The 144,179-nt window shown below is 42.8% G+C and overlaps 1 protein-coding gene across 1 annotated transcript; it reads right to left on the reverse strand.

Annotated features, from left to right (window-relative positions):
- Positions 1-12,644: 12,644 nt before the first annotated feature.
- LOC126188486 (thymus-specific serine protease-like) lies at positions 12,645-115,678 on the reverse strand. Its single transcript, XM_049930090.1, has 9 exons — positions 115,445-115,678; positions 96,209-96,390; positions 87,026-87,261; positions 67,958-68,093; positions 62,387-62,696; positions 49,959-49,968; positions 47,474-47,606; positions 33,287-33,456; positions 12,645-12,980 (listed from the first exon to the last, which is right to left on the reverse strand). The coding sequence occupies exons 1-9, from the start codon at positions 115,676-115,678 to the stop codon at positions 12,799-12,801; spliced, it is 1,593 nt and encodes a 530-aa protein (XP_049786047.1). The 3' UTR covers positions 12,645-12,798.
- Positions 115,679-144,179: the final 28,501 nt, after the last annotated feature.

Genomic DNA, 144,179 nt, shown 5'->3' on the forward strand with positions numbered 1-144,179 from the left:
TCTCTTGGTTAGAAACTGAGAATTCCCTGAAACAGTTGAAAAATGGGAAGGTGGCTGGAGAAGATGAGCTGACAACGGATATGATTAAAGCTGCAGGAATACGTGGAATACAATGGTTACACCGGGTGCTGGGAGAGATGTGGAAAGGAGTTCTGGATGAATGGAAAAAAGGAACTGTAATACCATTGTTAAAGAAAGGCAGTAGAAAGAAATGCACCAACTACTAAGGAATCATCACACTGGACTCGCATTCGGGAGGACAACGGTTCAATCCCGCGTCCGGCCATCCTGATTTAGGTTTTCCGTGATTTCCCTAAATCGCTCCAGGCAAATGCCAGGATGGTTCCTTTCAAAGGGCATGGCCGACTTCCTTCCCCATCCTTCCCTAATCCGATGAGACCGATGACCTCGCTGTCTGGTCTCCTTCCCCAAAACAACCAACCAACTAAGGAATCACACTGCCTTAAGATAATGGAAAAGGTCATAGAAAAAAATTGCGGATAGCTTGAGAACATCAATTAGAGGAACAATAGCATGGGCTCAGAAGTAATAGGAGAACAATAGATCTCATTTTCTCCCTCCTTCAGTTAATGGAAAAGTATTGGGAAAAAGGAAAGGACTTGATAGTGGTATTCATGGATTTGTAAAAAGCATATGACAGTATACCAAGGGATAAAATATGGGAATGCTTGAAAAAACATAATGTTCCTGATTCATTAATTAAAAAGGTCCAGATGCTGTACGATGGTTGTGAGAGCAGTGTACAAGTAGGAGGTGGAAGTTCAAAATGGTTTAAGTCAAAGAGAGGTGTTCAGCAAGGCAGTTCACTCTCCCCTTTACTCTTCACTACACTTATGAACACAACCATGAAAGAAACCAAGGAAGAAGAAAATGAAGATCACAGCCTTTTGTTTCTGCTGATGATATCGCCATTTGGGGAGAGACGGAAATGGAGGTTCAGAGGAGACTAGATTACTGGAACACAAAATTTAAAAAATTCAAGTTCACTGTGAGTAGGAACAAGAGAGTGGCAATGAAGATGAGCAGTACACCCACACCTTGTCACATCATACTGGAGGGGGAGAAGGTTGAGTGTGTGAAAGGCTTCAATTATCTGGGTAGCATCATATCACGCGATGGAAGTTCCAAACTAGAAGTCTTAAACAGAATAACAAAAGGATCTAGTGTCTTACACGAAGTATGAAATATAATCTGGGACAAGGAAGTCCCTCAAAGAGCCAAACAGACCTTGTATAAAACTTATCTCATGCCAACCATGATGTATAGTCTAGATGCCTGTGTCATATTTTTGAGAGAAGAGAGTCAAATAAAAGCATGTGAAATGAAGTTCTTTAGGTCAGCTCTACAAAAAACTAGAAGAGACAGAGTCAGGAGTGATTATGTAATGAGAGACCTGCAGGTGACATTGACTACAGATGAGTGGATGAGTGCTTTGAGTGAAAATGGCAAAATTGATACCACTGTACAAGAAAGGGGACAAACATGAAGCTGCAAACTATAGACCTGTATCAGTATTGTCAGGCTGTGGTAAAATTCTTGAAAAAATGTTTCTTAGAAGGCTGACAGCCTTTCTAAATAAAGAAAACATAATAAGTGATGCGCAACATGGATTCAGAACTGGCAGATCAACACAGTCAGCTATTTATACCTTCTTAAATGAAATTCTAACTGCAGTAGATAATAAGCAACATGTGTCTGGCATATTTCTTGACCTTAGTAAAGCCTTCGATGTAATTGATCATAATACTCTGTTGCAGAAGCTAGGTAATTATGGAATACGAGACCTGCCAAACAAGTGGATACATTCCTACCTTCATGACCGTCAACAGATCACTCAGATAAAATACAAAGACATAAAAACACAAAAAATATGTAATTTTTACAGTAATGCACAAAACATTACACATGGAGTTCCTCAAGGGTCAGTCCTTGGGCCGATTCTTTTCATTCTTTATGTTAATGATTTGTCAGAAAAAATAACTAAAGGGACAACAGTACTTTTGCAGATGATATAAATATCCTAATCAAATCACGTGATGAGGAAAGCCTACAAAAAACAGCTACAGGTATAATACAAAATTTGACACAATGGTTCATAACAAACAAGCTAATAATAAATAATGAAAAAACAGTGACAGTCAATTTCCACAATTCACAGAAGCTACATCCTACAAGACCAATTTTTAAAATTGATGGAAAAACTGTCTCATCTGTGAGTGACACAAAATTTTTAGGTATACATATACAGCAAAACCTAAAATGGGAGAGACATCTTAACCACGTAAATAAAAAGCTAAACACACTTACATATGCAGTAAGAATCCTCACACAAAATACAAGCCGTGCATCTGTGATCACAATATACCATGGCAGTATTCAGTCACTGCTGATGTACGGCATTATCTTTTGGGGGAACTCCATAGGTACAAACAAAACATTTAGGCTACAGAAAAAGATTGTTAGAATAATAAACCATGCTATGTACAGAGACTCCTCTAGACCAATATTTAAAAATCTCAGTATACTGCCTCTTCCTTGCTTATATATGTATGAAATATTAAATTTCACAAAAGGAAGTATTTTAAAAGATGGAAATATGTTCAAGTACAACTGTGATTATCACCCTCATGATACTAGGCAGAAGCATTACTTGCGTGTCAATACAGTAAGTACAAACATTTGTAAGAGAGGAGTGTATCATACTGGCATAAAGCTGTACGATCACATGCCATCCTATTTGAAACATATGCAAAATTTACAAAAGTTTAAAGTGAAACTGAAAGTGTACTTTCTTTACCACTGCTTCTATTCTGTTTCTGAGTTTTTAGAGTACCAGAAAAGTGTAGTGTAATTGCTCAAATATTCTTAATAAGTCAATCATTTGATTTTATTATATTAAATTTGTCATCAATATTCGACAAGTATTGAATAATTTTTAATTATTTATCCTTTCAAAATAACAATGTGTATGATGATGTATATACTGTACCAACCTGACTTGTCCTACATCGTTTGTGCAAAATATGTACCTAAACACGATTTACAGGACCAATAAAGAAATACAAATACAAATACGAAATGGTTCAGTCATGTGAAGCAAATGCATCCAATTCGAACTTCATGCCAGTGTTTGGAGATGGAGATACCAGGAAGAAGACCAATTAGGCAGGCAAGAAAGAGATGATCAGACCACGTTAAGGAAGATCTCAAGAGGAGAGTAGTAACATGGGGTCTAGTGCAGACTGAAAAGCTATACCAGGACAGAAACTAATGGAGGCATATCATTCACAAAGTTCCTACCTGGCTTGCTGGAAGGAAATCCTAAAGATGGTTCGCCTGATGTATACAAAGAGTTTCATAACAATATTTTAAAATAGCCTACAGCTACCCTTAATAAAAGTGAAGATGATGATGGTAAGGACTAACAAACTCTGCAAAGACTAAAAGGTGAAGAATTTATGTCTCTTCTGAATTTTAAATATGTCTCTATGGTTTATGTAAGCCATTTTTTTTTTGCTTTAAACCAATAATGTCTTATAAGTAACGGTGAAAAAATGTTTGTGTATTATCCTTATTATTTCATTCACTTGAGACCAAAAAGGGAAAGATTTGAAAACATATCAAAGCTGAAGTAAAGATATGGAATAAAAACAGGTAGTAGAATGTTGCAGTTTTCATTATAATGAAAAAGTTTGTAATTGTAAGTTACATCATGCAACTTTTAATACCACCTGCATTTCACAATGTTTAATTGACTTCTAGAATGAAAACCAGTGGGCTTTCCAGGCTTGTTGTGTCAAAAAGAACTTACTGGCTTATGGAACCTACCACAAACTGCTCACACACATTCACAACTACAGGCATAGCAAATTTGGGATAAGTGCCATAATTACATTGATAAAAAGGTGCTATGTCCTGGCAAAGTGAACTACTCAGTGACACTCCAAATACATACTGTAAATGTACAAAACAATTCTGAAAATATATACAGTTTTATAAATGAAAACATAAAATTTTATTTCACTTACCAGATTAGATAGTGTGGGCTGTTGCTGAATGAATGGATGAATGAAAAAAAAATCATTGTCTCAAACCATAAGATTTTTGGTTTATGAACGTCATCAGTGCCAGTGCCAGCTCGAGACCACTCACATTGGGCTATTTTTTTTTTTTTTCAATTATAGACAATACAAACCCCTTAAGTTTTTAAATTTTGTGATTACTTCCTTTGATATGAATGCTGGAATTTGGAGCATATCAGTAATTCTTTTGACAGCTGTCATTCTGACATTTCAATCTCTACACTATTTGCTGCTTACATTATACACTCCTGGAAATGGAAAAAAGAACACATTGACACCGGTGTGTCAGACCCACCATACTTGCTCCGGACACTGCGAGAGAGCTGTACAAGCAATGATCACACGCACGGCACAGCGGACACACCAGGAACCGCGGTGTTGGCCGTCGAATGGCGCTAGCTGCGCAGCATTTGTGCACCGCCGCCGTCAGTGTCAGCCAGTTTGCCGTGGCATACGGAGCTCCATCGCAGTCTTTAACACTGGTAGCATGCCGCGACAGCGTGGACGTGAACCGTATGTGCAGTTGACGGACTTTGAGCGAGGGCGTATAGTGGGCATGCGGGAGGCCGGGTGGACGTACCGCCGAATTGCTCAACACGTGGGGCGTGAGGTCTCCACAGTACATCGATGTTGTCGCCAGTGGTCGGCGGAAGGTGCACGTGCCCGTCAACCTGGGACCGGACCGCAGCGACGCACGGATGCACGCCAAGACCGTAGGATCCTACGCAGTGCCGTAGGGGACCGCACTGCCACTTCCCAGCAAATTAGGGACACTGTTGCTCCTGGGGTATCGGCGAGGACCATTCGCAACCGTCTCCATGAAGCTGGGCTACGGTCCCGCACACCGTTAGGCCGTCTTCCGCTCACGCCCCAACATCGTGCAGCCCGCCTCCAGTGGTGTCGCGACAGGCGTGTATGGAGGGACGAATGGAGACGTGTCGTCTTCAGCGATGAGAATCGCTTCTGCCTTGGTGCCAATGATGGTCGTATGCGTGTTTGGCGCCGTGCAGGTGAGCGCCACAATCAGGACTCCATACAACCGAGGCACACAGGGCCAACACCCGGCATCATGGTGTGGGGAGCGATCTCCTACACTGGCCGTACACCACTGGTGATCGTCGAGGGGACACTGAATAGTGCACGGTACATCCAAACCGTCATCGAACCCATCGTTCTACCATTCCTAGACCGGCAAGGGAACTTGCTGTTCCAACAGGACAATGCACGTCCGCATGTATCCCGTGCCACCCAACGTGCTCTAGAAGGTGTAAGTCAACTACCCTGGCCAGCAAGATCTCCGGATCTGTCCCCCATTGAGCATGTTTGGGACTGGATGAAGCGTCGTCTCACGTGGTCTGCACGTCCAGCACGAATGCTGTTCCAACTGAGGCGCCAGGTGGAAATGGCATGGCAAGCCGTTCCACAGGACTACATCCAGCATCTCTACGATCATCTCCATGGGAGAATAGCAGCCTGCATTGCTGCAAAAGGTGGATATACACTGTACTAGTGCCAACATTGTGCGTGCTCTGTTGCCTGTGTCTATGTGCCTGTGGTTCTGTCAGTTTGATCATGTGATGTATCTGACCCCAGGAATGTGTCAATAAAGTTTCCCCTTCCTGGGACAATGAATTCACGGTGTTCTTATTTCAATTTCCAGGAGTGTAGAAGACTTGCTCAGAAGTGTAAACTTCCAGCATTTGTGAAGTTTCAATGTCTTGCAACTTAATACCATCTTTGATGTCAAGGTCAAACACATGGCCCTTCATTCACACAGGTAGTGTTCCATGACAGTTAGCATTTCACATCCCATGGGAACCCAGCATACAGAAAGTTCACCAAGGGTCAACAGCAGAAGATATAAAAATCATAGTGTATGCAGACAGTGTAATGATATGGGAAGACAATTACAAGAAAGTGCAAGAGCGGCTAAATACGTTGTACAGGATAATACATGGTAGAGGGTAACTGAAGAAACAGGCACATAAATAAGCTCAAAAAAAGTGAGACAATGAAAATCACCAGAGAAAATAAAAATTAATAATGCGAGTTGTTATGAAAAAATTTGCAATGAAGTAGACCTTTCAGATATCTAAGAATTAAGGTAACCAGGAAAGGAAGTATCTAGGGAAATATTTCAGAGAGGATAGTGAAAATTGCGTAAAATTTTATTATTGTGCAACAGATGTACTTAGGAATTTCAAAATACCTACCAAAACAAAGACCATGATATAGAAATCATATAATGTACAAATTTTGACCTATGGATCAGAATCCTGGACCTGGAGAAAGAAAGAACATAGTTTAATACAAGTGCGCTTTCCACAAGGGATCCTGGATAAGACAAGAAGGGACAGGTTAGGAAATAAAATAATTCAAAACATACTTCAGATCAATCACCTAAAAGGAAATATTGAGAGAAATGGCTGAATTTGTTTGGCTACATTAAAAGAATGGGAAAAGGAAGGCTACGAAGAAGAGCTCTGGATTGGAGAGAGACTGGAAGACCAATTCGAAGACCACAAACAAGATGGAGAGACCACATGAAGGATGATTAGAATTGGAGAGGACTACAATGGAAGGAAATGCTGAATTATAGACTGTGGGAGAAACGAAAATACTGGAAGTGACTTTGTGAATGTCCTGTGTAACCAGAAATGTTTCAGGAAGAAGAAGAAGGAGAGGATGATGATGATGATGATGATGATGATGATGATGATGATGATGATGATTAACAAACTACTGGCATTAAACATGAAAAAAATACTTGAAATACTTTAGTATATTTATCCTCCTCTGAAAGTTGTTGTTATCTTGAAAGTGAGAAATGTTTCCTTTCAGCAGAGGAGTTGACATAGACATCTGGAAAAAAACCACTGTGGTACTAGCCTGATGCTGAAGCTTATCTGTTGAGCATTCCTTGCTTGGTATGTGTACAGGTTAAAAATGTGTATGTTATTTCTGCTGTTCCTCTTGGCATGGTTGGTTTGCTGGACTGGCCTTAGGTGATGTGGATATGATTTCTCCTCAGGCTGCTGTGGTGAATGTTATTCTCACAACATTTCTGATCAACATATTGTCAGCGTACAATGTTGTTAGAGACCCAACTCCTGGATGAGTGGATTGAGAGAATGAGCAGCCTTTTCAGAGAAAGCATGAACAGTCTGCCAGAATCTGTCCTGCTGCAGCAGGACGCCCATGTCTTTGTGCAGCATACGAGTTGAATATGGCCTTGGGAGGTATAATGTGACCTTCACTGCCTGTTTCTGCACCATTTGCATTTCTATGATGTGCATGTCACTGACCTTTCCCCACACCACAGCTGCATACTCCAATACTGCTTTGACCACATTTAGGTAGAGTGTAATACCATGGTGTGATGGCAGTGATGACTGAGGATGAAGCATGGAGGCACCCTACTGCTATCCTTCTGACATAAAAAATACATGGCACCCACATGAGCTACTGATCGAGGGTCAACCCAAATATTTCTATCTTTGACCATGGGATAAAGCCTTGCAGGATGATGAAAAGCAGCAGATATGGCAGCAGCATCATTGGGGTGAAGACTACTGTATGGTTCTTTGTAGTATTGAATTGGAGGCCCCACTTCATTGTCCATGAAACTAGTGAGTCACACCTGAGCTGGTGGTGGCATTTTATGATTTGAACACTCATGCTGCATGTGAACAGCACTGTATTGTTGGCATAAAGAGCCAATTCAATGTGCACCTTGTATCTTGAGCACAAAAAGTCTGTGCACAAGGCTATTGCGCCACACAGAATCAAATGTCCTGGACACATTAAGAAGCAGTGCCCCAAGATACTCCCTCTTTTCCAATGCCTTCATTACCAGCTCCACCAACCACAGCATCTGGTGACAGATGCAGTGGTCACTCCAAAATCCAAACTGTTTGTCTGGTATGGCACTCTCCTGCGTGACATGTTGCATGAGCCTTTTCATGTACAGCCTCTTGCATACCTTTGAGAGAGAGTGGAATATGCTGATGGGCCAATAGCTGGCTGCCCAGCATGGGTCTTTGTTGGTTTTGGGGATAGCCACAACTTCCACGTTTCCTTGTGGATGGATAGACCCCAAATGCAGTACCTTATCAGCTAGTGGCCAGTGCACTTCTTCAGCAGGTGGTTGTTGACTTCATTGCTGCCTCCAGTTTTATTGGTGTTCAGCCAAAGGAGTTGCACTACAACTTCTTCCTCAGTGATTGGTGAAATGATGTCTTCTTCAGCCCTGGCTACTAGGAATATGGGCAGCTGATTTTTGAGTCACTGTATACAATCTCATGTATAGTGTTGGTCACTGGCATGAAGTTAGTTGCAAATGCATTGGCCAACACACTGCCTTGGCATATGGCTCACTGACGACGTTCTTGCCAACTTGCAGTGGTGAGATATGCTGTCTGCAATGAAGGACATCCCAGCACTCCTAGGGATGGAGTTATGTGGTAGAGGAGGGAATGGGATGCCATGTAATGGTAAATGGAATGAAAGGGGGAACTGGGGAATTTCAACGAAACTTGGTACACATATGACTTACTATCTAGGAAAAAACAAAACAAGCACGAATGTGTGTGCCCCCCCCCCCCCCCCCACTGCCCCCCTTTTTTTAAGAATAGAAGAAAATATGTATAGAAAGTTGAAAAAAACCTGCTCAGATGAAACACATTTTCTGTTAATTGAACTACCCACTTTTCAGGAGTATTCTCTTTGAGAAAGAAGACGTGGTTGCTGGCAAGCTGCAGTAAGACTTCAGTTTATTTGACAGCTAATTTTGTTAGCAATATCATTATCTGGTCAATGTAATTGAATTATACTGCCTAACTATTTGAATTATACTGCCTAACTATAGCAAGCCACTTCATCATGTGCCAATACTAATTAAAAAGTCTATGTGCTTGTATAAGTACTTGTGTAGTTAAAATAGCCTATGAGACTTGTAAACATTACAATAATCAGTTTCACTTATCAAAAAACAGAATATGTTTGTGAACTGCAAATGTACTTATGATGAATCATTGTCTAGTGCTACACAAGAAACTGTCTTGTCAATATTTTCTTCTTGTGCAGTCAAAGTGTGACTTGGTAGACTGAATCTTAAAACCTGAAAATTATTTTACAAAATGCTCCTTTCATAAATCTGTGATATGAAACAAATGTATAAAAGAACCAAAATGATGAAACAACATTTCAGATTTTGAAACCTATACTAGAAACAAAAACCACAATTTAAAATGTTCAAATGCATTTTGTTTATATAATGTACAAATACATGGCATTTTAAAAATTTTGAATGTTGTAGAAAATTATTTGATGGACACTTCTTAAATAGAAATCCATAGCCTTAAATGGAATAGTGTAGTAGGCCCTATCTGTTCAGCATGGCATTTTTATCCTTGCAACAGCCAATCTTCTCCATATATAAGATGGCAATACAGTATTAGCAAAATGCTATCTCATGTTTATTCTGTGGATGTGTGACATATCCATACAACTTAGCTACATGTTTATGGGAACAATAACTGTTTGTGGTGTGTAAATTAATTTCTGTTTGTAAAGTTGTTATTAAAGCAATCTCAATTTCAAAAGTATGCATCTTTAAATGACTTGCTGATGGCTTTTTTGGGAAAGATCACAGCAGGCATAAGTGGAAAAATATCCAGATAGGTAAAGTATTAGTGTATATTATAAAATGGGGGAAACTGACATACATCATCCATGTCCAATGAGGCTTGAACCAGAAGAAATTTCTGGAACACACAGTTGCCAGTACTATTGTACATAGCTGCCAGTACAGTAGTTCACGCAGCTTAATTGATCACGACTGATATATTGTAAACAAAGAAAATATAAATCTTTTTCACCAATATTTTTTTCAAGTAATCAGACAACTTTATGCTGGCACAAATTATACTTTTTACAATGGTTTCATGATACTGTTGTGCTGCCCTGAATTTTTTGCAACTCATAATGAACACCATCTGTCCAAAAAGTTCAGAGATTGATTTTATTCCTGGTATACAAGAGGCATGAGCACAGTAACTATAGTGGCAACTTGAGATAACATCTGTAAACAGCAGTCAAGCGAACTTACCAGCATGGGGCCTCCCGGCCAACAATGCCATACAATCATTTCATTTCATTTCATTTCATTTCAGTTGTGAGCAGGCAGTGTGAATTAGTGGACTTGTGGCTGTAGTTTGCCAGTGTTGTGTCACGAATCCCAATATAGTAACACCTCTAAATCGTACGATCAAGACATTTTTCAGAATGTTATGAAGAAGAAAGACCGTGTGCAAAATTTGTCCCACATTGACTTATGAATCAAAATGATGCATGGACAACTGCCACAACTTGATTGAAATGCAGACAGTTCACGTCTGGAAAAAACCATCACAAGTGAAAAGACATGCTGTTATCAATACGAACCTAGCACAAAATGAGAAAGTGCAAAACGCACGTGACGGGTCACGACATGATTGACTTTCAATACAGTGTGATGCATGATTGTAAGAACTTACCAAAGAAGGCTTTTTCTGATAGTATGAACGTTCTGTGCACTGTACTCAGCCACACGGGGGAGGGGGGGGGGGGGGAGACTATGTAGAACATCTGAAACACTATAACCACCATCGTAATATTTCACTGTTTTTTTAATAATCTAGTCTCAGAACTTTCTGGACTTACAGGGTATAAGGAAAAATGCAAATGTATTGTTGACTACTGCTATAGCCATGTATAAAGCACTGCAAATTCAACTGTCATTGTGATCACTGGGAAACGATATCACTGAACCACCTCACCAAATCATTCAACGAATGCAATAGTTTCATATTTCTATAGATTTAGTCACCGGATCTAGTGGAGGACTTCTCAAAACAGACATTCTGCTTTCTGATATCAGCGTGACAGTATGCTCATAAGCTTATCAGCATGACAGTATGCTCATAAGCTTTTGTTCCCTGCCTGTGAATGTGTTTTTTGCCATGAATGACTGGAAGTCTAAGTTCATTTCTGTGACTTTCATTTTCCTCTGGTCTTAAAGTTATTAGAGGATATTTGTTTCTCATATACATTTGTAAAAGTATGTGACCTTACTGAGTGTGTATTAGCAGACTTCAGTACTTTGTCGGTGGGTGTGAAATTCTGTTCCACTTGCTGCATTAGTTAGACTATAAAATTCTCACAGTTATTGTCTCAAAAACAGACAGTGAAACTACCATGTACAGAGACACTAACTGCTCTAAGACAGCTTAGGCTGTTACTGACTGAGCCATTCAAATATACTACATGATTCGACTCAGAGCTTCTGTCTGATAGTACCAGTACTTTTCCAATTTCTGAAGAAATTTGTTTGCACACCTTCCTGAATTAGCAAGCCAAGGAGAAAGCCATATATTCAGGGCCAGTTTAATGTCCAACTAACACAAGTGGCCAAGCTGAGAGGGACACCAGACATGCCCTGAATTCAGAATTTGTACACAGGTGTATCATAATTAGTAGTGAAAACAACCCATTTCCCCACTCGCTGGATTTCGATTTATTTTTAAATATTTTACCAAGAGCCCAAATAATGGCAAATAATGCATAAGGGAGAGGGGGAAAGATGTGGGAGGGGAGAGGGGGGGCACCAAATAATATATCACTGGTGTGGAAAAATAGAAAGGATGGAGCACAAAATTTATGTTGCTTGTGTGGAAAAATTTTGATGAATTGGCCTAAGCACTATAAAGGGTTGCTTCACAATGAATCTTTCAATTTAGACTGAAATGTGTAATTAAAACTGTATGCCAGATTGGAACTCTAAAGTTTGCAATGAAAAGCTTCTGTGGAATTTCAAGAAGTAGGAGGAATGTACTGGTGAGCTGAAGCTTTGGCTGGACTGTAAAGCTTGTTGGGATGGCTGAACAGTGTAGTGTTTTTGATGGAAAGCAGCAATTTGTTCTCATATTGTTGTCTGGCTCCCAGTTTTAGTCTGCTGAAAAGTTGCCTCCACTGAAGAATGAAACTTTCACTCTAGAATCTAATTTGTGTTCCTTGGTAAAAGTTATTTGCCACGCAATGCTCTTTCCATCATCCTATGCCATTCATGTTGGCACTGTATAAGTAGCATACATGATAATTATAGTTCTAAATTGATTAAAATGTGATTACCAAGCTAAGTGGCTCAGTAAAGGCACTGAATTCATGTTTGAGAGGAGCTAGTTTCAGCATCCACTGTGGCACACCAGATTCAAGTTTTCTATTGTTTTTCTAAATTTCTTGGGAGGAATGTCATAGTTCCCTCAAAAAAGCCATGACCAAGTTGCTGTATAATCTCCGTGCAGTCCTAATATTTGTTCCATCTCTGATGACCTCAATTTAAATTCCACTTAAGTTTCAAATTCAAAAAACTTTGAGTGAAATAACAAGTGTTTATAGCCTCTCATGGCATTAATTAATGTTTCTTGACACACAATTTTTTGTTTGTTGCTGTGGATGTGAAAGAAACAACCAGAGAAAACTAACAGTTCCTTCTGTTGGTTACGTGTGCAGCAGATTTGTATTCAGTTGTTGGAATTATTCTCTTCACTCACCACTATTACATTCCAAACGTCAAAGTAACTCAAATGTAAATAATGCAAGCAAAATGGAATCTTTTGCTGCAGTACATAACAGGTAGAATCCAACATGGGAGAAATTAAGTTTGCAGAAGTAGTTCGTGTATGGTTGTAGCTCTTGTTGAGGGTGCTTTTCCATGTACATGTTTGATGGCTGCTGCTGTCCATGTGGCCACTAGCTCTGCAATGCGGCGCCGAGCAGTGTGTAGTGCGTTGGAATCCCCAGGCCCATCATCCAGCATGTCGGCGCAATGCGATGTGTCTGCAAGCACACATCGTGTCAGGACAACACTGATATCCTATTCATTTAAATATTATGTTTCTAACTGAAACATTATATTAAAGTAGTCATTAGCTTTACATAGAAAAAGGAATGAAAACTTAGAGATCAGTACCAGATTTAAGAAGGTCTATTCATGATAAAATCCTCTCGGGTTGACAGCTGAGTCAATGCGTCATTTTCTGGTAAGGTTTCAGCAAGTTTCTTACTTGCCATCTTCAGGCTTCAGTCTTCACCTGAAGATTGCAAATAAGAAACTTGCTGAAACATTGCAGAGAATGACGCATTGACTTGGCTGTCAACACGAGAAGATTTTATCATCAAGATTCGCCGAGAAAGCCTGCATTCTATTTGTGTTTGCATGCCAAATTATAGTTGATTAACATAGGAAAGAAAAGCGATTTAACTTTCGCTTAAATTGCTGTTATTACTACTTGAAAAGTCATGTAACTGAAGACATTACCTATGGCAGGTAGTTAAAAATTATCAAGTTCTAAATAATTGAGTCAGCACAGTATAAGGATTATACTAGTCAACACATATCAAAATTAAATTAGACTATGGAAAATATACAGAAACCATAAAAGCTAATAAGGGAATTCAAAGAATGGTGCAGTCTGCTACCAATATATCATCATCATCATCATCATCAACAACATCTTCATTCATTTGACATCCACTAAAGATTAAAGGCCTCCTCTAGAGTTTCCCAAGCATTACAGTGTTCAAATCCATGTTGCTGTTGCATGTTTTCCAATGTTATTTACTCTGTTTGCATTAGATAAACACTTTGGTCTTTTTTATGTCTGGGAATCCAGGAAGAAACTTTCTTTGTCCATTTACCATCCATTAGAGTCTGCACAGGATACAGTGGCTGATCCACAGTGATGAGTTTTTGTCCAAAGCACTGGGTGAGTTCATTTATTTGTTCAGAAGGAGAGACCGACAGTGTCTGCTACCTTTCGACTGGTCAGGGATGACAGAATTGAGACGCACACCCTACAATCTGTCTCAAATGATTTGGTAAAAAAAAAAAAAAAAAAAAAAAAAAAAAAAAAAAACCATTTTTGAGTTGCTTATAACTTTATATGTCAGGTTCATGAATATGTGACCACCATTTCGTTAATGGTCATAATCATTGTGATATTAACATGGAAGTAAGACAGTGCAATAAATTTGAAAAAGTTTGCATTGAAAAATAGGGCGCCTATTACAGAATATGTTGCTGTATATGAATTCAGCTAACATGTCAAATTTTTTTTTTAGACTTGAGTGGAAATCTCAATCTGTTACCAATCTCAAGAAAAGGCAAAGGTCCCAAGTTCGAGTCTCGGTCCAGCACACAGTTTTAATCTGCCAGGAAGTTTCATATCAGCACACACTCCGCTGCAGAGTGAAAATGTCATTCAGGGTAATAGTTAATCCCCAAAAAACAGTACTCATGAATTTCCACACTGATCAAAATAAAAATCTGGCACAACCAAACATGAGTGCTGTAAATTTCGTGGGATTCATATCCAGGAAAATCTTAAGTGGAGCACTCATATCACATCCCTAAATTCAAGACTAGCTAAAATGAGCTATATAGTAAGAATTCTCTGCAACAATACTAGTGCAGAAACAGTTAGGGCTGTATACTTTGCTTGTGTACATTCAGGACTGAAGTATGATATCATTTTCTGGAGAAATGTACACCAGGCCGTAACAGTTTTCAGGAAACAAAAGGCAATTATAAGAATAATGAAACAAGTGAGCAGCAGAAAACCGTGCAAAAAAGATAAAAAGAAGCAATCCACAAAACAAAGCAATCTGTAGTACACAAAGCATTTGGTAGTGGCTAGTGCACAACTGTTTGCTACGGTTGGCAGTGGTAGTTCAAGACCGACCTCTACCGGTATCTTACGCAACTACAGTTCAGAAAAGTGCCCATAATACCTGCATACACAACTTTTATTTACAAAGCAGTTAGGCTGTGTACTGAATTGATTACTGTGATGACATAAGCCATTTTCTACCTTTTCTTCCATGAGCTGTGTCAGATATTCCTAGTCTGTCTTTAATGAAAGCCACGGCAAACGAATAAATGTGCGAGTTTTAGCGTAAATTTTAATTATAAGAGAAGTTTTTCAGACCGCCCTGATCGAGCCTGGCAGTGACTATATGTTTGATATTGTATTCTCGTAAGTCACTGAGTAGACCTAAAAGTGAGCGAATACATTTTTTGAATCCTTTCTGAAAAGGTTACAAATGTCTTGATGATCAAATGCTCATGCTCTCACAGCATTTGTAGAATTTGCGCAGACGTTGTTCTTGTACTTCGAATCCATTTCCGAATCCACATGCCATAGATTTATTACTTTCAAACGTCCTTGATTTGAGGACATGTAACGTGTCATCACCAAGCTATATGAAGTCACTAGCATGCCCTTCTTCTAGCACTAAACACCGAACCACCTGAGAAATTGTGTGAAACAGCAATTCAGCTATAAATGTACTCTCTGTCAGTCTCTGCCCTTAACGGTGATGTGTTGCTGAGTTAACTTTGGGCACATTTCACCTCGCCACTGTCTAAAGGAAAAGGTCTCTCGAACACAGACATCGTCACTGCCTTTTATTCTATGATAATGCCTTCCTCCAGCAAATGATTCCACAGCAGCTTCGGAAAATGTGGGACAACTACACACGTTTCCGTGTGTTGCTAGTATGAGGCAGACAACTACACACGTTTCCGTGTGTTGCTAGGATGAGGCAGACAACTAATTACATGCGTCACGCCAAGCACGTTGCAAACGGAAATGTGTTTTGTCCCATGTCTGCTACCCAAAATGCTGCCTTATACTAATTACTGGTTAAGCTGACAATAAAAAAAATTGAATTAATCGTGAGTATTGGGACCATGGCGGTATGGCCCCACTTTACATTGTTGCCAGATGTATCCAAGATGGCGGCAAATACGTCATCCAAGATGGCGGCATGTAGACTTGGCAACAGTGCATGACATCATCCAGGATTGCGGTCTTGATGTCATTCAATATGGCCGATTTTGATGGCAAGTTTGAATTTTGGCAGGAAGATAGGTCAGTTGGGCCACCTCCACTAACCTAACCCCTCTCCCCTAGAAAAATGGTGGGGAGGTCAAATTCCAACAGGATAACGCATCGCACCACAGTTATCTCTACTAACCTAAGAAAATCGCGATAAGATAGGTCACTTGGGCTACCCCCACTAACCTAATCACCCGACTGCCACTTCTTCCCCTGAACTGGCGCCAAGTTTGAATTTAGGCAGTAAACAAAAGTCAATTTGCTTATCTCTACTAAGCTAAGAAAATTACAGGAAGATAGCTCACTTGGCCTGCCCCCACCAACCTCAGTCGTCCAACAGCCCCCTCCTCCTAGGAACTGGCGCCAAGTTTGAATTTTGGTGGTAAAGAAAAGTCACTTGGGCTTTCTCTACCAGCCTAAGAAAATCGCAGGAAGATAGGTCACTTGGGCTACCCCCACTACCCACTACATAAGTCACCTGCCCGCCACCTCTTCCTGGGAACTGGCACTAAGTTTGAATTTTGCCGGTAAAGAAAGGTCACTTGGGGTTTCTCTCCCACCCTAACAAAATTGTGGGAAACAAAGCCCACCTCTAAAAACCTAAGTCACCTGTCTGCCACCTCTTCCTAGGGATTGATGGGAAATGGACTCAGCCTGCACTAGCCGCTGGAGAGAGGTAGGAGTGTACTTTATTTATTTTGAAACCGTTCATTTGTGGATGGAGTATATTTATCACAGTGATACAGAACACACGCTCTGACATGCCACACAGCATACAGACTTGCAAACTACTCCTAAGTAACTCATATATAATGCTCTACACACAAGCTTGCTAATTGTAAACTGTCAAAATAACGCATTGCACAGCCCACAGACATGCAAAACACTCGTAAATAATGCAATACATTTACGCCCAGAGATCCAAACAACTCGTAAATTGTCAAAATAATAATCCATCTAAAATACTTTGCAAACATGCTTGCTAATCGTGAAATATCTAAATCATGCACCAGTCTTTATTTAAACAATTAGAGACAGCACCACCATCCAGTGTGTTCACCAGGAGGTCTGCACTCCAACTGACCTGGTACACTACAACCAGCAGAGAGCACTGTCGTCCAAGATGGCAGCCATGACATCAGCTGATGATGCAAGTACAATTATCCAAGATGGCTTCAAACAGTGTGTTCACCACAAGGTCTGGACCTAGTACTCAGTACTACCTCCAGAGAGCACTTTCGTCTATTTTGTGATGTAACCCAAGATGTTGGGGGTAAATGGCAGGAAAACGACTCTGCCTGTGCTGAATATGAGTTTTTATTTTGCAGGAATTTTCTCCACCATGAGATCTAGACTCCAACTGACCTAGTACACAATACTGCCACCAGAGTGCGCTGTCATCCCTCCTGTGACATAACCCAAGATGGTGGTCTGTAGGGGGAAAATGGCGCGAAAACAACTCAGCCTGCGCTGGACTGCTGGGGAGAGTAAGGAAGGAGTGCACTCTATTTATTTTGGAACATTTTATTTAGGGATGGCGTATATTTATCACACTGACACAAAACACTCACCCTGATGTGCTACTCTGCAGACAAGCAAACAACTCCTAATTTACCGAAATAATTTCAGTACACACACATGCAGACTACTCCTAAATAATGCAGCACAGTGATGTGTAGACACGGTCAGTACTTATAAACTGTGCAAATAACGCATAGCACACCATACAGACCCACTCGCAAAATAATGCAATCAACACACACAAGCACCATCTACCACCCCCTGTCCACTAGAGCACACAGGGGGTTAGCGGCAAGCCCCACCAAGTGATGTGGCTATCAGCTGTCAAACTACACACAGGTACCCTAAGGCATGAGGTGGCAACATCCCTTTCATACTTGACACCAGAGAAAGTTCTATCGAAATATATGTTCACCTAGACACATGTGCTGGTGCAACTGGCCATGGATGTGCGCACTGTCAGAGTCGTGAGCTGTCACCAGACGCATGTGAAAGTTGCATCTATTTTCAGGTATACAGACACTGTTATACTGACATCATATAACTCCAAGGCACAGCCCCCATATGTGAGACACCTCCGGGCAGCACGTGTCTTTACCATTGATGACAGAGTAGCTACAAACCTTTGCAAACACATCTAACAATGTTCTCAATCTTATACTCATGTCACATGACTATGTAAAAAACAAGAACTGAGTTGACCACGCGGAAATTGTATAGTGTCTCAGAAATAGTTAACGCTCGCTTTCTTTATGTCTCAGTTTGAATGCACGAAATTCTTGCCCTAACAGAACCTGTTTACGGAAATAACACAGAATAACGTCGAATGCAGTCTTCCTCATGGACCTAACGTGGTGCCCACTCCATCGTGTGTTACCCTTCGTGCTCTCAACATATGCAAATATTCTCACTCCTATGTAGAGTCTCCAATGTCCCAGCACAAAGGATGTGATCGAATTTACCCACCGAATTACTGATGTCGTAGGTATCTTTCTTTCTGAAGACAGGACTTTCAGCTGTAAAATTATTTTGCACAGATCGTTCAATTGCATTTTGGGGTGCACTCAGCCTCGTGTTGCCAATTGAGGAGCTACTCGACCGAATAGTAGCGGCTCTGGTCAAAGACAACCATCATAACGACCGGGAGAGCGGTGTGCTGACCACACACCCCTCCTATCCGCATCCTCAACTGAGGATAATACGGCGGTCGGATGGTCCCGATGGGCCACTTGCGGCCTGAAGACGGAGTGGTTAAATTGCATTGACAGTTAAACCCGTAAAGTTGTCTATAGATCATCAAATACATACCACACTCACAAGGATATTGGAAGCCTGGAACATATCTGTGTAACTACAATTAAATATCACGATTGCTGCTACAGTCTGTCAGCGATTGATGTACAGGTAATGTCTCCTCCTGACAGCTGTGCTTCTGGAACCAATTTCAGTATCTGTAGCGCACATAATTTTCCACGTAAAAAATCTCTCCCATACCCCGCGGTTATCAATGTGCTAAATCTATACGTACGTCACGATAGGACACACAATCATCCTCTCTAGTCATGCCACAACATAAACCACAATAACTTTACAATGCAATATGTACAGATTTTACAGAACATAAGTCACAGTAACTTTACAATGCAATATATAAACATTTTACTCAAACAGTGCAGTTATCTTTTATATCTGTACAGCACCGAAAAAAATTATGACGTACCTACACTCGCATCGGCTATATGTCACGATGCTCCTCAGTCCTAGGGGAGCTCCGTCGACCTCTTCTTTCTTTCTACAGACGAGACTTTCAGCGGTAAGAAACTATTTTACACTGATCGCCATATTGCAGCGACAACTAAACCTCGCAAAGTGCCATACATAACGTCAAATACGGAAATACTCTTACTCAATTACACTGCTCTCCCACTGACGACAGGAGCTTGAATACAAGAACACAAGTATTTTTGCATGGTTTACCATAATATTATATCGGTTTCGCGGTACTTCTCGATATCAAGCACACAGCAGTAGCCTCCCGATCCTGAATATATAGACTGGAAATTATTTCTCTACAAACCCGAAACTTAAGCTAAGTGGAGCGTGCTCTAGACCACTGACAAGGGAACCTCCCCATCGCACCCCCCTCAGATTTAGTTATAAGTTGGCACAGTGGATAGGCCTTGAAAAACTGAACACAGATCAATCGAGAAAACAGGAAGAAGTTGTGTGTAACTATATAAGAAATAAGCAAAATATACAAACTGAGTAGTCCATGTGCAACATAAGCAACATCAAGGACTATAGGAGCTCAGGAGCGCCGTGGTCCCGTGGATAGCGTGAGCAGCTGCGGAGTGAGAGGTCCTTGGTTCAAGTCTTCCCTCGAGTGAAAAGTTTACTTTTTTTATTTTCGCAAAGTTATGATCTGTCCGTTCGTTCATTGACGTCTCTGTTAACTGTAATAAGATTAGTGTCTGCGTTTTGCGACCGCACCACAAAACCGTGAGATTAGTAGACGAAAGGACGTGCCTCTCCAATGGGAACCGAAAACATTTGATCGTAAGGTCATAGGTCAACCGATTCCTCCACAGGAAAACACGTCTGATATATTCCATACGACACTGGTGACAGCATGTGCGTCACATGACAGGAATATGTTGTCGATCCACCTAACTTGTACACTTGGCGAATGGGTAAAAACATTCTTCTACCTTGCCCGATTTAGGTTTTCTTGTGGATGTGATAATCACTCCCAAAAAAGTGACGAAAACATAAGAGTTTGTCACATAAACTGCAACAAATGAATGCAACAGTTTCACAGTCGCACAATTGTCCCTGTGCTCTGTCAAAACATGTGTTTTGTTTCGATGTTTGTTTAGGTGTAGCGTCCCCATACTACGGCGCAGTTACCTCGCATCGGACGGACGGACGGACAGATAATAACTGTCTGAAAATAAAAAATTAAACTTTTAACTCGAGGGAACTCTTGAACCAAGGACCTCTCGTTCCGCAGCTGCTCACTCTAACCACGGGACCACGACGCTCGTAAGGTAACACTAACCTTGATGTTACCTATGTTGCTTATGGACTACTCAGTTTGTATATTTTGCTTATTTTTTTCATAGTTACACACAACTTCTTCCTGTTTTCTCGATTAATCTGTGTTCAGCTTTTCAAGGCCTATCGACTATGCCAACTTATAACTAAATCTGAGGGTGGTGCGATGGGGAGGTTCCCTTGTGAGTAACTAGAAAGAAACAGATGAAAAATGATATTTCCACTCACGAATATCGATCTCGCTGATGCAACAGATTCCAAATCATCCTTATATTTTACAAGCCAACAAAGGTGTTTCTCATGTCTAGAGAACAAGCAAATGTCTCTTTCACCTGAAAGATGCACACCCCACAATCGATCTTCACTCAACTAAATAAAGGCGCGAAATCTCCAGAAGTAATCAACCAAACAATTTACATGGGAGGTAATAGCAGTCCAATGTAAACACACCTCCATATTCAATCTCTAATTTCCACTTGATCACGAAAGCTATTCAACACTTACTAAGTATTAGTTCGCTATTCGATCGTCTAGAGGATGGTAAAGTTAACTCAGATACATTCCTACAGTCCGACAGGCCTGTGCATGCAGGCGGATGCTGATGTTAACGGGAAATGTGAATCATTCCCACCACAGGCCATGCATACACAGAATTATTGCAGAAAACCGTGGCTCTGGAAATGGAAATATATGTACCTTCTTTATGAGTGGACATAGTCATTTCCTTTACACAAACACATACTGTATAAACCTGATGCTCAAATGCGAACATATCATGCATCCCCTACTACTAAGTATAATACTTCGTCAACAGATGATTGCCTACGATACGAAATAATACTGACCGAAAATCAACGATGGGTGTGCATGTCTCTTAGATTTCTTCCTGCGAGTGCTGCCACTGTGTCTTAGAAAGAGAGATGTAATCGGCCAGATGTTAAAAAAACCCAATCGCAACAACTACTGCATGTTACTGTCACAAGCGATCTTGGTTCTACAAGTGCACACAAGTATCCATGTTAAAAGCTACACCCGCTTTATGAATCGAGGTACAACATTACCTCTGAATGAGGTGGTTTTTTCCAGACAAATACTGTGACGGTGATCATAGGAATATGTATAACCAGACCAACACGTAGCCCACGATGCAACCTTGTGATAAAATTACCACATTTTGAAGTTGATTCAGCTAAGGAACGTAGTATGTAAGCTGTATTTGCCACTCCCTCAAACCGATAATTCTATAGTATTTTTAGTGTATTCCGTCTCAAGACCATATCACAGGTTCCGTGATATATTCACTGAGTTATAGGCGATGACTGATTGAGAAGGCGCACAAACAGTAGTAGTAGATGATGTGCCGATTGAGGTCATAAGAAAATACACACTAGCTTCTCAGATCTCTAGTATTAAGCTATCCACTAGAAATGATGTCCATGATTTGGAATTGGGTCTTTCCATTCAGGCACATACCTGCATTGCATCCTATTGACAATTCCTTTAATTATTACAACCACTGCTCAATAATATTTCTGGCACTCCCATATCTCAATACGAGTCACCTTTCCCAAACCTATCTGCTACAATAAAATTCGAATGTGGTGTTAGTCATCCCCTATGCATCTTGCAACTGCTCCCATTTCTACAGATTTCCACATGAGATCGTTACAGTTTAAGTCAGAACTGAGCATAAGTCGGAGAAACACATATCCACCAACTTCTGCAACCCACGTAGAAACAGAACGACCAGAGTTACTGCAACAGGACCGTGTTTTGACCATTCGGTGGAAATGCACACAATGGGGTATGTCTCCTAACTAGATACAGATACTACAGCCCGTAGCAGATCCGCAAGCATGCAAATCAGTCAGCCCAACATGCTATCATCGTTATTCTCTACCCATGAACAGAGAAAAATTACGAACTATAAAAGCTCAACTAACTTCATCTGATATAGAAGTCACCTAGCCACCAATGCTGGCTTGATGATGCAAAGCTGCACTGGGGCTCCAGCGCAGAGAAAGAAATTTCGCAATACTCCCCAGAATAGTGCAGCGTGCGGCCATCCATGCATTCCTAACGGTATACACAGTCCCTTCCGAATTTACACCTCAAACTGCTGCTGCTACTGCCTCCTTTGTGGCACAGTCCTATTAAACATACAGTCACTGCAGAGGCCACTTTAAAGTTTTATCACCTATACTCTAGGCGAATGGTCGTATCTCACTATACTAAGTCGCAAAAGACGCTCCCTCTGGTCCTGTTTAGTTGTTTGAAACACTGTTTTCTAACTTGCTTTTGTACAATGCCAAACACATCGTTTTTCTACCATGACTTCGAGGCCTGTGCCAGGTTCTAAACTGACATTAAGAAGTTCTGATCCACAGCCTTTCGCAGGAAACTAGACGTTGCACAGTGTAAATCATGTTCTTACGGTGCATACCATAACATGCAACACATCAGCTGATTTTAAATAGAAGACACTTAAAACATAAGGAAACCAGAAGAGTTTGCTCGCATTGTGTAGAGTCTCCAAACTACAGTCCGAATGTGATTCACGAGCTCTGCATTTAGACTCGTCTCTCACACTGACGGAATAGCTGATAACTCTACGTTTCATGTCGACTGATTCCTCATATTGCACTCATGTACGCAATCAGTGTTTCGGTGCTATCCACCACAGAAGGTATTGTCCATCCATCAAAACTTTCTCTCCAGCTCAAACAAGCGATGTCAGTCAGTCATTATGTGGTGACCAATAGCGTGCCACTGCATGGATGGGATGGAAAAGGCACCATCTATGTATAATAATGAGCATCAAAGTTGATAGCACGAACGATTTTACCAATTTTACAGTAACTTCAACACTGGCCAATGATGTGACAGCATGTTTTCCCAATTTCAGTATCATAGCTAAACCACCCGCTGTCCACTTTGTGAGTATCATTGCGAACATGGATAGATGACTGTGCAGTACGTCCATTCAGTGTTAATTCTCGAACACATAAATCATCAGAGTATACCAGGCAGCGCTCCACATATTTCTATCACAGCGAGCATAGTGTTTAATTTACGATCTACCTCTCTGTGTATGGGAGTCACAGAGCATTCTCGCTGTCTTAGGGTAAAATTAGAGTGAAAGACCCTCCTCACACTACCATTGATCTACCCACCCTGCAGCACCGTTAACGAATTAATCTGCAACCGACCAGAATAAGACTGCTCACAAAAATTAAAAAAAAATACTTCCATTGCTCTGCGTGATACGAGCACAATATAGCTTTCCGGAGACGTATAGTGTTCACTGTTCACATTCGATCACCGTTCATAAATTATATGGTACCTGCATTAGGCCTATATAAAATGATCGTTAGTAGTTGGGGATACAGATAAAACACATAGCAGCAGCGTCCGACATGTGAAAATTACAAGTCATTCCAACAATAACTCTGTAAACAGCACCTCTGTCAGGCAGATGTGTACGCGGGGATTGCAGTGCCTCACAAGCTCCTATTGCTAACTTAGTTATGACACTGAAGTCTCGATTTTACACCTAAGATGCGACAGGGGGGATGGAGTACATCGCATAAATCAAATTTCGTTTAGAGATATTTGTCAAGTTTCATCACAAATGAGATGGAAGTCTTCTGATGTTCGACAGGTTTACCATTAACGATCGCAAGTAGACAGTGCTTTAAACCACATCCAGAACACGTGGCTGTATACGAGTAGAACACAGGCTATGTCACGCGACTGATGCATCCGGACAGAGCACTGGAAAAAAAATTGACCTTTCTTCTCTAGAATGCATTAGTCAAGCATTAAATCATTCCTTGTTACAGCTCTATCTAAATCAAAAACTCCGTCCTCTCTCTGTTATCTTTTAACGCAGATGCAAGTAATGCAAGTAAGTTTAGAAGTGAATGGTTCTCTGTCCTCCTCCTGAAAAGCATCAAATACAGTAGTCAACTCGCATGCATCGCTGGTACCTCAATAGACATACAGCATAATGCTGCCTCAATGGCTGCCTCCCTGATTCCCTTTGTTTCGATGTTGGTGTTTTCTCGGATTCCTCCTGTTGCTGCATACTTGTTCCCATGTACAGGGCTATTACAAATGATTGAAGCGATTTCATAAATTCACTGTAGCTCGATTCATTGACATATGGTCACGACACACTACAGATACGTAGAAAAACTCATAAAGTTTTGTTCGGCTGAAGCTACACTTCAGGTTTCTGCCGCCAGAGCGCTCGAGAGCGCAGTGAGACAAAATGGCGACAGGAGCCGAGAAAGCGTATGTCGTGCTTGAAACGCACTCACATCAGTCAGTCATAACAGTGCAACGACAATTCAGGACGAAGTTCAACAAAGATCCACCAACTGCTAACTCCATTCGGCGATGGTATGCGCAGTCTAAAGCTTCTGGATGCCTCTGTAAGGGGAAATCAAAGGGTCGGCCTGCAGTGAGCGAAGAAACGGTTGAACGCGTGCTGGCAAGTTTCACGCGTATCCCGTGGAAGTCGACGAATAAAGCAAGCAGGGAGCTAAACATACCACAGCCGACGGTTTGGAAAATCTTACGGAAAAGGCATTTCTTAAACAGGAGATTGGAAAACCGATGGATCGGTCGTGGTGGAGATCATGATCAGCAATTCATGTCATGGCCCCCACGCTCTCCCGACCTAACCCCATGCGATTTCTTTCTGTGGGGTTATGTGAAAGATTCAGTGTTTAAACCTACTCTACCAAGAAACGTGCCAGAACTGCGAGCTCGCATCAATGATGCTTTCGAACTCATTGATGGGGACATACTGTACCGCGTGTGGGAGGAACTTGATTATCGGCTTGATGTCTGCCGAATCACTAAAGGGGCACATATCGAACATTTGTGAATGCCTAAAAAAACCTTTTTGAGTTTTTGTATGTGTGTGCAAAGCATTGTGAAAATATCTCAAATAATAAAGTTATTATAGAGCTGTGAAATCGCTTCAATCATTTGTAATAACTCTGTACAAATTGTTCGGCGCGAACTAAAAAATACGCAAGTACTTCCTCAATTTACCTGTGTTTTGGTGTATTTTTGGTCAGTTTATACCTATTCCCACCGAATACATAAATATATTTACAATATTAATTTGTGTTTGAGTTTTTATTTCTCTAGACAAAATGTCACACACATTAACGAACATAAACGTGTACTATTGTGTACTAACATGTACTAACGTACATAAACTTGCACTAAAGTGTACTCAGTTCTTGCTTTTTACATAGTCACGTGACATGAGTATAAGATTGAGAACATTGTTAGATGTGTTTGCGAAGGTTTGTAGCTACTCTGTTATCAACAGTAAAGACATGTGCTGCCCGGAGGTGTCTCACATATGGGGGCTGCGCCTTGGAGTTCTGTGACATCAGTATAACAGTGGCTGTATACCTGAAAATAGATGCAACTTTCACATGCGTCCAGTGGTGGCTCACCACTATGACAGTGCATACGTCCCTGGCCAGACGCACCAGCACCAGTGTCCAGGTGAACATGTATTTGGATAGGAATTTGTCTGGTGTCAAGTATGAAAGGGATATCGCTGCCTCATGCCTGGGGGCACCTGTGTGTAGCCAGAATGAGATTTTCACTCTGCAGCAGAGTGTGCGCTGATATGAAACTTCCTGGCAGATTAAAATGTGTGCTGGACCAAGACTCGAATTCAGGACCTTTGCCTTTCGCGGGCAAGTGCTCTACCAACTGAGCTACCCGAGCACGACTCACACCCCGTCCTGTGTGTAGTTTGACAGCTGATAGCCGCATCACTTGGCGAGGCTTGCTGCTAACCTCCCGTGCTCTCTAGTGGACGGGGGGTGCCAGAAGGTGCTTGTGTATGTTGATTGCATTATTTTGCAAGCAGGTCTGTAGGCTGTGCTTTGCGTTATTTGGACAGTTTATGAGTACTGACCCTGTCTATACATCACTGTGCTGTATTATTTAGGAGGAGTCTGCTTGTCTGTACTGAAATTATTTAAGTAAATTATGAGTTGTTTACTTGTCTGCAGACTGTGTATTGTGACCTCAAGCACATCAGGGCGAGTGTTTTGTGTCAGTGTGATAAATATACGCCATCCCTAAATAAAATGTTCCAAAATAAATAGAGTGCACTCCTTCCTTACTCTCCCCAGCATTCCAGCGCAGGCTGAGTCATTTTCGCGCCATTTTCCCCCTACAGACCACCATCTTGGGTTATGTCACAGGAGGGATGACAGCGCGCTCTGGTGGCAGTATTGTGTACTAGGTCAGTTGGATCTAGATCTCGTGGTGGAGAAAATTCCTGCAAAATAAAAACTCATATTCAGCACAGGCAGAGTCGTTTTCCTGCCATTTACCCCCAACATCTTGGGTTACGTCACAAAATGGACGAAAGTGCTCTCTGGAGGTAGTACTGAGTACTAGGTCCAGACCTTGTGGTGAACACACTGTTTGAAGCCATCTTGGATAATTGTACTTGCATCATCAGCTGATATCATGGCTGCCATCTTGGACGACAGTGCTCTCTGCTGGTTGTAGTGTACCAGGTCAGTTGGAGTGCAGACCTCCTGGCGAACACACTGGATGGTGGTGCTGTCTCTAATTGTTTAAATAAAGACTGGTGCATGATTTAGATATTTCACGATTAGCAAGCATGTTTGCAAAGTATTTTAGATGGATTATTATTTTGACAATTTACGAGTTGTTTGGATCTCTGGGCGTAAATGTATTGCATTATTTACGAGTGTTTTGCATGTCTGTGGGCTGTGCAATGCGTTATTTTGACAGTTTACAATTAGCAAGCTTGTGTGTAGAGCATTATATATGAGTTACTTAGGAGTAGTTTGCAGGTCTGTATGCTGTGTGGCATGTCAGAGCATGTGTTCTGTATCACTGTGATAAATATACTCCATCCACAAATGAACGGTTTCAAAATAAATAAAGTACACTCCTACCTCTCTCCAGCAGCTAGTGCAGGCTGAGTCCATTTCCCATCAATCCCTAGGAAGAGGTGGCAGACAGGTGACTTAGGTTTTTAGAGGTGGGCTTTGTTTCCCACAATTTTGTTAGGGTGGGAGAGAAACCCCAAGTGACCTTTCTTTATCGGCAAAATTTAAACTTGGTGCCAGTTCCTAGGAAGAGGTGGCGGGCAGGTGACTTATGTAGTGGGTAGTGGGGGTAGCCCAAGTGACCTATCTTCCTGCGATTTTCTTAGGCTGGTAGAGAAAGCCCAAGTGACTTTTCTTTACCACCAAAATTCAAACTTGGCGCCAGTTCCTAGGAGGAGGGGGCTGTTGGACGACTGAGGTTGGTGGGGGCAGGCCAAGTGAGCTATCTTCCTGTAATTTTCTTAGCTTAGTAGAGATAAGCAAATTGACTTTTGTTTACTGCCTAAATTCAAACTTGGCGCCAGTTCATAGGAAGAAGTGGCCGTCGGGTGACTTAGGTTAGTGGAGGTAGATCAAGTGAGCTATCTTCCTGCGATTTTCTTAGGTTAGTAGAGATAACAATGGTGTGATGCATTATCCTGTTGGAATTTGAACTTACCGCCATTTTTCTGGGGAGGGGGGTTAGGTTAGCAGAGGTAGCCCAACTGACCTATCTTCCTGCCAAAATTCAAACTTGCCGCCAAAATCAGCCATCTAGAATGACGTATGACCGCCATCCTGGATGACGTCATGCACTGTTACCAAGTCTACACGCTGCCATCTTGGATGAAGTCATTGCTGACAACTTGGATACATCTGGAAACAATGGAAAGTGGGGCCATACTGCCCTTGCCCCAATACTATTGTGTGACATTGTGATAATTTCATACAAGAGGACAGCTGTCAAACGAATACCGTAATCGAAATGAACAGGTTATTTCCAACTTCCAAATAGCCTACCCACTGGAACACCTGATACATTACTAACACCCTGTCTTGTTATTGATCTAAGCGATCCTGCTATCAATGTTCATTTCATCAAAGGCCAAATGCAAACAATTTCCCTCTCGGCGAAAGTTTTAGCCTGTATTTTCATCATAATGAAAACGTGTTTTAAAATGCTAGGACTGCAACTAAAAGAGCGGTTTATCTAGGCCCTCAACGTCAAGACTGCCAGTAGAGGATACGCGGTTTTTTTCCCCATTACAGCAGGCAGAGTAATTTCTTTACGAATGTCCTCGTTAGTCCACCGAACCCCTTTTGAGTCATTTAACAAACTTTTTATCTGATGAGGTAAAAATATTTATCTCAACACATGGGTAATTTCATTAGACACATGAGCCCCCTTATTAATCTCTTCCTCGCGCAGAAGTTGTTATGTTCTTGACAGCTGACCCCGAAGTTCTTTATTACGCGCTCGGAGTTGCTCGCACTTGTTTGTTTCCTTCTTTCCAACGCCTCTATAGCATTCATCAAAGTTACTATCTGTGCCAGAAGAAAGATTGTCATCCGTAAATATGCCCTTATTAAGATGTTTCTTATTTGGTGACAGCTTTTCCAGATTCTAGAGAGATCTTTCATGTAGTTTTCGTTTCTTTAAACCGTTTGCTTCTCGCTTCTGTTGCAGGTGACACATTGACAGTCGCACTACTGCGCGGGAAACTGCACGACGCCACTGCATGTGGCTTGAGCACTCTTTTTCGGGACAAATTGAGCGATTCAGACTGTAAATCTCTCATGCAATCTGCCTCTGCGGAATGGCGAGAACATATTCGTGCATGCACAACATTTACGCTGTCTTTCCTACAACATTTGGACAGCCATAGTTTTGGTAATGTTTCATTACGCGGGAAAATGTGATACGTTATGTCAGTTCCCTTTATGTTCCTGTTGTAGGAAAACAGCCCGTAACAGCACAACCTGGCATTGTAAAAATTAATTTTCGCACTAATTGATGCATTCTGCACCGAGTATTTCACAGGACAAACTACGAACCATAATGCTGGCGAACGCAATGTTGATCCCACTGTCCTCAGTTCGTTAACTATGGAAGTTCCGAATCAAATCTCAATTTAATTACAGCAAAAACCGTAACACTCCCGAATCCGTTAAAGTTTCCACTGTTGACTGTACTTCCGAGGGAAAAACTGAATCGAAGTACTCCATCAAATGCAACAAGTGTGATATGCACCATCTGTCAATGTGACCTTTCTTCATAGTTTGAGGATCAAAAGGTATGACCTGTGGCGTATGGTGGGAAGTACATGTGTGGAGGGTGTGGGGGTGGGGGTGAGGGTGGCCGTGTACTCCGTAGTGGAGAAGATTTTCTAATAGTGTGGCTCATCTCTAGTTGCTGTCCAGCATTGATTTGGCGACAGCTTTGTTGCACTGTGGCCTATCAATCAGCTGTTTTAATTTGCAGTATTATGCGTGAACCCTGTCGTTAATGTTTTACCTGCGGCTGTTGAATCTGGAGACATTGGCTTGGTCTGACTTGAGGTACTCATGCAGTGGCAACCAGTTGTCATGTGCTAATGTGCCACAGCACATGATAAATAGAGCACTAAAATTCTGCCATTTCTCTTTCAATACGAGTCGGAAATTGCACTAACATCACACCATTTCTCTTTGAATATGTGCTGGTATGCAAATAAAATGGACGAAAACATCTCTCTCCGAGGTAACTGGAAACCAGTGTAGAGTGCTGAAATGATGGTCAGCCATGCTACGATCAGCTTAGAGAAGGGACGCAGCTGTCTGTTTACAACTGTGTTTGCTCTGATGTGACATCATCGAATCTCGCGCTATGAGTACTACGTTGTTCAAAGCACAAGGTTGGTGTTTTCCTTTGAAATTGCATGCAATGTCGAAGGGTGAAGTACGTGACGTTTTAAAAGAACAGCTCCGGTAGTGGGTCTCTGGGGGAGTGGTGAAATTCACTGAGTGGTACTCTGAATGCCTGGATTCGATTTCTGTTGCTTCCAACTTTTTTCATTTTATGTTATTCCTCACAATGTTAAACAACTGTTAATACAATTGAAAGTTTTCAAAGATTTCAATTTATATACGAAAAATTAAATATTCGATTTACGAAATAGCTATGACTTTATTATTATTAAGAGATGCAATGCTCCTACAGTGATTTCTGCTCAGATGGCTGAAGTGGCGGTCGCCAACGCACGCTTGTGTGGTGAAGCTCGATCCAGGGGTAAGCTGGTTCGAATCCTGGTGGTGGAAACATTTTGGTCAGCGGCATAGTAGCTCAGTACTTTCGACCAGAGGGCTCGCTACACTTTGTAATAATAAAAAAAAACTAAGTGAAGTATTTAACGATCAGCATGACAGAGGGTCATAACATATCTGCTGAGACCAAATGCCGAGAACAACATTCGCTTAAAGTGGAAAATCTGGGTTTGAGTCCTGGTCCGGCAACAATTTTCATTGTCATCATTCCAATGTATGGCCGAAGGTGGTTCATATTCGCAGCTGTGAATATATTTCCTATATTCAATTTAGGTGCGATTGCTGCCCTTGCAAGTCAAAAGGCTAAAGATAATCGTAAAAAAAGCGAGTGTAGGAGCAATTTTAGTATGGAAGTGTTTCTTTTCATATTGGGTACCACAGCAATGAAATTATTAACAGAAGGTGAAATTTTCCACTTTTGCTGTATTCAATTTGTTTTTCCGCGACTAATTTCAGCCTGAAACTTCCTGGGAGATTAAAACTGTGTGCCGGACCGAGACTCGAACTCGGGATCTTTGCCTTTCGCGGGCAAGTTCTCTACCAACTGAACTACTCAAGCACGACCCACGACCCGTCCTCACAATTTTACTTGGGCCAGCACCTCGTCTCTAATTTTAGCGTTCTAGGCCATTCTCAAGTGATTTTGTGGTTCTGCAATAGAAAACTATGCCTAACGTATTGAAAAGTCAGCGTCTTTAAATTTATCTTTTCTATTCATTCTGTTCACAAATGCTGTCTTGTTGGTTTGACAGTTTAAAATTTACAAAGGCGCGATACCTCTGTAAACGTCAAGCTGTCAAACCTACAAGACAGCATTTGTGAACAAAAACGAATAGAAAACACAAGGCCATTCTCAAGTGATTTTGTGGTTCTGCTATAGAAAACTATGCCTAACGTATTGAAATGTCAGCGTCTTTAAAAGTATCTTTTCTATTCATTCTGTTCACAAATGCTGTCTTGTTGGTTTGACAGTTTAAAACTTACAAAGGCTCGATACCTCTGTAAACGTCAAGCTGTCAAACGTACAAGACAGCATTTGTGAACAAAACCGAATAGAAAACACAAATTTAAAGACGCTGGTATTTCAATACGTTAGGCATAATTTTCTACTGATGGACCACAAAATCACTTCAGAATGGCCTAGATGGCTGAAACTAGTGGAGTACAAATAAAATGAATACAGCAAAAGTGGAAAATGTCACCTTCTTTTAGTATGAAAGTGTTTTCTATAGGTGACCTGCTAAAACGGACCTTTTTCAGTAGATCTTTGGAGGAGAAAGTGAGATTTAAAGAATTAGATACGTCTACTCGATAAATCTAAAAATACAAGAGCGTCGGACGAGGCTTACCGATGTGGCTCGAACTATGGGAACAGAAGCAGGCAAATGCACCTTCCAAGTTCTAGAATATTCTGTCTTGGCCATAGGAAATGGTAAAAACGGTCTCTAAAAATGTAATTGTATAGTGAGAGGAGACTTCGTGCTGCGAAACTTGCAGTGGGGCGGCAGTTAATTGATTTAGCACAGATTGGAGATGTGGTGGCATGGGTTCAGTTCCCACCTGGTCCCATTATTTTTATTTTATTTTATTCCTCGCAATGTTAAACGATTAATTATAAAATCCAAATATATTTCAACAGTCCAATTAATATACGTAAGATTAATATGCTGAATTTAGTTACGATTACTACCCTTGTAAGTCAAAAGACTATAGGTTACCACATTGTAGTACATTTGTAAAATCTGGCCCGAGCCGCCACTAGTGCAGCTGATCACTAGTTGCTGACCAGCATTGGTCTGACGAGTGCTTTGTTGCACTGTGGCCTGTCGATCAATTATTTTAATCTGCAGTAGTATGCATTAACCCTGTCGTTAAGGTTTTGCTTGTGGCACTTGAATCTGGAGGCTTTGGTTTGGTCTACTTGGGGTACTCATGGGACACCCTGAACATGCTGGTACCTGCAAATCCCAGCTCAGTGTTTGTGCTGGATGGAGTGTCCTATTATCGAGCACCAATGGTGTGGCTGCAATCAAGTGTACTGATTTTGCATTTCTTGCCCATCCTGCACTTGACTGCCACGCCTGTCTGACGACACGCCAGTAAGTAAAATTAACTTCTGTAATGAAAGAAGTGTTCTCCTTTTATCTCACTCCAATACATTACTCGTCTCCAATTAAATTAATCAGTGCATGTACAAAGTCTATTTTGTCAAGTGTTCTCACAGTGCACATGAGGGAGAATTAGCATTATCCTTATGTTTCTGAAGCAATCATTCTTTTCCCTGCTTTTATATCTGTCTGAAATATGATAACCTGAGTTTTGTTTTCATTTTACATTTCATGATAGGGTCTTGGCTTTATTCAAGAAAAGGTGCAATACCACAGTTCAGAAATTATTTCTCAGAGAAACTTGTTATCAGCAAAGCAATAACAATAATACTTACGAATGACGTGGTTAGTGAGCTTTTATGTATACTTACCCGGAATGACGACAGCACGAGCGGTGTCTGAGAGATCGTGTGTCACGCTGAGGCGGTGCCAGGGATCCAGTGCACCGTTGACGAAAACCACGTGACTTACGTTGGGGGAGCGGCCACCGAAGTGAGTGTTAGTTGCCGACACCCCGTGGCTGGTGCGTTCCAGCGTAAACCTGTTGACAGGAAGAGAAATGGTTCAAATGGCTCTGAGCACTATGGGACCTATCATCTGAGGTCATCAGTCCCCTAGAACTTAGAACTACTTAAACCTAACTAACCTAAGGACATCACACACATCCATGCCCGAGGCAGGATTCGAACTTGCGACTGTAGCGGTCGCGCTGTTCCAGACTGAATCGCCTAGAACCGCTCGGCCACACCGTCCGGCCACAGGAAGAGACCATAGTGACATGTATACCTTTTCGTATGTGTTAGAAGTTTACACAAGGTGCCCAATTATCTTGATCACCCTAAATAACTTTTTGTCCAGAAGCAAATTGAAAAAAAAAAAAAAAATCAAGCAAAGGCTGTTTAGCTAAAAGGGGGACATTAACCAACATGACTGCCTCTGTTCGTTGTGAAGATGTGAACAGCAATATGTCTTTTTTAAATAGCGTCCTGTATTTTTAATCAGAAGCGCACTTCCTCTTCTATAGACCTGCCCATAAACGTATCACGTATTTATTCAGCATGGCTGTGAGAGGTAGACCATACCTCGCAGACACGTTGAAACACCAACAAATGGGATAATTTCATTTACAGTGTGATCATGGGTATGCTCAAAAACCAAACTGTAGGTCTTTTTTTCTCATTATGTCACCGCTGTACTTCGATCCATATCACTCTGTTGATTCCGTACAGCCAACTGACACATACACGCCACTTCATTGCCACAACTTACATCAACGGTTGAGGGTTACGTTACCGCCTAGTACCGTTTCCACACCATTTACGCAGGACTTTCCGAAAGTGAGTTTCCTCACTGTTTTTGAAAGAGAAGATGGTACAACAGGTGACACAAACAAACGCCATAAGAATCCACACACATTGCTGGTTCAGCAATGGAAGGGGTGTCAGCAGAGGAGGAATGATGCATGCGCAAAGCGCTGAAGAAGAGAGATTAGCAGCAGAGCGGCGTGCCCGAGATTGTTCGATTACAAATCACGATGACGGAGGAACATGTTCAGAGGGACATGTTCTGACACCGTGGGACTAGTGTGTTTGTCATCCGTGAGCACCTGTAGACCGTGTATAGAGAAGAGGTCATGTCTCGTAAAATACCTGGTCACTGGTGTTGCAAGTTCAGAGAAGGAAGGCAGAGTGTGGAGGATGAAGGTCGAAGTGGGCGTCACTCCACATCAACGAATGAAAACAACATTGCTAGTGTACAGGACTTGGTGTTAGCGGACAGGAGCATAAAGCTGTCAGACGTGGTGTCCACACTAGGTATTGGCCGTGCTCAGGCTCATCACATTCTCCAAAATAGATTGGATCACAGAAAAGTGTCTTCAAAACGGGTGCCAAGAAACCTGACCTTGGATCACAAGAGTGCGAGAATGGGAATCAGTCACGATCACTTGCTGCAGTACGCGTGACAGGGAAATGAGTTCCCATTGAGAAACATCACAGGCGATGAGACATGCGTGAATCAGTTTACCCCAGAATCCAAGACCTCAATGACGCGGGGGATGCAAAATGGTGTGATTCTCCTCGATTTCCTCTAGCAAGGGACCATCATAGTTGCAAGCACCCTCGTAAAACTCAGGTCCACTATTCAACGAAGGAGATCAGGACTCTTGAATGAGGTTGTTGTGATCTTGGACGACAACAAAACATCACACACAGCAAGGCTCACACAGTGTCAGATTCGTCACTTCGGATGGAAATGATTGGGTCACACAGCCTACAGCCTCACACCTGCCCACCGGACTCTCACCTGTTTCCTACATTGAAAGCTGCACTCTAAGGATGTCACTTCCAAAACAATGATGAGGTGGAGCAGACTCTACGAAAATTCCTTACATAGCAGGGCGCCAGTTGTTACCAGAGTGGTATCTTCAAACTGATTGCAAGCTACGACAAATCTCTCGATGTCAATGGCGAGTATGTCGAATAATGCAAGGAGCATATTTCATGACGCCATGGTGTATCTGTTTTTGGATATAAAGTTCCCATGTGAAAAACAACGGCGAAATTTACTTTGGGGACGTCCTTCGTATACCGCTACAAAGCGACCCCTTTGCTCTAATAATGGTGCGACCAATATTTTGTATGGTCAGCTTAGTTAAAAGTTGTAGACTCTGCTCCAATCGATTATCGTTAAAGAGTCTTTCTGGAAATGAAAATTAGAGGTACTCATTCGTTCATTTTTGAATTAATCCCGTGATATTATTCTGTTGTGCAGTCAATGTTAAGAGGACCACATGATGCCTATTTAACTTATCTAACCCATATTAATTTAGACAAATATTTGACCCATTTCTGAAAAAACTATTTGATGCAGGACCTTAATATTTTTACTGTATGTTACATGATGCTAATAGAGTCAACTGTACTAAAATCTGCTTTATCCATTTTATAGTTTTTAAGAAATACTTTTTTAAATTTATTAACAAAAATATTAATTTTTTTCTGCAGAAAATATTTTTTGTGAACTTCCTAATGCGGGAATATTAATGAATGTAGTACCAAAGGTGGCTTTTTATGTTATGCAGAATCTCTGAAAATTTCATTCATTTATCTATGATAGTTTCTGATATAATGGGGCATACGTACTGAAAATTTTAGTTTGCGGGAAATTGACTTCAAAGAAAAAACTTTTGAAATTTGTTATTTTCAGTTAATTAAAACTGTCCTGTTGCATATGATGGACCTTCTTTGGCCTCTAGCAGGTCTTCTAGGTTCTTTTTCACCTTCCTGGATGTTTGTCTTGCTTTCTTGGCTATATTAGATGCAGACCTGTCTGCATCGGCTATCCTCATTTTATTGCAATGTTGCAGCCCGCTGATCATATTTTCACCAGGATTAATTCCCAGCTTTTTCAGTACCCAACACTTTCCAATATTACCACAATTCAACGTAATAACAGCATTATGAACTCCTAGTTTCATTGTATGCATGCCTACAAATTCAGTTTTAGGAAGGCAGTTCCAAATTATGCTGATGAAACATTCATTTGGGTTCTGTGTCTGCCCATGCAGACATTTCCTTAGAAGGTCAAGACGAGCCAAGTCTCTGAAAATAGGCTTAATTGCCATGATAACAGCAGCAGGAAGAGAATGCTGGTGAGAATAAGATTCTCCAGTTGCCTGAGCCCTATTGTATTTGCACCACGAATTTTCTCCTGATGGACACAATCCATGACATGGCTTTTCATCAGTAGAGGACTTATGGAAGAATATGGCCTAAACATTTCTCTTCATTGCCTCCAGATTTTCTTTATTTCTCCTAATTGCCTGTCCATAGCATACCTGCAAGTTTTCTGTTTCAGTTTTAGTTAATCGACCCTGTCCGGTCAGCAATTTTCCATCTTCTAATTTTTTTCCTCTCATCTCAACAGTTAGTTTTCTCAGCCTTGTTCCCAAATGTTTTTGAACATGGCCTACACATTCTATTTTGATAATAATGGCATCTCCATATGGCTTAGAGTTCACCACATTGTTGTATGCCTTACTGTCACCAGCGCCCAAATATCTGGTGTACCGTACGCCTCTTGTTTCTATGGCGCGATGAAATATTTGTTGTACTCCATGAACTTCCATACCACCACTTGTTTCTCTAAAATTAGCCACAGAGTTGTGTTCTTTATGTTCGTTGACCTTACAACATTTGCAATATTTAGACATTATCTCTACGTCTAACACTTTACAGGTGTCTACACTCGTGGCAGTCACTACTCCATTCAGAGAAGTATGTCCCATTTTCTGCCAAATTTCATCAAGTGCAACTGCAATACCCGAACATCCATCATTTTCTTCCACTGCTTCCCTAGCAGCCAGTTTTCCTAAAAGCCAGAAGTTCACTGAGCATTCGTCATACCCACACCCTACCATCGGATCGCAACGTTGTGTACCGTGATTCGTCACTCCACACAACGTTTTTGCACTGTTCAGTCGTCCAATGTCTACGCTCCTTACACCAAGCGTGGCGTCGTTTTGCATTTACCGGCGTAATGTGTGGCTTATGAGCAGCCGCTCAACCATGAGATCCAAGTTTTCTCACCTCCCGCCTAACTGTGATAGTACTTGCAGTGGATCCTGATGCAGTTTGCAATTCCATCGTGATGGTCTGGATAGATGTCTGCCTCTTACACATTACGACCCTCTTCAACTGTCGGCGGTGTCTGTCAGTCAACAGACGACATCGGCCTGTACGCTTTTGTGCTGTACATGCCCCTTCACGTTTCCATTTCACTGTCACATCGGAAGCAGTGGACCTAGGGATGTTTAGGAGTGTGGAATCTCGCGTACAGACGTATGATATAAGTGACACCCAATCGCCTAACCCCAGTTGAGTTCTGCGGAGGGCCCCATTCTGCTCTCTCACGATTTCTAATGACTACTGAGGTCGCTGATATGGAGCACCTGGCAGTAGGTGGCAGCAAATTGCACCTAATACGAAAAACGTGTATTTCTCGGGTTGTCTGGTTACTTTTGATCACATAGCATATGTGACTGGCCTTAAGCCGCATCCTGTGTCAGCGACTGAAGTGACCGAGAGCAGGCGACATCTGAATTCGGGCTACTCCAGTTACAAACAGCAGCGTTGGGCAACATACCATCGCGTCCTGCGTGCGAGTGACGAACCCCGCTACAAGATAGCTGCTGGAGTCGACTAGCTGTTTCTATAAAACGGCGCCCATAAACCACAAAATATTGTATCTCGAGACAAGGCAGCAACAGTAGCATCACTTAGGAAAATAAAGTGATGTGCTGTGCATGATATTTGCAGAGCTAGGACTCTTCTTACAGAATTTCATAATTTATAGCACTGACTACGAAGATCACCAGACTAATGCTTCAAACACACGTGGACGAGCAGAGATACATTACACTATCTAATCAATGAATTAAAGACGAGTGTATCGTATTTGACCACGAACTTTCGACAGCCGATGAGTGTTTAAGAATCGTTGACTAACGTAAATATCGAAAAATGAGTGACATTCCTGATGAGGTGTCTGAGGTAATTAAACTACCAAATCACTGGTCTGTGTTCGTTTTTTGGTCGTAGCTTTTATTCAACCGATATTATTTTTGATGTGTACCATCCTAACACTAGATCTGTGTATTAAGTTTTATATGTACTCTGTACCCTGTATCCCAAAGCATATTTTTTAAGTTCTTGGCAAAGTATTTGATTTTTAAGCGTTTACGCACCTATCTCAGGAACAACCAAGAAATTTTACTGATTTTTGTTTGTTGGGAACGTAATTCACCAGCAATGACTGTTAATGCCAAGTGTTTCAATTAATCTAAATAGTCTGCATAAATAAAGCATACAAAATTTTTGAAAGAAAGTTTAAATGGTTTGTGAAATTATTTGGCTAAAAGCAAGAAATAAAACAGATTAGAAAAACATTTGATGCAGTTCATTTGCTGTACACGATTTCGAGCATCATTCAAAGGTACGTCAAGTGATTCTCTAATCTACTTTATTTCTTTTACACACATCATTTCACATAACATTTGACCAATTTTTTTCATTTTTTTATTTTCAAGTTTTACTCAGAAAGCATGATCTTAATGACACCTCATTTGCCTTCCTAGTGTCTTCTGTTCTCGAAATGTCTAAATTCAGATTTTTTTTCGAAGGAAGCCTTTAAGCTAGTTAAATATCTTTTTATGCACAAAACAGCTAGGCCGTGAAGAAATGAACTTTTTGACACTTTCATTTACATAGCCAACAGCAGTTGTTCGTGAAATATTTCAATTTCTCCTCAAATTATTAAGTAAATTTTCCTTAATTATCCTGATTACTTTCAAATAAATAAATATTTTCTTTTTGCGAAACTAAACCTCACGCTGGTCACTTTGATATCTCATTTGTACATTTCTCTTTCTTTATTGGCCTATGAAAATTCTGACAGACACTCATTGTGTAATTTAACATTTGACCAAGACCTTTCAAGTGTTAATCATACAACAAAATACGTCCTCTTTGCGTACTGTCATTTGCAGAAAACGTTGTTTCGAAATCTTGAATCGTATATGAAATTGACGATTATTATGACCACTATTTGTGATGTGCAGGGACAGAATTGGGTGCGCCACGTGCGGCCCATATGCCACATTCACAATCCAAAATCTCGTGAAGTAAGAGACATATCGTTCTGTTCTCAGGTTTAAATATAATTTAGATATCTTCGCTACATTTTATACACAGACATGCAAGACGTAAATGAACTATATGCAAAGTGTATGCGGTGCGTTTTTACCTCTGCAAACGCTTAAAAATTTCGTGCAGTCATTTTCTTAGTTTCGTGCAGTACAGTAACTACGGTCAATAACAAACATAAATTCAGTCCTTTACCGAGCGAAGAGGTCAAGCAGTGTGATGAGAAAGCATCATTTTTTTACCAAATAGTTTTCTGAAGATTTCATGATATGTATTTCACAGCCGCTGGCGCGTTCGCTCCAGTGCTTTGCTGAGAAACGTACACTAACCTGACCGAGATAGTTCGGAAACAGTGAAGTTGAAATGTCAGAGACGCCATTTCCTTAAGTAATTTCAGATCAAAACAGAGCTATACTTTTGGCTCTGATGATAAATATCAGGAAGCAAAGATTCTGTGTAGGAAAACTCTTACGACGTGTATAAACTGTTATTGTAAACTTTTATTGTATTACCCCTAAGGTACTTTGTTGGCATCAGATTATCATTCCTTCAAAATCGATACTGATTTTCGAGGAATGTATCACTTTTACATTCGATAGTGCCAGGTAGTGGAGGAATGAACCTGTAGCATCCCAACTCTCCAGCAAAAATAGTAATTTTTTACCGTTCTTCAGCGTTCCCTAGCTGCTTCAAAATTCATGGAGATATAAATGTATTATGTAGTAGTGACAAGCATGTTACTATGCTACGTTTTCTCATGTTATTCTCTCGTTTCTCAGGTTAGAAACAACTTTTGCGCCACAAGTTTCGTAAAGTATGGTATTTCGATTTCCAGTGTTGATATTCCGCGAGTGTGCTCCTGGAGATGTGTTTGCCCGATCCCCATACTAGAATTTAATTTTTCCGGCGTTTTTCAACAAAATTTGTCGTAACACTTCACTTTCCATTCTCATTGTTTGTTGAATGTGCGTGTTTACTGTATCGTAGTATTCCCAAGTGTACCTGTGTCTTTATCTTCCATCTTTAGTTTGTGTTGTGAGACCTGATATTTATTGTGTGCGTGTGTGTGTGTGTGTGTGTGTGTGTGTGTGTGTGTGTGTGTATGCGTGTGTTTGTGTTTTGTTATGTGTGAATGTCTTACTCTTCATGTGTGTGTTTGTGAAACAGACAGACAGAGAGAGAGAGAGAGAGAGAGAGAGAGAGAGGATTAATTAATTATTTATTGTGGTTATATTCCACATTTCTGTTTCTTATTGCTTTAGTGACTAACATTATCAGTGAGTTGTTGTTTATGTTGGTTTAGTCATTAATTACTTTTTTTATCATGTTAACAGAATCTTCCGTCGGTTCTTGGTAGAACAACATTATAATAAATGAAAAGCACCAGTTTGCTTTGGTTCTACAATATTACTTTTATTGTGTTAACCAGTTTTCGGCTTACAAGGCCATCTTCAGACATTTACTGAGTATTGTTACCAAAGAAGTTACAAAGTTTGCAAACAACATTGGCAGAAAAGTAACACTTCTAGACTGAAGCAGAAACATATAGTAAGTAATATATTTGACAGTGTGGTGGTAATGCAATGAAAAAGTAAAAAATTGAACATTAAATAAATAAAAATGGAGTAGACAGGAAAAACAGCATGCCACATAATAGTTTCTATTAATAAACAAACTAATAAAATAAAATAAAATTAGTACTTGACAAGGCTATATCGGGAAACATGGAGAGTGATACACAAACCAATTAAAAGAAGAAACAATTATTAATTACAGAATACATAAGGAACTTAAACAATATCAGTAACATAAACAGAAATAAACAGATGCAGGAAAATGGAGGCATTTGAGGGAACATACAGTAAATGCAATCTTTGAGAGTGTGGTGGTACTGCATTTTAACATAACATTATATTCAAAACAGTGGCTATGTAACAGTTTGCATTAAATAAATGAACAAAGTAAACTGTAAACAATATTTGGTGAGACAACTACAAGAGGTGTTAAACATGGACAGTAATACAAGTACTAATTAAAAAAAGGCTTAACTATTGTAACTACAATCTACATGGAATACATAGACAACTTCGATAAAACAAGAGAACTTAACGAATACAGGAAAATGGGAATATGTAGGAACACACAGTGTGGGAAGTAATGAACAACAGAGATGATTGTATAAAGTTTAGGAGAGGGGAAGTGTTGAGCTGTGTCTGGTCATTTATGATTAGATCTGGACTGTGAACAAGATGTTTTTTAATCAAAATATCCACGGGTGTGCTGCCGGTCTATAGTGTCCAACGGGCACAATATTTCGGCGATCATACATGTCGCCATCATCAGGTGAACTGACGGACTGAGCTCCTGTGAACGTGCCGGCACGGAGATCCGTACGCTATGGCTGCTCAGAGGGAACTGGACTACTCACCGGTGGTAGCGAATTTGTACATGGAGAACTTCGAGGAGGAAGCCCTGTCGTCATCCGTATGGAAACCTACTTGCTTTTTCCGTTACGTGGACGACACGTTCGTCATCTGGCCACATGGTATGGATAAACTCCTTGACTTCCTTACACATCTAAACTCCATACACCCCAACATCAAATTCACTATGGAGACTGAAACGGAGGGTAAATTACCTTTCCTTGACGTCTTGGTCAAGAGAAGGGCTGACGGCACCCTAGGTCATGGGGTGTATCGGAAGACAACGCACACTGATCTGTATTTGCACGCAGACAGCTGCCACCACCCTTCACAGAGGAACGGGGTACTTAAAACTCTAGTACATAGGGCGCGCACTATCTCTGACGCAGAGAGTCTACCCCAGGAATTGGAACACCTGAGAACTGTATTTCGAAAAAATGGGTACTCAGAGTGGCAGATTCAACGTGCTCTCCGCCCAACCACTGCAGCACAACCTGTTGAGATGGATGAAGTCACGAGGGAGGAGGTAGGCACTGCATTTATTCCATACACAGGCGCACTCTCGGGGAAAATCGCCCGCATTCTGAAGAAACACCAGGTCGGAACTGTGTTTTGTCCTCCAAATAAAACTCGTACACTGGTGGAGAGCGCCAAAGATGACATCGGTTTGAGGAAGGCCGGCGTGTACTAGATTCCGTGTCAATGTGGCAAGTCGTATATTGGTCAGACGATGCGTACCGTCGAGATCGATGCCGTGAACACCAGAGGCACACTCGACTGATGTATCCGAGCAAGTCGGCGGTCGCTGAACATTGTTTGTCGGAAAATCACGCCATGGAGTATGACCGCACGAGGATTCTGGTGCAGACGTCGAGATACTGGGACAGCGTTGCTAGAGAGGCCATCGAAATTCGCACCAATGACGACCTCATAAACCGTGACTGTGGCTATAATCTTAGCAAGGCTTGGGAACCAGCGATTGGGTTAATCAAGAGTAAATCGAGCAAACGTATAGTTGTGACGACCACGGCGGACAGAGCCATCACACCGACGTCATCTCAGACGCCGTCGCAATCTGTTCCACCGCGCGACCGTGGCGCGGGGCGCGGACGGCGGAGGGAGCGCGCCGCGGGCGGAGGGTATTTAAATCGGCCGCCGCCGCGACCGAACCCAGTGCCCTCTGAGCAGCCATAGCGTACGGATCTCCGTGCCGGCACGTTCACAGGAGCTCAGTCCGTCAGTTCACCTGATGATGGCGACATGTATGATCGCCGAAATATTGTGCCCGTTGGACACTATAGACCGGCAGCACACCCGTGGATATTTTGATTATCAAATACGCCGGGAGAAACTCAAGAATCACAACATGTTTTTTAATTTCCAGAGCTTCCAGCAGGTTGAGTTTATGACCTTTGTTTGCTAAGTGAAGTACGTGGGGCACTGGCTGGTAGTTGTGCCCCTCACTCAGTACATGCTCAGCAAATGTGGAGTCAGAATTTTGCAACCTCCAGCTGCGTTCGTGTTCAACCAGCCTAGTTGCTATGTCTCTGCCTGACTGACCGATGTAAAATCTGTCACAATCAGAACAGGTGATTTTGTATACCCCACTGTTGGCTAATAACTGGATCTTATCTTTGCTATTAAAAACACATTGGGCTGTCGTGTTCTTAACATAGTAGGAAATCCTATACTTGCAGGCTTTCAGTGCTTTGGCAACAATCTGTGATACCTCACCTAGAAATGGGAGTGTACACCATTTCATGCAGACATCGTCATTTTCTATTTGTAGTTCACTGTTGCTGTTTGAGTTTACGGAGCAGTGAGTGGAGCTGTGGACTGTAAAAAATGGAGTGTCAACTGGAGAAATCGGAACATTTCCGTCATATTCTTCTGTTTAAGTTCAATAGAGAGGTGACAGGAGTGGAGACAACCAGAAACATCTGTGCCATGTGTGAGGGTAATGCCATTGGACAGAGCCCGGCAACGAAATGATCTTCTATGTTAGGAAAGGATGTTTTTGACATTAGTGACTCTCCACGTTCAGGAAGACCTTGGGGTTTGCTGAAGATCGTAAAAGGCATTAATCCACGGTGATCTAAGTCAATGTACTCGAGAAAAGGCAAATGTGATGACCTGTGAACATCCTACCATCGAGTGATATTTGCATTCAATGGATAAGGTTCAAAAATCGAGTGCATGGATACTGCATGCTCTAAGCCAAAACCACGAAAATCAGTGGGCGGCCACATGGGCATGTTCCCTTTCCGTCATCAGTTGGCTCGTGAACAACACAGACCATTCCAGTCCACTATCGTTACTGTTGACTAGAAATCGTATCTTTCTCCTAACACAAGGAAAAGAAAGGAATGTTTGAGAGAGCCAAAAAAAGTACGCTACTGGCAATTAAAATTGCTACACCACGAAGATGACGTGCTACGGACGCGACATTTAACCGACAGGAAGATGCTGTGATATGCAAATGATTAGCTTTTCAGAACATTCACACAAGGTTGGCGCCGGTGGCGACATCTATAACGTGTTGACATGAGGAAAGTTTCCAACCGATTTCTCATACACAAACAGCAGTTGACCGGCGTTGCCTGGTGAAACGTTGTTGTGATGCCTCGTGTAAGGAGGGAATTGCGTACCATCACGTTTCCGACTTTGATAAAGGTCGGATTGTAGCCTATCCCGATTGCGGTTTATCGTATCGTGACATTGCTGCTCGCGTTGGTCGAGATCCAATGACTATTAGCAGAATATGGAATCGGTGAGTTCAGGAGGGTAATGCGGAACGCCGTGCTGGATCCCAACGGCCTCGTATCGCTAGCAGTCGAGATGACAGGCATCTTATCCGCATGGCTGTAATGGATCGTGCAGCCACGTCTCGATACCTGAGTCAACAGATGGGGATGTTTGCAAGACAACAACCATCTGCACGAACATTTCGACGACGTTTGCAGCAGCATGGATTATCAGCTCGGAGACCATGGTTGCGGTTACCCTTGACGCTGCATCACAGACAGGAGCGCCTGCGATGGTGTACTCAGCAACAAACCTGGATGCATGAATGGCAAAACGTCGTTTTTTCGGATGAATCCAGGTTCTGTTTGCAGCATCATGATGATCGCATCCGTGTTTGGCGACATCGCGGTGAACGCACATTGGAAGCGTGTATTCGTCATCGCCATACTGGCGTATTACCCGGCGTGATGGTATGGGGTGCCATTGGTTACACGTCTCGGTCATCTCTTGTTCGCATTGACCGCACTTTGAACAGTGGACGTTACATTTAAGATGTGTTACGACCCGTGGCTCTACCCTTCATTCGATCCCTGCGAAACCCTACATTTCAGCAGAATAATACACGACCGCATGTTGCAGGTCCTGTACGGGCCTTTCTGGATACAGAAAATGTTCGACTGTGTAGTGTAACGACGTATTGGTTTGTTTATAAATGACTTTCGTTTATCATATGACCATGTGCAGACTTCGTCACCTACGTCAGTTACAACCCACTTCAAAATGATTTATATTCTTTTTACATTGTCACAGAATGGTTCTTGAACGAAACTGTAAAACATCAGTCGAGTCGTATGCAAAGAATTTCATCACTCGGGCCAATTGGTTTGCGTAAACTTTTCGATTTTAAATTTCGTTTGTTTTCTCCTCAGAACTTATATTGACACACGTTATCTTGATCTAATCGATACCAGAATCACACATTAAACAAACTTTTGAGATTCAAAGTTTCGGTGAACGCCGCAAGAATCACTAATCTTGTCAAATATATTATTAATCCGTTCACATAATTCTTCATAAATAAATCTTCAAGACACGTGTTTCAACTTTAGTAGCATACACTATTTTATTAGCTTCCTACACATACAGATGTGAACTTGAGCGTTGAGAATTAGTGACTGACTTTTCAACAAGATTAAGCTCTATATGACGTCATTGTTGTACAAAAAGAGTATAAAACATTCTTTTCAATTTTTAGAAGCACGACGCAACAACTCGGTTCCAGGATCTTCTGTTGCTCTTTGGCTGTCGACCCGCAACGTATAGTGGCCAGCAATTTCCTCTCTGGTCGCGGCAACGAAGATGCTGTCTCCGTTCGTTGCGCCGCCCTCTCCGTACATGAAACACACAAAAAATACAAAACTTTTAGATAATTCACATCTATTACAAATAATAAGAAAAATATATAAACAAACTAAATTAAACTTATAGTCACCTGCAAACTGGGCTGACACTGGTGGATGGGTGACGCTTCAATTTCGCGTCCCACTACAACTGCTGCCCTGGCCAGCACATTCTCCAGATCTCTCACCAACTGAAAACGTCTGGTCAATGGTGGCCGAGCCACTGGCTCGTCACAATACGCCAGTTACTACTCTTGATGAACTGTGGTATCGTGTTGAAGCTGCATGGGCAGCTGTACCTGTACACGCCATCCAAAGCTCTGTTTGACTCAATGACCAGGCATATCAAGGCCGTTATTACGGCCAGAGATAGTTGTTCTGGGTACTGATTTCTCTGGATCTATGCACCCAAATTGCGTGAAAATGCAATCACATGTCAGTTCTAGTATAATATATTTTTCCAATGAATATCCATTTATCATCTGCATTTCTTCTTGGTGTAGCAATTTTAATGTCCAGTAGTGTAGTATGGGCAGAGGTTATACTTGACAATCAGACTAAACTATTAATTTCTTCCTGAACCCACTGATTCCATATTCTGCTAACAGTCATTGGATCTCAACCAACGCGAGCAGCAATGTCGCGATACGATAAACCCCAATTGCGATAGGCTACAATCCGACCTTTATCAAAGTCGGAAATGTGATGGTACGCATTTCCCTCCTTACACGAGGCATCACAACAACGTTTCACCAGGCAACGCCGGTCAACTGCTGTTTGTGTATGAGAAATCAGTTGGAAACTTTCCTCATGTCAGCACGTTGTAGGAGTTGCCACCGGGTCCAATCTTGTGCGAATGCTCTGAAAGGCTAATCATTTGCATATCACAGCATCTTCTTCCTGTCGGTTAAATTTCGCGTCTGCAGCACCTCATCTTCGTGGTGTAGTAATTTTAATGGCCAGTAGTGTAGGAAAGAAAATTTTTCTTTCGATGTGAGAAGAAAATTTACCTCTGTTATGCCATGTGTTAATTACACTAAAATGGGTATGCTTTTGTTTTTTAAGTGGAATATACGCTGCCCCACTACTAGCCATCCTTCACGCTATCCAGTTTCACATTTTCTTTGTGGAGGCTTGAAACAAGTGAAGTACTCTTTCTTGCAGACTTCTATCAGTACGAAGTAATAAAGGAAAAAGGATTATTTTAAATTTTGGATTTTCTGTTATCTTTGTTTCATTTATCAGATAAACAGTGGTCAAAAATAACTGAAGATCCAATTACTTACTCTGGTCCAAATACTGCTTCACAGATACCCCCACTGAAGGAGACGCCTATTCTGTGGCCGAATGGCTGCTTATCAGAATCCGTCGTCACGAAGTAGCCAAATTCTGTACACGTCTGGTATAGCCACTGTCTTGCTGTGAACAAACATCAGTAATATCTATGTCATTACCCACAGCTGTTCACTCTTCAGTCATATATACCATTGATTAATTTGCAAAATTATAAATACAGAGTGCGTTACGGACACTTCTACAACCACTGGGGGTGGTTGTTCACTAAAAGAAAAAAAAAAAAAGGAAAAAGTGCTCATAAATATACATACAAAAGCTACTGTTTTTGTGTTTTTAAGAACAGGACATTTCACAAAGTACTCAAGTCATAAACCATAGGAAATATTCAAAATAAGCTCAACAGTGAAAATTTTTAGTCGCCCCTTTAAAACAGCAGACTGTTCGCTTTTTGAGGGCTGTGATTGGTATGGAAGCGGTCAGCGAACCGCCACCATTGACTTAAGTCATGGCAGTGGCCTTGATTGTATGGTACCAACGCCTTAATATGGGTCGATGTGCTGACGTGACAGAATGACAAAAATAAAAAGAACTACGTTTTGTGTTTGCATGTATCTATTACATACCGCGAATAAAATTATCCTAATTGTTGATGGCGCAACGTAGACCGTTCAATGTGTCTACAAAGAACGGTGTACCACTCGCATCCCTGAAACACAGCGTGAAATCTGTGGTGGTAGAAAGATCCTAGCCGACGAGGGCTCGAGATGAGTGTCTTGCTTTGTCAATGTCAGTCGGTTCCAAACCCCATAGAAATTTCTGCTTTTAATGAATACACATCCATATCAACCAGTATCTCAGTGAACATTGCAAAAGAACTGTGTATGTTGCAGGTTTAGAGAGGATACCTCGCAAAACGCCATTGCCCACAATAGCACATAAAACGGCATGTCTTCAATAGGCCAAACAACGCAGAAACTGGACAGTAGGTGACTCTATTCGGAAAGAACAAATTCCGACCTCTACCGCGTTTAGAAAGTGGAGGTATTCATTAGCAACAAATGAAAATTTGCACTGAGGCTGTAATTCGAGCCTGGGTAGCTTGCTTACTAGTCAGATGCGTTAACCATCAACGCCAAGGCGGCACAACGGTTACAGGTAACTGCACGGACTACATAAGCTCGCCTCCCCTCTCAGTCCAAATTCCCATTTACCGCACACTACAAACATAGCATCCCCTAGCCCTCTGCTCTCATTTTGTTCGTCACATCATGCACAGTCCCGCATGAGGTCCGACGAAGAGTGCTCTGCACTGAATGATCATATTAGCCTTCATGGCGCATACGAGTGGTGCGGAGCACTCATAGCCGTGACTGGGCTTGATGTGACCAACAAACGACAAAGAGCTAGGGGCTGCTACATTTGTAGTGTGCGGCAAACGGGAATTTGGATTGTGACGGGAGGCGCGCTTGGGTAGTCCGTGCAGCTGTATCTGCCTAGCAAGCAGGAGACCTTGGTTCGAATCCTGGTCTTGGTACAAATTTCAATTTGGACAATGAATTCTTTCATTGCCCAAATGCGGCAGAGCTCGGAATTTCTCCTTTCTGAACATATTCTATGTCCGGCCGCGGGATCAAACACAAAAATTGTGTCTGTTCTTTCGGAAATGTCCTAAAGACTATACACCACTCATATGGATATAAGTAGCTGCCTGTGTTGTCCGACGAGTCGCGATGTAGCCAGTTTCCAAATTATGCAGTGTGCTGAATGCTTCGGCGGCTCAATGAGGTGTTTAACTCACAATGCCTGGAGGACGTAGTTCAGATCTGATATGGCACTGTGAAGTTTTGCTTGTGTTTTTCGTGCCTTGACGTGAGCCCACTCATTCAAGATAACATGAACATGAACCAGGACAGGTATTTCAACGTTATCGGTGATCAGGTTTTGCCCTTTCTCCTACATATTCATGGTGGGTATGTTGTCTTCCAAGATGGACACAGCCATGGTCACACGGCTACGTCGTTATGTTCTCGGTTTGAAGAACACTCAGGCACCTATTGTACTACGTTAACCTTTAAATACTCTGATGAGCCAGAACATTATGACCACCTCCATGATAGTCCTTTTCCACGGATAACAACGGCGACGCGTCGTGGTGTGAAAGCAATGAGGTCTTGGCAAGTCGCTGGAGGGAGTTGGCACCACATCTGCACACACAAGTCACCTAATTCGCGTAAACTCAGGGCAGTGTTCGATCAGGTCCAGATCTGGCGAGTTGCAGGGCCAGCACATTAAATGGAACTCGCCACTGTCTTCCTCGAACCACTCCATCACACACCTGGCCTTGTGACCTGGCGCATTATCTTGATGAAAAAAGCCACTGCCATTGGGAAACATGATCGTCATGAAGGGGTGTACGGTGGTCATCACCAGCGTATGATACTCCTTGGCTGTCATGGTACCTTGCACGAGCTCCACTGGACCCATGGATGCCCACATGAATGTTCTCCAGAGCATAGTGTAGCCGCCGCCGTCTTATCTCCATCCCCAGTACAGGTGTCAAAGAGCTATTCACCTGGAAGACGGCCGATTCGCTCTCTCCCATCGGCATAATGAAGAAGATATCGGGAGTCATCACACCATGCAACGCTCTCCTACTGTGCCAACGTCCAGTGTAGAGATGGGCAAAACTGTTCTTTTCAGAGATTGGATCAGAACTGTTCACTCCCTGAAATGAATTAGCTCTTTTTCATGACTCACCACTCATTTACAATAGAAAATAAATGGAAGGCACATTGCCCTTTAAACTTGGTTTATTCCAGTACTATACCTGTATTTTGATCTTATTTGATCCTATTTTGAAGTAACACAGATAATGAGTAAGAATTTTGTATTGTTTATTGAAATTTCCACGATATGACAAAGTTTTTGATTATTGATTTATTTTGCACTATCGTGGTTTTTTGGGTGATCGGAAAATGTTGTAACTTGAGATTTCAATTAACAATATATTTGGCTATAATGTATTAAAATTTCATTAACCTCATACAAATACATTGCAAGCCATATATTTTTAAAGTGAACGTTTCCTTCTGAAGACGCCTAAAATCGCAAAATCCGTACCAGAATAAGAAAAAAAATATAAATTTGACTGTAAAACAAAAGTGCTGCATATAGCCTTACGCAGAATAAAACAAGGAAAATACTGGTGTATCACATTTTGCAATACGTTTATCGGTTCGCTCGTAATTAAAGCGTAAATTCGAGTGTCCATAATAAAAATCCTATAGTAAGAGGAGTCATCAGGAACCTAATCTAATCAGTTTAAACAAATAAAAATTAAATAAAAACAATTGATGTATACATAACATAATAATGTAATATACATAGCAGTATTACTACGAAGAACAATATCCAGTAGGGACGAACTCCGATGCAGAGGCGCTGAGTCGAGCAGGTCGAGCCACGAGCTGTATTACTGCGTGAGCTGAGACCGCAGAGACCAGAGTGACACCTGAGTCGCTTTGCTCAACGCTCTGGCTAGAGTCGAGACGGTGGGGTGAGCGTTGAGCGGGCGAGTTCCGAGGGTGGGGGAAGCGGTGAACTCACCCGCTCCGAGACAAATCGTCCGTTCCCTTGCGAGCAGGTTGTTGCAAGTAGTTCCTATGTTATCCGCTAGGTGGCTCTCTGTCCTGATGCTCGCATCAACTGCCCAGAGGGCAGGACGTGCGACTGAAACGATCGCCGACAGAGTGCGATGCGAAGTTAAGCTGCGCCAGACGGCAGAGGAAGCACAGGGACGGCACGGCATATGTGAAACACAAATTCCAATGGGGCACTCACTGCACGATGCAGGCAGCCGAGGCAGAAGCAGGGCAGAGGCCGGCGCTGGCTGTGTTGTGTGGCGTGCACTGTGCTCTGACCAGCAGAGGTGCCGCTGATATGCTCCGTCTCTCTCTCTCTCTCTCTCTCTCTCTCTCTCTCTGCCGTGGGAAACGTTTGGAGCTACCGTTCTTTTTTTCTGAATCACTGATTGTTCACTCCTTTGAAAGATTCAATTCTATGAATTAGTTCAAGACCGGATCCCCCATCTCTAGTCCAGTGACGATGGTCATGTGCCCATTTCAGTCGTAGTTGCCGATGTCATGATGTTAACATTGGGGCATTCATGGGTCGTTGCCTGCAGAGGCCCATCGTTAGAACTGTTCGGTGCACTGTGTGCTCAGACACACTTGTACTCTACCCAGAATTTAAGTCTAATATTAGTTCTGCAGCATTTCACCACCTGTCCTGTTTTGCCACTCTGGCCACCCTACGATGTCCGACATCTGTAATGAGGGATGGCTGCCCAAACTCACGAAGTTTGGACGTAGTTTCTCTACATGTTGAAGACACTCACCACAGCACTCCTTGAACACCCGACAAGTCGCTTAGTTTACGAAATGCTCGTGCCGAGCTTCCAGGTCATCACAATCTGCCCACGGTCGAACTCCGATACATCGCGCGCCTTCCCCATTCTACACAAGGTCATCACGCTCATACTAGATGCATCGTGCGTGTGTCTGACTAGCAGTCATTCCTCTCCAGGTGACAATGAAAATTTATGGCTAGCCAGGACTCGAACCCAGATTTAGCGCTTTACACAAGCGGTCGCCTTAAGCGCTTTGGCTTTCCGTGCACGACTCACAGCCCGACCCAAACTTCCGTATGTTATCGTTCCTGGGCCGCAACCTGTACTTGTTCACACATTATACAGGGTGTTACAAAAAGGTACGGCGAAACTTTCAGGAAATATTCCTCACACACAAAGAAAGAAAATATGTTATGTGGACATGTGTCCGGAAACGCTTACTATCCATGTTAGAGCTAATTTTATTACTTCTCTTCAAATCACCTTAATCATGGAATGGAAACACACAGCAACAGAACGTACCAGCGTGACTTCAAACACTTTGTTACAGGAAATGTTCAAAACGTCCTCCGCTAGCGAGTATACATGCATCCACCCTCCGTCGCATGGAATCCCTGATGCGCTGATGCACCCTTGGAGAATGGCGTATTGTATCACAGCCGTCCACAATACGAGCACGAAGAGTCTCTACATTTGGTACCGGGGTTGCGTAGACAAGAGCTTTCAAATGCCCCATAAATGTAAGTCAAGAGGGTCGAGGTCAGGAGAGCATGGAGGCCACGGAATTGGTCCGCCTCTACCAATCCATCGGTCACCGAATCTGTTGTTGAGAAGCGTACGAACACTTCGACTGAAATGTGCAGGAGCTCCATCGTGCATGAACCACATGTTGTGTCGTACTTGTAAAGGCACATGTTCTAGCAGCACAGGTAGAGTATCCCGTATGAAATCGTAATAACGTGCTCCATTGAGCGTAGGTGGAAGAAACTAAAATGAGCTCGAACATGGAAATTAAGCGTTTCCGGACACATGTCCACATAACATATTTTCTTTATTTGTGTGTGAGGAATGTTTCCTGAAAGTTTGGCCGTACCTTTTTGTAACACCCTGTATAATTCCCCTACAAGGGAGGCGTCTTTAATTGAAAGTCACTAACTGGTACCGGCGGATAAATACTATGTAATGTTCCTGCCTGCATACCTGCACATGTATGCCTGTCCAGAGGAACATCGTATCATTCTTCTTGACAGCACAGGCAGGACAATGTATTTATCCATCAGCACCAGACAGTGAATTTCAGTTGAAAATGTCGTCCCCTGTAAGGTTATTATACAATGTGTGTAGGAGTACACAGTGTGATGGGGAACAATGACATCGGGATGTCTGACTCTGGCTTTGAATCGTGCACCGATAGCCCCAGTTCCCCTTTTAGCGCCGCAGCGTCGCTTGTTTGAAGTTTTCCTCATTAGTGCTGTTCTGTCTGCCGAGTGAGTAATAGCGCCTCGGCTCCGCCTTACTGGCTGTGTTCGTCTACTTGCAGCGGCGTCGGCCGCTCCGCTATGGCTTCCATGGTTTCCACGCGATATTCCACGAAAAGATACTGTGATATTTACTTTCGATAAAACAACGCGACACGTGCTGCCCTGGTCTCTATAAATCCACGATTACCTTGTCGACACAGTTCATGTGAACTCTGATCAGGTCCACACCCCTTATTTTCCCGAAAGAACAGATACTACCTTCATTTATAGTTAAAATATGCTACCCGGCCGCTGACCATCTTGTGCGAACGCACACGCTATGCCCCCACCCCAACGGGACTTGGCAGATTAATCTGTCAGAGTAGTGATTGTGATGGACAAACATGTATTAGGCACACCATTCGTACCATTGAGGACTGATGCCGAGAACATCAACGGCGCACTAGACTGCAACAGCCCAGTAAGTCGGCAATCGCTGAGCATTGCCTGTCGGAACTCCACAGCATGGATTATGACCAAACAAAAGTCTGACACAGACTTACAAATACTGGAACTTTGTCATCAAAGAAGTCATAGAGATCAGAGTAAGGGAGCCACAACTAAATCGTGACAGCGGTTACATCCTTAGCAAGGCATGGGAACCCGCGATCACCCGGATTAAGAAGAAAAAGGATATTTCCCAGAGTGTACCGACTTCGGGGGAGGAGGGAAGAATAACGAGAGTGGTGCCAGCAGACCCTCCTGAACGAGAAGACCTGGGACGCAGTGCTCAGAGGGTGGGAGAAGGGATGCTGTACCTGGACCGCGTGCGGGGCGCGGACCGCACCGACTCATTTGCGCGATCTTCCAGCAGGGGCCCACCAGAGCGTGACCGACATATTCAACATGATCCTGCGTACGGGGATCTACCCTTCCGCGTGGAAGCATGCGGAAGTGGTAGCAATCCCCAAGGCAAACAAGGACCCCAGACAAGCGGCATCCTACCGTCCCGTGAGCCTTCTGCCCACGCTGTCTAAGGTTTTCGAGCGCATATATGCAAAGCGGCTCCTCAGGCACGTGGAAGCCGAACACCTGCTTCCAGATGAGCAATTCGGTTTTCGCAAAGGCCACTCCACCGCACACCAACTCTTGCGACTCGTGGAGGAGGCCATGCGAGCCCTGGAAACCCGGGAATACCTAGGGGCGGTGTTCCTGGACGTCTCCAGGGCATTCGACTCGGTGTGGCACGACGGCCTCGTGTACAAACTTTTTGTGCACGGCGTCCCGACGCCACACGCGGTGTTACTCAAATCGTATCTGGAAAACCGCACGTTCCACGTGCGCTTGGAGGAGGGAGCGTCCACCCAACGCCCAATTCGGGCTGGAGTGCCACAGGGGTCCGTACTCGGACCTCTGCTGTACTCCCTCTACACTGCTGACGCTCCACGAGTGGCGCAAGTGTCGCTGGCGCTTTACGCCGACGATACGGCGCTACTCGTCCGCAGCATGAATGTTCGTGAAATGAGGCGCCGACTCCAGCTTGGTTGCGAAGAGCTTGGAAGGTGGTCCACAAAATGGAGGCTCAAATTCAATGCCGCAAAAAGCCAAGCAGTCGTGTTCACCAAACGACTGCTTCCACCTGATCTTGAGCCGGTCACGATTGCGGGAGGCCCCGTCCCGTGGTGCAAGACAGCTCGATACCTCGGGGTTACCCTCGATCAGAGACTGACGTTTCGCCCCCACATCCAGGATGTAAAGGGTAGGGCCATAGGACGTCTACGGACCCTATACCCTCTACTAAACCCGACCTCGACGCTTCCCCCCCGCCACGGCATCACCCTGCACCTAGCACTGGTCCGTCCAGTGCTGGAGTACGCAGCCGTGGTGTGGGGCAACGCAGCCGAGACTCACATTGCCGAGCTCCAGAGGGTTCAGAACCGGGCACTTCGGCTCGCCCTCCGGTTGCCATGGCGTTACCCGACAGCCCAATTACATGAGCAGACCGGGATCCCGCTGCTCAAGGACAGATTTCGTCAGACGGCAAGACAGTTCTACCAGGAGACCAATAGGTCACAGAACAGGCTCGTACAGGCACTGGGCCACAACATCCACCGCAGGCCGACGACACGTTGGCCTGACCTGTTGCGAGACTAAAATCTCGTAACAGTCAAAGGATGCCATGCATCCGAAAGGCCGGTTCAAAAGTAAGTCAGTTCTCTTAATTCAGCAAGTCATGTTCTGCAGGAATAGCGATAGACGCTCATCCTGCCAGACCACGAGCATAGGACTGCTCGTTAGGAAAAGTGAGTAAGTGAGTGAGTGACCGCCGCTCAGTACATCAGCGCACCTGATGATGGCAACGTGGTCGATTGCCGAAATATTGTGTCCTATGCACACTCATACCAGGCTGTTCACCCGAGATTTATTTCGTCAGAATATAACGTGATCCACCATAGCTGCTGTAAAGGTAAGACAATTTATTTATTTGTTATGTGCACAGGGCCCATAGTTATCAGTTTTGACTGGGCCAGAGGATTCAGTACCTAAGAGGCTGGATGTACGAGGGTTATTCCAAAAGTAAGGTCCGATCGGTCGCGAAACGGAAACGACTATGAAAATCCGATAAAGCTTTGCACAGATGTGTTGGGAAGTGTCTCTAGTATAACCCCAGTTAGCATCACGTCGCTCTTCTCATTTCTGAGCTCGCAGTGCGTGCGTAAAGATGTCTAGAAAATAGTGTCTGCCGCCAAGTACGAGGACCTGGTGAGAAATTTCGCCTGAAGCTATGCAGCCAACATTACATAACTGTCGTGCTGTTTCGTCTTCACGACAATTCTCAGCCGCATTCTGCAGGGGCAATGAAGATGCTCCTGCATCGTTTTCAAATGGAAATGTTAGATTACCCACAATACAGTCCGCAATTGTCTCCCCCTGAGTTTCATCTGTGGTCACATGAACCGCTGTCTTTGAAAACAACATTTTGACACAGACAACGAGGTGTAGGCCAGCGTGGAGAATTGGCGGAAAGCACTGGCGGCTGCCTTCTATGATGAGGCTATTGAAAAGTTGGTACAACGCTATGACAAAAGTCTAAGTCAGAACGGCGACTACGTAGAGAAGTAGGTGAAAGGTGTAGCTAATTGTTACACGTAAAACATTTCTGATGTTCACTGTGGTTTCAATTTGGCAATCAATCGGACCTTACTTTTGGAATAACCCTCGTATTTTGCAGTGACTGTATTTCTTTATTGGCATTCGGAGTTGTATTGCCCAGTCAGTTCGCATAAAGTTTTGCTAACAATAACACAGAGTAAGCACACCACTTGCAGCAACAACGTGCTACATGGTAACTACAGTTTTTTTATATATTCATAGGTCAGGCATACATTTAAGTATTTCAGTAAAGACAGTAAAGACAGTACGAGTCATTCACCTTCACTTGACCTTTTTTTTTTTTTTGTCATCAGTCTACTGACTGGTTTGATGCGGCCCGCCACGAATTCCTTTCCTGTGCTAACCTCTTCATCTCAGAGTAGCACTTGCAACCTATGTCCTCAATTATTTGCTTGACGTATTCCAATCTCTGTCTTCCTCTACAGTTTTTGCCCTCTACAGCTCCCTCTAGTACCATGGAAGTCATTCCCTCATGTCTTAGCAGATGACCTATCATCCTGTCCCTTCTCCTTATCAGTGTTTTCCACATATTCCTTTCCTCTCCGATTCCGCGCAGAACCTCCTCATTCCTTACCTTATCAGTCCACCTAATTTTCAACATTCGTCTATAGCACCACATCTCAAATGCTTCGATTCTCTTCTGTTCCGGTTGTCCCACAGTCCATGTTTCACTACCATACAATGCTGTACTCCAGAAATTTCTTCCTCAAATTAAGGCCGGTATTTGATATTAGTAGACTTCTCTTGGCCAGAAATGCCTTTTTTGCCATAGCGAGTCTGCTTTTGATGACCTCCTTGCTCCGTCCGTCATTGGTTATTTTACTGCCAAGGTATCAGAATTCCTTAACTTCATTGACTACGTGACCATCAATCCTGATGTTAAGTTTCTCGCTGTTCTCATTTCTACTACTTCTCATTACCTTCGTCTTTCTCCGATTTACTCTCAAACCCTACTGTGTACTCATTAGACTGTTCATTCCGTTCAGCAGATCATTTAATTCTTCTTCACTTTCACTCAGGATAGCAATGTCATCAGCTAATCGTATCATTGATATCCTTTCACCATGTATTTTAATTCCACTCCTGAACCTTTCTTTTATTTCCATCATTGTTTCCTCGATGTACAGATTGAAGAGTAGGGGCGAAAGGCTACAGCCTTGTCTTACATCCTTCTTAATACGAGCACTTCGTTCTTGATCGTCCACTCTTATTATTCCCTCTTGGGTGTTGTACATATTGTATATGACCCGTCTCTCCCTATAGCTTACCCCTACTTTTTTCAGAATCTCGAACAGCTTGCACCATTTTATATTCTCGAACGCTTTTTCCAGTAAATCCTATGAAAGTGTCCTGATTTTTCTTTAGTCTTGCTTCCATTATTAGCCGTAACGTCAGAATTGCCTCTCTCGTCCCCTTACTTTTCCTAAAGCCAAACTGATCGTCACCTAGCGCATTCTCAATTTTCTTTTCCATTCTTCTGTATTTTATTCTTGTAAGCTGCTTCGATGCATGAGCTGTTAAGCTGATTGTGCGATAATTCTCACACTTGTCAGCTCTTTCCGTCTTCGGAATTGTGTGGATGATGCTTTTCCGAAAGTCAGATGGTATGTCGGCAGACTCATATATTCTACACACCAACGTGAATAGTCGTTTTGTTGCCACTTCCCCCAATGATTTTAGAAATGCTGATGGAATGTTATCTATCCCTTCTGCCTTATTTGACCGTAAGTCCTCCAAAGCTATTTTAAATTCCGATTCTAATACTGGATCCCCTATCTCTTGTAAATTGACTCCTGTTTCTTCTTCTATCACATCAGACAAATCTTCACCCTCATAGAGGCTTTCAATGTATTCTTTCCACCTATCTGCTCTCTCCTCTGCATTTAACAGTGGAATTCCCGTTGCACTCTTAATGTTACCACCGTTGCTTTTAATGTCACCAAAGGTTGTTTTGACTTTCCTATATGCTGAGTCTGTCCTTCCGACAATCATATCTTTTTCGATGTCTTCACATTTTTCCTGCAGCCATTTCGTCTTAGCTTCCCTGCACTTCCTATTTATTTCATTCCTGATTTTCCCGGAACATGTTTGTACTTCCTCCTTTCATCAATCAACTGAAGTATTTCTTCTGTTACCCATGGTTTCTTCGTAGCTACCTTCTTTGTACCTATATTTTCCTTCCCAACTTCCTGTGATGGCCCTTTTTAGAGATGTCCATTCCTCTTCAACTGTACTGCCTACTGCGCTATTCCTTATTGCTGTATCTATAGCGTTAGAGAACTTCAAACGTATCTCGTCATTCCTTAGTACTTCCGTATCCCACTTCTTTGCGTATTGATTCTTCCTGACTAATGTCTTGAACTTCAGCCTACTCTTCATCACTACTATATTGTGATCTGAGTCTATATCTGCTCCTGGGTACGCCTTACAATCCAGTATCTGATTTCGGAATCTCTGTCCTTAGTTGTTTGATTAATAGTAGGCTGTTTCAGGATTCTGTCACAACTGAAGTAACATGTTAGTGAGGTTAAACTGTGCAAACACCGCTGTGTTCTGGCAAAAGAAACTATTTTTAACTTGGCAACAAGAGAAAGAAGAACAGGGGTACAAGACAGGCAAAAATAAATCTCCCTCTCTGTTGGAATATCAGTGTAATCCTGTACTCACTGCATTTTTAATAGTAAAAGGTTGACCTGTCGATTTATTTGTCATAGCTACATCTTCATGGATACTCTACAAATCACACTTAAGTGCCCATCAGAGGGTTTATCGAACCAACTTCACAATAGTACTCTATTGTTCCACTTTCGAAAAGCGTATGGGAAAAACAAACACCTATATCCTTCCCTGCGAGCTCTAGTTTCCATTATTTTATGATAATCGTTTCTCCCTATTAGGTGTGCGTCAACAAAATATTTTCGCATTCGGAGGAGAAAGTTGATGATTGAAATTTCGTGAGAAGACGCCGGTGCAACGAGAAACTCCTTTGTTTTAATGATGTCCAACCCAAATCCTGTATCATGTCCATGACATGTACCCGTTTCTCGATAACACAAAACGTGTAGCCCTTCTTTGAACTTTCTCGATGTAGTCCATTAATCCTATCTGGTAAGAATCCCACACCCCCCCAGTAGCGTTCCAAAAGAGGATGGAAAAGCATAGTCTTTTTGGCAGATCTGTTGCATCTTCTAAGTGTTCTCCCAATAAAACGCAGTCTTTGGTTCGTCTTCTCCACAGCATTTTCTAAGGGTACTTTCCAATTTGTGTTGTTCGTAATTGTAATTCCTAGGTATTTACTTGAATTTATGGGCTTTAGATTTGATTGATTTATCGTGTAACCGAAGTTTAACTGATTCTTTTTAGAATTTATATGGATGATCTCGCTTTTCATTATTTTGGGCCAATTGTCAATTTTCGTACCATACAAATATCTTTCTCAAAGTTTTTTGCCATTTGTTTTGATCATCAGATGAATTTACTAGACGATAAACGACAGAATCATCTGCAAACAACCGAAGACGTCTAGTCAGATTGCCTCCTAAATCGTTTACATAGGTAAGTATCAGCAGAGGGACAGAAATCACTTCTGTTTTGCGGGATGAATTTTCGTCCCTTACTACGAACTGTGACCTCTCTGACAGAAAATCACGAATCCAGTCACATTACTGAGACGATATTCCACAAACAAATAGTTTCATAATACGGTGCTTGTGAGGTGCAGTGTCAAAAACCTTCTGGAAATCTAGAAATACGGAATCAATTTGAAATCCCTTATCGACAGCACACCCAATGATGTCTTCTAAATACGAGTTGACTGTGTGTCAATAGAACTTTCTCTCTGAGGTAATTCATTATGTTAAAACACAATAAACACTACAGGCCATTAAAATTGCTACACCAAGAAGATATGCAGATGATAAACGGGTATTCATTGGAGAAATGTATTATACTAGAACTGACATGTGATCACATTTTCAGGCAATTTGGGTGCATAGACCCTGAGTAATCAGCACCCAAAACAACCACCTCTGGCCGTAATAAGGGCCTTGATACGCCTGGGCATTGAGTCAAACAGAGCTTGGATGGCGTGTACAGGTACAATAGCCCATGCTGCTTCAACACTATATTAAAGTACATCAACAGTAGTGACTGGCGTATTGTGACGAGCCAGTTGCTCTGCCACTATTACTCAGACGTTTTCAATTGGTGAGAGACCCGGAGAATGTGCTTGCCAGGGCAGCAGTCGAACATTTTCTGTATCCAGAAAGGCCCGTACAGGACCTGCAACATGCGGTCGCGTATTATCCTGCTGAAATGTAGGGTTTTGCAGGGATCGAATGAAGGGTAGAGCCAAGGGTCGTAACAAATCTGAAATGTAACGTCCACTGTTCAAAGTACCGTCAATGAGAACAAGAGACGTGTAACCAATGGCACCCCATACCATCACGCCGGGTGATACGCCAGTATGACGATGACGAATACACTCTTCCAATGTGCGTTCACCGTGATGTAGCCAAAACGGATGCGACCATCATGATGCTGTAAACAGAACCTAGATTCATCCGAAAAAATGACGTTTTGCCATTCGTGCCCCAGGTTCGTCGTTGAGTACACCATCGCAGGCGCTCCTGTCTGTGATGCGGCGTCAAGGATAACCGCAACCGTGGTCTCCGAGCTGATAGTCCATGCTGCTGCAAACGTCGTGGAATTGTTCGTGCAGATGATTGTTGTCTTGCTAACGTCCCTATCTGTTGACTCAGGGGTCGAGACGTTACAACCATGCGGATAAGATGCCTGTCATGTCGACTGCTAGTGATACGAGGCCGTTGGGATCCAGCACGGCGTTCCGTATTACCCTCTTGAACCCACCGATTCGATATTATGCTAACAGTCACTGGATCTCGACCAACGCGAGCAGCAATGTCGCGATAGGATAAACCGCAATCGCGATAGGCTACAATCCGACCTTTATCAAAGTCGGAAATGTGATGGTACGCATTTCTTACTCGAGACATCACAACAACGCTTCACCAGGCAACGCCGGTCAACTGCTGTTTGTGTACGAGAAATCGGTTGGAAACTTTCCTCGTGTCAGCACGTTGTAGGTGTCGCCACCGGTGCCAACCTTGTGTGAATGCTGTGAAAAGCTAATCATTTGCATATCACAGCATCTTCTTCCTGTCGGTTAAATTTCGCGTCTGTAGCACGTCATCTTCGTGGTGTAGCAATTTTAATGGCCAGTAGTGTATGTTCCAAGATCCTGCTGCATATCAACGTTAATGATGTGGGCCTGAAATTTAGTGGATTACTCCTCTACCTTATTTGTGTGACCTGTGCAACTTTCCAGTCCTTGGATACGGATCTTTCGTCCAGAAAGTGTTTTTATATGTTTGTTTAATATGGTGCTATTACATCAGCGTACTGTGAAAGGTACCTAATCAGCATACAGTCTGGACTGGAAGTATTTTCTTTCATTAATTGGTTAAGTTGCTTCACTACTCTGAGGAAATCTATTTTTAAGTTACTCATGCTGGCTCATCATTCGTTTTTTGGAATATTTATTTCGTCTTCCTGGATGAATGAATTTCGGAGGGCTGTCTTTAGTAACTCTGCTTTAGGAGCACTTTCATTGATAGTATTTCCATTGCTATCGCGCAGAAAAAGCATTGATTCTGTATTGCCGTGCATAACCGTTTAATGTGATTGTTTGCAGGCTCGCTAGCTCTAGCTTACGAGTTCTGGGTGGCAAGCGTTTGTGTGTAGGCTAATTCGTTAGAACCACGCGTCGCCTACTGTGCTGTATCGTCAGGGAGAGAGCCCCCCATCACTACCGTTGTCCCCTCCCCTGACGCGCCTTCTGCGCAGCCATCGCCCAAGTACTCACAGCTGGAGGAAGAGTAGTTTGTGCGGCGCAGGTCGGCGATGGTGGCGACGTAGGTGGCGTTGAGACAGGAGCCGCGTGCGTCGGCGCCGAAGTCAGCGACGGCGAGCGCCGCGTGCCGCTGCAGCGCCGTCTCCCCTGGGGAGCTGCGCGCCGCGGCGCACAGCCGCCTGACGTCATCGCCCACCTTGTTGGACGACGACTGCACTGCGTTCGCAAAAGGAACTTCCAGGACGTCCTCCACTGATGCCACGTCATCCGTGTTGCTGGCGTCCAGAGGCGTGCACAGTCTGCAACACGGAGCAATGGTGGTCATGAACTAAAAATAATAAAGCTCGCTTCTTTCTTAGGCTGATTCTACAAGTGTCAAATTCTATGGTCATCGATTTAGCGAAAAAAAATTTGAGCATCTACGACACATACTGCGTTGTTAATACATTATTGGCCATTAAAATTGCTACACGGCGAAGATGACGTGCTACAGACGCGAAATTTAACCGACAGGAAGAAGATGCTGTGACATGCAAATGATAAGCTTTTCAGAGCATTCACACAAGGTTGGCGCCGGTGGCGACACTTACAACGTGCTGACATGAGGAAAGTTTCCAACCGATTTCTCATACACAAACAACAGTTGACCGGGGTTGCCTGGTGAAACGTTGTTGTGTAAGGAGGAGAAATACGTACCATCACGTTTCCGACTTTGATAATGGTCGGATTGTAGCCTATCGCGATTGCGGTAGATCGTATCACGACATTGCTGCTCGCTTTGGTAGAGATCCAATGACTGTTAGCAGAATGTGGAATCGGTGGGTTGAGGAGGGTAATATTGAACCGTGCTGGATCCCAACGGCGTCGTATCACTAGCAGTCGAGATGACAGGCATCTTATCTGCATGTCTGTAACGGATCGTGCAGCCACGTCTCGATCCCTGAGTCAACAGATGGGGACGTTTGCAAGACAACAACCATCTACACGAACAGTTCGACGACGTTTGCAGCAGCATGGACTATCAGCTCGGAGCCGGCCGAAGTGGCCGTGCGGTTATAGGCGCTGCAGTCTGGAACCGCGAGGCCGCTACGGTCGCAGGTTCGAATCCTGCCTCGGGCATGGTTGAGTGTGATGTCTTTAGGTTAGTTAGGTTTAATTAGTTCTATGTTCTAGGCGACTGATGACCTCAGAAGTTAAGTCGCATAGTGCTCAGAGCCATTTGAACCATTTTATCAGCTCGGAGACCATGACTGCGGTTACCCTTGACGCTGCATCACAGATAGGAGTGCCTGCGATGGTGTACTCAACGACGAACCTGGGGCACGAATGGCAAAATGTCATTTTTTCGCATGAATCCAGGTTGTGTTTACAGCATCATGATGGTCGCATCCGTGTTTGGCGACATCGCGGTGGGCGCACATTGGAAGCGTGTATTCGTCATCGCCATAGTGGCGTATCACCCGGCGTGATGGTATGGGGTGCCATTGCTTACACGTCTCGGTCCCCTCTTGTTCGCATTGACGGCAATTTGAACAGTGGACGTTACATTTCAGATGTGTTACGACCCGTGGCTCTACCCTTCATTAGATCCCTGCGAAACCCTACATTTCAGTAGGATAGTGCACGACCGCATGTTGCAGGTCCTGTACGGGCCTTTCTGGATACAGAAAATGTTCGACTGCTGCCCTGGCCAGCACATTATCCAGATCTCTCACCAACTGAAAACGTCTGGTCAATGATGGCCGAGCAACTGGCTCGTCACAATACGCCAGTCACTACTCTTGATGAACTTTGGTATCGTGTTGAATCTGCATGGGCAGCTGTACCTGTACACGCCATCCAAGCTCTGTTTGACTCAGTGCCCAGGCGTACGAAGGCCGTTTTTACGGCCAGAGGTGGTTGTTCTGGGTACTGATTTCTCAGGATCTACGCACCCGAATTGCGTGAAAATGTAATCACATGTCAGTTCTAGTATAATATATTTGTTCAATGAATACCCGTTTATCATCTGCATTTCTTTTTGGTGTAGCAATTTTAATGGCCAGTGGTGTATAAGGTAATTGTGACCATTACTTCGCCTGTAAACAAAGCCATAACCTGTAAAACACATGTTCAAACCTGGAGCTGACATGAAGACTATGTAGTCCTAAAGCATCGACTGCTCACCGGCCAGCGCTGCGCCGCAAAACGGCTTTAAGAGGGCTCTGAGCCGCGCGCAAGTGGAAAGAGCGGGCAGCATCACACTCCCAGGAAGACATAGTTCAGCGCCCGCTGTCGACGCTGACTTAACCAGTCGCCCATCGCTGATCGTGCCCCGCTTAGTTGCAGATTTCGACAGCATGAATACTAATAGAAAGACAGTACTTAGCCTGAGTACTTAATAGAGAAAAGTAATTGTATGTAGGAGGCGCAGGAAGCACAGGAAGCCACTTTATAACAAGAAGTTAAGTTACGTTTCTTTTCTTTTTAGAAATACAGTGTCCTATTAATTAGAAAGTTTAATGTACAGATCATTTTGGATACCTGCCACCATCCATTGCAACTTCCCTCGTTCCTTGTTTGTGTCGGTGCTGAGACACACAGTAGGTGTCACAACTAAGAATACTATGAAACGTTAATGTTCTATAGTTAATCGTGTACTATGTTTGTGCTATTTATATTTAGACTGTTGCAGCATCCGACTAAGGCAGGAAGACACAGCAAGTGTGCAGCCCAGTCATACACATAATTCTGCATCTGGACACGGTAGGAATGGAGGCATAGCATTCTGCAACGTGGCATTCCACCGTCAGCGATGGGCCGAACTGTTACATGCTGTGGCACAAAGCCACTTTTCCACAGCTAACTAAGTGATGTGATGGGAACTCCTGCCATAACACCCTGGCTAGAGTGAGCGCGTTTACACGGCGATTCAGCTGCCCCTACCGATGTTTTATCCAACACACGGAGTTATATGAGGCCTTCAAAAAGCAGGCGCAAGTATTTCCATATTCTCTCACTCGCTACATGCAGACTAATGAATTTTTGTAGGAAATCTAATGTAGTTAAATTTGTATGGGCATAAATTATCGCTAGAGGCCATAGTTTTGGAGTTATTCAAGAAAAACTGAGAAAAGTGGCCTTCAAACCTACCACCATTTTCACACACAGTAAGTTGTCATGGCACTCCCTCATACCACTGTACAAAAATTTGCAACTGCACGATTTATTCCCAATTTCGATCTTTTTCGGTCCTTACTGACTGGCCTTATTACGCCACCAACTTGGTCGAACTCTTACAAATTGTAAAATTTGTGTTTGCGTAAATTTTAGCTAACTAATTCGTCAATTTTAGCGGCATAAAATAAACAATTAGATCGTTGTTTTCGTCAAGCTCTCTGGCTACCGTGCTTGTGACGATTCAGTTTGGATCGAATTGTCAACGTAATTAGCTTTAGCGAACACCACACTAGACATCCTGAGTGGCGAGGGATGAGTGTGGGCGTGGAGGTGTGTTTGAAGGTCACTTTTGTATGTTTTGCTTGAATAACTCTAAAACTACGGTCTCTAGTGAAAACGTATTGCAGCACAAAATTTAACTGCATTAAATTTTCTATAAAAAAGGTCCCGTTCTTTTTTCTGTGGGAGTAGTAGTTAGCACATAGAAAGCAAGAGAATATGAAAATCTCAGTCATGGTTTCTGAGGCCGAGACGTAACATTGTGGGTTGCATAAATGGCCAGTAGGGGCAGCTGAATGACCCTGTATATGCTCCCCGCTCAATTGTTAGTGTCATTCCGTCAGCGCCGTGTCTCCACGTGAGTCATCAGTGAAATGTGTGGTCAAGCAGCTACAGCCTCATTAATCTGCATCTTCAACTGGTCCACGACGTGTCAGCTAGCCCTGATGGTTCTGGGCTTTGACCTGGACACGCTGAGGTGAGGCCCCCCCATTGCATACATTCGCCAAATGCTGCAGTCAGTCTGCCCAGTCTCTGATTGTCCTGGGTTCGACGCTCCTGCCAGCTGCCTTGGGTCATGGACAACCATCTAACATCGCTTGCTGTAGAGTGGACAACTGACTCGCGTCAGCAAGACCGCCATCGTCGCCGGCTGCTGTTCTGCTGCCTCAGCGTTCTCACTTCCTACTCGCTAGCCACGGCCGGCTTCTGGGCTTCAGTCATCGACCTCTTGTATGGAACCATCGATTATTACACCCAGGACACTTGTTCATATGTCGAATGGCTCGGGTAACGGTGGTAGGAAGCTCTTCCAGGGAAAGATAACGATATCCATGCATAGGTTCTTTCAAATTCGGGAACAAGTCGAAGTCTGGTGCACTCACGGCCGGGCTGTAGGGAGGTTGCGGCAACATTTTGGGCTACAGCATTGCCGACATACGGGCGAGTATTGTCGTGAAGAATGAGTGGCCCAGCCTCGAGCAACTGAGGTAGTGTTTCGTGTATTTCTCTGTGCAGGTTTCGCATGAAGTTACGATATCACACTACTGTGACACTTGTTCCACATGGGACTCTGTCATGATGATTCCTTGGTGATCATAAGCAGAAATCATCAACTGGTAGAGATTTGATTGAGCGCGCCGAAATTTTTTTGACGTGGTGGATCTGAAACTCTCCTCTCACTTTACTGTGATTTCAACTCCGGTTGAAAGTCTCTAACCCACCTTTCATCAACAGTGACAATTCGACACAAGAATCCTTCACCTTCGCGATCGAATAGTTGTTTGAGCAAGATTGCAATGTCCAGGCGTTTCTGTAGTGTGGGACCTATCTCGCAGAAATTTCTCTCTTCTTCAAATTATTTGCCAGAATACTGAATACTGATACTGGAGGCATTCATGTGGCTTCTTCAAGAACGTCTGCCACAAGTTTCTCACTTCGTTCATCAGTCGACAGTTTTGGCCTTCCGGGTCTTGGTTTATCTTCTGTGCTCATACGACCACCACGAAATGAATTACCCCGTCGTGAAACTGTAACTACGGTCGGCTGTAAACTCACCGCAAACATCACTTAACCCACTTGTGGATTTTTGTTTTTGCTGCGGATTTTTGCAGCGTAAAATTTCGATCCTAATGTACGACCTCTGGTCTTCAACAGTCACTGTACCCGAGATCCATGCAGGATCCATTTCTACCTGTCGCCAATTTTATATTAGGGTTCACAGCGAAAAAAAGAAGGACAAGTAATTCTTCCTGAAGCTCTCAACTACATCTGACGTAATTTTCATTGTTGTCGCATCAAATAGTCCACAGTAATACCAACCCGTGCATTATTTATGGCCGCACGGGATTAGCCGAGCGGTCTATGGCGCTGCAGTCATGGACTGTGCGGCTGGTCCCGGCGGAGGTTCGAGTCCTCCCTCGGACATGGGTGTGTGTGTTTGTCCTTAGGCTAATTTAGGTTAAGTAGTGTGTAAGCTTAGGGACTGATGACCTTAGCAGTTAAGTCCCATAAGGTTTCAAACACATTTTTGAACATTATTTATGAAGTGTTTCAAGTAAATGTTCTCTCATCGTATCTGAGAGAAATTTTCCAGTGCGTGGCTGGAGGGACTGCTACTCACCTAAAGAACTTGTTGATGACGGCGCTGTCTGCCTCTGTCTGCAGGCGCTCCTCGAGCTCAGCTGCCGCAGCGCGGATGTCCTCCAGGCAAGCGGCGTCGTTGGCACCGACCACCTCCCCCACCACCTCCAGGTAGCCTGCGACGAGGGGACACCGATGTTACGCAGGAGGCCTCTCAACAAAGGTGCAAGCGTTTGCGTAGTGTCCACTGAGCTCGCACCATTCGGATGGAGTTTGTTTTAGTATTACAGACTGTGGCACATGTCCAAAAGATCAGACACAACACATATAGTACTAATATCCATACACCTTGATGCCATTTTATGAAATATCTTCAATGTGGATGCACCTCAGCTCCGACCTCTTGCGGGACTCATGCTAAAATGTTGTGAGGAATGAAGATGGTGGACAGGGTGGCGCTATGGAAGTAATGTGCGACAAGTTGTGAATACGGGGTGGAAATAAGCGGTGGACGAGACGTGTATTCGAATGGACGAGGTGGTAAACGAAAACATTTGAAAAAGAAGCGTTGTAACCTTTCCTTTCTCCCTGCTTTTTACACGAAACAGTCGTAGGTATGTTTCATTTTCGTTCGTGGGTGGAGCCTGAAGTGGTAACAAACATTCGTCCTAGTTACTTTTTAGAGCGAAAGTGGCGGTGACATTGGATACTAGATTCGTTTGTAGGTTAGATAGGTTTTGGTGATAGTAAGGGTGGCAGGGGCCAATGCTTGAAGTGAAAGAAGACTAGAGGAAAAAAAAAGGGCGGTAGAGCACTTGTCTGCGAAATTAAAAGAAGATAAGGCGATAAAAAAACAGTTATGAAAAAAGAAAACTAAACGAAAAAATTAAAAATGAAAACAAACAAAAGAACTGAACAAAAATAGAACGCAAGAAAATACAAATATAAAAAAAATAGTATATAAAACAAAAAATAAAAATATAAAACAAAGATAAAAAAAGATAAATACAAAGATAAAAAAAATAAAAGACCTAATATGACGAAAAATAAAGCAAGAAAATGGTAAGGCGATCGATCACATAAAGTGGGAAATCCGAGTCGGCATGCCGGTTCGGCACCAATTTCCACTTGTCTCCACTGAATTATTACAATACCCTCGTGCGGCTGACATCGGTGTTTCTCTTTCATCATGTCCCGTCCAAATTTTACTCGTTGTGACTTTTGGATATCGTCACTCCATCACTGGACATTTGTCTTTTCTCTTTTTTGCAGATTTTCAATGTAGGGTTTCACGCTCTCACTTGCAGAGGAATTTTGAGACGACTCACGTCACGCAGGGAACAACGAAGAAATATTGAGACTTCCAATACGGAACCAGATGTAAGTACTAACTCTTCCATGAATCATAAAACGTACTCATTAGAAAACCCATGTATTCTATTTGTCAGTAGTCAGTCAACAGTAGTAAAGAATACAAAATCCTACCTTTCACAAGGACAGATTGTTTCAAAAAGATATATCCGATTTCAGAATACTAAATGTTCTAAATTGAACGCTGAAACTTGGAGTAAATTTTCGCTATATTGTTTTTTATTTTGAAAAGAACCTGCACTCCACCGTACGTACGACAAACATCCGGACGATAGTCATACTCTTCCCATATTTTTGCGAGCATGTCTGGAGTTCTGCATTCACCGCTGTTTCTATGCGGTGGTTCAATAAACCCAAAGTCGTTGGATGGGGAGGCACATGATCAGAGCCTTTCAGAAAGCCTCACAGAAAGGTCTCATATGACGAGACCTGCTGACCTTGTGGGCCAAGGGCATATCTTGTATGTCCGTTACGCTGTAGGAGCTGCTATGCTGCACCCCAGACAAAGTCACGCCGCACAGTTGTAACTGATTTGGACCTCCCGAAACGGAGAACGTGAATTGGCTCTGAGCACTATGGGACTTAACATCTATGGTCATCAGTCCCCTAGAACTTAGAACTACTTAAACTTAACTAACCTAAGGACAGCACATAACACCCAGTCATCACGAGGCAGAGAACGTGAATTGACTTTCGTTGCTCCGTTGTTCTCGTCTCAAATCAACACGCACTGGGTAATCAACGAGTGATCTAGCTACCACTCCAGCTAGCTGCACCATCGTGACCCTTCCTACCAACAGTCACCGGCAACTTACAACTGGCGCCAAGCTGCATGGTGGTTCTAGTTGAACTTTCGCTACTTGAGCATGTGTCTACGGAAAACCATTTACCGTATGGGTATCTAGCTTTATAGGAATGATGTTCAGGATGTGCGCTGCAGGATTTGCTTAGTTAATGGTGTTAGTGTCACGACTTGCCGTGAGGCTTCGGTACCCGTGCGGCGACGTAGGGTTGAAGCACAAGCATCAGCGTGAATTACAGTCAACGAATGGTCTGGACGAGGTGAGCAGGGCTTTACTCGTAAAGCACTTTTATCGAGACGACAGCAATAGCGCTGCAGCTCTTTGCGAGTATCGACACATGAAAAGAATACAGGGAGATCATCTTTCCGCACCGGGGTTGAAGAGCACAATTCAAACGTTCGTATTAAGTGGCAATTTCGTAATTGTTCTTGAGAAAGACAGACGGCCAATTCCGCCACAGACTGTTGAAGAAGTTACTGTTGCCATGGCTGAGAATGTTGCACCCAGTGTACGATCTTCACGCAGTGCACGAGCTGTGTCACGACAGCGAACATTCCGTGGTCCACCATTGAATTGGGCAGCCGAAGAGAAACCTCTAGTGCCGTTCCAGGCTGTTGTTGTTTCAGATGGTCGTCACACTGATCAACGTTCATAACCCGGAACATAAACATCGTACGTAATAAACAAATGTTTTGGAAATTAAAATGGTTCATTCGATTTTTCTCTTCCGAATGTCCTTAAAAATGTTTCTATAAAGTTTCATTGTCCTACAATCACTCATTTTTCATGGAAGGGGGGGGGGGGTGGGTGAAGTCGATTATTGTAACTTTTTATTCCGATCTAAGTTTGCTATATCACGCGAATCGCACTGTGGGAGGAGTGCAGTTGTGTGACCGTAGGAAGATGTGGGGTACTTAGAAATCAGTGTGACAACCAAAGCAATATTAGCCTGTGTACGAACGGCTCCGAAACACCAGCGGCCAATCGCCCTTCAAGAGGGCGGTAAGGTGACGGATAAATTTTGTCCGTATTTATTCCGTATTGTCGAGATACATGACCGCTGACAAACCATTCGTTACTCGTTAGTTTCTTTAGTGACGTAGCCATTCGACATAAATACGTTTTTGCTATTCTAGAACATTATGAGTATAGCCGTGTTCCTGAATGCGCCATTTGAGTGTGTTGTCTGTCCTTAGTATCCATGGATGTACTGTAGAGTTGTAAGACCGCCGTAGGCTAACGTAGTCACAAGTCAGCGCAGACTGCAGTTTTCCTAGCAACGCAGGTCGGTTAAGGACGTAACGGCGGTACCTGTACGTTAGGTGTGCTTCATATCTCTCGAACGTTACCTCATTTCGATCGTTTTTTTTGTGTTTGAATGCCAACAGTCTTACTAGATTCGCCTATAAACTGGAAGCGGTGAACGATTTAGACACAGTTATCCTCTTGTCTGTTACGTAAAAATAAACAGTATTTATAGCAAAACTGAAATTGTTGATGTTTAATTCGGAAATGTTGATTTGTAACGTGAAACAGAGGAACGTTGTAGGAAAAAAAAAAAAACATTGCTTCAATACTCCGTCGAGCTTATATAAAAAAATGTTTATGTTATTCATAAGCAACTTTCGCAGTTAGCAATAATAACACCAAATTCTTGCCATTGGTCATGATGAAGAACGTTCTATTAAGTATTAAACAACTATAATAATTACACACATTTTTTATGTTTGAGTTTATAAATTGTACTTGCACAAAAATTAAATCCTTTGGTTCTATAAAAGCAGAGAAATTAAAGCGACCAACTAATTTTTCTTAATAAAAAGGAATTTATATTTATGGATATAAGATGCACAAAGACTGGCAATGAACGATGTACGGTTCTAGTTATGTGCAAAACGAACAAAGAGAAGTCGTCGGCTCCTAATTTCTGTCTCTACCAGTGCTACCAATACTACCGTAATCCTACCATTTACTACGTCATTAATGTACTGTACCAAAACTATAGAAACGTAGCTTTGGTGGAGCGCAACTCTGCTGTAATGGCATTAATGCTAACAGCGTAAGTTGCAAGAAATGAACTCGTTATCATGTCAAAATAATTCAAAACTGAATTGCCACGACCCTGCCACTGTAGGAAAACACGGCAATTTTGATATAAGGCAGCCAGTTTCTGTTGTGGCACGGGACGGTAGCTTCCTGTGCGATCACACGTGGGCACTAGCGGTGCTCCGACCTCTTGTCATAGACCCCTTAAAACCACTTTTCAACGTTATCGAAAAGGACACACTGACACACATACACGTACATACACGCAACATACATACGCAACAAACACATACACTAAATTTTAACTTTTGTCTAGTACAATTGATAACATTATCTCAAAAATAAATCACATTGGTCCGGTTCCAGGTGAGGTATCCGGGAGATTTCCCTTGCCCGTAGGCCGGCCGGGGTGGCCGAGCGGTTCTAGGCGCTACAGTCTGGAACCACGCGACCGCTACAGTCGCAGGTTCGAATCCTGCCTCGGACATGGATGTGTGTGATGTCCTTAGGTTAGTTAGGTTTAAGTAGTTCTAAGTTCTAGGGGACTGATGACCTCAGAAGTTAAGTCCCATAGTGCTCAGAGCCATTTGAGCCAACCTTGCTCGTAAGGCGAATGCTACATCTGGAAGTTTCCTCCTAAATACCAATCAGGAATCCCTCTGCTCCAATTACAGTCTGAAAAGAACCGCGACTCTTTAATGGACCAGATCTGCTCCTTCGAATAGAAAAAAAAGAAAAGGAAAAAGCTGGCGATTTGCGGTTACAGCGGAAACTACACTGTTGTGAAACGAAGCAGTTGGAGGGATTACGATTACTGCCGACTCCGCCCAAGTTGCACAGAAATATTAGAAAGCAAACATGGCTAATGACTAAACGTATCCGGTACTCCGTGTCACTAACGATTTGCCCCAATGAGAATAAGAATTTAAAGGAATAAGGTATACACGTTCACAAGAACTGTCATTAATAGGCTTTGAACTGTGTTTGAACTATTTTTGATCTTTAGTTGAACTATAATAATTGATGCCGCAAAATCAAATTTTTTCTTATCGCCATAGCAATATCGATATAAAGCAGGAATCGGAAGAGCTGAAGTGCTACGAGAATAGAAATTAATGTTGTGTGCGCGGTCCAAGTGATTACGTTAAAAATCGTCACTTCAAGATTCTTCATGCGTCGCAGCGTGGAGTGCAGTTACGTGCAACAGCAAGCAACAACAGAAGCCAGGTGCAGCCACGGCAAGCAGCGGCCGGATCAGTCTGAAGCGTCAGCTTAGTAGACCACGACGGTGGAGTATCAGGCAGCGACGCAGCCCACAACAACGACACAGTCAGTGGCGCTACGCCGAGGAAGAAAATTAGTGCAAGCGTTGCGCGTGCATATAGCACTCTAAGATTTGTAATTGGAACTGTGGAGGCAGGGTACAAGTCACAACTATCCAGCTGTGTTCTATAGGGTTTATTGTAAAGGCATTACCCAGTGGAATTTCTTTAACAGACTTCAATGACTAACTTTCCTGAATAATAACCTGCAATTGCTAAAACTTGTAGGACACCTGCGCTATCATTTCCTAAGGCATTATTGCCAAGCAAGGTCTCTTCCTTCCCATGCAGTCACCGAATGTCGTAAAAAATATGAAAATTGATGAACTATTCACGGCCAGTTTTGTTTGTTTGCTAATGACCAGTTTCAGTCTAAATTTTGCTGCCTCAGTAATTGTTCATTCTCGTATTGCATAACAGAGGTTTCGCTAATTTACAATTTTGATTGTTAACTCAGTTAAAGTAACGTAAAATTTCACTGGCAAAACTAAGAGCTAAAGGTACAGAACAAATTAAAAGTGCGCAATTTCATTTATTCTGTATTTAGCTTAGCGAGTGACTTCTGCCGACTTGGTACATATTCAGTTGTTCTTATGTTAAAAGTACGTTACGGTTGCTCATTTGTTAATGTAAATTCAATTCAGTCTTTCAATAATTGTTTGCCTTTTCCCAAATTTTACATTAAGTTGCGATAAGGTTACTGAAAATCATTTTGTACGTAATAAAGTTTGAGTAACAGTCAATCATTTATTTAACCAGCAACTTCATTTAACTTTGCTTTCAGATCGTAGTATTTTAGGTTAAGTAACCGCAAACTCTGTGGTTTCTGGTTCATTTATTTTCTGGTGAACTATTGTGTTGCGGAAAAGGCTGACAATCTTCTGGTGCCGTGCCAGTGATTATTTGCTTAATTTTCTTTGCCATTACCTTTCATAGAATTTTGGATATTCATTGCCCTAGTGGGCTGACGACCGTTTAATCATACCTTTCTTGCTAATCAGCATTTTCTGTATTAAATATTATGTTGTACTCTTTCCCCGTCCTGTGTTGTTCGTGAGCGATTGCATTATATTCTACCCATTTCAAAATTGTTAGTGTTTAGATAAGACTTAGAATAGATTCTCAGTTGTACACGTTCTTCCTATTAACAGGTATTATTTTCCTTTGGTAACGATAGCCTTACTCATTGTAAAATTTCATTAGCTGTAAGCGATCATGGTTATTTATTCGAAATCCAATAGGCAGATTAGGAAGGGGGAGGTTGCAAGGTCTATGCCAAAAATTGATTTTACAAGAACAAAAAGGAGCAAAAAAAAAAGGAAGCACAAAAGAAAATACATAAGAAGTTAATGTAGCAATACCTCACCTTAACGCTTAGGAATGGCTTACCTTAACGCTAAGTTCAATGCTTTGGAACAAGAGGTAACAAATCTATAAGCTAAAACTGAGGGGTGTTGCAAGAAAATAGGTTATGAAACAAAAGAACGGAGTAAAAAAATTAGAAGTTCATTAGTTAGAAATAAATCAAAAGGCCGACCGTGAAATCAAAAAGTTAAACAAGGATTTGCAGAATCAAAATGGGGTAATACAAACAACAATTAATGACATTATTAAACTAACACAAGATCAAAGCAAAGCTATGAAAGCATGTAACACAAACACGTGATATACAATGGAGTAATTTACAGAGTATCAAAAATGGCCACGAAATACTTAGTCGTAATATTTCTTGTGTATCCTCTTGTAAAGGCAACACTAGTGCCATTCAGGACAAATTAAGAGAAACAGAGCATAAAATACTTCCTGAGATGCAAGACAAAATAGAAGATGAAGTTCAACAAAAAGTCGAGATTTGGTGTGAACAAGAAAGGAAGAGAGCTATTGTTTGTACAAGTGACGTAGCAGATCACGCTAATGCCTATAAATGCCATCATTTCTCTAGTAAGGGAACTGTACGCCCAGTGGCCTTCATTAGACAGTTTGAGGATGTCACATCTGAAAACATGACTGAATAACAAAAAGCTAATTTTTGGTCATTAGGTTAGAAGGAGAAGTTATATTACGGGGAACAGGGGCAATAATACATGTAAAACATATTAGGAATTTGTTCAAGCATTCTTGAATCAATACTGGTCTTGCAGCACACAAAACAGAGCGAGAAGTGAAGTATCTGTGAACAAGAGATTTGATGGTGAAAAAAATCATTATACCGCAAATGGGTAGGAGTAAGGTACTAGGTCCCGTACCGAAGTTCAATGGCATCAAGATATCAGTGATCATAGACTCGATAGCCATCTTCTGTAACAGGCAGATAGCAAAAAATGGACGAATGTATACTGCATTCGTCTATGGAAGACAAAACTATCAGTTCAGTTTTAAGAAGCATCATAATGGGCAGATTACGTGACTGAATCTGAAAAAGTAGTGAATGAAGTGTCTCATTCTGCAATAGAAATACTGCCACAACCATAATTAGATGAAATCTCAATCAATGAAATGAAAAAATACTTTGACTACTAAACCCCAGGGACAATAATGTTCTTTGTTTCGTTAGGTAGCTGACGATTACTACGTGCCCGAGTTAACGGACAGCATGCTTCATTTTTTCCTTGTTGTTAGTTCTTCCCCTTGTTTCATTCAGAACTATATCTGTCTTCTTTAACATTATTCACATTTAAGGTTAAAATGAAAACATTTCTATACACTGAATGTAACAACTAAAACCCAGCAGAATACAAATCTTCGTAGTGCGGGTGAGAAACAGTCATTTGACGGAATATATGTGGACAGGCCAGACTATAACAAGTGTAGGATTACTAATACATCAGCAAGGCAGCACAGTATACAGTTATAACAAGACACCAGTATCATACCAAAGCACATAGCAAAAAAAAAAAAAAAAAAAAAAAAAAAATAAAAGAAATTTATAAAGCATGTAGTGGAACAGTTTCTAAATATTTACATAAACTATAAACAAACCTTTATGTTTGAAAATATGTTAAGAATAGGAAAGCAAGACGAGGGCTGTTATACACAACGCAGATGAAATAACGCATAAAAGTAAGCCGAAGGTTGCGGAAGAAAACGATGAAGCTAAACCAGGTAATGAAAGTGTCAATGTACAATAGAAAAAATTCTGGTGGCAAAAATACGGAAATACCGAAATGTTGTCTTGAGGTGACGTACGTCACAATAGACATATTGTTACTCTTCAGTACGAACTGAAGCGGTGGAGTGGTTTCCGCTTTAATGAATTGTGATAAACTGACAGGCTAAAGAGGTTTATGGTAAATGGAGAGTTATGGTTATTAGGTGACAGAAAAGTCGGCCAATTATTTACGAAGAGGGAATAGAGGTAAATGTAGAGTTGTAGATTAGGTGACAGAAAAGTCAGCCAATTCAAATGGTTCAAATGGCTCTGAGCACTATGGGACTCAACATCTTAGGTCATAAGTCCCCTAGAACTTAGAACTACTTAAACCTAACTAACCTAAGGACATCACACACACCCATGCCCGAGGCAGGATTCGAACCTGCGACCGTAGCAGTCCCGCGGTTCCGGACTGCAGCGCCAGAACCGCTAGACCACCGCGGCCGGCAGTCAGCCAATTGTTTACATAAGGAGAGGGACAGGAGAAGTACGGTTATTACACGACTGGTAGTTATTACATGACAGGAAAGTTAGTCAGTGATTTATAAATGTGGAAGGAAAGACAAAAGGCGACGTGTATGTCGGCCATGTAGTATTTATGGACGAAGTGATTTCAGCCAACTACTTTACGAAGTACAAGAGAGCGGACGTATTATCAACATAAGGCACACCACTGACATGAAATCTCATAAAAGACATAAACTTAGTACATCAGATTTAAAGAGAAGGCCACGTAACATAACTTATAGAGAGTTATCACACACACACTGGTTTTAAATATGAAATGAATGTGGAGTAAAGTGCGGTTAGTGGTTTTGAGCAGTGCAACTTCTTATGACAAATAGTTGGTCAATTTAAATAACAGCTATCTGTCAATGGCAGTGGCACAGCGGTTTAATTTCTCATGATAAATATTTTGTTGAATTTAATGGAGGACAATGCCTCGTCAGCAGCTTAACAGAAGTATAAAATTTTGCGATTGAAACTTGGCTAGGAGGTAGTGGACTGCTATGGAGTGTTGGTAGCAGAAATGATAAACTGTTAGTTAACAAAAAACTATCAATAACATAAAGGTGCAAAATATTGATTCTTAGAAAATCTTTACTATTAAAAGTATAATTAGCTGAAAGTGTAACTAAAGATCAATGATTTTGGGATATAAGGTTATTCATGAGTTTATTGAGGGTAAAAACTAGTTTTTTCTAATGACAAAATAATGAAGTCAATGACTGTGTATATTAATTAATAATTTGAGAGTGAAAAAGCATATAGCGGACTAATGTTCTGAGAAATAATAACGAATCACAAGTATAGTGGAATGGTAAAAATTGCCTATTTTCAAAATTGATTGTTGTGTGGGAGAACAGCCAAATTTTTTCAAATCTCAGAAGAGAGGTGATGTTTAATGTTTCTGGTTTTAAAGTCATCATATTCAACTACAAGAAGCTCTTATTAGAGCAGCTGTGAAGGCAGCAGTGGGAAGACGTAATGTGGTGTGACGTTCCGGTACGTTTGTTGTGAGCGAGACTGCCTAAATTTTGGTCTGTTTCCGCTATTGGTTGGTGTGTACGGAAGTAGCGTTCCAAAATGATCAACTTGTGTCATTAATATTAGAAAATGGTTCAAATGGCTCTGAGCACTATAGGACTTAACTTCTGAGGGCATCAGTCCCCTAGAACTTAGAACTACTTCAACCTAACTAACCTAAGGACATCACACACATCCATGCCCGAGGCAGGATCGAACCTGCAACCATAGCGGTCGCGGGGTTCCAGACTGTAGCGCCTAGAACCGCTCGGCCACCGCGGCCGGCTAATATTAGAAAAACTAGACAGTGAATTTACGTGCATTTCATATAAAAGCATCTCTCAGTAGCAGGCTATTTTTCCATTATTTCAGAAGTGTTAATAACGAGGAGAATAATAAACAATTGCTAAACGAAAAAGCGTATGAAGCACTTCGTAGATCTTTGGATCGCGCCTAACTTGGATGGTGGGCGTGGTAGTACGATTGTAAGGTCAGAGCTCGATCGGTAGTGGGTAGTCTCGGAGGGCAGATATGTTGTTTGTCACGGTCGGTATCAGTTAAGAATTTAATTAGCAATCTCTGTTTTCTAGACATGTAACTGAGAACTAGTTTGACAGTAATTACGCAACCACGCATTTAATTATTTTGTTTATTCTCCGTGAAATTGTTTGTGATTCATAAAGTGGACTATAATTGTATAGTTTCTGGTATTCTGTTAATAAAACGCTAGTGGCAAACCCGTTTAAACAAACCATCCTACATTTAATTATTTATACAATACCATTTCCTTGCTCAATATAACGGACTCACAATGTACGTGCTGTTTTCTGCGCAGGAGATATCAACTACAGAACCCTGCAGGTTTGTGAACATTATTCAGAACTTATGCATCCCATCCAGGGCAGTGGAAACAACTAGGCACCTCGCGTCTACTGCAAACTTAGTACAAATGAGATCAGTGACACGTTATTTGTGGTAACACAGAGGAGGTATAAAGGAAGGAATTTTTTGGGGGAAGAGATTTATATATCTTCAACATTTCGCGGCTCTGTCAGAAACTGTGTAAATATTAATTTTAATAAGTAACAGCCTCAGTTGCACTGTTTGCCTAGAATTTACTTAGGTTTCAGTCGGGATAACCCAACCCAACCTTCTTCAGAATAACAGAACTACTGTCTTTCCATAGTGGACATCGTCAAGCTAAAACTGCAAATCCATAAATTGTCGTCAGATTATAAGACTTATCTGGAACTGCCTCGGCCCCACTTCGCCACCGCGATGCGGCAGCCACGAGTGCTGTACTGGAACTCAGTAATTAATTAATTACTAAAATTAAAAAGAGATTTATCATACACGCGTAAATCCGTCTTGCTCTCTCTCTCTCTCTCTTACGTGTCGTAATGTGGTGGTAATGTCCACATACACTGGTGGAGGTCGTATCGCGCACGAAAGGTATAAAAGGACAGTGAAATGGTGGAGCTGTCATATGTACGCAGGTGATTCATGTGAAGGGCTTCCGACTTGATTATGGCTTCACGACGGGAGTTAACCGACTTTGACAGCGGAATCGTAGTTGGAGCTAGACGCAGGGGACATTCCATTTCGAAAATTGTTACGGAATTCAATATTCCGAGATCCACAGTGTCGAGAGTGTGTCACGAATACCAGATTTCAGACATCACCTCTAATAGCAGAAAACACAGTGGCCGACGGACTTCACTTAACGACAGAGAACAGTGGCGTTTGCATAGAGTTGTCAGTGCTAACAGACAAGCAGAATTGCGTGAAATAACCGAAGAAATCAATGTGGGACGTACCACGAACGTGTCCGTTTCGACAGCGCAGCGAATTTTGGCGTTTAATGGGCTATGGCAGCGGACGACCGATGCAAGTGTATATGCTGACAGAACCTCTCCTGGGCCCGTTACTGTATGTAGACGAGTGGAAAACGGTGGCCTGGTGAGGTGAGTCACGATTTCTATTGGTAAGAGCTGATGGTAGGGTTCGCGTGAGGTGCAGACCCCACTTAGCCATGGACCCAAGTTGCCAACAAATAAGGTGGTGTCCGCAGCTCGTGGTCGTGCGGTAGCGTTCTCGCTTCCCACGCTTGGGTTCCCGGGTTCGATTCCCGGTGGGGTCAGGGATTTTCTCTGCCTCGTGATGACTGGGTGTTGTGTGCTGTCCTTAGGTTAGTTAGGTTTAAGTAGTTCTAAGTTCTAGGGGACTGATAACCATAGATGTTAAGTCCTATAGTGCTCAGAGCCATTTGAACCATTTTTTGAAATAAGCTGGTGGTGGCTCTCTAATAGTGTGGGCTGGGTTTACATGGAATGGACTGGGTCATCTGGATTTTCAACTATTTGGAGGCCATTTGCAGCCATTCACGGACATAATGATCCCAAACAACGACGGAACTTTTTTGGATGACAGTGAGAAACACTTGTTGACGATGGGTTCGAAGAACATTCCGCACAGCTCGATCGAATGATCTGGCCACCGAGATAGTCCGACATGACTCCCATCGAACATTTATGGGATATAATCGAGAGGTCATTTCGTGCTCAAAATCCTGCATCGGGAACAGTTTCGCAATTATGGACGGCTGTTGAGGCAATATGGTTCGCTGTTCCTGCAGGAGACTTCAAACGACTTGTTGAGTCTGTTCCACGTCGAGATGCACTACGCCGAGGAAAAGGAGGTCCAACACGATATCAGGAGATAAACGAGGTTTATTCGGAAAGTAAGGAACAATCGGTCGCGAAATGGAAACCACAGTGAAAATCCGGTGAAGTTTTGCGCAGGTGTGTTGGGCAGTGTCTCTAGTATGCCCATCGACCGCATTCCGTCGTTCTTTTTATTTCTGGGAACACAGGGTCGGCTGGGGTGGCCGAGCGGTTCTAGGCGCTACAGTCTGGAACCGCTCGACCGTTACGGTCGCAGGTTCGAATCCTGCCTCCGGCATGGATGTGTGTGATGTCCTTAGGCTAGTTAGGTTTAAATAGTTCTAAGTTCTAGGGGACTGATGACCTCAGAAGTTAAGTCCCATAGTGCTCAGAGCCGTTTGAACCATTTTTTTTGAGCACACAGGGAGCGCATAAAGATACCTAGAACAATAGTTTCTGCCACCAAGTACGAGGGCCTGGTGTGAAATTTCGCCTGAAGCTATGCAGCCAACATTACTTAACTGTCGTGCGTTTTCTTCTTCGAGACAACTCTCAGCCGCATTCTGCAGGGTGAATGAAGATGCTCCTGCACCGTTTTCAATTGGGTATGTTTGATTACCCACAATACAGCCCATAATTGTCTCCCTCTGAGTTTCATGTCTGCTCACATGAACCGCTGGCTATGGAGACAACATTTTGGCACATACAAAAAGCTGTAGGCCAGGACAGAGAATTGGCGGAAAGCACTGGCGGCTGCCTTCTATAACGAGGGTGTTGGAAAGTTGGTCCAACGCTACGACAAACGTCTAAGTCAGATGGGCGACTATGGAGATAAGAAGCTGGAAGTTGTAGCTAACTGCTGCAAATGAAACAGTTTTGATTTCGCGATCTGTCGTTCCTTACTTTCAGAATAGCCCTCGTACCATTACTTTTGCCACCACAGTGTTCAAGGGCCCATAGAGGCCTGTCGGTACTGCAGTTTCTCTCGGCGCCCTATCCCTGGGACCATCTGTACTGCGCCTAAAACTGACCTACAAAGGTCAACCAACAATCGTTTATCTCGAGCACCATTCGCGAATGGGAAGGGAAAGGGGATCAGATAGCAGTACACAAAGTGCTCTCCGCCACACAGCTTAAGGTGGCTTTTGGAGTACTGTACACATGTAGGTGCAGAATTGAAATTTCGTAGAAGAAATTGGATGAGTGAGGTTGGCCACAATAATTTCTTTGTTCGTATATTCCTGTGAAATGAATTGGAAATGCTGGAAGGGACAAAATTTGAGCGACTCTGGAGAAATCACAAATGGAGTCGCACAGGGTTCAATCTTGGATTCACTCCTATGGAAGTTTCCAAAGAATTATTAAGTGGTTCTCTGAAAATTGTCTCGCTCTAAATTTTTAGAAAAAACACAGTTTTCAGTTCTGCGCAACAAATAGAGTCACAGAAACAATTGATACAGCACATGAAAAGGAGTCAGTAAACAGGGTAGAATGCTCCAAATTTTTTGGTGTACATTCTGATAAAATCTTGAAATAGAAGAAGTACATGGTTATTATAAATGACTCAAGCGATTTCATAAATTTACTGTAGCTACAGTAACTGGGATATTGTCACCAAGCTCAAAACTCACATAAAATGATTCAAAAAGTTTTGTATTGTTTCAGCCACACTTCAGATTTCTGCCACGAGAGCGCAGCATAGAGCAGTTAGGTAAGATGGCGACAGGCGTGGAGAAATCTTATGTTATGCCTGAAATCTATTCACGGCAGTCTGCCGTAACAGTGCAGTGACACTTCAGAACTAAGTTCAAAAAAGGTCCACCAACTGTCAACTCCATTCGGTGATGGTATGCGCAGATTAAAGCTTCAGGAAGCCTCTGCAAGGGGAAATCAAAGGGTCGGCCTCCAGTGAGTGAAGAAACGGTTGACTGCATTTCGTCGAGTTTCACACGTACCCCGCAGAATCCGATGAACAGAGCAAGTGAGCTGAACATACCACAACCATCCGTTTAGAAGGCCTTAAAGAAACGATTGAAGCTGAAGCATTATTGCTTGCAATTGCTACTAGCTCTGACTCCCTTTGGGAATGTCAGATGCTTTCAATATTCGGCACAGTTGCAACAGCTTATGGAAGAGAATATGCTATATGAGAAACTCAGTTTTAGTGATGAGACAACATTTTTTGTGAATGGCAAAGTGAACATGTACAATGTGTGATTCTGGAGGACAGAGAATCCCCCCACTATAGTTCAGAACATTTCAGATCCACCAAAGGTGGAAAATTGCCTCATACCACCACTGGAGACCAAAAGTGTGGGCTACATCTACCAACAGATGCCAAGCCACTTCATTATCATGGTCGTGAATTCTTGAACTGAGAAACTGATGGATTGGTCGTGGTGAGCTGATGATCAACATTTTATGTCAGGATATCCACACTCTCCCGACCTAACCCCATGTGATTTTTTTTGTGTGGAGTTATGTGAAATATTCAATGTTTACGCCTCCTCTACCAATAAATACACGACGAGCTTGTATCAGCAGTGCTTTTGAAGACATTAATGTAGACATGCTGCACTGCACGTGGGAAGAACTTGGTTATCGACTTCATATATGTGGAACCAGTCAGGAGACACATGTGGACCGCTTAAAATATTTTTTTCAAGATTTCTATATTTGTCTAAAGGCCTGTGACAATATGCCAAATAATATAACTATAGCAAGCCTGTCAAATCTCTTCCGTTATTTATAACAACCTTGTATATTACTTAACTTCTCAAACAAATTCAGTTCTTTTTGCTCTTTGTGTAATTGCAAGTCTTGGCAATGAACGGACCAACCTCCTGACATATTTAGCTTATTTCCAATCAATAATGTCTTATGGAATAATTTTCTGGGGCAACTCGTCCCCCTTCTTGCAGCGGTGTACCGTAGGTCTCTAGAAGAGCGTAGCGTTCCAAAGGATTGGAAAAGGGCACAGGTCATCCCCGTTTTCAAGAAGGGACGTCGAACAGATGTGCAGAACTATAGACCTATATCTCTAACGTCGATCAGTTGTAGAATTTTGGAACACGTATTGTGTTCGAGTATAATGACTTTTCTGGAGACTAGAAATCTACTCTGTAGGAATCAGCATGGGTTTCGAAAAAGACGGTCATGTGAAACCCAGCTCGCGCTATTCGTCCACAAGACTCAGAGGGCCATAGACACGGGTTCACAGGTAGATGCCGTGTTTCTTGACTTCCGCAATGCGTTCGATACAGTTCCCCACAGTCGTTTAATGAACAAAGTAAGAGCATATGGACTATCAGACCAATTGTGTGATTGGATTGAGGAGTTCCTAGATAACAGGACGCAGCATGTTATTCTCAATGGAGAGAAGTCTTCCGAAGTAAGAGTGATTTCAGGTGTGCCGCAGGGGAGTGTCATGGGACCGTTGCTATTCACAATATACATAAATGACCTGGTGGATGACATCGGAAGTTCACTGAGGCTTTTTGCAGATGATGCTGTGGTGTATCGAGAGGTTGTAACAATGGAAAATTGTACTGAAATGCAGGAGGATCTACAGCGAATTGACGCATGGTGCAGGGAATGGCAATTGAATCTCAATGTAGACAAGTGTAATGTGCTGCGAATACACAGTAAGATAGATCCTTTATCATTTAGCTACAAAATAGCAGATCAGCAACCGGAAGCAGTTAATACCATAAATTATCTGGGAGTACGCATTAGGAGTGATTTAAAATGGAATGATCATATAATGTTGATCGTCGGTAAAGCAGATGCCAGACTGAGATTCATTGGAAGAATCCTAAGGAAATGCAATCCGAAAACAAAGGAAGTAGGTTACAGTACGCTTGTTCGCCCACTGCTTGAATACTGCTCAGCGGTGTGGGATCCGTACCAGATAGGGTTGATACAAGACATAGAGAAGATCCAACGGAGAGCAGCGCGCTTCGTTACAGGATCATTTAGTAATCACGAAAGCGTTACGGAGATGATAGATAAACTCCAGTGGAAGACTCTGCAGGAGAGACGCTCAGTAGCTCGGTACGGGCTTTTGTCAGAGTGTACTTACTTTATGTCAGACACCTTATGTTATTGGGAAAATGATTACAAATTTTTGCTGTTGCATATTGAACTCTTCTCTGGGCCACTGACGGCGTTAATAGTGGGTAATAAAGGACATTATTTCCTCTAGCGTTGTTTGTATGTACTTCACTATGCTTCTCAAATTGTGATGCATTAGTTATGACTAATTTCATACCTTCACCGAAGAGTCAAGCAGTATATTGCTCCCTCCTACGTATATCTCGCGAAGAGACCATGAGGATAAAATCAGAGAGATTAGAGCCCACACAGAGGCATACCGACAATCCTTCTTTCCACGAACAATACGAGACTGGAATAGAAGGGAGAACCGATAGAGGTACTGAAGGTACCCTCCGCCACACACCGTCAGGTGGCTTGCGGAGTATGGATGTAGATGTAGATGTAGATGTAGAGAGAACGTATTTATTGAACAAAATTTAGCAATAGGAATAACGAGTGGGATTCATCAGAAATCAACATGTAGGTACGTCTTCAAGGAGTTAGCTATTTTAATTGCACCAGCACCATACTGATGAAATACAAATGAAATTAGTCATAACTAATGCATCACAATTTGAGAAGCATAGTGAAGTACATACAAACAACGCTAGAGGAAATAATGTCCTTTATTACCCACTATTAACGCCGTCAGTGGCCCAGAGAGGAGTTCAATATGCAAACGCAAAAATTTGTGATCATTTTCCCAATAACATAAGGTGTCTGACATAAAGTAAGTACACATCTAACCGAAAACCACTTCTCTTGGACAACTCTCTCTCTATTTCATGGACGAACTTCTATTTAAAAACTGACATACTGTAAAAAGAACGAATGCTTAAGTATAATCGCGTAAGACTAAAGTAATATGTTCATTAATGTTAACAATAATCATACATACATATCCTGTAAAACGACTCATTTCACATGGCTTAGATGAAAGAATCGTTCAAAACAAGTAACACTTGTTGGAAAGTTCTACAGTTTGCATACTTTTGGAATAAAAGATACCACTCACCGAAAAGCAGATGTGCCCAGTCGTGGGTAGGCACATACAAAAAGTAAGAAAACTTGCTACCTTTAGGAGTAACCCTTTTTCGAGATAGAGTAAAATACCCAAAGAAAAGATACACACACACACAGACACACACACACACACACACACACACACACACACACATGCATGTACTCACATGCATATCACACTTATGGCACTTTATGGTGCTAGCTGGATGAACAGTACAATTCCTGCATTTCGGCAGGTGGAATAGGTTGTGGTAGGGGTTGTGTCAGGTAGGGAGGGTAGTGGGAAAGAGGGATGGGAGGAGCCTGTCTCCCTCTCTACCCACCCTACCTGACACAACCCCTACCGGAACCTATTCCACCTGCCGAAATGCAGCAAAATTGGAAATTTGTGGTAAGGTGTAATGGACCGAACTGCTGAGGTCATCGGTCCCTAAGCCTACACACTACTTAATCTAACTTACGCTATGGACAACACACACACCCATGCCCGAGGGAGGACTCGAACCTCCGACGGGAGGAGCCGCACGGACCGTGACAAGGCCCCATAGACCTCGCGGCTACCCCGAGCGGCCCGAAATGCAGCGCTGGCAGTACTACTCGTCGCGTATCTCCGTGCCGCCCGGAGTGGCCGAGCGGTTCTAGGCGCTACAGCCTGGAAACGCGTGACCGCTACGATGGCAGGTTCGAATCCTGCCTCGGGCATGGATGTGTGTGATGTCCTTAGGTTAGTTAGGTTTAATTAGTTCTAGGCGACAGAAGACCTCAGAAGTTAAGTCGCATAGTGCTCAGAGCCATTTGAACCATCTCTCTCCGACTATCCACCCGTCCTGACACAACCCTCCATGCAACGTACTCCACCAATCGAAATGCAGCACTGACACTGTTCGGTCAGCCCATGTAGGCTTGTGTGTGTGTGTGTGTGTGTATTTCCTTTGTATATTTTACTGTAGGTTGAGAAAAGATTACTCCGGAAGCTAGAAAATTTTCTTACTTTTTGTGCGCGCTTATCGACTACTCAGTGCTTCCGATTTTCGGTGAGTGATCTCCTTTATTGCATAAGTATTTACTAGCTGACAGTTGAGAGGAAGAGGAGGGAGACAGGCTGACCTGGAAAGGTGAGGTTGGCGAGGACGGGTGCGCTGGAGGCGACGGCGGCATCCACTAGGTGCGGGTAGCGCAGGCGCGCCCAGGCGGCCAGGTTTCCGGCGTACGAGCCGCCGAACACCACCCACGGCGCGAGCAGCGTGTCGGCGTGTTCCTGGCGGTACTGCCGGATGAAGTTGGCGAGGTCCGCCAGCGCCTGCTCCGCACTCAGGAACCGCAGGTTCTCCGTGGACAGGTCCCTGCGGCAGTGAAGTGCAAAGTAGGGCAACCGGCTCCGGTTGCACCGTTCTTCTCGAGTTCAGGCTAGTAGTTAACGTCATCTACAGGGTGACAACTAAAGAACTATATGGGGAAAAAACGTAAATAAGTTACGAGCTACAGCTTGCACACACATTATTCACAATATAAGCGTCACTACAGATATTCGGATTTAGGTTATGACATGTTCTACACTACTGGCCATTAAAATTGCTACACTACGGAGATGACGTGCTACAGACGAGAAATTTAACCGACAGGAAGAAGATGCTGTGATATGCAAATGATTAGCTTTTTAGAGCATTCACACAAGGCGACACCTACAACGTGCTGACATGAGGAAAGTTTCCAACCGATTTCTCATACACAAACAGCAGTTGACCGGCGTTGCCAGGTGAAACGCTGTTGTGATGCCTCGTGTAAGGAGGAAAGATGCGAACCATCACGTTTCCGACTTTGATAAAGGTCGAATTCTAGCCTATCGCGATTGCAGTTTATCCTATCGCGACATTCCTGCTCGCGTTGGTCGAGATCCAATGACTGTTAGCAGAATATGGAACCGGTGGTTTCAGGACGGTAATACGGAACGCCGTGCTGGATCCCAACGGCCTCGTATCACTAGCAGTCGAGATGACAGGCATCTTATCCACATGATTGTAACGGATCGTGCAACCACGTCTCGATCCCTGAGTCAACAGATGGGGACGTTTGCAAGACAACAACCATCTGCATGAACAGTTCCACGACGTTTCCAGCAGCATGGACTATAAGCTCGGAGACCGTGACTGCGGTTACCCTTGACGCTGCATCACAAACAGGAGCGCCTGCGATGGTGTACTCAACGACGAACCTGGCTGCACGAATGGCAAAACGTCATTTTTTCGGACTTATCCAGGTTTTGTTTACAGCATCATGATGGTCACATCCGTGTTTGGCGACATCGCGGTGAACGCACAATGGAAGCGTGTATTCGTTATCGCCATACTGGCGTAGCAACCGGCGTGATGGTATGGGGTGCCATGGGTTACACGTCTCGGTCACCTCTTGTTTGCATTGACGGAAATTTGAACAGTGGACGTTACATTTCAGATGTGCTACTACCCGTGGCTCTACGTTTCATTCGATCCCTGCGAAACCCTACATTTCAGCAGGATAATGCACGACCGCATGTTGCAGGACCTGCACTGGCCTTTCTGGATACAGAAAATGTTCGACTGTTGCCCTGGTCAGCACATTCTCTATATCTCTCACCAACTGAAAACGTCTGGTCAATGGTGGCCGAGCAACTGGCTCGTCACAATACGCCAGTCACTACTCTTGATGAACTGTGGTATCGTGTTGAAGCTGTATGGGCAGCTGTAGCTGCACACGCCATCCAAGCTCTGTTTGACTCAATGCCCTGGCGTATCGAGGCCGTTCTTACGGCCAGAGGTGGTTGTTCTGGGTACTGATTTCTCAGGATCTATGCACCCAAATTGCGTGAAAATGTAATCACATGTCAGTTATAGTATAATATATATGTCCAATGAATACCCGTTTATCATCTGCATTTCTTCTTGGTGTAGCAATTTTAATGGCCAGTAGTGTATATGCCTGCCATCATTAGCGATGGTGTGGAACAGACGAAAAGCGAAATTCTGCATGACCCGCTAAAGTGTCAGTACGTCGATGCTGACAATGACCTTCTAAGTGGCTGTTTTCAGCTCAGCAATGGTTTTGGGGTTATTGCTGTACACATTGTTTTTAATATAACCGCACGAAAAGGAGTCGCATGTCTTCAGACAGGGAGAATATAGTGGCCAGTCAAGGCCCATTCCAGTGGCCTCTGGATACTCTCGAGCCAGTATGCGGTCCCAAAAGTATTCCTCCAGGACATCAAACCCTTTTCTACTTCAATGGAGTAGAGCTCTGACCTGCATGAACCACATATTGTCGAAATCAGGGTCACTTAAGATAATGGGCATTAAATCATCTTCCAAAACCTTCACGTACCGTTCAATAGTTACAGTGTCATCAGGGAATATCGCACCGATTATTCCTTGACTGGACACTGCTCACCACGCAGTCACCCGTTGAGGGTGAAGGGACTTCTCGATCGCGAAATGAGGATTCCCAGTTCTCCAAATGCGCCGATTTTGTTTATTGCGAACCCATCCAAATGAAATTGGGCTTCGTCGTTAAACCCAACCATATTCATATCAAAGTCGTGTTCGTCAATTCTGTGGACAATAGTGTTGGTGAAACACAACCGCTGTCCCATAGCCCTGTGGCTTAGCGGCTGAATGATTTGAATTTTGTCTGGGAAGAGATGCAGGTCTTCAACAACAATTTGACGCAGTGCCTCACGGTTGACTGCCACCTGTTATGCAGCTCGTCTGATCGATTTCCTAGGGTTGATTTGAAACAAAGCGCGTGTCTTCCCGATGAGTACAGTTGTTTTCGCCCTTTTTGGACGACCGATACTGCCAACACTGTCATCACAAACACTACCCGTTGTATCAACCTTCCGATTCAAATTCTTGATTGTTTGGACCGGTTGTCTTCAGCTTGAATTCTGTCGCAAACCTCCTTTGAGCTACAGCTGGGCTGTTATTGCTTGCATAGTAGGCTTTCGCAAGCCTATACGCTCAGGCACACTTTGCCGTGACATTTTCAAGTGCAAATTGCCGGTAACGACAAGGCTCCCATGATGTCCAGCGGCCAGCTCCGCAGTTTGAACGTCCTAATGCAAACCGTTCAGAAGCTATGACGATTTTATTTCATATAGTTCAATAACTGTCACCCAGTATACACAGACAGTGCAATCGCACCTTGATATTATTACATGTATTACTTAAGGATGATTTTTAAGACAAGCTTTACACGCCAAAATCGGTGTTAGAAACTTCATCTACTGTGTGCAGTAAACAATGTTGAATGTATTCATCATATATAGATTTAACAGTATCTTATGCGCCACGAAAAACACCTCCGTACCCTAACATAATTTCCTCCGTTGGCACCAAGCATGATGGCAGCTAGTGTTCACGAGGTACTCGCCAAACCTAAACACTTCCATCGAAATTCGACAAGAAATAGTGTGATTATAACTCTAGTGATCCAGTCTCCAGTGCCGTCGCTCTTTACGTCAGCTCAAGTGACGTTTAGTATTGACTACAGAAAATTGTGGCATATGATGAGCTTCTCGACCACTGTACCACATTCTTTTTAACTGCCTATGCACAGTCATTGTGCTAATTGGACTGCTGGTAACGATTTGGCGCTCAAGAGTAATTTCTTCCGCTGATTTCACGCCATTTTTTCAAGCACCCTCGACAATGCTCCACAGGTCCTTTTTCTCAACACATGACGTTACATCGTCTTGTTTTATCTATGGTTATTCCTTCGCTTGTCCACTTCACAATCACGTCACCAACAGTCGACTACAACAACTTTAGAAGAGTTGATGGATTTGTTACTCAAGTGACATCAAGTAACTAGTCTACGTTCGAGGTCACTGAGCTCTACTGACCGACCCACTCAGCTGTTTCTGACGCAACTTTTACACTTCTGCATTCCGTTCTCGTGACATCTGTTAATGTGTGAAATCGTATGGGACTTAACTGTTAAGGTCATCAGTCCCTAACCTTACACACTACTTTACCTAAATTAAAGGACAAACACACACACCCATGCGCGAGGGAGGACTCGAACCTCCGCCGGGACCAGCCGCACAGTCCATGACTGCAGCGCCTGAGACCGCTCGGCTAATCCTGCGCGTCTGACATCTGTTGGTCAGTTCCGCGTTACACTGGGGTGTCTCGATGCTTTTGATAAGATAGTGTACCTATTCCACGCATTGATTAGCTCTAACGTTATGACCATCTGCTTAATAGCGTGTTGCATTTGAAATGCATTACAGCAACGATACAGGGTAGCGTATTTGTCAGGTCCCCGGTAGGTTACTGGAGGTAACAGACATGTGTGCCCAGCGTTAGCCATATGTTACAGGCTGATGTTTTCGGACGTTGAAGCTGGTGCTCGGTAGTGAGCCGAGTCGGCTTGTATTGACTGCAGTACGTATATCGAATCTCTGCTTCGTTTTCCCTCTGGTCGCTTGGCGGCGCCCTTGCACCGCGTCTTCCGGTTTGAGATGTTTGTGAGGACGAAGAGTGCGGAACGGACAGTCACCGGCGACGAGGAGGTAGGAAGTCGGAGGAAACATGTGTTGTCACCCGACCGATTTGCTCTTAGGGAACTGTTGCAACAGGAACAGCTTTGATTATGATTAGCTGACTCCGTGCGCTGAAAGGTTACCTCTTTCTGTTGTCGAATCATGTCGTGTGATCTCGTTTGGTTGCGTTTGCGGGCTCTGTTGCTATTGCCTTGCCCTATGTGATTCTTCCCTGAGCTGTGAATTTGTGTTTGGGGGAAGTTTGTATCCGCCGTTAGTTGGTCTGCATCGATTATAGAAACTGTTTAAGCCTGTCCACTTCGGGGTTCGCTGAGCACCCTTTGATGCTTTCCTGAACACTAACGGGGGTGACGATTGCGGTGAAAGTTTTTTTTAACTGTTTCGTTCTAAGATACCTCCGGTAATGGAGTTATATTGGGCGTGGTGAACCTTCTCGCTTAAGTTTTTCTCCTTGCCAAATGATGCCTAGCATTACTACTGCTACAATCTGTGTGAACTGTGGGAATTTGACGGCAGTCGCAGGTGCTACTGGTTCTGTCATGAACATTTATGATTAATGTGCTCTTTTAATTGTGTTTTAAATTCTAATCTGCCCAGATCAGTTAGCATACCATGTGCGCTTCCGGACAGCTGTGAAACTTTCTGTGTTTGAACCCTTGGGTGTTGCAAGACGAGATTTCTTGCCTGGTTCATGGAGACTGGTGGGGTCAGCGGGCCATCTTGTAGCTGTATCTGACCGTTACATTATTCTACATCTACGTGGATACTCTGCAAATCACATTTAAGTGCCTGGCAGGGGGTTCATCGAATCATCTTCACAATTCTCTATTATTCCAATCTCGTATAGCATGCGGAAAGAGCGAAAACCTATATCTTTCCATACGAGCTCTGATTTACCTTATTTTATCGTGGTGATCGTTTCTCCCTATGTAGGTCGGTGTCAACATTCGCATTCGGAGGAGAAAGTTGGTGATTGGAATTTCGCGAGAAGATTTCTTTTCAATGAAAAACGCCTTTCTTTTAACGTTGTCCAGCCTAAATCCTGTATCATTTCTGTGACATCTCTCCCATATTTCGCGATAGTACAAAACGCCTTTCTTTGAAAATTTTCTATGTACTCCGTCAGTCCTATCTGGTAAGGATCCCACACCACGCAGCAGTATTCTAAAAGAGGACGGACAAGCATAGTGTAGGCAGTCTTCTTGGTAGATCCGTTACATTTTCTAAGTGTCCTGCCAATAAAATGCAGTCTTTGGTTAGCCTTCCCCATAACATTTTCTATGTGTTCCTTTCAATTTAAGTTGTTCGTAATAGTAATTCCTAGGTATTTAGTTGAATTTACGGCCTTTAGATTTGACTGATTTGTCGTGTGACTGAAGTTTAACGAATTGATTTTAGCACTCATGTGGATGACCTCACACTTTTCTTTATTTAGGGAAACTGCCAATTTTCACACCATTCAGATATTTTTTCTAAATTGTTTTGCAATTTGTTTTGATTTTCTGATGCTTTTTAGTCGATAAACGACAGAGTCATCTGCAAACAACTGAAAATGGCTGCTCAGATTGTCTTCCAGATCTTTTATATAAATAAGGAACAGCAAAGGGCCTATAACACTACCTTGAGGAACGCCAGAAATCACTTCTGTTTTACTCGATGACTTTACGTCAACTATGTGATCTCTGTGACAGGAAATCACAAAACCAGTCACATAACTGAGACGATATTCCATAAGCATGCAATTTCACTACAAGCCACTTGTGTGGTACAATATCAAAAGCCTTCCGGAAATCCAGAAATACGGAATCGATCTGAAATCCCTTGTCAATAGCACTCAGCACTTCATCCAAACAAAGAGCTAGTTGTGCCACCTGGGGTGCAGATCGTTCTACGCTGCTGCAGCTCTACAGAGCCCTTGCTCAATCCCGCCTTTACTATGGGAGTCTGGTTTACGGTTCGGCGGCGCGTTTACTCGACCCAGTGCACCACTGTGGCGTTCGCCTAGCGATGGGAGCTTTTAGAATGAGTCCGGTGACCAGTGTCCTGGTGGACACCGGAGTCCTTCCATTGCGGATCCTACGTGCACAACTGTTCGCCAGTTACGTTGGATGAGCTTCTGAATTACCGTCTCCTTTCCCACCCGCGGCAGTTCATCTCACGCATCGGCGGCCCAGCAGGTCAGGGCTCACGACTGCAGTTCGCATGCGAACCCTTCTATCCGAAGTGGAGTCCTTCCCTTCATCACCTCTACTTGAGGTCCATTCACGTACACCTCCATGGTGTACACCTCGGCTGAAGCTTCGTCTGGACCTTTGGCATGGCCCTAAGGACTCTGTTAACCCCGCCACTCTCCGCTGTCACTTCCTCTCGATTCTTGACGTGTTCCGGGGCTCCGAAGATGTTTACACTAACGGCTCAATGACTGATGGTAATGTTGACTTCGCCTGTGTCCACAGAGGACACATTGAACAGCATGCCTTGCCCACTGGTTGGAGTGTATTCACTGCAGAGCTTTTGGCCGTATCTTGCGCACTTCAGTACATCCGTTTCTGTTCTGATGAGTCGTTTCTTCTCTATCCTGACTCCCTGAGCAGCTTACAAGCTATCGACCAGTGCTACCCTCGCCATCCTTTGGCAGCGAACATTCAGGAGTCCATCTCTGCCCTGGAACAGTTCAGTCGTTCAGTGGTGTTTGTGTGGACCCCAGGTCACGTATGAATCACAGGCAATGAACTTGCTGACAGGCTGGCCAAACAGGCTACGCGGAAATCACTCCTGGCGATGGGCATCTCTGCAACTGACCTGCTTTCTGTCTTACGCCTCAAGGTTTTTCGGCTTTGGGAGACGGAGTGGCATAACAGATTCACAACAAACTGCGTGTCATTAAGGATACTACGAGTGTGCGGAAGTCTTCCCTGCGGGCTTCTTTCAGGGAATCAGTTGTCTTTTGTAGGCTCCACTTAGGCCATACGTGGCTCACACATGGTTACCTCCTCCGTCACGAGGGCCCACCTCATGTTGCTTTGGCTCCCAAATGGCAGTCGTTCACCTCTTGCTGGACTGCCCACTTTTAGCCGCTCTGTGGCGGACTTTTAACTTTCCCAGCACCCTACCTTCGGTGTTTGGCGACAATGCCTCAACGGCAGCTTTAGTTTTCCGTTTTATTCGTGTGGGTGGGTTTTATCAGTTGATCTGAGTTTTAGCGCATGTCCTTTGTCCTTCTGTATCCTCCACCTTAGGGCTTTTAGGGTGGAGGTTTTAATGTTTGGCAGAGTGGCTGGCTTCTCCTTTTTTATCCTCATGGTCAGCCAGCCATGTTAATCTGATTTCTTGTTTTTAATCACTTCTCCCTGTTTCTTGCGTCTCTCTTGCTTTGACCATTGTAATGTTTATAGTCCTCCTGTCGTTCTTCTGTTTCTTCCTTTCTCGTGTTATTGTGCCGTATATCGTCTTTGTTTACTTCTTTCCCTTTGGTAATTGTTCTACTGGAAACAAGAGACTGATGACCTTGCAGTTTGGTCCTCCCCCCCCTCCCCCTTTTAAACCAACCGACCAACGAAATCGATGGCCATGAATGTCTTTTTTTACAGCTCCAAAATTATGTTAATGGCATGGAGAGAGATTGGGACAGCATGAAGTATGTGTTAGGGTTTCCACACCGAAACTTCGCCAGTGTATTCGAAGTATAATAATTAGTGCTTCCTGTAGCCTTTTGTCAGGGCGTCTATGGACACGTTGGCGTCGATCTGACCTCCAAAAATGTAAGCGAAATTCTTCGCTGAACATCACAGTATGCCACTCAATGTTCCAGTTGACGCTGGCTCTACATCGTGCAAGTCTCTGGTGCCTGTGGTATGGTGTCAGGGGTCAACAACCTATGAAATGCAAGATTTCAATTCTGCTTGCAGTAATCTGTTCCCGAATGTGACATCCTGCGTGTAATCTCTGCCTGCATTTCAGCTGAAAACATCAGTCTATTCCTCAGAGCCAGTTGAACAATTCTTCGATCATCTCAAGGTATAGTTGTTCTCCAAGGATCTATGCTTACTGCTCCTGATGTAATGTCCTGAGTCCATTTCATCACCACTCAGCCTGCAGGTATCGCACTACTGTCAACTGTCTGTGTTATATGTTTACAGTATATGATAGTCCCATGCCCCCCATGCCAATGATTAGAACTATCTGAAAGTCGAAACGATGGCGATGAGCTACACGTGCATGCTGTGTTGCTATCTTCACTGAAAAAAATACAGTAATGTTAGAGACACACAATACCCAGCATATACCTACACCATTTTTCATCTGTAGAAATGGCTTTCTTCTGCGCTGAGAGCGAGTTCGCATAGGGAGGAAGTTTTGATCATATACACCACAGGCATGTAAACACCAAAGCATCAAACAAATGGCTCTAAGCAGTATGGGACTTAACACCCGAGGTCGTCACTCCCCTAGACTTAGAACTACTTAAACCTAACCAACCTAAGGACATCACACACACCCATGCCCGAGGCAGGATTTGAACCCGCGACCGTGGCAACAGCGTGGTTCCGGACTGAAGCGCCTAGAACCGCTCGTCAACAGCGTCCGGCACCAAAGCATCAGATTAGCAGCTTTCGCTCAAGGTACTCATCATGTAAGGCTTTCCAACCACATCAGCGCATTTGTATAATATTAAAGAAGGTTATAATCGGCGTTAGAGAACGCTGCCACGCTAGCAATCAATCCACCGTTGTGCAGCTACGTTGCTGGCTTACCGAGTGGGTCGGCTCTGCCCGTAGAAGCGGTGCTCCAGCTCGAGGCAGAGGCCGCGCAGCCGGGCGCACAGCGACGCCATGAAGCCAGCCTGCACCCACGCAACGTTGGCCTCCGTTTCCGCCCCCACGTATAGCAATACCGGGCCCCCCGCCTCGTGGTGTGCCGTGTTACGGAAGAACCGCTGCAAACAGATGCCTCGATTATTCCACGACAGCAGTGCATTATACTCTCTGTACATCAAATCATCATGAAAATTGTTGGGAAAGCTACCCAAGCGTCAGGTAAGTCACTACTAGTAACCTGAACTGTATGGCGCTATGTACCTTGCAAAAGCGACCGCCGGGATTTACTTCTTAAATACCCTTCCCAACCAGAAGCAATGACCTTTAGCATATCGCACCTCCACCGCCGTGTTACAAAGAAGTTTCATAAATATACGAAACGGTAATGCAGGGTGTTAGAAAAAGAGCTCCCTAGTTTTAAGTATAAATTTAATGGGGAAATTAATGAAAAATTACATCAGTGGGTACATATCATGAAAGAGAATTCCTTCAAGCTTTGTCTTAATGTTAGTAGACTCAACGAGGACTCCATCTGTTGCCCTGCACACATCGAGACGATATTCCATTTCTCGCCACGTATTCACCAACGTTTCCGGTGTAACTGTACCAACCGCCGCGACGATCTTTTCCCGTAAATGATTGATTTCTCCGATCTTTCCACTGTGCACAACATTTTTTATGTGGCCCTAAGAGGAAACGTCCAGTGGGTTTAAGTCAGGGCTTCGTGGTGGCCAAGGTATTGGGTCAGCCCTGTCTATCCACCTTCCTGGAAAGCGAGTGTCAAGAGCCGCACGCACATGGTTACTGCAATGGGGTGGGGCACTCCTAATTGTAGACTACGTCTGGCCAATGACTTCTTCGGGCTACGAACACACGAAACACGGATCTCTTCAACATCATCTTCAGAAGTTCTCGGTATACCTGGTGATTTTTCTTTTAAAACACTACTGGTTTCCTTGAAAGACATTAGCCAATGACGGATAATTTTTGCTGTAGGTTGTTCACCACAATACTGACGCCAAAAATTACGTTGCACTGTTATAACTGAGTCAATTTTCAGAAGCCAAATAACACACTGCGCTTTCTGTTGCGTAGTAGACATTGTTCCTGAGTTGCTCTGCACTGGATTTCAGTCATGCCTGGACTAAACAGAGGAAAGAAACAGCACTGGTGCCGTCTCAAGGTCAAGCAGTCCTGCCAACTGCAGGGGAGCCAAACTTGGAGAGTTGATGAATCAAAAACCACAAACAAGAATAGTATATGTCACCTTGTGCGGATTCTAGGTCACATTAAAACTAGAGAGTTCTTTTTCAAACACCCTGTATTTTACTCCTATGTGCTCACCTTTGAAACTGAAATAAGAAAAGTAAGATTTTTGTTCATACAATGACTGGAGGATAGAAATAGGTATAGTCAGTGATTTAATACCCTGCAGCACTATGTTTACATATTAATAATATGTTACTGTAATTAGAAAACATTCGTGCACACATTCATAATGACAACGTTGTTAACAATGCATCAAATAACATTATAATTAATGCCCAATGATGTTGTACAGGTAACAGTATTCTATAATGATCTTCTATATGTGAAATGTTATCCGAAGAATTCGTGAAGCGAAATAAAATGAACTTTAGTGCCAAATAACGTTACTGATACAAATTTGTCTTTCCATTTGCAACTAATCACTAACAGAGCATAGTTAAAATAGGTTTAAAGTGATTAAAAACGCAGCTTCGTCGAAATCATTTTTAATTGCCTAAATATTGGTTTTCGTCGCATTTCTTTGTGTGTGTATTATACGTTGGGCGTTATGTCAGTATGCCGCTTCAAGGCAACAGCGCATTGAAGATTCAGAAAAAAATCATCGAGAAGCTGCACTTTACTAAATCTCTTGCTTGACTTTCTTGAGCAAACGCATTATTCAAGTAAATGTCATAAATCTGTGGAGGACTGGTATCGTTTCTGTCTCCCTCTGAGTCCAGGTTGTGATTTTATATTTAGTAATCCAGGGCGATAAACTTCTTCTTGCGACAGCTCAGTACATGTCACACGTCAAGCCACACGTTTTCTGCGAACATGGCAAGCATACATCGCTATATCCAAAGTACAGGCACTCATTCACTGTCAGCAACAGACTGTTACTGCTTGACTCTTTTGAACAAGAAATAACGTCTTTGCCCTACTCCGTGCAGTTTCCTTTCAAACATTAGAAAAATGTTCACAGCAAGCCTTTAAGAAATTACATCATAAAAATAACAATAAATAAAAATTTATACAAGTAATTCCCCACACCACTAATTGATGGCACTACTTGTCGTATTTACAGAATATTGGCCTTAATTTTAAGGTACTTAGAACGGATCGTTTAAAACCCGACAAATTAAAGGAAGAAAATCGTGTAGTTATTAATGTCTTGAGTTTGTGTGTGTCTTGAATCTGTGTTATTGCCGTTGAATTTACTATGTCACTACAACTTACACAGCATTTCCACACTGTCTGGACGGAGAACTCTACTACATCTCGAGGATTTTAGTCCCACTCCTGAACCTTTCTGTTATTTCCATCACTGCTTCCATTGAACAATAGGAGCGGAAGACTACTTCCCTGTCTACCACCCTTTTTAATGCGAGCACTTCCTTCTTGGTCGTCCACTCATATTATTCCCTCTTCGCTCTTGTACATATTGTATATTACCCGTCACTCCCAATAACTTACCCCTGCTTTTCTCAGAATTTCATATTTCTTGCACCAATTTACATTGTCGAAAACTTTTTCCAGGTCCACAAATCCTATGAACATGTTTTGATTTTTCTTTAGCCTTCCTGCCATCACCGACCGGTGTGGCCGAGCGGTTCTAGACGCTACAGTCTGGAAGCGTGCGACCGCTCCGGTCGCAGGTTCGAATCCTGCCTCGGGCATGGATGTGTGTGATGTCCTTAGGTTAAAGTAGTTCTAAGTTCTAGGAGACTGATGACCTCAGACATTAAGTCTCATAGTGCATACAGCCATTTGAACCTTCCTGCCATTATCAACCGCAACGTCAGAATTGATTCCATGGTGCCTTTACCTTTCCTAAAGTCAAATTGATCGTCATCTAAAACATACTCAATTTTCGTTTCCATTCCTCTGTATATTATTACTGTAAGTAAATTTGATGCATGAGCTGTTAAGCTGATAGTGCGATAATTACCGCACTTGTCAGCTCTTGCAGTATTCGGAATTGTGTAGACGATATTTTACCTAAAGTAAGATGGTACGTCGCCAGACTCATAGATTCCACATACCAACGTGAATAGTCATTTTGTTGCCACTTCCCCCAATGATTTTAGAAATTCTGATGGAATGTTATCTATCCCCGCTGGCTTAATTGATCTTAAGTCCTCCAAGCTCTTTTAAATTTTGATTCTAATATTGGATCTCCATCTCTTCTGAATCGTCTCCTGTTTATTATTCTATCACATCAGACCAATCTTCCCTCGCATAGCAGTGACCAATGTACTCTTTCGACTTCTCCGCTCTCTCCTCTGCCCTTAATAGAGGAATTTCCGTTGTTCTCTTAATTTATCCACCCTTGCTTTTAATTTCACCAAAGGTTATTTTGACTGCAAGCAGGAAAATTATTTGATTATCTTGGTTAGTGTTGTGTGCGTTTTGCTGTGGCTATCAAAGAAGGACTGTCTGTTTCAAATAAGGGCAACGAGCAAAGAATACTAGGTTCAATTTAAATATTTTTGTATGTTTATGTAAACATCAAATAATGGACTGCTGTTGTTAGAAGCAGCAATGAAAGTTTCTTGCTTACTAACTTCAAAATTATGCACGTACAGTGTTAAAAATTCTTGTGATATTGTTAGGTGTATATTTTTGTATGTGTACTTACAATTTTTGAATGTTTCCAACATTATACCCGATAGTCTTGGCAATACTGAAAAATTATGATTACTACTCAACTTATTGTTTCACAAAATATGAGTTAATTATGATAGGTGTACAGAATTGAAGATTGATGCTTATGTCTTGTTTTGGTAATGATGTGTGTTTTAGTGTGTTTTGTGGTGTATTTTTTTTCATGCCCAACTCTGGTTGGATTGATTATTTCTTTGACTGCTTGACACCATTTAGGTGTTATTGGTGTTTCATTAATGTGTCCCTAACAGGAAACATCAATCAACCATGGGGCATATGTAATACCTATTTTCGACCTATTTTATATCTGTATTGATATTTCTAGGTAAATTTGTAGTGTTGCTTATGTAGAGTGTTGTTTCTGTCATGGAAATTCTTTGAATATGTATACATATTTCAGTTATGTGAATTTTTGAACGATGATGTTTAAACTGTGCTCGTGGATTTAAATAACTACTGCAATGATTGTTATATAATGTACTGTAAATGAATTGGTCCATATTTAGGGAACGTAGGGTTCAATGTAAAAGATGAGGGGAAACCCCGCAGCCACGGAAAAATGTTGTTGGCGAGAAAGTGGCCACTCGTCCATTGTGACAGGTAAGGAGTCAGGGCTGAGCAGTGCTGTGGTTAACATCTTGCTAGCAGTAGCGGATCACTGTGGCTCATATTCTTGAAGTTTTGAGGCCAGAGGAGCTTAAGAGCAGTATTTATGGGCGTTGGATGATGCATTTGGTGATATTATTATCATGGCATGGTTTTTGGTCCCATAAAAATATGATTCTGATGCCAAGAAGGTGTGTAATAGGACGAGGCCAACAGTACTGTCATGACTGCAGCCGCGCGGGGTGGCCGTGTGGTCTTAGGCGCCTTGCCACGGTTCGCATGGCTCTCCCCGTCGGAGGTTAGAGCCCTCCCTCGGGCCGGCCGGAGTGGCCGAGCGGTTCTAGGCGCTACAGTCTGGAACCGCGCCACCGCTACGGTCGCAGGTTCGAATCCTGCTTCGGGCATGGATGTGTGTGATGTCCTTAGGTTAGTTAGGTTTAAGTAGTTCTAAGTTCTAGGGGACTGATGACCACAGCAGTTAAGTCCCATAGTGCTCAGAGCCATTGGAACCATTTTGAATCTCCCTCGGGCATGGGTGTGGGCGTTGTCCTTAGCGTAAGTTAGTTTAAGTCAGGTCAATTAGTGTGTAAGCCAAGGGACTGATGACCTAAGCAGTTTGGTCCCATAATACCTTACCACCAAGTAACCAAGTCATGACTGTATAGCCGCCATATTAACAGCCGCTGCTAATTTCGCCACCAGTCCCAACAGCCTTCCACTACATTGTTTATATTTGGCACTCTGTGAATGGACCAGGTATTTGTGAAATGTGGTTGATTTTAATAATAATCGTGGTGTTGGTAAAATCTCAATCTTACACCCGTTATTATACCAAGTCACAAATATGGACAGGCATGCTATCCTTGTTGTTGTTGTGGTCTTCAGTCCTGAGACTGGTTTCATGCAGCTCTCCATGCTACTCTATCCTGTGCAAGCTTCTTCATCTCCCAGTACCTATTGCAACCTACATCCTTCTGAATCTGCTTAGTGATTCATCTCTTGGTCTCCCTCTACGATTTTTACCCTCCACGTTGCCCTCCAGTACCAAATTGGTGATCCCTTGATGCCTCAGAACATGTCCTACCAACCGATCCCTTCTTCTAGTCAAGTTGTGCCACAAATTTTTCTTCTCCCCAATTCTATTCAATACCTCCTCATTAGTTATATGATCTACCCATCTAATCCTCAGCATTCTTCTGTAGCACCAAATTTCGAAAGCTTCTATTCTCTTCTTGTCCAAACTATTTATCGTCTATGTTTCACTTCCATACATGGCTACACTCCATACAAATACTTTCAGAAACGACTGCCTGACACTTTAATCAATACTCGATGTTAACAAATTTCTCTTCTTGAGAAACGCTTTCCTTGCCATTGCCAGTCTACATTTTATATCCTCTCTACTTCGACCATCGTCAGTTATTTTGCTCCCCAAATAGCAAAACTCCTTTACTACTTTAAGTGTCTCATGTTCTAATCTAATTCCCTCAGAATCACCCGATTTAATTCGACTACATTTCATTATCCTCGTTTTGCTTTTGTTAATGTTCATCTTGTTTCCTCCTTTCAAGACACTGTCCATTCCGTTCAACTGCTCTTCCAAGTCCCTTGCTCTCTCTGACAGAATTACAATGTCATCGGCGAACCTCAAAGTTTTTATTTCTTCTCCATGAATTTTAATACCTACTCCGAACTTTTCTTTTGTTTCCTTTACTACTTGCTCAATATGCAGGTTGAATAGCACCGGGGAGAGGCTACAACCCTGTCTCACTCCCTTCCCAACCACTGCTTCCCTTTCATGTCCCTCGACTCTTGTAACTGCCATCTGGTTTCTGTACAAATTGTAAATAGCCTTTCGCTCCCTGTATTTGACCCCTGCCACCTTCAGAATTTGAAAGAGAATATTCCAGTCAACATTGTCAAAAGCTTTCTCTAAGTCTACAAATGCTAGAAACGTAGCTTTGCCTTTCCTTAATATTTCTTCTAAGGTAAGTCGTAGGGTCAGTATTGTCTCGCGTGTTCCAACATTTCTACGGAATCCAAACTGATCTTCCCCGAGGTCAGCTTCATCCAGTTTTTCCATTCTGGGGCCTTGTTTCGACTTAAGTCTTTCAGTGCTCTGTCAAACTCTTCACGCAGTATCTTATCTCCCATTTGATATTCATCGACTTCCTCATCCATTTACATAACATTGTACTCAAGAACATCGCCCGTGTATAGACCCTCTATATACTCCTTCCACCTTTCTGCTTTCCCTTCTTTGCTTAGAACTGGGTTTCCATCTGAGCTCTTGATATTCATGCAAGTGGTTCTCTTTTCTGCAAAGGTCTCTTTAATTTTCCTGTAGGCAGTATCTATCTTACCCCTCGTGAGATAAGCCTCTACATCCTTACATTTGTCCTCTACCATCCCTGCTTAGCCATTTTGCACTTCCTGTCGATCTCATTTTTGAGACGTTTGTATTCCTTTTTGTCTGCTTCACTTACTGAATTTTTGTATTTTCTCCTTTCATCAATTAAATTCAGTAACTCTTTTGTTACCCAAGGATTTCTACTAGCCCTCGTCTTTTTACCTACTTGATCCTCTGCTGCCTTCACTATTTCATTCCTCAAGGCTACCCACTCTTCTTCTACTGTATTTATTTCCCCCATTCCTGACAATTGTTCCCTTATGCTCTCCCTGAAACTCTGTACAACCTCTGGTTCTTTCAGTTTATCCAGGTCCCATCTCCTTAAATTCCCACCTTTCTGCAGTTTCTTCAGTTTTAATCTACAGTTAATAACCAATAGATTGTGGTCAGAGTCCACATCTACCCCTGGAAATGTCTTACAATTTAAAATCTGGTTCCTAAATCTCTGTCTTAGCATTATATAATCTATGTGAAACCTTTTAGTATCTCCAGGCACCTTCCATGTATACAACCTTCTTTCACGATTCTTGAACCAAGTGTTAGCTATGATTAAGTTATGCTCTGTGCAAAATTCTACCAGGTGGCTTCCTCTTTCACTTCTTAGCCCCAATTCATATTCACCTTCTACATTTCCTTCTCTTCCTTTTCCTACTGTCGAATTCCAGTCACCCATGACTATTAAATTTTCGACTCCCTTCACTACCTGAATAATGTCTTTTATCTCATCATACATTTCATCAATTTCTTCATCATTTGCAGAGCTAATTGGCATATAAACTTGTACTACTGTGGTAGGCGTGGGCTTCGTATCTATCTTGGCCACAATAATGCGTTCACTATGCTGTTTGTAGTAGCTTACCCGCACTCCTATTTTTTATTCATTATTAAACCTATTCCTGCATTACACCTATTTGATTTTGTATTTATAACCCTGTATTCATCTGACCAGAAGTCTTGTTCCTCCTGCCACCGAACTTCACTAATTCCCACTATATCTAACTTTAACCTATCCATTTCCCTTTCTAAATTTTCTAACCTACCTGCCCGATTAAGGGATCTGACATTCCACGCTCCGATCCGTAGAACGCCAGAGTCCTTTCTCTTGATAACGACGTCCTCTTGAGTATTCCCCGCCCGGAGATTCGAATGGGGGACTGTTTTACCTCCGGAATATTTTACCCAAGAGGACGCCATCATCATTTAATCATACAGTAAAGCTGCATGGCCTCGGGAATAATTACGGCTGTAGTTTCCCCTTGCTTTCAGCCGTTCCCAGTACCACAACAGCAAGTCCGTTTTGGTTAGTGTTACAGGGCCAGATCAGTCAATCATCCAGACTGTTGCCCCTGCAACTACTGAAAAGGCTGCTGCCCCTCTTCAGGAACCACACGTGCTATCCTAGTGAATTTCATTCCGAGTATCCTAATTTATTATAGAATGACTTATTCGGCAACTGTAAAAATAGTTGTGATTGATTTCTAATGTGTGGAGTTACAGTGTTTAAAGTTATGTTTTATAGTTTGAAAAGTATTATCATTAACAGATCCAGCCTTTAAATCAGAATGATTGTATTCTCTACCATGTTTAGTATTGCTACTAGTTTCATGTGTGTTGGTGATTTGTTCTATAAACTGTTTCAGCCGTGCGTGGCTCATGTTCCCGCTATCACGTACACTGGGACAATGAATTCACGGTGTTCTTATTTCAATTTCCAGGAGTATATATATATATATATATTTCTTGTTTGGAGGTCTTCAGCCGTGAGAGAATTGGATTTTGAATCTCGTAGTTGTAAAGGTTCGACTATGTGCCGTTTTGGTTTAAATGTGTTATTAAATTACAATAAATTTCAATTTTGAAGTGAAACTGACTGCCACCTTATTTGGCCCTTTCCACAATCCTAATCACCTGTTCTGCTCTGCGGGTTTAGCGGGCGTTTCACTGTTACATCTAGTTTATTTAAGGTATGTGTTGGCGAGAGGCATATGTTACTGTTTGCTATATCATTGGCCATTTGTTTGTCTGGCTTTCCAGTTAGTAGTACATTTATCTGCAATGTTAGGTTACTGTGTTGTGATCTGAACAGAGTTCAGTGTGTGTGTCAAGCAAGGTTAGGTTAGCCTTAGCACTGCCTTCTGCTTTATTAGATTGCTTGAAAAAAGAAGGCCTCATTACACTGGCGATCGATATTAACATGTAATGTTACAACTTGGTTTTGTGCTGGGAGAACGTTTGTTCCTGACCCACCTGTTTACTGTTGGTTATACTCTGCTGGAGTGTTTCGGAAACAAACTTCATTTTGATTTTTCTGTTCCAATTAGGTTATCTCACGGTCAAAACTTTCTCAAGGATTCCTCGCAGAGGTTTAACGTTAACATCTATTGCGGTTCAAGGTGGTCGGTGTTACCGTTAGACACTGACGAATCCCATCAAAAAATCCACTGATTGTCACCTTGTAGGTGTCCGCAGCTCGTGGTCGTGCGGTAGCGTTCTCGCTTGCCGCGCCAGGGTTCCCGGGTTCGATTCCCGGAGGGGTCAGGGATTTTCTCTGCCTCGTGATGACTGGGTGTTGTGTGATGTCCTTAGGTTAGTTACGTTTAAGTAGTTCTAAGTTCTAGGGGACTGATGACCATAGATGTTAAGTCCCATAGTGCTCAGAGCCATTTTTCACCTTGTAGGTGTTTTTTGCCAAAATAAACCATGTGGAGTCCGCAGAAGTTCAGTCTTCGTGAAAACTCGATATATAACATCCCATTGAAGTACATTGTTGTATTTTCAATATGTTCTTGGATCATGGTGAGTGGCAGCATAAATGGTGGTAGTAATGTAGAATTTCAGATAGCAGATATGTAAAATTCTGTTTCGCTTTAGGCAAAGAAATGGACGCGCTTGCAGATTGTGTTGTATGTTTACCCTGAATGAGAACTTAATTAATCTTTGTCATCAGTAGTGGCCTATCGAAAGGGGTTCATACTTCACAGTTATGTAGATGATAAGTTAGAAATGCAATGAGAGTTAAGTAATGTAATACCCGTTATACGATGAATATCTGCACAAAATTTGAAAAATATCGGAATGATGCTTCATGGCATAACACTTCCAACGTCCATCAGTGTATATTTGATGTGTGTTTCACTTTCCTGGTGAATGCAGCTGCAAAGCTATCGACAGTATTTGTAAATGGTTACATTGTCAAAAAGGTTCAAATGGCTCTGAGCACCATGGGACTTAAAATCTGAGGTCATCAGTCCCCTAGAACTTAGAACTACTTAAACCTAACTCCAGAATGAAGCGCCTAGAACCGCTCGGCCATTCCGGCCGGCTGTTACATTGTCGATAAATCGTCAGAAAAGCGTTGAAGTTATTATTTCAGTTGAAATATAGCCAAAAATATAAGCCTGGTAATAGTATGGGCATTAAAGCTTGTGGAACAATTATTATGTCAAGGTATCGAATGAAAGAGGTAGTCAGTGAAAGAGCTTCTTGGGTACCTTCCGACTGGACCGCTAGATTAGAGTTCATTGTTTGTTCCTATCGACTTGTAAGGCAGGTTCCCACTAATCAATGTACTAAAATGTCCAAGAGATGAAACTCCTACTGGGCGGCACATAAAACGTATAATGCTTGGAGATTCTAGAAAATATATACTTAGTCTCCGATACCTTACGGTATAGACGGAGTAGGGACTCAAGGGTGAAAAACATTCTGTCTCTACAAGATATCTGATAAAGATATTAATTTTCAGCAGTTCATAGCAGATGGAATCGTAACGATACCCATTTACCTATTTAAGTTAAACAAAGAGATACTTCCAAGAAATCGTATTAATGATCTGTTGAATTATTGTCAAGCATTCTTTTAAACTGAACATTATGCTCATAAATCCTAATTGGTGTGTATGTACACCAAAAAAAAGACACCCTCTCAAACGTCACTCAGATGTGGTGTAACATCACCTGTAGTCTTCATAATGGCCTCAGTTCGTCAAGGAAAAGAATGTAAAAGTTTCTTCACGAATGCCACATCCAGTTGAAGCTATTTGCTGATGATTAGATCCCACAGAGATACCAAATCGCATGGATGTTGACTGACATGGCTCATGCGCTGTTTCAGACAGTACCAGACATTTTCTGTGGGATTAGCATAAAGCCAATCGAGATGCGACAGAATGCCTGAGTATTCGCTAAACCATGAACATATGTGCGCAGTCATGTGAACACAGTTATTGTCATCTTCCAAGATAGCGTATTCATCATGAAGATGTGAATCCCTCCTCATTCTTAACAGATTGTCACATACACATCGTCACTGAAAGCCAGCCACGGCCTCCCCTCCCAAAATGAGGCACCTCACACACACACACACACACACACACACTCACACACTCACACACACACACACACACACACACACAAACACACACACTACACCACACCATCCTCAGCCCGTCCATTCCTCTCGACTTACACTTCAGACAAAAAGCGAAATAAGTAACTAAAAAAGTAGTTTATTTTATTTTTATATTCATCCTTGCTTTACTGAACATAACTAATACCGCATTCTACCCAAGGTAAATTTTAATTAAAAGCAAAATTAAACATCCGGTACCATTCAGAATAACAATATTAAATGTCAGTCAAAAGTTCTCACTTTTTTACATAGTTCCTTGAGTCACCTTCAAAGTACTCTCCATTACATGTGATGCACTTTTCAAGTCATTTTTACTACTGTTTGAAGCATGTCTGGACTTCTTCAACTTTGATATCGCCAGTTCCCTTTCCGAAGCTGTTTTCATTGCTTCCACATCATTGCAACGATTCACTTTTAAAGTTTTTTCATTTGTGGGAATAGAAAAAAGTCATAATGGGCAAGATCTTGCTGATACGGCGGGTGGGGTACGACAGACCATCCCTGAGATGAAAAATAGTGGGTCACTCATAAGGCTGCATGTGCGGGGGTGTTGTCGTGATGAATGAACCAGTCACCTGATACCAAAGTTCCGAATATTTCCTCCACACATACCCTCGCAGATGTCTTAACACTTCCAAATAAAACTGCTACCAGGGGACAAAAATTCCCAATGCACACTTTCACGAACGTCAAAAAAGACAATGTCTTCATCTTCACATTCGACTACACTTGCCTTGCTTTTTTTGGTCGTGGAGAGTTGGAAGTTGTCCATTGGCTTGTCACTTGCTTGGTTTCTGGGCCATACCCGTAACATCAACTCTCATCAACTGTAATGATTTTGTTCAAAAATTTTGGATCACTTTCAGTCTCTGTTTTCAAGTCCTGGCGCACAACCATGTGCACGGTTTTTGTTCCTGTGTGAGAAGGCGCGGAACAAATTTAGCGGCAACATTCCGCATGTGCAATCCTCACTCAAAATCCGCTGGCACGAGCTCCACCTCACGGCTGTCTGTACTGAAATTTGGTCGGTCGTGAAACGACGATCCTCACTGACTTTTTGGCATATTTGTTCGATATTTTCCTCGTTTTGCGAGGTTACAGGGCGTTCAGAACGATGTTGGTCTCATCATTTCTAGAGAGGCCAAAGCAGTCGAAAACTTTTGTGTTGCTCATAGCATCCCCGTAGAAAGCCTTTTGAAGCATTTGGTGGGTCTCCGTTGCCAATTTTCAAAGTAGGAAACACAATTTCACACACACTCTTTGTCCTTTTAAAGTTGCCAGAACGACTTCGTAAGCGGAACACTTACACATTGACCCACACGCTGATGACATCTGCATATTTGAAACCAGGACGCGTAATCTAACGCGGTCTGTGCCATGCAACAACCCAACAAAATATTCGTTGAGATGAGTTGCGTTTACTGTTTACTGGAATGTGCCACCAATAGAAAAGCGAGGTTTCACCTGTTTTAGGATAACAGTGAGCAAAATATGCGGTTTTTAATAACAATGCTATTTTCATGCTGTTGAAATATCAGCAGTTAGTATCACTCTTACCATGTCACTGTAATACACGGGCTAAGAGTTCCGTCTGGCAGCTTATTATACGCGGATAGCTCCATGCGGCCAGGTTGTTTTTCGGCGCATGGAATGTTTCATCGCAGCCGTCCCGCACTGCAGCCGTAACTCATTCCGTTATAGCGTCGCATGGTCACGATGTTACTTGCGGCTCGAACATCCGTTCCTCCGGTAACGTTTAACAGGGGCGGACTGCCAAGAACAGAGCAGTACCACTGCACGAGCAGTGGCACCGTACCAATGCCACCTTGACTGCAGTCTCGAGCATCATGCAAATTTGGTGCTTTACTCTGAGGTGACAAAAGTCCTGGGATAGCAACATGCACATATACAGATGGCGGTAGTATCACGTACACAAGGTATAAAATGGCAGTGCACTGGCGGAGATGTCATTTGCAATCAGGTGATTCATCTGAAGAGGTTTCCGTCTTGATTATACTGCCGCACGACGAGAATTAACATACTTTGAACTTGGAATGGTAGTTGCAGCTAGACACATGGGGCATTCCATTTCGGAAATCGTCAGAGAATTCAATATTGTGAGATCAGATCAAAAGTGTCAGGAGTGTGCTGAAAATACCAAATTTCAGGCATTACATCTCACCACGAACAAGGCAGTGGCCGACGGCTTTCACTTAACGATGGAGAGCAGCGGCGTTTGAGTAGAGTTGTCAGTGGTAAAAGACGAGCAACACTGCGTGAAATAACCGCACAAATCAATGTGGGAGGTGCGACAAAGTTATCTTACAGAACAGGGCGCAGAAATTTGGCGATAATGGGTTATAGCAGCAGACAACTGACGCGACTTCCTTTGCTCAAATGACTCAAATGGCTCTGAGCACTATGGGACTTAACATCTGAGGTCATCAGTCCCTTAGAACTTAGAACTACTTAAACCTAACTAAACTAAGGACATCACACACATCCATGCCCGAGGCAGGATTCGAACCTGCGACCGTAGCGGTCGCGCGGTTCCAGGCTGAAGCGTCTAGAACCGCTCGGCCACACCGGCCGGCAGCGCCTTTGCTAACAGCACTATTTCGCCTATAACGTCATTCCTGGGCTCGTGACCGTATCGGTTGGACCCCGGAGTGTTCATATCGGTTGGGTCTCAGGCGACTGAAAACCGCGGACTGGTCAGATGAGTCCCGATTTCACTTGGTAAGAGCTGATGCTAGGGTTCGAGTGTGGCGCAGTCCCACGAAGCCACGGACCCAAGTAGTCAAAAAGGCACTGTGCAAGCCGGTGATGACTTCATAATGGTGTGGGCTCTCTTTAAACGGAATGGGTTGGTTCTCTGGAAACCATTTACAGCCATTCATGGACGTCATGTTTCCAACCAACGACGCAGTTTTTATTCATGACAATGCGCCATGTCACAGGGCCACAATTGTCGCCATTGGTTTGAAGAACATTCTGGACAATTCGAGCGAATGATATGGCAACCCAGACCACCCAGCATGAATCGTATTGAACATTTATGGGCCATAAGCGAGCGGTCAGTTCACCCGCAAAATACTGCACCGGCAACTCTTTCGCGATTATGGACGGCTATAGAAGCAGCATGTCTCAACATTTCTGCAGAGGATTTCCAGCGAATTGTTTAGTCCATGCCACGTCGAGTTGCTGCACTATGCCGGACAGGAGGTGGTCCGACACGTTATTAGAAGGTATCCCACGACTTTTGTCACCCCAGTGTGTAGAAGAGTCAAGCACAGAAATCTTACAGTCGACTTCGAGTGTAGCTACGCGTGATTGTCAACAATGAATAAAAAAAAAAAGTTTGTGGGGATACAAGATTAACGAAGTAGAGCAGTGCGATATACGTGGTAAACATTGTGTTTGTAAACGACAGTCAGAAAACTGAGAATACATCTGTAAGCAAAGGAATCCAATAACAAATTTACCAGTTCGCAACTACCGTCATACCCGGGGAACTGATAGAGAATATTATGTTGCCGCGCGGGGTAGCCGCGCGGGCTTTAGGAGCCTTGTCACGGTCCGCGTGGCTACCCCAGCCGGGGGTTCGAGTCCTCCCTCGGACATGGGTGTGTGTTGTCCTTAGCGTAAGTTACTTTAAGTCAGATTTAGTAGTGTGTCATCTTGGGGACTGATGACCTGAGCAGTTTTGTCCTATAAGTTCTTACCACAAATTTCCAAAAATATTATCTATTTGATATATGATTTGTTATATGTTGGTGAAAGCGGGGATACATCGTCTACAATTGTAACACTTGAACAAAGTAGTTTTCAAAATGATTTCCTTAACCAAATAAAACCTTTACAAAATATTGCTACACCAGACTGTTTCGTTTATTTCGGTGTATTTCATAGCCTACATGAAACACAAATCTTTTTAATTTCTTACTTGTAATTAACAGTTTAGCACATTTATACTTAAGACATTTTCTTCTAATGTTCCCCTTCTTCCGGTTACGATTTTTCATGAACATCTTTCATTTCATTCCTAGTTCGCCTTGTCACAGCGAAGGAATTTTAAAAGTTTAATAGAGATCTGTGTAGAGTCTGGAACGTTCATTCTCGTCTGTCGTCTCGGAGTTTGCCGTACGTAGGGGGAAATCCCACTGGCGACTGCGGGAACCAAACCAAACGACGTATTGCTCCATAGACTTCTCGGAAACGTTTGTTGGCATACCCGGCACTACACTGCTATTAGTATAACCAGTCTAAATAAGGGTCGCCAGCCTAGTTTCGACCCGTGAGACACGATTAAATTGGCACTACTCCTATATCACAAGTCAGTGCCCTGAAGCAATCCAAATTCTTTCAAAAGACTCTCATGCCCGACCACTGGATTGGAAAACTAACACCGCGATAAATCACTACACTGCCACTAACCGGTTACTACCATTTCCTCTACATGTTGATAGAATCACAGCATAAAGTCATATTTAGAATTTCTACTGGAATAAAAAGGAATGTGTTACCTTCTAAGGAACCTCTGCAGTCGCCAAGCCGTCCGTTTAGTGACACCATCGGCTAGCTGATGGCGCCTCCTTCTGTTATACACCCTCTTTCTGCAGAGTAAGGTGTATGCCCATTACACAGCATCAACGTCTGCTTTGAAAACAGGCAAACCATTAAGCCAGGAGCTACAGCAACGCGAGGGAACGCACTCGCGAACTCTTTCAAATTGTATCGCACGGGCAAAACTTCTAAAATACGCTCCGCCACATTACATCCGCCCCAAAGGACACAAACTGGCCCTATGTACTTTACGAGGTCTGCCAGCCGACTGTCGGTTCCGAGAGCTGCAAAACCGCTCCACAAAATTATTTTATGAGGGGCTTTCAGTAAGTAATGCAACACATTTTATTCTCAGCCAGTTCCGGTTGAAAACTGCAGAATTTGTTGTGGGGTATCGTGGAATATTCCCAATTCTGCCCCTATAGTTTCATGATGTTTTGACAGGTATCGGAGCTACACGTAGCTTTCAAAAAAGGCGTATGAAATGGAGGTGCGTTCCAAGCAGAGGGCTGTCATTGAGTTTATTTTGCGGAAAACCAGAGAATCACAGATATTCATAGGCGCCTGCAGAATGTCCACGGAGGCCTGGCAGTGAACCAAAGCACAGTGAGTCTTTGGGCGAATTGTCTATCAGCAAAGCAACAAGGTCGCGCAAAACTGTCTGTTCTTCCGCGGGCCGGCCGGATGCAGACAACTGTGGCTCCTGATGTGTTCGAACGTGCCGGCGAACACTCTCAGTCGATGTGATCGACAGATCACAGTCAGAGACCTCGCTGCACAACTGGACGTCTCTGTTGGTAGCGCTGACACACTCGTCCACCGGTTGGGGTAATGAAAGGTGTATACCCGCTGGTCTCCTTACCGCCCAACAGAAGACCATTAAGAGCAACGAAGGCCCATTTGTGCTGAACTGCTTGTGCGTTACGAGGCTGATCGCACTCTATTTTTCGTCAAATATCGTCACAGGCGATGAAACAAGGATTCATCAGTTCGAACCGCAAAGAAAACGGCAATCCGTGGAGAAACGCCACATCAATTCTCTTCCGAAGAAAAAGTTTTAAACCGCATCCTCAGGGACGGTCTTCTGGGACTCTAAAGAGGCTATTCTGCTTGATGCCCTCCGTCATGGTGCAACGATCAGCTCTGACGTGTATTGTGCTACCATTAGGAAATTGAAGAAACTACTTTAGCGAGTTCTTCACTGCAAAAATGCAAACGAGCTTCTCCTTCTCGATGACAACGTAGGGTCTCAGACAAGTCTGCGCGCCGGAGAGGAGCTCAGAAAACATCACTAAACTGTTCTTCCTCAAGCACCGTACAGCCGGGATCTCGCATATTCCGACTTCCGTGTGTCCGGCACAATGAAGGAAGCACTCTGCGGGAAGCAATATGTGGATGAAGGGGAGATTATTGATGCAGCAAGGCATTCCGACATCGACCAGTAGAGTGGTACAATGCAGGCACACAGGCCCTCACGATAAGGTGGCGTAAGGCGGTCGCATTGAGCGGATAATATATTGAAAAACAGGGTTTTGCAGCCGAATACTGGGGGATAATGTGGTGTATTGGAATCCTGAAGAAAACCAACCTGCTTTCAGAAAAAAGATGTTTTGCATAAGTTATTGAATGCCACACGTAATATGCAGACCTTTTGACAGTGAACCTTCAGAGGAGAATGTAGGCAGTTCAGTAGGCCTGCCAATAATTGTAGCAGTTCCTTTCCCAAAGGGTGAGTCAAATGAAAACCTTAAATTTGTAATAACAAATCGAAAATTCGCGCCATTATCATGTAAGTTGGTAAGCGTGCTACAAACAGCGTGCAGAATGGACTGTAGGTGGCAGCATAGTGCAGATGCGCACATACCGTCGCAGTATCAGTATAAAGATGGCCACCTCACTTGCGACTTGTACCAGGGAAGAACAGCGTTCTGTTATATGGTTTTTGCATAGTGAAGGTGTGAAACCTATTGAAATTCATCGACGAATGGAGGTTCAGTACGGTGACCTATGTTTGTCACAGCAGCAAGACTAAGAATGGACTAGGAAGTTCGCCAATGGTGTGACTTCAGTCGAAGATGCTCCTCGTCCAGGTCAGGCACAACGAGTTGTGACTCCACAGAACATTGCAGCAGTTAAAGTCATAGCGAAGGAAAACCGCCGACTGACACTGAATGACATTTCAGCATCTTTACAGATTAGTCATGGGTCAGCACACCACATTTTGCACGATGTGCTCCAGTTTCATAAAGTGCCTGCAAGATGGGTGCCACGGCAGCTGACTCCTGAAATGAGAGAATTATGTGTTGATGCTTGTGAAGAACTTCTTCGGCGCTTTGAACGAGAAGGTGATGGCTTCCTTGCAAAAATCGTTACTGCGGACGACACCTGGGTTCACTTCCACCAACCGGAAACGAAGAGAGCGAGAAAGGAATGGCGCCATTCCTCATAACAAAACCAAAGAAGTTTCGAACAGAACCATCAGCAGGGAAGGTTACGCTGACTCTCTTTTGTGACGAAAAGGCGTCATTTTGGAGCATTACATGCCTAGAGGGACCACTGTCACCAGTGCACCATACACAGATCTCCTAAAAATCATCTGCGGCCTGCAATCAAATCAGAGCGAAGTGGATTGCTGTCAGCAGGTGTCCTTTTGCAACATGACAATGCAAGGCCCCACATTGCCCGTACAACAGTTGCAACAATCACAGACCCGCATTTTGAGTGTCTTCCTCACCCACCATACTCACCAGACCTTGCCCCAAGTGATTTCCATATGTTTGGACCACTCAAAGACGCAATGGGAGGAAAGAAGTTCCGTTCTGATGAAGAGGTACACCACGCTGTGCATGAGTGGTTGCGTGGACTACCAAAAGAATTTTTTCTAAAGGAATTTATGCACTATGTAAGCGCTGGAGTACTTGCATTGAGCTTGCGGAGATTATGTTGAAAAGTGATACAGTTTTGTACCACTTCTGCACAATAAATAATATTAAAAAAATTTTTAAGGTTTTCATTTGACTCACCCTCGTAGGAAACACCCATCATCCTGTGAACATCACCCGGCCTTGAAAAGAGCAGGTCAGACAGCAACCATTTAGCTGGATTAAGGGACGACCGGTGCATTATCTGCATGCTGGGGAACTGCCCTATGTTTCTGGAAATCAGTACACCAGCGCTGGTGTTCACAACAGCAATCAGCACTAGCTGACGGGTGTGGACCGGAAGTGTTCTACAAAATTTGGCCAATACTGTGAGGACGCTCGTGGTACCTGCTTCCAGGTGTCGTTGTTGGAGGCGTTGAAGTGGTCGAGGCGCTGCGTAAACCAGAGCGTCTCTCCCGAGGCTGCGCGCGCCACGGGCGGCGGGGGCGGCAGGCGTCGCCTGGTGGCCAGCGCCAGACCCAGCGGCGTCACCCCCCTCCGCCCGCTGCCCGCCGAGGTCCGACGCACCACCACCACCACCACCAGCAGCGGCACACTCGCCACCAGTAACCAGCGCCGCATCTGGAGAACATCGCGCCACTGCTGTTTACTGCCACCGCTATACTCGCCTGTGTTAGACTACAGCAGGATCATCCAAGAATTGCGCCGGGCGGGCGCGCCCGCGCCACGTGGGCGCAAGACAGTGTAGTTCAGCGCCCCGTCCGCGACCGTGTGTCGCTAGTGTCGCCATAGGATAGGAGCGAGCAAGCGAGAGAGAGAGAGAGAGAGAGAGAGAGAGAGAGAGAGAGAGAGACCGCACAGCACTGCTCTGCTCTGATCTGTCCCGCGGTCAGATCTAACGTAAACAAAATCTTCCTATTTTAGAATTAATTTTATGTAATGGATATAGAATCTCATTCTTACTGTTAGTAGTTACAAGTAAGTATTTTTTGTTATACTTTGTGCTACAATTTTTTGTATCCCTTTTCAGAGTTTAGAAATCTGATCCTTAGTTTGCTGTTTTGTACGAAATAATTTTAATTGACAAAATTTGAAAACTTATTAAAATAGAATTAAGGTTATAAAGCTCTTTTATTCTTACAGTCAACAATGTTGAAGAAGACAATTAACATTTTACACGTTTTTCTTTTTTCGAGGAAACGATTTTGTCTAGGCTTGGTACAATACTCCGTGAGACTGCTAACCTCAAAGAATTGGTCAAATTTTTATCGCCAAGAAATGAACGGTTCTTAGTTTTAGGAAGTTACACATAAGAAAGCTGTCCTTCAGGCGGATATAGCACTGTAGGTCAATAAGCTCTAGTTGAAGCACTTGTGAGACGTCCTCTGCCAGAAGGGAAAACGGGCGAACAAATATATCTAACGGCTGGCGTTCGGACGGTCCGCACCGCCAGCTAAGCGGCACGGCTCGGCCACTGCAGCAACATAGGAATTCGCCCGGGGCGCTGGCCGCGGGCGATCGCGGGCGCTAGCGCCCCAGGAGCACAGTTTGGACGAGCCTGGACTACAGCGTAACTAATAGCGAATACTTAAACATGTACATCTACATGTACAGGGTAGTCCACTGATAGTGACTGGGCCAAATATCTCACGAAATAAGCGTCAAACGAAAAAACTACAAAGAACGAAACTCGTTTAGCTTGAAGGGGGAAACCAGATGGCGCTATGGTTGGCCCGCTAGATGGCGCTGCCATAGGAACCCCCATTTTTATTACATATTCGTGTAGTACGTAAAGAAATATGAATGTTTTAGTTGGACCACTTTTTTCGCTTTGTGATAGATGGCGCTGTAATAGTCACAAACGTATAAGTACGTGGTATCACGTAACATTCCGCCAGTGCGGATGGTATTTGCTTCGAGATACATTAACCGTGTTAAAATGGACCGTTTACTAATTGCGGAAAAGGTCGATATCGTGTTGATGTATGGCTATTGTGATCAAAATGCCCAACGGGCGTGTGCTATGTATGCTGCTCGGTATCCTGGACGACATCATCCAAGTGTCCAGACCGTTCGCCGGATAGTTACGTTATTTAAGGAAACAGGAAGTGTTCAGCAACATGTGAAACCTCAACCACGACCTGCAAGAAATGATGACGCCCAAGTAGGTGTTTTAGCTGCTGTCGCGGCTAATCCGAACATCAGTAGCAGACAAACTGCGCGAGAATCGGGAGTCTCAAAAACGTCGGTGTTGAGAATTCTACATCAACATCGATTGCACCCGTACCATATTTCTATGCACCAGGAATTGCATGGCGACGACTCTGAGCGTCGTGTACAGTTCTGCCACTGGGCACAAGAGAAATTACGGAACGATGACAGACTTTTACACGCGTTCTATTTAGCGACGAAGCGTTATTCACCAACAGCGGTAACGTAAACCGGCATAATATGCACTATTGGGCAACGGAAAATCCACGATGGCTGCGACAGGTGGAACATCATCGACCTTGGCGGGTTAATGTATGGTGCGGCATTATGGGAGGAAGGATAATTGGCCCCCATTTTATCGATGGCAATCTAAATGGTGCAATGTATGCTGATTTCCTACGTAATGTTCTACCGATGTTACTACAAGACGTTTCACTGCACGACAGAATGGCGATGTACTTCCAACATGATGGATGTCCCGTACATAGCTCGCGTGCGGTTGAAGCGGTATTGAGCAGCATATTTCATGACAAGTGGATAGGTCGTCGATGCACCATACGATGGCCCGCGCGTTCACCGGATCTAACGTACCCAGATTTCTTTCTGTGGGGAAAGTTGAAGGATATTTGCTATCGTGATCCACCGACAACGCCTGGTAAAATGCGTCAGCATGTGCGAACATTACGGAAGGCGAACTACTCGCTGTTGAGAGGAATTTCGTTACACATTCAGGTTGACGGACATCATTTTGAGCATTTATTGCATTAATGTGGTATTTACAGGTAATTAGGCTGTAACAGCATGCATTCTCAGAAATGATAAGTTCACAAAGGTACAGTCGTGGACAAAACGAGCGAGACCCCTCGCCTTTTCGTTATGCTGATCCGCACGGCTTTAAAGTCTGCTACACAGCATAACCGGCAAGGCGACGAAGTGCTACCAACATACTATGCACAGGCGTGAAATTGACAAACTATCTGAACTTTTTTAGGCTGTTTTCAATAATTTGTAAGACTATATTAATGCTGATTAGTGTGTTAAATACAACACGTAAATATAAGACAGAATGAAGGAAGAAACGCTAATTGGTATGAACTGTACCAATAAAAATGAATTTCAACTTTTCGAGATAACATAACTGTTTTAGTAAGACAAAGAACGCCGGATCGTTACGAATTAGCAAAATATTATCCGCTTTCGGCCGCGAAACGGTCTGTGTCAACGTTCAGACCAGTCCTACTGGATTACCGTTGCTGACCTACCATGAAAGTGTGCAAATTTAGCAATGCGTGAAGATTCATAACGAAATTCAGTTAAAAATCATTCAGTGCCACACTTAAGTCAATTCCATTATTGACAGTAGCGGAAAAAGTAGGCAGTAACATGTATGAAATTCTACAAGAGTGTCATATTGACATGCACAGGGCGGCAGTACAGAATAAAGGCAGCGATAAAAAGTATTGAGGGCGCGAGAATTTCTTAAAATTGCTTTACTGATATTCTACCTGCCTCCATCGAGATTAGAACCGAAAACAAACCAGACCTTCCTTTCACTACGCTAGCAGACAACCCATGCAAACCTCTATTATTACCCCAGACATGAATAAGCCACCAATTTCGCAATGAAAATAGCATATTGATCTGCAGTTTCTGTTGCATAGAGCTTTCTGGACTAAAAAACATGAATTTTCTTCCTTTATGTCACCGCTTATGTGATAATCATTCGGGATGTTTATCGAAATAACAAAATACTCTTATTAGAGGGTAAATTTAGTGGGATAATTCTGCACCACCTCAGGAAATAAACGGCTACATAGCTGCCAAACATATTCTACACTGTTTCGAATTCTCCACTAGACTCGCCACAGCCAGAAAACGTTCATTAGCCTAAGTGTTTCTTAAGCTACCTAGCAATGGGAATGTTCGCACTTCTAAAACACGGTAGCATTAATACTGGGATGTGAATTACAACGTGTATAGGCAAATGGATTCTATTTGCATTCCTGTAAACGTGATTTGGATCGAAAGCGTAGCTACGATTAATATGCTGATGTATCGACTACAACTAGAACATTTCGAATAAAGAGTAGGGGGTGTTATTTATGCGGCTCTCATCTTCAGTAGCTGTCGTAGCTGTTTTCGTTGTTAGGATTTCGTCACCTAAACCGGTAAAAACGGAACCCTACTAGTCTCACTTTCTTGACCGTCTATCGGTCTACCCAACCTTTCAAACCCGTTTACCTCCAGAACGGATAGACATAATAAGCGGAAATGTATCGCACTTCTTGCGGTAACCGGTCCCTTGGTGGTGTAAAAAAGTGAGCTTCTATGTCAACGCAATCTAAAGATACGGCCGTTTATGTAAAGAAAATTTATGCGAAAGGTCAAAAAATGGCTTCAAGAACTATGCGACCAAACTGCTTATGTCATCAGCCCCTAGACCTAGAACTACTTAAACCTAGCTAGCCTAAGGACATCACAGTCCGCATCGACTACTCAGTTTGTATATTTTGCTTTTTTTTTTCATAGTTCCACACAACTTCTTCCTGTTTTCTCGATTGATCTGTGTTCAGTTTTTCATGGCCTATCCACTGCGCCAACTTATAGGGAGGTTCCCTTGTTAGCTATGAAACAACTGTAGCGAAACGGAGCATCCTCGTTATCCATGTGATGGATAAGACGACTAATTCGCAACATAAATGTCAGTGTAAGCATCAATTTATGTTGGAACGTGCTTCCTGGACCAAATAACATACGTTTCCTACGTCTTCCATACGAATCATGAAGCAAATGTAATTTAAAGGACATAAAAATATCGAGTGATTTTACTAACATAATTATAAACCACCCACGAACATAAATCGATGATCACATAGTTGTAAAAAAGTAGTCTACAGTATTGCCATTGTCCATTAGACTAGCAGCAGGAAGAAAACGTACGCTCAGCTGTGATGAGATATCTTGCACTGACGAAGCTCGCGCTTCGAAGACACCACAGCATCGTCTGCCACCATTTCATGGGAAACGAAATATCTCAAGTGTACAGCCTTAGACACAAAAACACCGCCGGCGCAAGCACCGTGCGATCCGCGATATGACGCCGTTGAAAGCACGGCTAACCCGCGCCGGAAAGCTGTTAATATCATCTGATGTTGCTAACAAGTTATTTGCTTCTGGTGAATGATTTTCTGCGCAGTTCATTTAAGATAGAATAACTAAAATATATTTGATGTTACGGAAGACGAAGGACGCCTAATTCATTTCCCTCTCTTTACTTATGATGTTACATTCGCAATCTGAGCATACGTATTATCCATAACCACACTTTAGCGCCACACAGATACGTGAATGAAACACATTGGAGTACAGTTTTAGACATAAAAACTGACCGCCGGCCGCCTGCCACAGAGAGTCCGAGTCTATTCACTTAACGTAGCCAATAAAACTGACCGGCCATCTGCACAATATGGCGACACTGTAAGATGCGGAAGCGTTAGGAGGAAGCGTTGTCTACTTCCGAGTTGTTCTCGGATTGTGTGAGCCCGTGGTCTAGTGCTAGCCGGCACGGTAGCTCAGCGTGTTCGGTCAGAGAGCCGGTTGGCCTCTGTAATAAAAAAACTGAGTGGAAGGATCAACCACCGAACTTGAACAGGATGTCCTGCGACGTCCGCAACGACCAAACACAACGATCAATAATGAACAATAAGAAAAAAAAAGAAAAGAAAAAATGGTAATCGTCATGCATTCTAAGCTTATGGTCGCCTGTTCGTGTCCAACTATTTTTTTTTTTTACCACATTTCGGTCTAAAGTTATGATTCTGATTGAGCATCGAAAATAATTCGCTTAACATTCTACCCACCAGCAACGACAAGTATTCCAGAAACAATTCCGCAGGACAGCTCGTGGCTGCGCCGCGATCATAACAGCTTCCGTTCGAGCGTTTCCTCGCGCTGCAGCGGCTACCGGCCACCGGCCAGACGCCACCCGCCGCCTGAAATCCGGCGCCGCCCATGTGAACGAGGCGCCGCGTTGTCAGTGTATGTATCAACCGTCATTTTCGAATTTGAAGTTCTAGTTATCATCTTGCAGTTAAGCACTGGATTTTGCATACTTGAAAATCATGAACTACAGTTAAGCATTGTAAAATTGAGTCGCAAGTGGAAAAAGGTGTAACATCTGCAACACAACGTTTACTTTTGGTATAACAGAGGGGTGAATGCAGAGGAGGCAGCTAGAAAGATTTGAACTGTGTTTGGAGCGAGTGCTTTTGGTAAAAATACGCCAGAAAAAGATATTCGTGTTTCAACAAAGATCGTTCTGGCATGAATGATTTTCCACATTAAGGAAGTCTCGACTACTGATAGATGTGATAGATTACTATTTAACCATCATGCGATGTTTGCATTCAACAGGCAAAGTTCAGAAGTCTGGTGTAGGAGTACTGCATGATCTAATTCGAAACAACAAAAATCAACGGAGTGACTATTATTGAACGTCATCAGGTCACTCATCGACCATTCCTATGCAGTACTGTTACTGGTGACGTATTTTGTTGCCTTTATTGTCAACGTCCTAAGAAGAAATAAAGGCTGTGCCCCATCAAAAGACGTAAACTCGAGGAAAGAGTAACGTAAACATGATATTTTACATCTGATAATTCTAAAAGTGTGTTTTGGGCTACGAATTCTGCCCCCAGGGTGTGTGCAACACAGCTGGCATTTGTTGCCACAACTGAGACACCTTTCTTTCGCAGTGTAAGAAAATCGAGCAACAAAACTACATCACCTGTGCTACTGTATGATAACGCACTATGTTGATTTGAGAAACAAAACAATCCAGGAGATTGATAGAAAAGTCGTCTGTCAGGCACTTGTATTGATAGGGAAGTCCTCTCTCAAGCACTTGTCCCTCTCGTCATATGTTTGTAAAATTTTACCTTTCCCGCTCTTGATCGATCAACCGTCAAGGCAATTCATTTCTAGACGGAAATACTCTTAAAACTACTCTGGTTTAATGACATCGTTAGAACCAGTAGGTTTCTACAGGCGTAGAATTTGTAAACAACTTTAGCATTGTCAGATCGTTTTAGATATCGTGAAAGAAAATTCTGCTGCTGATTAATTTCTCTTTGATAATTACTGTTGCGTTTAGTAAACTAATGGAAAATTCAATTAAAATATTCACTGTACTAATACAAATTAAATTCAGCTTCCTACAGAAACATCACGACGGCAGTCTATCTTAATAAATCATTAAGTGTCTGTGAGACGATTGAACCTATTTTAACACGAATTAGTAGGATATTACCAACTTTTGACTTCGAAAAGATCTGTATTTATTTCATTTCCTGTACCATTCACAAGTATTATGAAAACGTGACATTTCATACGTAAAATTATGTATTCACAACAACAAAAAATATGTCGGTAGAAAACAAAAGTGGCATTATGAATTTGCAGTACCGTAAGGTTTTCGCTCTGACACTAAGAGTTACCGAAAGTAGGAAGACGAATTTTGCTCGAGCGTTGTCTTACGATTCCCTTATTGAGTTTTTATCAGCCTGCTTGTAGCTGTGCTACAAAAGAATTAAAAATCTGGCTTTCAGCGAGTCGCGAATGGCGAACGAAAGCAGCTTGCACCTGTTAGCTAAGCATGTTATCTGGAAACTGGTTTTTTCCTAAACTGGGAAGACGTCCATTTGTGGTTGAATTGTTGGCAAATGTCAGTCAGACGTGTGCCGTTGGTCTAAGCGTTTCGGTGTGTTGAATTTGTACCAAAGATTTTTCTACAGGTTTTTTCTGCCCAAATAGAGAGTTGAAATATCCCATTAGTATTTTCACGTCATCCTGGTGAACTTTGCTCATAGTATTTTCGACTTGGTTCCAGAATTTTTCCCATGCACTTCTAAGCGCTACAGTCTGGAACCGAGCGACCGCTACGGTCGCAGGTTCGAATCCTGCCTCGGGTATGGATGAGTGTGATGTCCTTAAGTTAGTTAGGTTTAATTAGTTCTAAGTTCTAGGCGACTGATGACCTCAGAAGTTAAGTCGCATAGTGCTCAGAGCCATTTGAACCATTTTGAACCAGAATTTTTCGACATTTTCGGTGTTTTTCTTATTTTCGATGTTGGTGGGGACACGTGCATTGATGAGTGTATATTTTTTACTGGGGCTCTGAAGGAGCATAGTACCTAAGCTTACACACTACTTAACCTAAATTATCCTAAGGACAAACACACAAACTCATGCCTGAGGGAGGACTCGAACCTCCGCCGGGATCAGCCACACAGCCCATGACTGGAGTGCCTAGACCGCTCGGCTAATCCCGCGCGGCTACTAAAAGTATACTCGTCCACAAAACCCATGTGGACAATTATCTGATAATCGGTCAGGCTTCGCTTTGTGGCAGCTCCTTAGCATACAAGTCCATTTACTTTCAGGCTCCTCCTTACAATTCTTGCAATGCAAGGTAATTGAAAAATCCCATCCACTTGACGCCAACTGAGGAACTGACTGGTGCATGTGTTGTTCAACACACATTAGTTGTCAGCCTCACTAGAATCAATGACTGTGTGTCTGTGTGTGTGTGTGTGTGTGTGTGTGTGTGTGTGTGTGTGTGTTTTCGTTTTCATGCACAATCTGAATCAATACTATTAACATTAGAGAGACAACCAACAATAAATAATTCATCAAATATGACTGTAAAGTATTTTAATGCGATGGGAAGTTACTAACTGAATTTTCACCCAACCCACGTCCAGCACATTACGTTAAGTAAGATGTATTAACTCCATAGTATCGTTAGCAGAGACAGTGCGCTCTTGTTGTCGCGGCTCGCGACAAGCGCAGCGATCAGCAGTGCCCAATGCCGCCGCGATTTGTTTATGTTGGCTGAGCGTGGACACTGCAGCAGACGCTTCGCCATAAACAGAAAGAAATCACCTTGTCTCTGACCGCAGTGAGCGGATATCACTGCCTGCATGTTCTTATAGTAACCAACGTGAGACTCTACTCACAGGAGCCATGGAGCAATTGCAATGGGTATCATGTCATTAGTCATCAGAATATTAACCAGTGATAAAATGTCCACTCTATATGAATCCCAAGAAAATAGGAACCTTCTCACAAAGGAATGTGAGGTGATACCAAAATTTATCCAATATACAAAAATTAACTGCAGGGCTTTCATGTATGCAGTAGTAGCACACAAGGAAATATTATGTCTTGGAAGCGTATATTTCATTTCCTCTTCTCATTTTAACGCCCTTGTTTTAGTATGAAGTGGGAAAATAAACACGAAAAACTCTAGTTTCTGAGAAGCATATAAGTCATTTCCTCTTCTCATATCATAACTTTTGTTTTAGTATGAGGTAAAAAAATAAACAGTTTAGGGTTCTGAAATATAATATGACACCAGATTCTTATCGTAGGCGCTATCGGAAACGCAAAAAGCAGGGAGCTGTCCATTGTTTTGTCCAAAAGTCTGTTTCCTTTCATGCATTACTCACGTTAGGAGATTCTTATTTAAGGACTTGTGGGCATCAAGTTCTTCAGCAGAACAAGCCTTATGTTATTGTGCTAATTACGGTATGGAAAAAATGCAACAAAGACGAGTTCCCCTGGAGCACATGTCTGTATTCAGCAATGACCGCCAGCTGCCACAACACTTCACAGAATCCTTGCGGCAGGCAACACAACTGTGCGTGCACTTCAGACTTCATTCAGTAAGACGTCAGGAGATGGATGGAAACGTCAAATTAACGTTTCTTTCCGAGTCGTATTCAACACAGAATGAGGTGTTATTAAGGTAGTTGAACGTTCTAGCAATTACACTTATATAATTCCAATATGAGTATTCAGATAGCCAAAAGAACCCGTTAGTGCGAAACCATCTGGAACTGCATTAACATCAAACTGCAAGAACTTGAGACAATACGTGGACTCTTCTCTTCGCTAGGTGACCTATTACTGATATTTAGTATTCTCACCTGCCTAGGCGTAATGGAAACGGAACTTCAGAGGCGCTTTCCGCTATTCTTGACAAACATGAGAAACTTGTAATCACTGCGAGTTACAACTGCGTGATGATAATGGTTCAGGTTGTCAGTAGTTGTGGTGGTGTTATGCTGTCAAACTGCTTACGGCAACGTTAATGGTGGCGCACATAATTTAGCGCTGACTACCTACCTAAGTAAAGATAGTGTTGTGGCGTCGTCGCTTGTCTTTATTTGGCCTCAGCTTGAGTAATCCGATTTAACGAACATAGTACTACATTCGCGGGCTGCTAATGATACAGTATGACTACAGGGATCATCGTGCGGGTATTACATTAACTAACCTAAGGACATCAGACACATCCATGTCGGAGACTGGAGTCGAACCTGAGACCGTAGCTCTCGCGCGGTTCCAGACTGTAGCGCCTAGAACCGCTCGGCCACCCTGGCCGGCATACTTGTATACTGACCACTCGTTATTTGACTAAATAATTCGCATGTATATGGCATGGGTTAGCTCCGGCACGAAGGTATGACTAAGGATTGGTTTCCGTTGGAGTCCCGTTATTTTGATGGCAAGACTAATGTTCGCAAATCACCTCTATTGCCTCAAAAAACAATTGCATCTTAAATATCGAAGGACCGACGTCCGCACTGTCACAGCGCTTTGAAATACAGCAACGACAGCAGATGAAAATTTGTGACCGACTGAGCTTCGAACCTAGACCTGCTGCTTACTAGACAGACGTTCTGACCATTGCACTATTACTTTTTTTTAAAGTTTGAGAAGAATTTCAGCACCAGGTAGGCGGAGGCAAAGAGGGCAGGGGTCGAAAATCCGAGGCCTGGCCACAGTGCCTCCCCCATACCTTTCACTGAGCAGCTGCATTATTTACATGTATTCCATGTTTGCACTCATATATTCCTTTAAATTGTTGAATAAAATTGAAGTAGTAATTAAGGTAAAATAAATTACAGATTGTCGCCTCCAATCGCGTGCGATCCTTGTAGAACATAACTTATAACAGTGAACAGGGTGACGGAAAAATAAATAACAACCATTCATTCAGAAATATATTCACAATTTAAGTTGTTATGCACTGGATGCATATGAAGTCTGTAAGGAAGCCATATATTTTTCAACAAATGGAAGAAGTTTCGGAGCCGGAGGGGGTTTGCCAAATTAGAACAGTTGTGATTTAAGAACTGACGTAAAAGAATATTCCAGGAATAAAAAAAGTGAAAGAATAGTATTCTGCTTCTAATCAATAAAACTGTCCATCTCTTTGTAGCCCACATAAAGCAATAGATAAAATTTTTTTAAAAACATTCCTTATATTTGTTATTCTTCTTCAGCTTAAAATGTTCTTCTGCAATATAAAACATGCACTCTTCTAAGTTCTAAGTTTTGTTTATTACGACGTACAACACAAACTGTCCCAGAAGCCACGAATAACTGTTATTCTTTGTGGACGGGTAACATTTCCAGTCAGGTTTAAAGCTTCAGTTATCGGTATATGACTTTCTGCGGTTCTGTGGATAGTGCTAATTTCTTCGTAGTTCACTTCCAAATTCTGATTCTATTTTCACATAAGAAGATGTGCGCTACAGTTTCTAGAAGCCCACATTTGTCGCAGTATGAAGATGGTCTCAATTTGATTTTTCATAATCGTTCCGCTGAGGGTATGGTTTCGTTTACAACGTCGCACCATACGGCACTGACTCTAGTTGGTATAATTTTATTGTTGATATTTTTCCAGACGTTTCTCCAGTTTTTTGTAGGTTAATTCACCGGAATTGGTTTGTGTAGACGATGTCTGGTAATATAATCATAGACGGTTCTAGTGTTGGTTTGTGCTGGTGGAAGCCTTATACAGCTCCAATCGCCATAGTACTTTCGGACGTAATCTAGGCTGGCGTGCTACATTAACAGGAGCGTTCCTATCTCCAGGATCTAGCGAGAGGAACAGAAGTTTCGTGATGCTTGTCTTAGTGGCATCTATTAGTTTAAAGGCACGTCTTTAATTCCATGTCCTCTGCTTTGCCTGTGCAATGTCGCCGTGTGGAAGGGTACTTTGAAGATATTTTGTTTCCACACATACCAAGAGGCTGCAGCTAATATTTTATGTGCAGTGACCTGCAGTATCGGTAAGACAGCTGTGACATGATAAATTTTGCTACGTATGTATGTATTTATAAACTGAACTTTCTGCAGTCACTCTAACGATCGCATATCATGGTCCTTCAACACGGTTCCGATGACATTAAGTTTCCGCTTCCAACTGTTCGTGGCCATTCGCTTGGGGTTCGCCCTTAACCACAATCCGAGATGGAGACTCACTTCAGTTACATCTAACCAGTGCGCACTTATTGCACTATTGTAGGAACCGAGATGCAGTATTTTGGATTTAAAATTTTGTAAATTTGTGGTGAGAACGTATGGGACCAAGTAAGCTTACACACTACTTAATCTAACTTAAACTATGGACAATGCCGGAGGGAGGACTCGAAGCTCCGACGGTGGGCACTGTCGGGACACAGCAACCAACCTCTCTGCAGCACATATCTACACACGCTCCTCATCAGACGCGAATTCCCATCTTTGCCGTATACCACATGTGCGGTACTCCCCCCTCCCTCCCCCACCCCCCTCCTCACCGACCATTATTCCACTCGCTCGCGGCCACACTGTATTCCCGCGAGGGTTCGGACGATGTCGTGCGTCAGGGTTCGGACGATGCCGTGCGTCTAGCACTGAAAACTTTAGATGACCCGTCGAGAGCCAAATAATTATACAGGATGTTTCAGGAGAAATAGTAATTATTGTAGGAGATGGTAGTATAGACAAATTGCAGAAACAATGACATATAACATGTGTCCAATTTTTATTGAACATACATATAGCTGGGTTGTAATGTATCTAGAGGTAGCCCTAGATGGAAAAATATTATGAACACCTCACATAAATAATTTGTTCCACTGCGAAAGACAATCTTATAAGCACTAGAAGCTGCTGTAGGGTAAAATTGGGTCTAAACCCAGTACTTACTGGATATACACCTCTGTATTGGTAATTTATAGGCCTATAATATGAACAAAGTCGAACAGAAGGTGGCTGCTAAGGAGACTGGCAAAGTGCAGAGACTGATCTGCTTTCACAAACAGATGGAATTAGCAGGACATCCACTCTTGGGATTGATATTACGCTAGACATGCCAGCCTTACACCTGTGGCTTAAAATGGAGACAGCGGCAGGGACATAAAGGCTAAAAATTGGAAATAGCTGGATATAGTTAGAATATACGGAATCCCAAATTAGTATGGCGCTGGCTCGGGAAATGCCGACTAACTATACAATAACTTGTAGCTGTTTCAATAAACCCTGCCATGTAACAGTTGGAGGCAGGGAGCAGTGGAAGAACGAACCACTAAACCGTGCAGGAGACATAATATAGTGGTTTGCTGAGAGGTCGAGAACAGATGAATGTACCGGGTCTGGTGTACTGCCTAGGATTTCTTTAGGGAAGATGGCCACAGTATTACATGACATCTTCTACATCTACATCTACATCTATACTCCGCGAGCCACCTTACGGTGTGTGGCGGAGGGTACTTATTGTACCACTATCTGATCCCCCCTTCCCTGTTCCATTCACGAATTGTGCGTGGGAAGAACGACTGCTTGTAAGTCTCCGTATTTGCTCTAATTTCTCGGATCTTTTCGTTGTGATCATTACGCGAGATATATGTGGGCGGTAGTAATATGTTGCCCATCTCTTCCCGGAATGTGCTCTCTCGTAATTTCGATAATAAACCTCTCCGTATTGCGTAACGCCTTTCTTGAAGTGTCCGCCACTGGAGCTTGTTCAGCATCTCCGTAACGCTCTCGCGCTGACTAAATGTCCCCATGACGAATCGCGCCGCTTTTCGCTGGATCATGTCTATCTCTTCTATCAATCCAACCTGGTAAGGGTCCCATACTGACGAGCAATACTCAAGAATCGGACGAACAAGCGTTTTGTAAGCTACTTCTTTCGTCGATGAGTCACATTTTCTTAGAATTCTTCCTATGAATCTCAACCTGGCGCCTGCTTTTCCCACTATTTGTTTTATGTGATCATTCCACTTCAGATCGCTCCGGATAGTAACTCCTAAGTATTTTACGGTCGTTACCGCTTCCAATGATTTACCACCTATGGCATAATCGTACTGGAATGGATTTCTGCCCCTATGTATGCGCATTATATTACATTTATCTACGTTTAGGGAAAGCTGCCAGCTGTCGCACCATGCATTAATCCTCTGCAGGTCTTCCTGGAGTACGTACGAGTCTTCTGATGTTGCTACTTTCTTGTAGACAACCGTGTCATCTGCAAATAGCCTCACGGAGCTACCGATGTTGTCAACTAAGTCATTTATGTATATTGTAAACAATAAAGGTCCTATCACGCTTCCTTGCGGTACTCCCGAAATTACCTCTACATCTGCAGATTTTGAACCGTTAAGAATGACATGTTGTGTTCTTTCTTCTAGGAAATCCTGAATCCAATCACAAACCTGGTCCGATATTCCGTAAGCTCGTATTTTTTTCACTAAACGTAAGTGCGGAACCGTATCAAATGCCTTCCTGAAGTCCAGGAATACGGCATCAATCTGCTCGCCAGTGTCTACGGCACTGTGAATTTCTTGGGCAAATAGGGCGAGCTGAGTTTCACATGATCTCTGTTTGCGGAATCCATGTTGGTTATGATGAAGGAGATTTGTATTATCTAAGAACGTCATAATACGAGAACACAAAACATGTTCCATTATTCTACAACAGATTGACGTAAGCGAAATAGGCCTATAATTATTCGCATCTGATTTATGACCCTTCTTGAAAATGGGAACGACCTGCGCTTTCTTCCAGTCGCTAGGTACTTTACGTTCTTCCAGCGATCTACGATAAATTGCTGATAGAAAGGGGGCAAGTTCTTTAGCATAATCACTGTAGAATCTTAAGGGTATCTCGTCTGGTCCGGATGCTTTTCCGCTACTAAGTGATAGCAGTTGTTTTTCAATTCCGATATCGTTTATTTCAATATTTTCCATTTTGGCGTCCGTGCGACGGCTGAAGTCAGGGACCGTGTTACGATTTTCCGCAGTGAAACAGTTTCGGAACACTGAATTCAGTATTTCTGCCTTTCTTCGGTCGTCCTCTGTTTCGGTGCCATCGTGGTCAACGAGTGACTGAATAGGGGATTTAGATCCGCTTACCGATTTTACATATGACCAAAACTTTTTAGGGTTCTTGTTTAGATTGTTTGCCAATGTTTTATGTTCGAATTCGTTGAATGCTTCTCTCATTGCTCTCTTTACGCTCTTTTTCGCTTCGTTCAGCTTTTCCTTATCAGCTACGATTCGACTACTCTTAAACCTATGATGAAGCTTTCTTTGTTTCCGTAGTACCTTTCGTACATGATTGTTATACCACGGTGGATCTTTCCCCTCGCTTTGGACCTTAGTTGGTACGAACTTATCTAAGGCGTACTGGACGATGTTTCTGAATTTTTTCCATTTTTGTTCCACATCCTCTTCCTCAGAAATGAACGTTTGATGGTGGTCACTCAGATATTCTGCGATTTGTGCCCTATCACTCTTGTTAAGCAAATATATTTTCCTTCCTTTCTTGGCATTTCTTATTACACTTGTAGTCATTGATGCAACCACTGACTTATGATCACTGATACCCTCTTCTACATTCACGGAGTCGAAAAGTTCCGGTCTATTTGTTGCTATGAGGTCTAAAACGTTAGCTTCACGAGTTGGTTCTCTAACTATCTGCTCGAAGTAATTCTCGGACAAGGCAGTCAGGATAATGTCACAAGAGTCTCTGTCCCTGGCTCCAGTTCTGATTGTGTGACTATCCCATTCTATACCTGGTAGATTGAAGTCTCCCCCTATTACAATAGTATGATCACGAAACTTCTTCACGACGTTCTGCAGGTTCTCTCTGAGGCGCTCAACTACTACGGTTGCTGATGCAGGTGGTCTATAGAAGCATCCGACTATCATATCTGACCCACCTTTGATACTTAGCTTAACCCAGATTATTTCACATTCGCATTCGCTAATAACTTCACTGGATATTATTGAATTCTTTACTGCTATAAATACTCCTCCACCATTGGCGTTTATCCTATCCTTGCGGTATATATTCCATTCTGTGTCTAGGATTTCGTTACTGTTCACTTCCGGTTTTAACCAACTTTCCGTTCCTAATACTATATGCGCACTATTTCCTTCAATAAGAGATACTAATTCAGGAACCTTGCCCTGGATACTCCTGCAGTTTACCAATATTACGTTAACTTTTCCTGTTTTTGGTCTCTGAGGACGGACGTTCTTTATCAACGATGATAATGTCCTCTCTGGTAAGCCGTCAGGTATTTTATCGTTTCGCCCAAGGGGGGGTCCCTCTAACCTAAAAAAAACCCCGTGTGCACGCCACACGTACTCTGCTACCCTAGTAGCTGCTTCCGGTGTGTAGTGCACGCCTGACCTGTCTAGGGGGGCCCTACAGTTCTCCACCCAATAACGGAGGTCGATGAATTTGCAACCATTATAGTCGCAGAGTCGTCTGAGCCTCTGGTTTAGACCCTCCACACTTCTATCAGGAAGTGCACGGAGGAGAATTAGAGTAGACCCTACAAAAATCGTAGCATCCACTTTTATTCAGACAGCCAAGCAGCTCTGAAATCTCTATAAGCCCGTACAACTAGATCGAAGGTCGTTGCAGAATGCCATGAAACATTTTCTTTCGGACGTGTCCGAAAGAACAGACATCACACATATATCCATATACAGGGTGTTTCAGGAGGAATAGTAGATATTTTAGCAGGTGGTAGTACAGACGAAATGCATAAAAAATTCCATATAAATGCGTCCACCTTTTATTGAGGACAGAGATACAGCTGTTAGTATACTCTTTGACATAAAACTCGACCGGCGGCCGGCTGCTTCAGAGGCTCTAGGCTGATTACGCCTGAGGTCTAGCGGTAGCGTGCGTTGTTTCTGTTCATAATGTCAGTGGATCGAGAGCAGCTGGCATAAAATATTATTATAGCCTCTTCTGTCTGAATGCTGAAGACGTGAATGTAATGGTAGCGCAGATTCAATCTATTTCGCTTTATGACACACCGATATCAAAATTTTATCTAGTAACGATTTTGCGGCAGATTTCCTGCAGACTGTCCTCCTCTGGACGCCGTATGCGGCAAAGCTCCGGGATCCATTTGCTGGCTACTGGCAGCGGCCGTGGCGACAGCAGCGGCGCTGCACTCCCCCGTTCTTTATCGAAAGCGCCTGCTACCGCTCATCGCTTTTGATGATTTAAAACGCTTTATTATTAAATGTTGCTCCACAGAAAATTTCTACAATTTCCATTCACGCTCAAAAGCAACGGAGACAGACGCCCTGATTAGTAGGCGGGTAATCGGCAAGAGCTGAGTATGGCCCGAAATTAATTTTATAGACTGGGACGAAATTAAACCACCTCACTACATTCGATGAATTTATAAATGCTTCATACCTCGTTTCTTTTCCTTTCAAACTTAATTATTTGTGCAACTTTTGGTCAATGTTTGGATGTTTTCGTCATGCCAGAGTGAGCGTCTGTGGTGTAAAGTGTATTACAGTTCTTGTTTCATTCCTTATGGTAAGTCTATGCGATAAACTGTGTGAATACCTTGTAATGCATGCTCTGTAGCAGTGCAGGCACACTGCACATTTGGAGTTCCATGTACGGGTTCATGAAGTATTTATTGTTGATCGGAAGTGATAGTTAAGGTCATCAGATTTCAACCAGAAAAATTTGTCGTTTTGAAGGTTTCAGAGAACGGAAAGGAATTGCTAACGCCGGTGTTAGAAAACGTCTACAGTTAAATGCTATTGCAAAAATTTAGAAGGTGGGAACTATATTAATGAACAGGTGCACTTCATAAACAACCTTCCGACATGTTAGACCTATATGACGAACAAAGCTCAAATTTATATCGTTGACAGTCGGTTTGAATCTTTTCAGGACCTATTTTACAGTGAAGCACCTTGGAATTTGCAAAGCAGAAATCCATGATATTAACTTAATTTACTAAGTCGAAATCGGACGAAGATTGATGTTTAAAGGCATTCTTCAGATTTCGCATAAGAAATTTTTACTAGCAGTTTGCAACTCCATTAATTAAAATGAAAAATAAAAGGTTGTAGTCAGCGGCTTCTACCGTGATTCGAACTTATAGTACAAGCACTGCAACGCACAAGGGAACCTCTGCGCTAACGACACACTGGCGGCCAGAGGCTGACTATAGTCACTGCGATGTTGCCTGAGCCTCAAAACGCAACCTTAAACACACAAACAGAGGAGGTGGAGATTACTGTTTTAACATCCCGTCGACCACGATGTCATTAGAGACGGAGCACAAGCTCGGATTAGGGAAGGATGGGGAAGGAAATCGGCCGTGCCCTTCCTAAGGAACCATCCCGGAATTTTCCTGAAGCGATTTAGGGAAATCATTGAAAACCTAAATCAGGATGGCCGGGCGCGGGATTGCACCGTCGTCCTCCCGAATGCACACACAAACAGGTGTTACTTATGTGAAGAACGCCGTTCTTGGAGTCCAGAAATTAAATATACTTTCTAATTGTGTCATCTTGCAGTGGATTATATCGTACGAGTCTTCGATGTGAAAAACGAATGTCAAGTGAATTTAGCGAGGTAACGCCGACCTACACCCGGAAGTAAATGCACTATCAGAGTGTTGACAAATACTTGCTACGACGCTGCCATTTCTCGGCTCTCTGACGAGGCAGCTCTTCAGCGAAATGCTTGCCGTGATTCTCCGATACGGTTCTTCAGAGTGGAGACGCGCGCGCACGCTTGGTTTTTATACGGCGTTCTCCCCTGATGGTTTCTGACGTCGCCTTGTGGGCTATGTATACATATGAGACATTCAATTATCATTAATCCAGAATGATACAAGTTTCAGCTTCCGGCGTGGAAGAAGGCTGTTGACGCCGACATTATATCATTTCAACGTAGGGAAAGCAAAACGGATCATTCAATGTTTCTCATTCAACATAAAGCATGTGAGATCAATTTCCGTAACGTTCATAATCATCTAAAAATACAAACGAAGTAAAAATACACCGGAAGCTTATTCGAATTGAATATAATGTAAGATACCAAACGCTTTGCACCTCGATGTCGAATTTGTCCACTTGCAACCGTTTGCAGCATGCACATAGAATGTCATGATTACCACGAGAATGAAGAAATATGTTGGTAAGGATGGAAGCAAGAAGAGACGCAGTCAACAAATATTCTATTCCTCATGGCATTCATTTCATTTGACACGTAAGAAGAGGTAAAGCGGGAATTTACTTTCGTTAACACGAAAGATATGCCGCACATATTGATAACGAGGAAGTCTGCGTCTTCATACGTTTCCTCCTTGAAATCTGTATGCTCTATTATATACTAAGTAGCCCGATCATTGTTTCAGTAATGTTACCCTCTTGTTTGACCCCGTAACGATGAACAGATTCCAAATGCATGTCTCTGCGTGAAAGTAGCTGTTCGAACCCTTCCTGGGTTGTTTTTTGTGTTTTATTGCTTGAAATTCCTGGAGCAGACCACTGTGCCTTCCCCCCTCGTGGGTTAGGTCTCAAAACTAAACCGCTTTGTATCCAATGGCATAATTTATTCATACAGCATCAGCATAAGACTCTTCCGAGTGAGAGAATGACAATAACAATCGTAACAAGAACAAGCAAATAATGAATGATGTTTATTCCAACGCAGAACGAGAATGGCTTTAAATATAAAAATCTATATCTATATCCATATCTATTGATCTCTGAGTTGGCACAATGCAAATATATTCTTAGCATTTAGTTACTGAATTTAGTTCTGGATGTTTGCAGAGAAAAGGAAAAGTCGGTACTTATCGCTAGTGTAATATAATGTGAACACGACTCAAGCAGGTCCTCAAGCAGGCACTGCTGCAATCTGTTCCCTGACATTGCTCTGATGACGGTTAATGCAGATAGTTCCGATTATGAAATACAAAACGTATTGTAGGTTAGTTCCTAGGATAGTAACATTGAATTTGCGTTGTAGATGGCACATGAACGTGATGACTATCCATATTACTCATCAATATAAAAAGACAATATTTTGGGAATTTAGTAGGATTACTCAAAATGAATTCTGAAATTGGGTGACTGACCGCACAGGTGCTAAACGTCGTCAAGAGTATACGATGTCCTAATCGCATTAGGAATATGAAGATCGTCTTCGACAGCTCGCCACTTTCACATTGCTATCTCCACCCTACTCCAGACAGCTCTCGGTGGAGTTGCACTACGTTGCCGATGTTATGGAAGGCCTTCAAACCGACAACAGACCACATACTAAAAAATACAAGCGAATTCTCTTGCATCGTAAGCTTATTGTAACTAATCTAAAAATTATTGGAGAGGAACATTGTCCTATTCAAAAAAAGTAAAATGTTACACACTGTTGACGTCAAACGGACATTATCTATGTCCTGTCTTGTGTCCTACTCATCTATAATATCAAGTGTACTATGAAAATGATTATATATAATGGATTATAAGGTAATGCATTGATACCAGATGGTGGGGGCCGGCCGATGTGGCCGTGCGGTTCTAGGCGCTTCAGTCTGGAACCGCGTGACCGCTACGGTCGCAGGTTCGAATCCTGCCTCGGGCATGGATGTGTGTGATGTCCTTAGGTTAGTTAGGTTTAAGTAGTTCTAAGATCTAGGGGACTGATGACCTTAGAAGTTAAGTCCCGTAGTGCTCAGAGCCATTTGAACCATTTGAACTATTTAACACAAAATGACATTAAAAATTTAAGTTATTCACGAGCAGCTAGTTGAGAATATGTATGAACATTAAATGACACGACGAACCGTCTTGTTCTGCATATGGATTCAAACCCAGCTCATGCAGACTAAGCAAAGATTTCGTGACTGACGGAAACTAACAGTCATTCCTGATTAGGCATACAGAGAGTGATATACCTCGATTTTAGACAGTATCAGTTAGCAAATATCAACTTTAAATTGCATAACGCAAACACTTTTAACAGACGCGAATTCCTACCCAGTATCTATTGTCCCTGTTAACGAACTACGAGAGATGTTAAATATTGCTTCTTCACAAGTAACTTACTTGAAATGCCGTGAGGTAAAGCTGTGTGTTGGACACGGATTCGAACCCGGAACCTAATCGGATTGCCATCGAAGCACAGTCAAATGTGACATATCGGAATTTCGCGGCAGTAACTAGATGTTTTAACTGAAATGACGAGACGAAACATTAATTTTTTCCTTCCCAGGACTCCAACCCGGCACCTATCGCTGTTATATTCTAGAGAAAACTAACGCTAAATATGGGTTTGTTGCACCAGCAGTGACATGTGAGCATGTTTGAACTGAAATAATATGATGAAGAGTTCAGCGCTCACTGGGAATAGAGCCCCACACATATCGTTGTTGACTACACACAAAGAGACGTCACCTACCGAATTTTTCTCCACCAGCTGCTCAGAATAGCATCTTGAACTCGCAAATAGTTCTGTGTCTCACTGGGAGTTAAAAACGTCGGATATCGTTAGTGTTGACAGCGAATGAAAATACATTAAAATTCAAAATTATTATCCACCAGCAGATAGGTGTTCTCATGCTAGAGCTTGATAATACATAATTAAATCTTTAGTGCGTGGCCAGGATTCGATCCCATTCACGCATAATATGTGAAGGTGTTGAGGAATCTGCAGTTTTGAACAAACAATTGTAGTCGAGCTGTATTGCCACGAAGGGATCAAATTCCGCGTTAAGGGCGGTCTGAGTTGCATTCCCAGTTCAGAACCAATTTTATCGACATACAGAAGCCCAAATAAAAGATGGAATAAGTGTCCTGTGACCATACATAGCGTTTGTGTCGTCACTTGAAATAAATAACTAGTATAAGAAAGGTTACTGGTGATAGAGTTTCTACATGTCGCCACATGTCGCCACATCCAGCCTATGATGCCTAGAAGAGTCTTTACATCCTGCTGACATGAGAATAGCATAATCTCTGCGTCAGAAGCTTGCTTCTACTTGACCATTTAATAGACTCGCATTTTTTCCACCGTGACTAATTTTGTAAGCTAAGCACATCATCCGTCACAGCACACTCCTGGGGCTGGGTAATGTGGCCACAATGGTCTGGTGGAACGAGCTATCACAGGTGCAATGCGTGGGCTCAGGCATTTACTTTTAAGAGGCACAAACAGATTTATTTTACCTCTGGTAACCTCAAGAGAAAGACGTTATAATCCAGAATCCGCATTAAACATCACGTTCCTTCATTACCAACTGGGCAGAGCCGGTTTACGTTGGGAAATGACACAGCGGAAGTCATGGTAAAAAGAAATACAGTCGCCAGTAAGCTTACTTACATTAGAAAATTTTATTTTATTTGATGAACCGATAGCCATTTAAAGGGACAGGGCTCTTATTTTACTTGTACTTGATTGAACTAGAGACGTTTAAAAATTTGGTGCTGGACTGTGATTCGAATTCGTATCTCCTCTTTCGAGGATCTGAATCTCTCGGAACAGTATAGTTCAGTCATTTCGTTCCTTTTCCCAAGACTGCAATCTTCTCTAGGTCTCCTCCAAAGGTAAGTATGTGGGTCTGAAACCTGATCCAGTACAAAAATATTCATAATTTCATTTCTAGCTTTATCAAGTGCACACCCACCTGCTAGTGAAAATTAACGCGCAATTTCAATGTCTGTTCATGTGTTGCCAACAATCGCAACAGGTGTCGTTATTTCTGGTCAAACACGCACACATCTTACTGTTCATGAGTAAGCAACTGATACTTAAGCTATATTCGTGGATGCACGGTAGGTGTGCAGTTCGATTGTCGCTTAGGCACAAAAGTTTGTATCCTTATTTTAGATTGAGACACCTAGCGGCTCGTAAGAAAAACCGATACGTAACATTTGATTTTTCTTAGTTAACAATCGGATTACGTGTTGGGTTCGTATCTCCGTCACAGAACTTCACATCATGCACTTCATCTTTAAATGCATGCACACTTTGTTACTTCAGAATGGAGGTATATCAGACATCTTTCGTGGTTAGATAACAGGGATGAAAGGGTCTTGATAGGAGTCACGGTTTATTACAAAAATTGTCGTCTTTTATTTTCAAGTTTAGATTTGGTTACTGGTATTGGCAAAACTTTCGGTAATTCATGACTCTTCATGGCTAATCATCAATATGATGTGATTAGATTAGATTAGATTACATTAGATTAACTCTTGTTCCATAGATCATGAATACGACATTTCGTAATGATGTGGAACGTGTCATTTTAATGAAAGATTTCTTTAAATACCATGATTCAATTTCTTTACAACAATTTTTTACACTCTCTCTCATTGCTTTTTATTCCCCTCTCTCTCTCTCTCTCTCTATCTCTCTCTCACACACACACACACACACACACACACACACACACACACACACACATTCTTTTTTATTTTTATTTGTATGTTGTGCTCGACTATCGGCGAGGCACGAAAACGCCTGTGAATGACTTTCTTAGTTTTGAGTGCACTTACGAAAGAAATATAAAAACAATAATGAGAGTTACTGATTTATGATGCTCAGTTTGCAGTCAGTTCTGAGTATTATTAGTAACTACGCTCCAGTCCCTAAACCTAGTTACAGAAAGCGAATCAGACGCATTACGTATTCCAGGCCGTAGCAGCCGCGACTTGGAGTCACCAGCTATGGTCACTTCCCAGACCGCTGTAGGATCACATCGGTTCGTCTTCTTCCTGCTGGTACTGTAACTGAGATTTGGCAACAAGGCAACGTATGTTTGGCAACTCTGTGATCGACGAGTTACTTCCTGGTGTGCACGGAATTAAGCCTCAAAGTTCACTTGATTTTACCTGTCATTTCCATTGAATAATCTGAGTTATTATAGCTTGAAGGGTAACAAAAGATTGAAAATTTACGGTTTTCAGCCCAGGAAAGTCGTTGCAGGTGGAAATCGCAACTAATCTCGACCTTTAAATAGCGGTTTACGAGTTCTAGTTACTATTGCCGTCGTAATAGGAAGCTGAGACCCATACCTCCTCGCCAGCTCTGTGGTAACGTGCTGACCTGTGAAACAGCGTCTGTTACGGTTCGCAGTTCCAGTCTCACTGACTGAAACGTTTTTATCCCTTCTGTGAAAGAGCAACAAGCAGTCAGATCAAACATCAATAAGGAAATCGCAAGAAAATGCTTTCAGCTCATAGTGCAATGTTGAAAAACTTACAATGCTGCACAACAGGTAACGCCTCTTTCCGCTGCTGACAAGCGAATTTTGGGTTTCTAGGAATACGTAACTATATTTATGAAATGCCGCATTTGCATACCTCTTGAGTATAACACAGCATACCAATTAAACACAGACCCAATCAAAATCTAAGTGAGTAGAATTTTATTAATTCGTGTCGATAGAGGCATGCTTGTGTACAGATACTTTCGTCGTAAGGTTATCATGGTTAGTTTTATTTCACTTCTTATAATACAGTGCACAATTTTCGTAAGGTTTCCTTTAGTGTTGTTAAAACAATAGTAAATATGAGAGAGAAATTAATCATCAACGATATATGCGAATTCTCTGATGTTACCTATGACAGTCTGACAATGCACATGCAGTTTATTGATTACATGCATGTAGAAAATTTGTTCTGAGTTAAAGCTGTCAATCAAAGTTTGAAGAAGAATCAAATATCACTACCACACGACGGCTAATGTAGAAAATACTTTTCTGACATATTATGGCACGATGCGCTCTCCCTGCACATCTTCGAGATGCATCTGCTGCCTGCTGTCTATTAAACCTGAATAGAACAAAATGTCACAGTAGTTAGTCCTTTTTCCACATGCGACTACTTTGGGTTGAGAAGTGAAGGGAATTATGTTCAAAGTTCCATTAGATTCATAACTTCACCAGAGAGCAGAATTGCGTTTTAAAAAATGTAGCACTGAAGGTATTCGAACTCGCGACATCTTATCTATGCTACAAGCTGACACGTAGCTACAACAGCTCCAGAGCTCGGCAACTATTCCTCCAGAACTTTTGGATTCCACAGCACTGTGAGATTATGCATATGGCCAGGTCTTGACTTCTGAGAGACAAACAGTTACAGCTTTTCTTTTGGACTGAACGACGTTTTCTAGTAACAGATAGCGCAATAGAATAGCTCAAGTGGAAAGGAACACTTCCTATTTAAACTTCTGCATCCTACAATGTTGGCAGTTGTGTGTAGGTGGCAGTAACGTGATTTCATTTCTGTGATTACAAAATAGTCGAATGTATGCACTGGGTAGCCGAGGCAGCTAGTTCATTGTGATTCGGTCAACCAAGTAAATGAATTTACTGAACATGCTGCAAATTACTACAGGGAGCCTGTGTGTCAGAATTCTCATCCAGTGTGGCGCAACTGCGTTACGATAGAAAAATGACTCGCAGAGAAGAGGATTTCGTGGTCTGTTGGACGGATGGTAGGTTGTTATACCTATGGTCTGGGTTCGATTCCCACTTCTGTCAATGATTTTAGATAGGGTGAGACAGATTCCATTCTCTCCTGGCTAGACCAAGTGAAGGAGATATAATGGCTGCGTGGTCTGAAAATTCACATTAAAGATGATATTCCTTCTGTACCAAGTAGACGGTAGGTTGAACCACAATAAAGTCTGGAGTGGCGACATGTAGAAACTCTATCACCAGTAACCTTTCTTATACTAGTTATTTATTTCAAGTGACGACACAAACGCTATGTATGGTCACAGGACACTTATTCCATCTTTTATTTGGGCTTGTGTATGTCGATAAAATTGGTTCTGAACTGGGAATGCAACTCAGACCGCCCTTAACGCGGAATTTGATCCCTTCGTGGCAATACAGCTCGACTACAATTTGTTGTTTGTTCAAAACTGCAGATTCCTCAACACCTTCACATATTATGCGTGAATGGGATCGAATCCTGGCCACGCACTAAAGATTTAATTATGTATTATCAAGCTCTAGCATGAGAACACCTATCTGCTGGTGGATAATAATTTTGATTTTAAATGTATTTTCATTCGCTGTCAACACTAACGATATCCGACGTTTTTAACTCCCAGTGAGACACAGAGCTATTTGCGAGATGACTGTAAGTTCAAGATGCTATTCTGAGCAGCTGGTGGAGAAAAATTCGGTAGGTGACGTCTCTTTGTGTGTAGTCAACAACGATATGTGTGGGGCTCTATTCCCAGTGAGCGCTGAACTCTTCGTCATATTATTTCAGTTCAAACATGCTCACATGTCACTGCTGGTGCAACAAACCCATATTTAGCGTTAGTTTTCTCTAGAATATAACAGCGATAGGTGCCGGGTTGGAGTCCTGGGAAGGAAAAAATTAATGTTTCGTCTCGTCATTTCAGTTAAAACATCTAGTTACTGCCGCGAAATTCCGATATGTCACATTTGACTGTGCTTCGATGGCAATCCGATTAGGTTCCGGGTTCGAATCCGTGTCCAACACACAGCTTTACCTCACGGCATTTCAAGTAAGTTACTTGTGAAGAAGCAATATTTAACATGTCTCGTAGTTCGTTAACAGGGACAATAGATGCTGGGTAGGAATTCGCGTCTGTTAAAAGTGTTTGCGTTATGCAATTTAAAGTTGATATTTGCTAACTGATACTGTCTAAAATCGAGGTATATCACTCTCTGTATGCCTAATCAGGAATGACTGTTAGTTTCCGTCAGTCACGAAATCTTTGCTTAGTCTGCATGAGCTGGGTTTGAATCCATATGCAGAACAAGACGGTTCGTCGTGTCATTTAATGTTCATACATATTCTCAACTAGCTGCTCGTGAATAACTTAAATTTTTAATGTCATTTTGTGTTAAATAGTTCAAATGGTTCAAATGGCTCTGAGTACTATGGGACTTAACTTCTAAGGTCATCAGTCGCCTAGAACTTAGAACTACTTAAACCTAACTAACTTAAGGACATCACACACATCCATGCCCGAGGCAGGATTCGAACCTGCGACCGTAGCGGTCACGCGGTTCCAGACTGAAGCGCCTAGAACCGCACGGCCACATCGGCCGGCCCCCACCATCTGGTATCAATGCATTACCTTATAATCCATTATATATAATCATTTTCATAGTACACTTGATATTATAGATGAGTAGGACACAAGACAGGACATAGATAATGTCCGTTTGACGTCAACAGTGTGTAACATTTTACTTTTTTTGAATAGGACAATGTTCCTCTCCAATAATTTTTAGATTAGTTACAATAAGCTTACGATGCAAGAGAATTCGCTTGTATTTTTCAGTATGTGGTCTGTTGTCGGTTTGAAGGCCTTCCATAACATCGGCAACGTAGTGCAACTCCACCGAGAGCTGTCTGGAGTAGGGTGGAGATAGCAATGTGAAAGTGGCGAGCTGTCGAAGACGATCTTCATATTCCTAATGCGATTAGGACATCGTATACTCTTGACGACGTTTAGCACCTGTGCGGTCAGTCACCCAATTTCAGAATTCATTTTGAGTAATCCTACTAAATTCCCAAAATATTGTCTTTTTATATTGATGAGTAATATGGATAGTCATCACGTTCATGTGCCATCTACAACGCAAATTCAATGTTACTATCCTAGGAACTAACCTACAATACGTTTTGTATTTCATAATCGGAACTATCTGCATTAACCGTCATCAGAGCAATGTCAGGGAACAGAATGCAGCAGTGCCTGCTTGAGGACCTGCTTGAGTCGTGTTCACATTATATTACACTAGCGATAAGTACCGACTTTTCCTTTTCTCTGCAAACATCCAGAACTAAATTCAGTAACTAAATGCTAAGAATATATTTGCATTGTGCCAACTCAGAGATCAATAGATATGGATATAGATATAGATTTTTATATTTAAAGCCATTCTCGTTCTGCGTTGGAATAAACATCATTCATTATTTGCTTGTTCTTGTTACGATTGTTATTGTCATTCTCTCACTCGGAAGAGTCTTATGCTGATGCTGTATGAATAAATTATGCCATTGGATACAAAGCGGTTTAGTTTTGAGACCTAACCCACGAGGGGGGAAGGCACAGTGGTCTGCTCCAGGAATTTCAAGCAATAAAACACAAAAAACAACCCAGGAAGGGTTCGAACAGCTACTTTCACGCAGAGACATGCATTTGGAATCTGTTCATCGTTACGGGGTCAAACAAGAGGGTAACATTACTGAAACAATGATCGGGCTACTTAGTATATAATAGAGCATACAGATTTCAAGGAGGAAACGTATGAAGACGCAGACTTCCTCGTTATCAATATGTGCGGCATATCTTTCGTGTTAACGAAAGTAAATTCCCGCTTTACCTCTTCTTACGTGTCAAATGAAATGAATGCCATGAGGAATAGAATATTTGTTGACTGCGTCTCTTCTTGCTTCCATCCTTACCAACATATTTCTTCATTCTCGTGGTAATCATGACATTCTATGTGCATGCTGCAAACGGTTGCAAGTGGACAAATTCGACATCGAGGTGCAAAGCGTTTGGTATCTTACATTATATTCAATTCGAATAAGCTTCCGGTGTATTTTTACTTCGTTTGTATTTTTAGATGATTATGAACGTTACGGAAATTGATCTCACATGCTTTATGTTGAATGAGAAACATTGAATGATCCGTTTTGCTTTCCCTACGTTGAAATGATATAATGTCGGCGTCAACAGCCTTCTTCCACGCCGGAAGCTGAAACTTGTATCATTCTGGATTAATGAT

This window comes from Schistocerca cancellata, chromosome 5, assembly GCF_023864275.1.
Source record: "Schistocerca cancellata isolate TAMUIC-IGC-003103 chromosome 5, iqSchCanc2.1, whole genome shotgun sequence".
Classification (NCBI taxonomy): domain Eukaryota; kingdom Metazoa; phylum Arthropoda; class Insecta; order Orthoptera; family Acrididae; genus Schistocerca; species Schistocerca cancellata.

Coding starts and splice junctions, on each gene's coding strand:
- LOC126188486 (XM_049930090.1), bottom strand. CDS start 115,678: ATGCGGCGCTGGTTACTGGTGGCGAGTGTGCCGCTGCTGGTGGTGGTG. Junction 87,262..96,208: donor GGGCAGAGCCGACCCACTCG/GTAAGCCAGCAA, acceptor TCACTGCCGCAG/GGACCTGTCCACGGAGAACC. Junction 62,697..67,957: donor GTCATCAACAAGTTCTTTAG/GTGAGTAGCAGT, acceptor TCCGTGTTGCAG/ACTGTGCACGCCTCTGGACG.